At 41.2% G+C, this 144,179-nt stretch overlaps 1 protein-coding gene across 4 annotated transcripts; it reads right to left on the bottom strand.

Annotated features, from left to right (window-relative positions):
• Nucleotides 1-26,274: 26,274 nt before the first annotated feature.
• On the bottom strand, nucleotides 26,275-100,571 carry SPOPL (speckle type BTB/POZ protein like). Of its 4 annotated transcripts, XM_043505068.1 has the most exons (12): nucleotides 73,466-73,629; nucleotides 72,564-72,635; nucleotides 65,766-65,901; nucleotides 65,456-65,577; nucleotides 65,024-65,175; nucleotides 54,586-54,713; nucleotides 43,152-43,329; nucleotides 42,995-43,050; nucleotides 39,377-39,499; nucleotides 32,241-32,383; nucleotides 32,085-32,138; nucleotides 26,275-30,598 (listed from the first exon to the last, which is right to left on the bottom strand). In XM_043505068.1, the coding sequence occupies exons 3-12, from the start codon at nucleotides 65,841-65,843 to the stop codon at nucleotides 30,454-30,456; spliced, it is 1,179 nt and encodes a 392-aa protein (XP_043361003.1). In that variant the 5' UTR covers nucleotides 65,844-65,901; nucleotides 72,564-72,635; nucleotides 73,466-73,629; the 3' UTR covers nucleotides 26,275-30,453. The 4 variants fall into 4 exon arrangements, with proteins under 4 accessions (XP_043361003.1, XP_038277449.1, XP_043361005.1 ...); XM_038421521.2 differs by lacking the exons at nucleotides 72,564-72,635; nucleotides 73,466-73,629 and adding an exon at nucleotides 100,199-100,571; XM_043505070.1 differs by lacking the exon at nucleotides 72,564-72,635 and having other exon boundaries at nucleotides 73,466-73,604.
• Between the last annotated feature and the right edge of the window lie 43,608 nt (nucleotides 100,572-144,179).

Raw genomic sequence — 144,179 nt, 5'->3', positions numbered from 1 at the left:
TTGGCTTATGCTTTCACACATTCTGCTGCCCTGCATATTTGGAGAGCTTTTTCTAAAGTTAAGTCTCCTTCACGGAGCAGTCTCTCTCAACACATTGTCTTTAAAGCCACAAATGATTCCATCTCTGACCACAGACTGTCAGCTCACCAAAGTCACAGGTTTTAATGAGTTTCCTTAATTCTGTGACATATTGCTCTACAGTGTTACCCGGTTTTTTTTTTTTTGAATGCATGTAAAAAATGTCTGTCTCTGTCTCTCTCTCTCTCTCTCAAAGGTTTCATTACTTTTTGGCATGCAATGTTCCTTAAATGTAGTCAGTATTTTACTTAACTTCTTGCTCTCACCTTCTTCAAATTTAAAGTTGTTAATGCTTCCTCCCCACCAACATGCAAAAAGATTGATGATTTCACTTTATCATTTTTCTCCTCTGCCCCTCTGGCTGCTCAATATGATTCAGATCTGTCTCCAAATTTTTTCCAGTTCTCTGCAACTTTGCCTGACAATTGCAGACTGGATGGAGCTTGTAACATCCATTTTGGGCTTTTTTTCCCCTTCTTAAGCTAGTCAAGCTACTACTGTGCTCAAATACATGCAAAAGCCTCTGTGCTTGGAGCCCCACATGCTTTTCCAGTGACTCCCTTTGTTTCTGCTTTCAGATGTAAACACAGGAATTAATTTCAAAATGACGGCAGTTTGCTTCTCATTCAATACTGCTGATACCATGTAAGGATCTTGGGGTTCATTAAACAACAAGCCAGTGAATGAGAAAGGAATACAACTTTAATAAAAACAAAGTGGAGAGAGTTTCTGGTTAACTGCTACACACAGCCATGCAGTGTTCCCAAACCCAGCCTCCATCTCCAAATTCCCACATTCACAGCACAGTCCCTTATGAGGGAGCATCTCCAAATCTTTCATAAACATATCTTTACAGTCTCATGGCAAAGTGGGTTTATTTTTCATTTTCTTTTATTTCTGAATTTGAGCAAAATCATTTCATCCATTTTTGAGTACTGAGAGAGTGTCTTTGCCTCCACACTTTCTCTCTCACTCTTTTTTCAAAGGAGCTTAATTTTGAACAGCTTTACATCTGTTTACATCAAAACAGTTGGGAGTAGAAAGCTGAAATTTGATGTACACCTCATCTAGGAGAAGGCCTACATTCCTAAGAAGCTGGCTTTGATTTGAATAACTTGTGACCATCTGGAAAATTGTCTGTATGGTCGATTTTCAGCCAATGCAACTTGTGCTCCTAAATCTCATAGCACTTTTGGAAGTCTTCACCCCAAAGGTTTTTTGTTTTGTTTTTTAAGGGGTAGTTGAAAAATGTTCAATTAAGGAAGGCCACACTGTGCATGCATACTCTGCTAGTGTTGTGGTCTAGTGAGGAGTATACTGAAGACACAAATTTGTTAGAGAAGGCAAATAGAAAAGGATGAAAAATATTGCAAAATGCTACACTTGTGTATTTAAGATTATAGGACAAGACTGCATATTATATTGTATTTGTCGTCAGATGTTTAGCTCTGTGTGTGTGCGCGTGTGCGCGCTCTCTGCATGCTGTACTGACTTGGACCAGATAGCCCATACAGCAGACTCCGATCGAACTGCCCAAGAAATCCACAGACTCAGTTTTCGGTGAAGGAACTTGGTCAAGTTTATTGCCAACGAAGCACGATACTAATGCCCCGATTCAATGTTTACAGGTACACTAACACATGTATGCGTGTGAGAATGAACCGGCTCAGTGAATGGCAGGACTTTCCATTCTCCCCTCTGCCAAACAAAGACATTGCCTCCGAGATACATCTTTATACACAGACACAAACAAATTACGTATTACCCCGACGTATCAGGGTGCCACCCATTGCCTTGTACAGGCTGTTTTGATCAAAACATCTCTATCCATCATGTTGTCATCCTGGCCTTATCTTTAGGATGGGTCAATGTTTTCATGTTATGTTTGGGGAATGTGCTGGTATCAAGGCCTTCTGGTACCACCTTTCTGGAATGTGTTTGTGTATATATTCTTATGCCTAGCACTACTTAGGAATGTGTGTTTTTGCAATATCAGCCCTGTTCTTGCCAGACTCTGTGAGTAGGGCCTGCCTCTTGCTCACAGTTTAACTTTGCTTTATATTAGCAAGTTTTGACCATTACTTTAGCCCAGGCCTCATACCAGGCCTCTAATACAAGGCCTGATGTTTCAGGCCCTCATCTTACTACAGTATTATTTAATTAGTCTTAACATTTAACGGTGGCATTCCTGACCTGAGTGCTTAACTCCTGCAACCATTCCCCTAATACAGGATTTTTTAAATTTTATTTTAATTAACACAGTATCAATTAAGTGTTAGACACATGCAAGTTTTATTATTTCATTTTAAACTACTTTCTTTTTGACACTCAGGCATTATGTATTCAGTAAACTATAGGACTAGAATCCTCTTCCCCTTGAAATTCTTTTAAAATGTAAATATCAGAGTTTGAGGATGCCAACATCATCTCATACACGACACACAATTTGGTAGAAGATTCTGTTGTAAATCACAAGATGCTCAGATTAGCCAAATAATCCTGTATCCACTCTTATTATTAATATTATTACTCTTATTATCCACTCTTCACTCCTGAAAAATCTAGATTGCTGCTCACTTCAAGGGCTTGCTATTGACTGTCCTATAGTGGTGATAGCTCCAGCCTTAAAGAAAGTTCTTTTCATCTGGTTTTAAGATTAAGAGGGGGGGGGAAAGTGGCCTCTAGAGTGAAGAAATTGGATATTGCAGGAGTCCCGTTTCAACCATAGCTTTTGAGACATACTCAGGCACAATATAGCTATGCAGAAAGTAAAAGCGCTATCAGGCCCAACAAAGAAAATAACAGAACACCACTAGCCATCACCTTCAGCCCCGACTAAAACCTCTCCAACACATCATCAAGGATCTACAACCTATTCTGAAGGATGACCCATCACTCTCACAGATCTTGGGAGACAGGCCAGTCCTTCCTTACAGACAGCCCCCCAACCTTCAGCAGATATTCACCAGCAACCACATACCACACAACAAAAACACTAACCCAGGAATCTATCCTTGCAACAAAGCCCATTGCCAACTGTGTCCACATATCTATTCAGGGGACACCATCATAGGGCCTAATCACATCAGCCACACTATCAGAGGCTCATTCACCTGCACATCTACCAATGTGATATATGCCATCATGTGCCAGCAATGCCCCTCTGCCATGTACATTGGTCAAACTGGACAGTCTCTAGGTAAAGGAATAAATGGACACAAATCAGACATCAAGAATTATAACATTCAAAAACCAGTTGGAGAACACTTCAATCTCTCCGGTCACATGATTACAGACCTGAGAGTGGCTATCCTTCAACCAAAAAACTTCAAAAACAGACTCCAACGAGAGACTGCTGAATTGGAATTAAATTTGCAAACTGGATACAATTAACTTAGGCTTGAATAGAGACTGGGAGTGGATGAGTCATTACAGAAAGTAAAACTATTTCCCCATGTTATTTCTCCCCCCACCCCACCCCCCCACTGTTCCTCAGATGATCTTGTTAACTGCTGGAAATGGCCCACCTTGATTATCACCACAAAAGGTTTTCCTCCTCCCCCCCCCCCCCCCCTTCCTGCTGGTAATAGCTCATCTTAAGTGATCACTCTCCTAACAGTGTGTATGATAAAACCCATTGTTTCATGTTCTCTGTGTGTGTATATAAATCTCCCCACTGTATTTTCCACCGAATGCATCTGATGAAGTGAGCTGGAGCTCATGAAAGCTTATGCTCAAATAAATTTGTTAGTCTCTAAGGTGCCACAAATACTCCTTTTCTTTTTTATCAGATTAAAATGGAGCACTAGGCAGTCTAGATTGATAAAGTCAGCAAAGCTGATTGATGCTGTCAGGAAATCCTCACTCTGCTGGAGGAAGGGAATGGGGAGAAAAGACATTTGGTACCTAATGCTGTAAAGCACCTTTAAAAGCATACAGCCCATTGTTAAAATACAAGTACTGAATCATCTTGCCAAAAGTAGATTAATTGAAGCTTCCAGTTTAGGAAAGAACTCAGAGCTTATTTCACATCCACTTTTATTCCCACTTGCATTAAGTTCCTTATGCTACATTGTCTCATTTGAATTTTTTGAATTGGTTTTATATAGTATCATTTACTGATGTACTATCTTTAATTACATAACACACATACACTCTCCAACTGCATTGTTAATGAAAGTGTTTTTAATTAAATGGTTCTCTGCATAATATTCAGTCATTAATTCCACATGCTCAGAATGTTCAGATTCTATTCTTATGGTCTGGGAAAAGTTTTTTTACTTTAGGTGAGGGATAATTCTAAAGTGATAGTTTTAAAATTGATATTGAAAATCATTATGAGTATTGAAATTACCCTCTCAGCAGCTGGCACCGCAGTTCCTTTCTACCATGCATTATTAATTCTTCAGCTCAAATACTCCTGCTCTTCCATGTGTAATAGGGTGGCTTTTCCCTTACAGGCTAGGAGGCCTGGGGCCAGCCAACCCTGATTACTAAAGAGGCACACCTGAGCAGGAATCACCTGATTCCCCTTAGAACAACAGGAAGAAGTCAGGCTGCTGGCCTTCCAAAGAGAGATTATTCTCAGGGAGAACAAAGCAGAATATAGATATTGCTGGGAGCGAGTAGACTCCAGCAGAAAAACCTGGAAGTTGGGTAGAGAGAGACAGGCAGGGAAGTCCTGCAGGTGACCTAATAAGGAGGTAAACGGATGGGCTTGAGGAAAGACTTGAGAACTTTATTTTGAATGTTTTGTTAATGTAATGATGCATGTCTCATGCTAATACTGTGCTCATGTTCGTTATTTTTTTAAGAAAATGAATGCTTTGAAAATCCATGTGCAATGACATCCCTGATTGTATCATCGGTAGGGAGTGAACCAAGGACCTCTGGATATAATAGCATGAACAGGGCAGGGGAAACTGGTATGTGGAATAGTGTGACAGGATAGGACTCACCCCTGCGGCACCTCCTGCTGGCTGTCCTGGGGATTAGCTCTATTTGACAGTGCGTCCTCTTCTGGTGGTGTCTCACCACTGTAACTTCTGCTCCTGGACCCATGTCGCTCCAAAGACTGACATCCTCTTCAGGACACAGCCCTCCAGCTGTGTCACATTTGGCTCTCCCCCTTTCTGGGGGAACGGCAGTCACTGTCCAGTCACTTCCTCCGTGGTGAGTTGGGGGAGAGGGGGACCCAGGCTTACCCACTACTCCGGGTCCTGGCCCAGGGACCCTGTAGATGGTAGTCACGTACTGCACCCCCTCCAATCCCTCAGTCTACTTCCCTGGGCCACTTCCCCGGGCCACTTCCCCGTAGACCCAGCACCTTCTCCGCCCTTGTCTTAGGGCCTCAGCATGCCAGTAGTCAGCGGGGAGCTCACTCTCACTCCCCTGATCCTGCCCAGCACTGCTTTGTCCAAGATGCTAGTTTTCTTCCTCCTACAAGGCAGCCAGGTCTTCCTCCTCAAGCTCCAGGGAGCCACTGAAGCTGTTCTGCAGCCCTTCTTATATGGGCCAGCCTGGCCCTGATTGGCTGCCTCCTGTGAAGCCTCCCAAGGGCTCTATTGACCCCTTATGGTCCACTGTGGGGCAGATGCCCCATTACAAATAGCAATGGCAGTTTGGTTCTGCTGTGTATTTTTGAAAGTCCCTTTATAATATTACCACAGTATGTCAATTTTTTGGCTGTGAAAAACAGGCTGAGCAAACACTGAGGTAAGAAAACAATAATGTTTAATAAATTCAGCCATCTGAAAAAGATACTGTTCAGAGAGATCAGAGGCCTCAAATGCTTTTAATATGGATTTCATCAGAGAAGTGAAATAACTTGTATTTTTATACAACAAACCTAATTACAATATATGCCCATACTCCAAGCATTTAATGTCTACATAAAACATTGCACCATAATGAAGATAATTGAAAGTATGACTTTCATTACTATTTAATTAGCATTTGGTTCTAACTCATTATTTCGGTACAATTCATTTGACATCTTGCTGTGTGTCCTCCACAGATTTCATTCCAGAGGGCTGTTTTATTGGTGGGATATAAGTAAAGCCAGACATATGCACCTTCCCTGAGGCTTCTGGAGGATACACTATGAAATATGGATAATATGATTGACATTTTAATCTATTCCAGAATATTAAAAGCTTTATATATTGAAGACTAACATAAGCAGGTATATTTGTTTAATACATTTTTGAAATAAAGGAAACATTTTTACTAAAAAAAACATGCTCAGAGAAGAAATTGCACCATCATCCCTGATTTTACACTGATGGAACTGGTGGGTTTATACTTGCGGTTATAACTCAGTGAAGTAAAACAAGCAAAGATTTGGTAGCCATCCCAAATAATTAAATTTAAATATTCCTTTTCAACTAGCAGTTTTAAGATGGCTGCCAATAAACCTGATGACTCCTCCATGCCAGAAAGTAATGGGGAAAGGTATTTTTAAAAGCTATCACGGGACAATAAAACATCACTAATTCAAAATAATGATTGGGAGACTGAGATATAGTGAGCAAGTGAATGGCAATGATAATCCATCTCAAAATGTACTTTCCTCATTTTGTCAGTTGTAGTTTAGATTAAATGACTTATTATAGTATTTTATTACTATTGGTGCTTTCTACATATATAGAAAGCCATTCTTTACTCAGAAGAGTTTGCATTCTGATGGTAAACAAGGCATTACAACAGCAAGAAATAGACCGAGATGTAGTTAATGAGGAGAGTTATGTAGGTTTGATGAAAGAAACTTGGAAAATGCATCCTTCAAGTTCTCACACGCTAAGTAGAGAGGGGCACACTTGGTAGCAGGTGGATGATTTCTCAGGAAAATCCAGAGTGCTGCACGTAATTAGGACCCTACCAAATTCATGTCCATGAGAAATGCATCACAGACTGTGAAATCTGTATGGTATAGGGTAAAAGCACACAAGACCAGATTTCATGGGGGAGGGGGGACCAGCATTTCTCAAATTGGGGGTCCTGACCCAAAAGGGATTTGTGGGGTGATCACAAGGCTATTGGGGGGGGACAGTTGTGGTAGTGCCACCCTTGTGTCTGTGTTAAGCAGCTGGAGAGAGGTGGCTGTTGGCCAGGCACCCAACTTTGAAGGCAGCACAATGCCAGCAGCAGCACAGAAGTAAGGGTGGCAATACCATAGCATGCCATCCTTACTTCTGCACTGCTGCTGGCAGTGGCTCTGCCTTCAGAGCTGGGCTCCTGGCCAGCAGCTGCCGCTCTCTGTTCGCCCAGCTCTGAAGGCCGTGCCACCAGTGGCAATAGCACAGAAGTAAGGGTAGAAGTACCACAACCTTTCCTATAAATAACTTGTGACCCCCACAATTCCTTTTTGGGGTCATGAACCCTACAATTACACCACCATGAAAATTCAGATTTAAATATCTGAAATCTTGAAATTTATGATTTTTAAATTCTTATCATCGTGAAATTGACCAAAATGGATGTGAATTTGGTAGGGCACTACACATAACATTCTGAAGTCAGTAGCTACAAATCTACTTTCTGAGATAATACTGAGGTAGTACCCCAGCAATATAAAGGACACTACCAGTGGAAGTGTTGCCTTTTAGATAGGACCTTAGTTTTATCTCCTGAATGTCTGCCATAATTAGAGATTCCACTGCACTTTTCTCAGCACTATGAATATATTATTCCCAGCAAAGAAAATACCTTCTTGGGTAATTACATTTTATCTAAAATCCATCAGCTCCTCATCATACAGTTTAAAGTAGATATATTATTCTCTGTTCCGTATCCTAAATTGTTGTGTAGCACAGACTTGTGCTGTTAAGCTGCTATAAGCCCATTGGGTCACAGACCATCTTTTCTGTCTGTGTTTATACAATGCCTAGCACAATGGGTCTGGTCCATGGCTGGCACTCCTACATGCTACTGTAATACAAACAAACAATAAATGTTCCACACAACTGGCACCTGCATTTCATTGATGAGGACGTACATGGAAGGCACACCAAGTACTACAGCTTGCAGTGAGTTTTTAAAGTTATCCACCATTAAACCTAAGAGTATCTCAACGGGCCCTTTCCTTCCAGCACACCTTTGTTGATGTTGTCTGGGTTAGTCCACGTAGTGCAGGCTCTCTTTTAAAGTTCATGCAGCAGTGCTGCTTTTTTAAATGGTTAAATAAAACCATTTTATTGTTTAAAAATATACCCTCTCAGGGTAATTTCATGCTCTATTTAAAATATAGAAGTGTTCAGTGAAGTGTTCTATTTACAGTCCCCACAAAAACATCACAAATAAATTTGATTTTAGCGCTATTTGCAAGCATGAAGTCAGGTAGCGATAGCACAGTTGTCAGCACTGCAATGCCCAGTAATGGCACAGGACATCCATAATTCTATTTACATTCCTCTTACTGGTAGTTCTTGTCAAGTTCTGAACCAGAAAGTCCAATACTGGGTAGTGAAATATTGCAGCCTCCTCTGCACTCTTACTAGCACACACTTTTTTTGGAAGGGTATGGGGGTGGCAAGTGTCCATATATTTGTCCATATACTTTGGTAAACATTAGTAGAGTCAATAATTCTTATGCGACTTAGGTATTATGAATGGCACTCCAACAGATACAACCTGGAAGTTTAAGATCTGCTGTATGAGCTGTTTTTTCTTTACTTTGTACATATTCATTTTGCCATAAAAGAAATCCCCTCTGCCTGACTGATTCTTGGAAATTTCCTCACTTCTAAAGATACTTTGAATTGTGTATTATTGCAATATTTAAGGAATGAAAATCTCTTCTGTTTCTTTAATGATGTTAAGTGAAGTCCAATAGCTATATGGATGGGATTTATAGCTTTCAAAAGTGACAGAATGTATGAGGTTTAAATTAAATTCATGTATAGCAGTACCTCTAAAAAAAAAAACTAAATATATTGAGTTAGCTCTCCTTAAAATAGCATGTGTTGTTTTTCATTGATTGAAATAAGCATGTTGCTTAAACGGCTGTGGCCACTGTCATTTTTAACATTACAGACGCCTGTGTATATTTTTTCAAATCCCATTCCAGGGATCCAAAGGGCTGAATTTACATTACAACAAAATATTATTCCTGTCTCAAGTCCAAAGATAAATTGCTATTCCTATCCAGAAACCCACCACTAAATGCATCCTTCTGATCCTCCTAAGAGTACTCCTACTCCCAATCCAAGCCCAGAGAAGATAAACACCTATACGCTCGTTCTCTCATATCACATTTATGTGCATGATTACTACTCAGTTGTCCAATTCAGTGATTTAAATTTGCCAAGGCACAATGGAAGCTGTTTGTACAATGTGCTAAAGAAAATGACAAACTTGTGACTATGTTGTCGGTGTCTACTCTCTACCTTTTGGCTTCTTTTGTCCTCAAAAGAAATATGTATACAGCCACATGCAAATTAACATCAGAATTAAAACAGACCAAGGACAGAGTAGGCCTGTTATTTAATGAGGGGTGAAGACAACAACAGAAAATGTGGAAATGTCAGAGGTGCTTAATGATTTCTTTGCTTCGGTTTTCACCAAGAAGGTTGGTGGCGATTGGACATCTAAAATAGTGAATGCCAGTGAAAATAAGGTAGGATCAGAGTCTAAAATAGGGTAAGAACAAGTCAAAAATTACTTAGGCAAGTTAGATATCTTCAAATCACCAGGGCTTGATGAAATGCATCCTAGAATACTCAAGGAGCTGACTGAAGAGATATCTGAGCCATTAATGATTACTTTCAAAAAGTCATGGAAGACAGGAGACATTCCAGAAGACTGGAAAAGGGCAAATATTGTGCCTATCTATAAAAAGGGAAATAAGGACAACCCGGGGAATTACAGACCAGTCAGCTTAACTTCTGTACCCGGAAGGATAATGGAGCAAATAATTAAGAAATCAATTTGCAAACCCCTAGAAGATAATGAGGCGATAAACAACAGTCAGCATGGACTTGTCAAGAACAAATCACGTCAAACCAACTGGATAGCTTTCTTTGACAGGGTAACAAGCCTGGTGGATTGGGGGGGGGGGCAGGGAAGTGGTAGATGTGGTATATCTTGACTTTAGTAAGGCTTTTGATATTGTCTTGCATGACCTTCTTATAGAACAAACTAGGGAAATACAACCTAGATGGAGCTACTATTAGGTGGGTGCATAACTGGTTGGAAAATCATTCCCAGAGAGTAGTTATCAGTGGTTCACAGTCATGCTGGAAGGGCATAGCGAGTGGGGTCCTGCAGGAATCTGTTCTGGGTCTGGTTCTGTTCAATATCTTCCATCAATGATTTAGATAATGGCATAGAGAGTACACTTATAAAGTTTGCGGACAATACCAAGCTGGGAGGGGTTGCAAGTGCTTTGGAGGATAGGATTAAAATTCAAAATGACCTGGACAAACTGGAGAAATGGTCTGAAGTAAACAGGATGAAATTCAATAAGGACAAATGCAAAGTACTCCACTTAGGAAGGAACAATCAGTTGCACACATACAAAATGGGAAATGACTGCCAAGGAAGGAGTACTGTGGAAAGGGATCTGGGGGTCATAGTGGATCACAAGCTAAATATGAGTCAACAGTGTAACGCTGTTGCAGGGGAAAAAAGCAAACATTCTGGGACGTATTAACAGGAGTGTTGTAAGCAAGACATGAGATGTAATTCTTCCGCTGTACTCTGTGCTGATTAGGCCTCAGCTGGAGTATTGTGTCCAGTTCTGGGCACCACATTTCAGGAAAGATGTGGACAAATTGGAGAAAGTCCAGAGAAGAGCAACAAAAATGATTAAAGTTCTGGAAAACATGACCAATGAGGGAAGATTGAAAAAATTGGGTTTGTTTAGTCTGGAGAAGAGAAGACCGAGAGGGGACATAACAGTTTTCAAGTACATAAAAGGTTGTTACAAGGAGGAGGGAGAAAAATTGTTCTTAATCTCTGAGGATAAGACAAGAAACAATGGGCTTAAAATTGCAGTAAGAGCTGTTTAGGTTGGACATTAGGAAAAACTTCCTAACTGCCAGAGTGGTTAAGCCCTGGAATAAATTGCCTAGGAAGGTTGTGGAACCTCCATCATTGGTGATTTTTAAGAGCAGGTTGGACAAACCCGTCAGGGATAGTCTAGATAATACTTAGTCCAGCCGTGAGTGCAGGGGACTGGACTAGATGACCTTTCGAGGTCCCTTCCAGTTCTAGGATTCTGTCTCTCAATTCTATTACACAGCCATAGGAAAATCCATTTATTCAATTCTTGCTTTGCATACGGCATAATTCAGAGACATTAACTCAATACTGGCACACAAGCCAACAGTAGGCTCAACTAGAACTTTAATGATTTTTGCACAAATCTTTTCCTTCTGGTGCACACCAGGATGGTTTATTTTACAGCTTTTTTAAATTGTAAGCCAGTGTTTTACCATTGGTGAAAGGTGCCACCATGACAGTTCTGGAGACCGAAGTCCATTCTTCTACTCAACAGGCACAGTGTAAAAGCTGCAGAAATACAATTTTCCCCCTTATCTTATCAGTGTCAATTAAGCCCCCCTACCCCTGAAGAGTGAAAAGTGATTCAGTCTCCGTGACCATTCATAGTTTTTGGCTTGCAAAGTGCCAACAAGGATGCTAACCAGTGCCAATTACGATGATGCTTCTGTGGCAGACATACTGTATATGACTAGATCGTCAACATATTTCACATAGACCAATGCCCTGACTTGAAATAGCATTGAATGTTAAGTTAATGAGCTGCCGCAGAGCTGAAGAAAATTATTTTTATTCTTTAATGAGTCAATTGAGAGAGAAAAATCAGTTCATCTCAGGAAAAGTTTGGTTTCCTTTTTGTTAAATTCCATTAAAAAAGAATTATATTTTAAAGATAATTTCAGTGCACTAAGATTTACCTCTTTATACACTGTTATGAAGCAGCACCAGAACGACGAGACTAGTGAGAACTTTGCAAACAAGTAAAGGGGGAAGGTCACCGTTTTGCTGATAGTACCAACTTAAAGATAAGACAGTCTGTATCCTAAAAGGAATCAGAATGCAAAGATAATTATTTTTTCTCTAATTTACACAATACAGGCAACTGGCTTGGACTCACACTTGATCTTATCCCAAGCGGGCTATCTTAAACAGCTGATTGATACACCAATTTTCACAGCACTACCTTTACAATTCTTAAGACGCATTACATGACATTTAAGCTAGCATCAGTTCTTAAATGGAACAGTCATCAGGATGAATCAATATTACCTCTTCATTTCTTTCCTAAACACCCAAAATATAACCTAACAGTCAGTGGACAGTGGTCTAGAACAGCAATATCAAGCTTTATATTTCATGGATCACCTAGCTGAAGCTATGCTTTTAATTCTCACAGTAACTCTGCCATTCAGGACTACAAAGAATATATTTACCCCAACCAGATTTTAAATGGCTTTTAACACCAAAAGTTTCCAAAGTATAGGCTTCAAAACGTGAGATAAGAATGGACTAGCAAAGGGAATTCTAGAAAGAACAAGGCATTCAATATCAGCACTTTGGCTTCTAAAAAATGCAAGTCACTCAAATGGAGAGCTACAATAATGGAAGATGGGCAAATGTTACCAGATTTTCTTTGAGTTCACTCAGGTTGTGATTTTCAAAGTACCATAAGGAATTAGGCACTTAGTTTCAGTTGCCTTTTCATGGAATATGGACTGGTAACTCCTTTAGTCTACTTTGAAAATCCCAACAGCACATTCGACTTATTCACATTCACAACCTCTTTGTGTCTCCCCAAACATCCATATGAACAAATACTCCCCTAGCATAAATGTTTTTAGAAAGCAAATGTTAGCCTTTAAAAAAATTGCACAAAGCATTCATGGAAGTAGTTGTACACTCACCCATTCAGAGCACTGAAACTATAGCATGTGACTTAATTGACCAACGAAATGATCAACAGAACTGTAATGCGAACACTTGCAGAGATACATTAGCTGAAAAATTAACAAAAATTGAAAATGAATGAATACATTGAAATCTGCTGGTAGAAATTCTAGGAGCAGAGAGGCTAAATTTGGATACATGATTTTTTTCACAAGTCTTTGTGATTTTTGCAAATTTCCTGAGCTCTCATAATGGTGGTCACAGACTCTCAACCTCCTGCCCATTCCCATGTCACCTTTTACCTTTTAGCAGTAGAGCCTCTTCCAGTCCACTCACCTCCTCCAGTGCAGCTAAGAGATCAGTCATCTCTACTTCAGTCTGGGGGCCAGATCCGTGGCTATGCAGAGGTGCACGTACCAAGGAATGGGGGTTGGATGCAAAAAGAGATAAATATTTCACCTAGGTGCTTATGTGATCCTCAATACCATAATATCAAAGTGCCTCATGAGCTTTAGTGTATATCACCTCACAAAACCCCATGGAGGTAGGGGATTACTATTATCCCCATTTTACAGACGGGAACTGAGACACACTGACTGTGCAAAGGAAGTCTGTGGTGGAGCAGAAAATTGAACCCAGGTGCCAGGAACCGGAACATGGGGGTCTGAAGATGATGTTGGAAATGGGGTCAGGAACCAGCAGTCAGATTCAAGGGTCAAAGCCAGATTCAGGAATTGAGAAGGGGAGCATGCCCAGAAGCTGGAGTAGGATTGAGCACAAATCAAGCACAGGAGTGATCATGGGAGGAGTGGGTCACATAAACACCACCCTGTATCGGAAACCTACTGACCGCTATTCCTACCTACATTCCTCTAGCTTTCATCCAGATCATACCACTCGATCTATTGTCTACAGCCAAGCGCTACGATATAACCGCATTTGCTCCAACCCCTCAGACAGAGACAAACACCTACAAGATCTCTATCATGCACTCCTACAACTACAATACCCACCTGCTGAAGTGAAGAAACAGATTGACAGAGCCAGAAGAGTACCCAGAAGTCACCTACTACAGGACAGGCCCAACAAAGAAAACAACAGAACGCCACTAGCCATCACCTTCAGCCCCCAACTAAAACCTCTCCAACGCATCATCAAGGATCTACAACCTATCCTGAAGGACGACCCATCACTCTCACAGATCTTGGGAAACAGACCAGTCCTTGCTTACAGACAGCCCCCCAATCTGAAGCAAATACTCACCAGCAACCACACACCACACAACAGAACCACTAACCCAGGAACCTATCCTTGCAACAAAGCCCGTTGCCAACTCTGTCCACATATCTATTCAGGGGATACCATCATAGGGCCTAATCACATCAACCACACGATCAGAGGCTCGTTCACCTGCGCATCTACCAATGTGATATATGCCATCATGTGCCAGCAATGCCCCTCTGCCATGTACATTGGCCAAACTGGACAGTCTCTACGTAAAAGAATGAATGGACACAAATCAGACGTCAAGAATTATAACATTCAAAAACCAGTTGGAGAACACTTCAATCTCTCTGGTCACTCGATCACAGACCTAAGAGTGGCTATACTTCAACAAAAAAGCTTCAAAAACAGACTCCAACGAGAGACTGCTGAATTGGAATTAATTTGCAAACTGGATACAATTAACTTAGGCTTGAATAGAGACTGGGAATGGATGAGTCATTACACAAAGTAAAACTATTTCTCCATGGTATTTCTCCCTCCCACCCCACCCCCCACTGTTCCTCTGATATTCTTGTTAACTGCTGGAATTAGCCTACCTTGCTTGTCACCATGAAAGGTTTTCCTCCTTTCTCCCCCCCCTGCTGCTGGTGATGGCTTATCTTAAGTGATCACTCTTCTTACAGTGTGTATGATAAACCCATTGTTTCATGTTCTGTGTGTGTGTGTGTGTGTGTGTGTGTGTGTGTGTGTGTATATATATATAAATCTCTCCTCTGCTTTTTCCACCAAATGCATCCGATGAAGTGAGCTGTAGCTCACGAAAGCTTATGCTCTAATAAATTTGTTAGTCTCTAAGGTGCCACAAGTACTCCTTTTCTTCATGGGAGGAGTGCGCATTGAGCAGCCAGGGACCTGCTACTGGGCTTAAGAGCACCCCTGCTGGTTTCCTTCAGCTGAACAAGTGTGTTGGCGAATCAGGTGGTTCTGCTGTAGCTCATGTGCGTTCATTAGTCTGTCTGGACACTGAATTAGTTAGTCCCAGGCTTATCTGCAAGCCTTCGTTCCTGATACCAGGTCTCCCAAGTCTTAGGGTAGCGTCCTATCCACTGGACCATTCTTCCTCTCACACGAAGCTCACTTTCACACTACCCAGATGCTGAGCCAGCTACAGGCAGAACCTACTCCTCAGGCATAAGAACAGCCTGTTTCACCAGCCCCGAACAAACCTAGGTGATTGACAGGGAATACTGGAGCTGCAGTTATGCTCCCTATGCAGGCAGCAGGAAAGGTGAAGCAAAGGAGCCTCTGGTGAAGCAAAGGAGCCTCTGGAGAAGCCCCTCTGCACTGCAGTGATCCTCCCAAAACTACTTATGACAGCTTTACAGCCAGACCCGAACGATGGTATGGCACCACCCTCAAGAATCTGGGACAATATCATCTAGTTTAGATCTTCTACACTCTGACTTCCTGGCCCTATTTTTATTAGGATTACTGGTCTTTTTGTACCCTTTTCCTCTGGGGTTGTGCCAGAGATTCTTTATTGCTATATATAGATTCTGTAAGCAATAAGGATTCCCTTTACAACTTCCTGACATTCTGTAGTTTCCCAGCTTATTGTTAATTACTGAAGAAGCGATAAAAATAATAACGATCCATTTGCTGCACTGATATATGGCATCTTGTTAGCCCTGTTTTTGTCCTGTGTTCATGTCACAGCACTGTAAATATTAGCCAAGACCAACTGGTAAGTTTTTGGCTTTACCATCATTTAACTTCCTAGTGAGCTGTTGTTCTTTGAGATATGGTGCTCATGTCCATTCCAATTAGGTGTGTGCGTGCTGCGTGAAAAATAGCCAGAAGGTTTTTCCCCTAGCAGTATCTGTCGGGTCGACTCGGATGCCCCCTGGAGTTGCGCCTCCATGGTGTCATATATAGGGCCCCGCCAACCCACCGCCTCTTCAGTTCCTTCTTGCCGGCATTGTTACAACAGAGGGGTTGGGGGGGTGGGGGATGGGTCTTGGAATGGACATGAGCAAGACATCTCGAAGAACAGTTACAAAAGATAGGGAACCATTTTCTGTTCGAGTGCTTGCTCATGTCAATTCCAATCAGGTTCCCAAGCAGGAACTCTGAGGCGGGGTCAGAGCTCATGGGTTTGCTAATTGGAGCACCACTCTGCCGAAGGTTGCATCATCTCTTGCCTGCTGGGTAATGGTGTACGGTGAGGTACAAGTGTGGATTGGGGACCACATCACAGCCCAGAAAATTTCCTGGGTCAGACCTTGGGCCAGGAATGCCACTGAAGATGCCTGCACCCACATGGAGTGCGCTGTCAGCGCAGGGACAGGTTTTTTTGCCATATCGTACCATGTCCGGACATGCCCTCAGCTCCCTGACATTGATGTGATGTGTGAGCTCTGCTTGGGACCAGAGGCCCTAAGTCTTGAGCTCCCCCAGATGTGCTCCTCATTCCATCACCGACGCATTTCTGACTAGGGAAAGAGAATGTTGAGGTCTGGAGAAGGGAATCCCCGCATGCATGGCTTGAGAGCTGAGCAACCATAGGAGAGACTCGAGAGCTGGCTGGGAACGAGTGACTACTTTGTTTAGACTGTCCCGGTTTGGTCAACACACTGAGGCTAGCCACACCTGAAGGGGATGGAGCCTCAGTCTGGTATTCTGCACTACATAAGTACAGGCAGCCATTTGGCCGAGGAGCTTCAGGCAATTCCTCACTGTGGTGGTAAGGAATCATCTGAGATCTTTTATGATGTCGTAAAAGGTCTGAAACCGTGACTCTGGTAAAAATGTTCTCACCTGTTTTGAGTCCAACACTGCCCCTATGAACTCTATCCTCTGAATGGGCGACAGGGCTGATTTCTACACATTTAGAAGGTGGCCAAGGTCATCAAAAGTTGCTCTTATCAGGCTTACATGCGCCTCCACTTGTGTTTTGGAGCGGCCCTTGATCAGCCAGTCATTGAGGTATGGAAACATCCGCACTGGTGCTTCCGTAAAAAAGCAGCCATGACTTGCCAGCACCTGAGGTGCTGCTGACAGGCTGAAGGGGAGGACTGTGAACTGATAGTGATTGTGGTTTATCACAAACATGAGGAACCTTCTGTGAGACAGGGTTATTGATATGTGAAAATATGTTTCCTTCAAGTCGAGGGTGGCATACCAGTCTCCCAGATCCAGGGAAGGGATAATGGAGGCCAAAGAGACCATGCGGAACTTCAGTTTCTTCATGAATATGTTGAGGTTTTGCAAGTCTAGAATAGGTCTGAGACCACCTTTGGCTTTTGGGATTAGGAAATAATGGGACTAAAAACTCTTGCCCCTTAGCTCCCAAGGAACCTCTTCCACTTTCCCTACTCTTAGGAGCAGCTGCACCTCTTGCATTAGAAGATGCTTGTGAGAGGGGTCCCTGAAGAGGGATGAGGAAGGGGGAGGGAGGGGAAGGGGGGGAGGGAGGAACTAAACTGGAGAGAATATCCCAGTTCTAACATGCGAAGCACCCAGCGATCTGACGTGATTTGGGCCCATGCATGGTAGAATTAGAATAGTTGGCACAAAAAGGATGGCATAAGTTGGATCTGGTATTAAATCTGGTACGTCTCCCTTGGGCACACCTTCAAAAAGGCTTGTTTTTGACCAGAGGACTGTTTCACCTGCCCAGAGACCTGAGCAGATGTAGGAGGCGGCCTCTTCCTGTTGTTTCTATTACACCTCCTAGAATTCTGCAGTTGGTAGAATTGAGGCAGGTACTGGGGTTTAAACATATGCCATCTACACAGGGGAGGCGTGAGGCCCAGGGACTTGAGAATGGTTCTTGAATCTTTAAGGTTGTGAAACTGTAAATCTGTTTTCTTAGAGAAGAGGGTCAAGCCCTCAAACAGGAGCTCCTGGATGGTCTGTTGGACCTCATATGGGAACCCTGCTGCCAGCTGCCAGGAGCGCCTCCTCATGGCCACCTCTGAAGCCATGGTCCGAGTGGCCAAATCAACACCATACAGGGCTTCCTGTAGCGCAACCTGTGCCACAAACTTGCCCTCCTCCACCAAGGTGGAGGATTCTGCCCTCAAGTCTTCTGGCAGAAGCTCCGTGAATTTTGACACAGCAATTATAGCTTCAATTCCTGCAGAGCTAAGGATCACCTGGTGGTTTGAAATCCAAAGCTGGAGCCCCCTGTTAGAATAGACTTTTCTCCTGAAAAGGTTCAGCTTCTTCACATCTTGGGCTTTAGGTGGTGGACCTTGGTGCCCTTGATGTTCTTGTTTGTTCGCCGCTGCCGCCATCACTAAAGAGTTTGGTGGTGGGTGTCAATAAAAGTATTCAAACCATTTAGCAGGGAGAAAATTCTTCCTCTCTGTCCATTTGCTGGCAGGGGTCTGCCACAGAATTTTGTCACCCTTATCTGAATCCTGCTATTCCTCCTGCCCCCCCCCCCCCATCCCCAAGGCAACAACATTCTGGTACTGACGTGGTCTGGAAAAGACTGACAGACTTGCCTAAGTCGAGAGCTGAATCAAAGGGAATGTCACCTCTTAAGACTTTGGTGTGATGCCTCCATCTCATTGAATTGCATTGTCTTTTTTGCAGATTTTCATCTTGTGTTGTTCATTATCTCCTCTTGGCATTTTTCCTGCATAATTGGAATTGAAGTATCTCCCTTCCATTGAAATCCATTTCAGTGAGCCATTGTGCCAAATATTAAATTTTATTTTTCCAAGTTGAATCTCATTTTAATTTCCTGTCCATTACTCAGTCACAGCTTTAATGTTGCCTTCCTGATCTTTTTTGCTACAGGCTTTAACAGATTGTGGTTTTTTGTCCAAGTTTAGTTCAGCTGCAAGTAGACGTGTCCGTATCAGAAAAGGCTCTCTTGATGGCCATATCAGTAGAAATGGCAAGATTGTGTAGACACACAAACCAGACTACTTCATTAGATCTAGTGGGAATTTTTTAACAACTATTTTTTAATAGGAAAATTAAGCTTTGTCAAAAGGAAAATTTTTTTTGTTACCAGTTTCAACAAAACCTTTTGCTAAGAAAGGTTTCCGAGGTCCAAGACAGACTCTGGTCAAAACCATATGGAGAGTGCGCTATCCCACCTGGCTGTTCTAGGGGGCATATAAGACTGAAGCTCTGCCTCATTCAGACCCAGAACTTGAACTTGGATCTTCCACATGCAGGATAAAAGTCCTAATCACGAAAGTGTTAGGCTGGTCTGGGATGGCGGGGGAGGGCGGGCAGTGTCTTTCAACATCTCCTGTTGGACCCATTGCACTTAAATATTCACTGGAGCAGGGTCCCAAACCAAGGTCTCCCATATCCCAGGTGAGTGCCCTAACCACCGGGCTGTTGGGTATTCTGGGATCTGTCTGGCTCTGGTTTTTCACAAAAACTTCATACAGTCTTGGTTTTGTCCTGATGCAGGACAGGAAAATCATTTCCACCCAGCTGTACTACTCACCCCTAAAAGGTGGCCCTTCAGAGTCACAGTTTAGGCACACTGTCAGAGTCAACATAAAGAAGCTTGCACTCATATTGACTTTTCTGTAGCTTATGCGGACAGTTTTCTTCCGAATCTTGAAAAACTATTTTTAAAACACTAAATTTGGCCTTCCTCTTGTGGGTGCACTAAATGGCCAAGTTGGTAGAGAGAGCCCTTTCCCAAACAAAGTAAAGGGCAGCACCTAAGAGATAACATATGCTTTACAGACCAAAAAACCCCCACCAAAAACACAAATGGGTCCATGCCTATGTGCAATCTATTTCCCAGGAAAAAAAATTGGTTAAACTCATTCTAATCAAACTACTAGATTCCTGTTCATTTAAAATATATTGCAGCAGTGCATTTAAAGTGTTTTGATCTCCCAAGAAAATACTTGGCTTGTCCTCACAACAAATCTGCATTTTTTCAGAAATACTGGAGCCTGAATATGCAAATGATAAGAATGTATTAATTATCATTAGTCATTCCTTCACAAAGACTAGAAGTAATTGGAGAAATAATTTGAGAAAATTGAAGTACGTGACAGAACGCATTAAGATTAATCAAGTTTCAATTCTCTTGTTCTGTCAGCTTGTCAAAAGTAGATGTCTTCTACTCCAGCATTATTGGTTTAAACATTTCGTTTCCCACCCCCTAGACGGATGTACCATTTAACTCTCCTTATAATTTGCTTTGAAATTAACTAGATCTGGCATGGTACATTTTCTATTTAATGGGTAATATAACAAACAAGATTAAGTTTCTTAAAGACAATGCTTTACAAACCTTTCTGTTACTTAGGTGTGATCCTCACTATTAGTGAGCTTTGAGGGACAAGGTGAGTGATACCTTTACTGGTGAGAGAGAAGCTCTCGCTCACCAACAGAAGATGGTCCAATAAAAGATATTGCCTCATCCACTTTGCCTCTCCAATATCCTGGGACTGACATTGCTACAAACACTGCATATTAGTTAACTTAACGAGTTTGCTAGATGAAGTATCCTGTATTGTCACAATTGACTTGGAAGGTGCCATCATATAAATATGCCAGATATGCAAGTGGAATGAATTTTCCCATAAGGTCCATAACAAAGCATTTATGTTGCTCTACACCCTGCACCAATTCACCTTGAATAGAGAGGTCTGTGAATATGCAACACCTTTCAAATATCATTTACTCAAGCAGCTAAGGAGAATTTGGACAACATCACTTCAATACTTAAAATTACAGTAAAAAATTAGTTTAGAAGCCTGCTCCTACATATAATTAAAACAGTTCCGATAGCTTCTCAATATAGGACTTCAAAATCAGCACCACCAATTAAAACTGCCACTAAGTCAGGTCAGCAAATATTACACACCACCACCTAAATACAACCCAAGGACATAATCCCTGAAGAAGCTCACTTGGCAATTTAAACTGTTCCAAGTATCATTAATGGTCTTTTAGAGCTGTGGTCTCAGCCTTTTGCCTGAATTGGCAGGGGCTGTAATCTGCAAAGGCAGCATACTTATTTCCTGGCATGGGATCTGTCTGTCTTAATAAACAATAATAAAGGATTGGTGACTGATCTGATGGGAGTCTCATCCATTACTCCTCCTATAGTGGAAGGGTAGAGGTGATGTTATGAAAGCTTTTCTATAGTAGAGGACTTGCAGGAGGGGAGTATAATTTTTAGATCTATTCTATACTATCCCTTGACAGCAATTCACAGACTTGTTTACATTGAACCTAAATTTAATTTTGGACTTTCATTCCAATTCTCCTACTTCACATGCTTGTACCGTCGAAAACTCTTCCCTCCTCTATCACCCCTTCCCCCCCCCCCAACCACACACTTTTCTGGCATTTGTATCTTTTCCCTATCCTCACGATAGCTTAGCCAAGCTCTACACACATTTACGTGCAGATCACCAGCTTCAGCCAAGAAACGCACAACTCAAGAGATGGTTACTCTAAATTACACTAGTTGTCAATGAACCTCCAGGAGCAGTTATGGCAGTCAGGGTCACGTTCCCTTTTTCTCCCAGCTGTGGGCCCTTATGCCAGTTGTAGGCAAAACAGTAAGAGGAGCCACAACCCCAGGCATGCGCCACTGAAAGAGCCCCCCCCCACACTTGGGTGATACTCTCATGGTTGGCTATCCTGGTATAAAGGGCCAGTTTGAGCCAGCATAATCCATAACAGGCCAAAGGCAGGAGAGAATTGAGCCTCAGTACTTTCCATCTTTCCTCACGGGTTATTTCCTTCAGGCTTTTATTTTGTGTGCGAAGACGTACAGACAACATAGCAGCATGAGATTAGCAACAATTAATGTACCTCTTAGTTTCTACAACGCATTGCATGGTGTGTCTGGAAACATCATTCAGGTCTTAATTTGGTAGGGTTAGGGTTGAGGTGGCACAATGATGCTACAGACTAGTTCTTGTTGCCTGCTGTGGGCAGGCACTTAAATTGCATGCTTCAGTAGCAGGTAATTTGTTTTTGAATTTCAAGGTCCGATAAATATAACTGAACTGGGTTGGAAAATTATGTGCACCTAATACATACAAATTAACCATAAACCTTTCAGAGTTACCATTTTAAAAGTCAAAATGATTTACTTGGGAAAAAGGTCAAAATATCCTGGCTCCCAAAAACTTTTAGTTGTCAAGGCATCTTAAACATACCAGGCTTCGCAAATACTTCTAAAATGTGCTTTTAGCTGTTAACAGTAATCAGTTAGCTATCTCTAATAAATTTGTTAGTCTCTAAGGTGCCACAAGTACTCCTTTTCAGTTAGCTACATTGAGTGATATGGTATTGCAAAAAACACTTAGCAATGAAGTTACAGAATATTCATATATGTAAATACACACAAGGAAAGAACTTCAAGTTCCAGGCCACGGGGTGCTGCATTGGGACATATGGGTGCTACTCCCAGCGCTGCCACCGACTTACTATGTGACCTTGGGAAAGTTTTTAAATACATTAGGATGAAAGATTTTACATGGGAACTTGCACAATATCTGCCTATCCCATTACAGCCTAGACAGAACTATCAACAATGTGTTTTTGTGAGCCTAAAAATTATTCAACAATTGAAATTTAAAAATAACTGAACAATGATGTCATGTCAGATAGCAAAATAACAGAATTTTAAACTCATCTTACACTATAGTTACTCTTTGAAGGAGGACTAAAAATGGCATAGGTCCATATTCTCCAGTTACACATTTGCTGAACTTTATGAACTGTGAGTAGTCATATTAACTTCCCTGGGGCTGCTCTCAGTGCATCAAGTTAAGCATGTGCATATATTTTTGCAAGATCAAGACCATAAAAACTGTGTGCGTCTTTCAAGGACTTCCACAAAATGTGGTTCCCTAACTGCTGGGACAGCAAATTAAAAGTCAAGCTGTTCTTTTTTTGGCTTGTTCTTCATCACTAGCAGTAAGTAAATTCTGTTAGAGCAATCTAACAATTTTGTTGATTCACAACCCATAACAGAATCCACCTCCCACACTTGTATGAGTGTTGACTCTGCAGAGTCAGTAAAAAGAAAGAGTAATAACATACTTAAACTGCCACTGACTTGATTGACTGCCACCATTCTGATCAGCTGATGCCATATTACAATTCATAGTTTATTGCAATAAAAATTAGCTACATAAAAATAGTTTGTATCACTGTGTTCCAAAAGTCTAGCCAGAATCCAAAACAAATACCAGTGTCAGGCCCCGACACCTTATTTTGGAATAGAATCTTTCAAAGCAAGTTAAATTCTCTTTACTCCACAGGATTTAGAATGTATTTTGAAGGATACTAACCTAATCTGCAGTGGAATACTTTAGTACTGACTCAAAACCAAAAAGCCTTTCTACTCTTTGTATAAAGTCTTGCCAAACAGAAATTCTGCAGTCTTGTTTTTCCCTCCCAGGAGTTCCAAATTGCAAAGTAACTTATCTGTCATTTATAATATTTAAACAATGAAAAATTCAGTGGCACATTGTGCATTGGGTTGTCAACCCTCCAGGATTGTCCTGGAGTATCTAGGAATTAAAAATTAATCTTTAATTAAAGATTGTCATGTGAGGAAACCTCCAGAATATGTCCAACCAAAACTGGCAACTTTAATTGTGCATAACTGAAAACATGGCTTCACATAAAACTGACAATTTAAAATATTGGATTGAGATAACTTGTTTGCCTGTAGTTGCAATGCCATCTCCTCTTTTCCAGAACACTTACGAATATTGTCAGCAGAATCTGTCTTTTGTGGTAGCAGTAGAAAAGGAAGTCCCTTGCACAATAGATCTGAACTGCTTTATTCCATTTCTGTGCTTGTATTTCTTCCAGCTTTCTCTAGCAGAAGAATGAATCTTCAAAATAGTTGATGCAACAATAAAATAAGCTACTCAGGGTAGACAGTGGAAAATTACAAAAGAGCCTACAGCAAGATAAGCAGTCTAAAAAATCTGGTATAATTTGAGCAGTCTCCTCAATTCCTGCACAATCATAATTTTAAATGCAAAGTCATTTCTGCATGATGCAGAACACAAAAACAGTCAGTTTTATCTTTAATACAATCTGTTGTTAGAAATAAACTCATCCAGTAATATTTGTATTGGAATTTAGTTGTCCAATAACTTGTGACATGCACTGCAAACAACTCCATCATTTGTAATGGAAGTTCAGACTGACAGATAGAAAACCTCAAAATTAAATGTTTTCAATAAAGAGCATAACAGAGTGCACTGTATACTTGGTTTAAAATAAAGGCTACAATAAGTTATATTACAATCTAAAAACAAATCAACATTTTAGATAGTTAAATTAAGCTTCTGAAAACAGTGTAGGTTATCATGGCTATTAAACAACTACAAGAGCAAGTTATAAAATTCAAGGGAGTAGCATCAAAATATACGTTGTATGAACTGGCACTTCCCATATCTAACCAATTCTCTAGACTGTTGCATGTTTGGCATTCTGTGTAGAAAGGGAAAGTGTCTTTTATTTCCATGACTTATCCTACCAGCCCCATCAAGATTTGCCACTCAATTTTTTCTCTTAAATTATAAAGTTGAAACAAACATGTTGAAACAAGTAAACTGCTCCCAAAAGTTGCTGAATTCAATAAATGTTGCTAATGAGACTTGAGCGGAGATAAGATCCTGTTATATCTTTACTGTAGAATATTTATGATCTAAAGCATTCGGTGAGGAAAAGCTCTCTTAGATGCCCATCAGTTTCCCAATATGAAAACAGGAAGTGACTCACTAGACTTTAGAACAGGAAGAAAACAATTTTGTCTCAATACTAAATTTAAATCTAGTAAGCTGCACAAAGGAAGGAATTATTGTGAGATGACAAAGTAAATGCCTCATCTCCACAGAAGGAAAGACGACTTATAAGGTGCTCCTTGATAAAAACACAGTACGTCTCAAGCAGGCAGACTCAGACGACTTAACCAGAAGAAAGAGTTTTCTTTAACATCAACTAAAATGTACTGCCTAGTTAAAGAATGTTTTTGTAATGACCTGCATCGTATAAGCTAAATTTCATGGTAGGTTTGTTTTCTGTGCTAGATCAATAAGGGTTGCTTTGAAGTTAACTGGGTGGGGACATTGTTATTAACTGTTGGCATGGACCTCAGAAAGAAGGAAGTTAATTGAGCTCACTAAGTTGACTCCAGAGTGAGGTAACTGCTTAAGACCCTAGTCATAGGCAAAGGGGGTAAAAATGGCCTTCGGTGCTGACGGGTGTCAGGAAAGCAGATGTATTTTAAGTTGCCTAGGTATTGCTACACAGGATCTTTCTTTTTGTTACACTGAAGATTACCTTTTGGTCCCTGTTAATTGATGTAATAAAGCTCAATAGTGTCCATTTCTGAAAGTCTATCTTTTTAAAAGTTTTATGTTTTCCTCCAAATCCAATGTGATTTATTTTCTTTAAATCAGCAATCCAAAGAGTTGTATGCCTTTTTGCAAATATTAAAAAAGAAAACAGGATACAAAATAATCTACAATACATTAAATAAACAAGCTATCAATACAGGTCAAACCCAAACATTTTCTTGAAACAAATGCTAATGATGTCACCAGCACATCTGCCCCTCATATATCTATGTCCACTCATTAATTTTCTTAGGCTTTCAATGAGTCTTGTACTATTCTTTTAAGGTCTTGGTTCTGTGGTGGAAATGGAAGACAGACAAGGATTTTTATAGAGCCTCCACTACCCCCTCATTTTTAAACCAAAGGATTTTAGCTTGGATACCTCCCCCAATGATCACCACTTTGGAGGTATTGCATGGGGAGAAGCTGGTCTCTCAGGTAGGCAGGTATCAAAATATTTAGAGTTTTATAGGTCAAAATATTTAAACACCAGCCTGAAGACTAACCAAAAGCCAGTGAAGATTGTGGAACAAGGCTGTGATATGCTCTCTACTGGAAAAGCCATCAACAACCTCCTACACCATTTTAAATTTCTTAATTGTCTTAAGTATATATGTCTATTAAAATACTCTTATCTCAAGAGAAGAGGCATAGGTAACTATAATGAGTTCCAAATCCAAAAGAAAATACAACTTGCACAGAACAATTCTGTATAAGTAACAACTTTATTGTAACTTGATGTGCTGAAATGCAAAAAATATTTTCAGCAACAAGATACAAAAAGTATTTCACCATTAACATCAGCTGATAAAAATGCTGGATGGTTTGATGCAAGTGTTCACGTATCTGAATTCTCTTAATCATTTCCACCTCAAAACAGGTCTAGATCATTTCATTTGTTTCATCTCTAAACTAGGACTCATTTATGTTAAGCCTTCTTTTCGAAGTCTCAAAAACCAGGATTAGCTAGGTTACAGAGAGTGATGAAGTCTACCAATGCAAACACTTAAAAAAAAGAATTCCCTTTCCAAACTAAGTCCATTTACTGCAAAGAAAAGCCAAGTTGTGAGACTAATTAAGATAGACTATAAACTACACACGTACCATGAGATCAACGGCATTTGAGAGAAAAGTTAATAGTGAATTTTAGTGTAAATTAAAATTAAGAATATTTAATTTGGGTAAACTGCAGATTTTAATGTTAGTTCTGATAGCTATTAGTTGTATCGCAGTTTGCACTCTGGTATCTTCTATAACAGTAGTCTTATTTCATGAGGGTGGATTATTCTATGAGGGTAGGTGGTAGCCTTATGCTGTCCCTAAACACAGTGGTGAGTTTCACTCTAAATATTTAAATCACTATGAGAATCAAATACTTGAAGTGTAAGACCCAAATCACCCTAGATAACTTAAACCTTCCTTTGTGTTTGCAATTTCCACATTTAAGAAGTCACAAACAAAACAATCAGTCTGTAATCATACAACCAGTATTATATTTTTGCAGGAGACTATTATCTAATACACAAGTCTGTAAACCTTGCTAAAAGTTTTAGTATTTATTATCCAGACAGTAATCTGAATTTAAGAACCAAATAAGAACCAAGCAAAACATGGTGGAGTTCAAATCAGTATTCCATAACTTGTATCTACCTCAACTCTAGTTATTTTTGTACCAAACAGCATTCTCCTGAAGAGCTTGTAAAATACCTTTTTAAAAGATTTAATATCATATTAATCTTGTATTCATTGCAAAGGTATCCTAGAAAAGGCACTATGTGTTCATACTTCAGAATGCAGTAAATGGACTATAAAACAAGGATTTTTTTTAAACTTCATTCAAAACACCTCCCCAGGAAAGGTTCAAATGGAAAAATGATGTAATCAGCTCTACCATCATTTCAACGGTGAACTGAGTGCTTTTTTTTAGAAAGTCAAAAAAAACAAACCAAAAACAAAAAAACCACCACACAAAATCACAGATACACACACACACAGACGCGCGTGTGTGTGCGCGCAGAGTTCTCCCTAGAAAAGTTTGAAAGTGGTAGCCATTGTATATTTAAGAGAGTAGTGTTAGAAAGCCAAAACAAGACACCATCACACTTTGTGCTCCAAATCCTTTACACAGACTAAATACATTTTCAGGATTTCTGTATGCTGGCCTGAAAAAAAAAAAAAAAAAAAAAAAAGTATTTTTATACTAGAGAGAGTTTTACATCTGCTGAACTTAAAACTGGTCATTGTGTTTTTAAAGGACATACTTTTGAGATGTGGGGAATAAAAACAAGGGGCTGAATCTAAAAGGAGAAAATTGTTCTGACCAGCTATTTATTTGGGTGAGAACACTGCATGTGGTTCAACCAAGAATGAGAAGGTGAATAATTAGTACACACTGAAGAATACAGCAATTGTTTTACCTTTTTCTTAAGAGCTGACAAACTTAAAATTATACATAATAAATCAAATATATGCAGATCAATTGTCGTGATTTTCCATGACTGTATATGGTGTGCACTGCCTTACTGGAAAAATGGATATTTCTACAAATGTAGATATACTTACAGCACAGTGTTTGACATTTTTTGGTACAAAGTGTGCTATTAAGCTTTTTAAAAAAATTCTTCAGAACAAAATCCTTAAGCTTCGCATTAGATAGCTGTATGTTGTAATTTAGAACAAGCTGAACTGGACAATCATAATTACAGTATTAAATATTCAAGTCACTTTGTATATTAGAGCTGCAAGTTTCAACAGTGAGCTTGTTCATGATGAGTATGAATATATTAGTTCTAATTTGTTATACACACTGAGGCAAAAATGTCACATTTTGGAGGGAACAAGGATCCTTATAAACCCTATTATGAAGAATGCTTACAAAATCTTAATTTAGATTAAATATTTAAAGAAAAAATTGATAAATTGCTCCATAAATAGAGTCAGGTAAGATGCCCCCTGTACCGTTCAGATACTTGTCTAAGAAGATTTTCTATTTAAGCCACATTAAGATTTAGTTCAAACACAGTGTGTGCAAGCATTTGGAGGTTTGTTTTTTAAAAACTGGACTGGGCACTTATTTCCGGTCGGTCTATGCTAAAGGTTTACTTAGTAACAAAATATAAAAGCATATATACTTTACCCTCCTAAAACTTCATTAGCATTAATTCTGAGAAATCTTAAAGAAATTAGGAAGGAGATATCTTTTCAGAAGGTAAATCTTAAATTTCATTTTTCATGTAAGTCTATAGGCAAACTGAAGTCTTTATCTTAATAATATGTTTATAAATTACAGTGAGATCTCCTCTCATTTCCCACTGTTAAATGCAATCTTGCCAAACAAAAAATATAGCATATTACCACCCTTACAGTAAATTCAATGTTATAACTCAGGAAACATTTAGCACTACTGCAGATTTCCCCTGCAATTGTAAACAAAGCTATCAAACACTGAAAATGTTGGTATTAAAGCTAAAGTTCATATAATAAAGAACTGGCCCATGATAAGTAGTTTACAAATGTTTCATCCTTTTCACATTATGCAGAATTTCAATACCATCCACAATGCTAGTACAACAACTGAAATGCTAGAAAAAGCAAGTCTATGCTTGCAAATACCATCTGACATTTCAGGTACCTATTCTTCCTACTATACGTTACTTCCACTGGTGTGAATGGAAATTATGCACACATGTTGGGTGGAGAACAGACCCTCTTCCAAAGTTTTGTGTCGTCATTCACATGCTTTTCTCAAAAATGTGAAAATATTCAACATAGAACATGAGCGCTTACAATAGTCACGTTCAATTAAGTCTTCAAAGACATGCTTTTCTTGTTCTTAATAAGAAAACTAAATCCCATGTGGCTGTGGGCACCTTAAAATGTATTTAAAAAGTTATGCCACAATTACCAGTACCTCATTAATTCATCAAAAGCAAAATATATATGTACCACACAACATACAAAAGTTACGCATTAAAAGTGCATAATCAGAATCCATTTGGCCCATTTCTTAAATTTACATTTGGTCATTCTATGCATCCTTTACTTTTCTATGTAACCATACATGTGGGATATAAATAATTTTTCTTCAAATACAATACTATTCTTTCTTCACAGAAAAATCTTTACCTCTCACCCTATTCTCCATTAAATGTAAACTAGTGATGGACCATAAAGAAACACAGGCAAAAGGTTTATTATGTGTTTCTTTTTTAACGTTTGTTGGACAGCTTTGACATACACACAATAGGCATTACAAACTATATTGAAAATACATTTTTGGGCCAAACCATTGCATATTTGCCCCCACAATGAAAAATAAATTATGTTCAAAGCAGTATATTGCCATTAATAGCCTGTTGGCATCCTCTGAAAGTAAACTGGTTCTCCCTATGTATTGTACTTGGATTGGGGGCACATTATGTGCCTCCAGTTCAAGTGCTTTTAAAGAGAGTCTAGTTGAAACCTTCCAGTTAGCACAGAACCAAACTATAATCTTCATTTTTTTTTTTTTGAAAATAATGGAAGATCCCTTTCAAAAGTTAATCTTCAGTTATCAACTTTACTGCATTATGGAGCTAGTGCAATCCTGCATAGCCTAGTCAAAAAGACAAGGCACAATAAAAAAAAAAATCAAGATACATTAGACTATATGGACTAGAGAGTCATTGAAGATAATTTAAGGCCTTTCAGTGAATTAGAGAGTAATCAGTCTAATTTAAAGCTGAGGATTAAACCATAAATTATCCAACTGAAAAGCAAACAATAGGCTTTTTCAGCTTCTGTTCTGTGGACAAGGATAACAAAAATTCTTGTTATGGTTTGTGAAAACACCTCTGGACATGGAGGAGTAGAGTCATTTCAGTTTCTCTAAAGTTCATGGAAGATTTCATGACTGCTTTAGTCGTTTGCGTGGAATGCCAAACTGTGGACATTGTGCAGATGCTAATGCTCGAAAGGCCTCTGCCACTAAGTGAGGATGAGAGTGGATCATGGACTTCCAGCCTGCTGTTTCCATTATGTCTGTTGCTTGGCTGAAAACAAAAGGTTTAAGAATAACCACAGTTAAAATTATTTATGTCCATATAATGCTGAATCCTCTAAAAGCTGACGCCGGAAAATACTTAGAATGATTTGACACGTGGAATATTGTATTTGAGTATAGTTATATGTTATTTGTAACCAATACTGTATTTGCTTATACTTTAGTGAAACTACAGATTAACTGGAAGAAATATATTTAGCACTGTTCTATAGTTGAAATTTTCCCCAGAGTGAAATGATCTATGCCATGCCTTCAGCCAAGACTATACACTAATTGTGTGGCAGTCTGTAAGAAGAGTATCAACGTATTTTATATGCCAGTTATAAATCTTCACTACTGAGCTCACTGACACTGTGGCAGTACATGCTGTATCCTGGGGGACATATGGATATGAAAACCTTTTGTTGCAGGTGAGTAAAGAAAAGGTACCCTTAGAAACTGTTCAGAAGTTCCAGCGCCCCTGTGCACACTTTGGGAGAACGCAAGAATTGTCAGGCCAGGCCAACTCTCTCCTCAAGACCCACTTCAGTTACACCACTTACAGGAAAGCAGGCAACCATAGAGAGTTAGGTTGTAGAACAACAGAAGATAGCTGATTTTTATATCTTTGTTTTTAAAAGTTAAAATGATTTGAAACAGTCAAACTATGTACCAGCTAACCTAGCTAACTGTGTGATCTTATCTATCTAGGTTCTTATACTGATGCCCAGCACTGGAAATATGTTTGTCACCTTATTTCTACCTCCCCTTCCTGCTTGTCTCGCTTATTTGTTGCCTCTTCTTTCATATTAGAATGAGAGCTCTGTGGCTGTCTGTGTATTTGCAGAGTGCCTAATACAATAGAGTCCTGATCCTGGCTGGAGCCTTTGTACATTGTCATAATACAAAATAGTAGCCCCACTCCCCACATCTATGTTCCAGCCAGCCGTAGTTGCTCTCTATTCCATCTGCTCTGGAGTAGGGCCTCTTACTTTGCTGCAGTCTTCATGGGCACAAAGAGAAACTTGGCAGGTTTATATATAAAGGGAGGAAAAGATGCATTTGCACAGTTTGCTGCTGCTCTCTCACTGCTCCCCGAAGCAGCAAACTGTACTGAAGTGAATAAGTAAAAGCTAATGTTGGCTGCTGTTGTCGTCATCTTCTGGCAGAGGACAGACTAGCCTCAGCTCTTCTCCTTTGTGGAAGGGAAGATAAAGTGGGCGAAGAACTGTGGGGAAGCATCTCCCAGAAAGCAAGGCTTCTGTTGCAGCAGCTTTACTTCACTTGCAATCAGCAATTATCTCAATCATATGAGAATGAAGGTGGCATTGACATTTACAAAGGATGCCTTCCACTGCTAAACAGACTATAGCAGGTTTGTCTTTACTCCCATGGCAGTCAAAGCAGAGTATGGCTCTCTTGTACTAGTGGGTAATTTGGGATATACTCTTGTGTAGGAAAAAGTAACTTTAAACTTTGTGAATCATTTTACTTACTTGCTATTCCAGTTTTTCCCATCTTTACACCCAAGTTGTCTAAGAACACTGCACCTATGACAGGGGAAGTTATACAAAAACATTTAGAAGGAAAGGATATTTAAGTACAGATATTTAAGACATTATTTCAAAGTGTAATAAAGGAACATTACTTGCCTGTTAATAAAATCTATTGCTTGTGCTTTCAACTGTTCTGCACTGTGCAAATCTGCGAGGATAAGAATGTCAGCAACGTTTTCTACTGAGAGGTTACTACAGAGTGCCTCCTCACACATGACCTTCAGCCGTTCCAGTGCATACTAATGAAAGAAAAAACTATACTAATCATTCTTCACACTTATTCTTTCTGCTGTAATCTGTAAAGTACAACAAATCTAAAACACAATTTGCCCCACTCCTGTGACGTGCTTAGCACCATTCCTGATGATTGGCTAGTGTTCCTCACAGGAGAATTATTAAAAAGTTATAATTAATATAATTAAAATTATTAAATTATTAATTACCTTAAAATTAATTCCCCCTTTTCCCCTGTACTAACGAAGAAAAGATGAAGAGAAGCCATCAATGTTGTTGTTTAAACATTAGGATTACAGGAACTGCAATATCAGATCAGACCACTGGCTCAATAATCCAGTAAAATATTTCACAGTGTCCAGTCTCAGAAATTTCAGATTAAAGTGCAAGAAACCTCAGAGGAAAATTATACAAAATTCCACTGGAGGGGAAGGTTCTTCCTAACCCCTGCCAGTGATTTGCTTATTCCCTAGATAGAACATCCATAATTGCATTATTAGACATAACTCTTTTAAACTTCTCCTAACCTCTTATTGCCACAATATACCATTGAGAGTAAATTCCAAAGGTATACACGAATCCCCCAAAAACCCTGGTCAGTTATAAATTTGTTGTATTTCAGTAAATGTTCAATAATTCTCGTACAAAGAAAAAGGGTGAATAAGGAGTACCTAATTTCCCCACTGAAAGCTTTCTTTTTTTGTATACCTTTATAATATCCCCCACTCTTTCAGGGAGAAACTGATAGGTACTATGCAAATAAAGTATCACAATCTGTCCTTAATTTAAAGGATCCCAAACTTGAGTCACATAATACAGAATTTTTTCCATGCCTCAAATCATTTAGTTTTCCCATCTATGCACCTCTCATATATCTGCTATATTATTGAGATAGGGTGACCAGAACTGAACCCAGCAATCTAGATAAAGGTATGCTATTGATATGTAAAGGAATCATTTTGTGTATTCTCTTTCGTATTGTATACATCTTAATAGTTTACTTTTTGACCACTGCTGCAAATTGAGCAGGTTTTCATTAAGCTGTACATACAACCACCTAGATCTTTTTTCTGTGTGGTTACTTACTTTAGAATCAATCATTTGTAAAAGTAATTCTAAAGTCTCCATGACAAATTTAGAAACAATCGCTGCACAAAATAGTGAAGCTGCCACATGTATTTGTTACTTTTTATTTGCATTTTATTTATATTAATATTTATCTGCACAAAGGAAAACTCTACCACTTTATTTCTTAGCTAATTTTTTCTATTCTCAGACCACATTATTTTTATTTTAGATGTATTGTTGTACTGTTTTCTAGGGTGCTTCTATTTGGATTATATAAATAAAAGCCAGTTATGATAAAGTCATCCCTAGCAGACAAGACAGAAGTTTAATAGAGTTGCTTTTGTAACATTGCAGAACTACTTTTTCAGACTATTATTTTTCATTCATGAGAAAGGCCGAGCAAGCAGCCTTTGGCAGTTTCTAGTTATTACATTCTCTGTATTTAGCAATCATGCCTTGGATAAAAGTCTTAATTCATACAGAAACACTACTTCTCCACTTCTCTCCTCTCTTGAGTGCCTTTAACATCTGTCTCAGACTCAATGAGATCCTGAAGATGAGGCACTGTCAGAGAGAGGTATGAGAGGAGAACTAAACTACTGCATCATCAAAGCCTGGATAGCACTAATCCAATAGTTCAGAAGGAATATAAGAATGAAGTTTTTGACAAATTTAGCCACTAAGGGGCAAGTCAGTGCTGTGTGTATGTTAAAGAAGGTGCTAGGGTTGATCATGGGAGCTATAAACCTTACTTCAGTACCAGAAAAATTTCTTCAAGATATAATTTCAGATTAGTATAACAAACAAACCAGTACAGATTCCATATAAGAAAAAATCTGCTTCTCTAACCTAGTAGGAGTCTCTATGCAAAGTCAACTAAATAGTTGGTGAAGGACCTGGAAACACAGCTACATTATTGGGCATGACAACAGATAAAATGTAGACAAGTCTAAGGTAATGCACCTTGCAAGGAACAAAGCGAACAGTTCACATATGGCTGGCTTTTAAATTACTTATACCCACTTAGAAGAAGATAACTAAGCCCTGGTCTACACTATGGGGTTAGGTCAAATTTAGCCATGTTTAGAGGCATTCGTTTTAAAATCGACCTCACAACCAACCCCATTCAGTCGACCTAAAGGGCTCTTAAAATCAACTTCTGTACTCCTCCCTGGCGAGAGGAGTAGTGCTAAAATCAACCTTGCTGGGTCGAATTTGGGGGTAGTGCAGATGCAATTAGACGGTATTGGCCTCCGGAAGCTATCCCAGAGTGCTCCAATGTGACCGCTCTGGACAGCACTTTGAACTCCAATGCACTAGCCAGGTACACAGTAAAAGCCCCGGGAAATTTTCAATTTCATTTCCTATTTGGTCAGCACAGCGAGCTCAGCAGCACAGGTGACCATGCAGTTCCCCCAGAATCGCAAACGAGCTTCAGCATGGACCGAAAGGGAGACACTGGATCTGATTGCTGTATGGGGAGAAGAATCTGTGCAGGCTGAACTCCGATCAAAAAGGAGAAATGCTAATATACATGCCAAAATTGCACAGGGCATGGTGGAGAGAGGCAACAACAGGAACACGCAGCAGTGCCGCGTGAAAGTTAAGGAGCTCAGGCAAGCCTACCAAAAGACAAAGGAGGCAAAGGGTCGCTCCTGGTCAGTGCCACATACATGCCGCTTCTATGATCAGCTGCATAGCGTTCTAGGAGGGGGACCCTACCACTACCCCACCACTGTCCATGGACACCTGCAAGGGGGGAGTCTCACACAACAGGGAGGAGGATTTTGTGGATGAGAAAGAGGAAGAGGAGAATGTGCAGCAGGCAAGTGGTGAATCCGTTCTTCCCGGCAGCCAGGAGCTTTTCATCACCTTTGAGCCAATACCCTCCCAAGGCAGGATCCCTGACCCTGAAGCTGGAGAAGGTGAGTGCACATTTGTAACTTCAGTATAGGGTTTAAAAGCAATACGTTTGCTGTTTAATGTTTGATTTGCCCTGAAGAATTGGGATGTATTCGGGGCCAGTACAGCTACTGGAAAAGTCTGTTAACGTGTCTGGGGATGGAGCGGGAATCCTCCAGGGACATCTCCATGAAGCTCTCCTGGAGGTACTCTGAAAGCCTTTGCAGAAGGTTTCTTGGGAGTGCGGTCTTATTTTGTCCTCCACGGTAGGACACTTTACCACTCCAAGCCAGTAGCAAGTAGTCTGGAATCATTGCAGCACAAAGCATGGCAGCGAATGCTCCTGGGTTTTGGTCGCATTCAAGCAACAGTCAGTCTTTATCTTTCTGTGTTAGCCTTGGGAGAGTGACATCATTCATGGTCACCTGGTTGAAATAGGGGAATTTTTGTAAGGGAACAATAAAATGACCCCGTTCATGCTGGCTTGCTTGCACTTGACTAAAAGGGATCATCCCAGAGAAAAGCCACGTGGCGGTGGGAGGGGTGAAGGGATCATCCCAGAGAACAGCCATGCGGTGGGGTGGGGAGAGGTGTGTGCTGCACATCCACCCGAAAACTGCAGCCCCTCCTTTTAAATGTGAAACCCAACTGGCATTGCTTGCTATGGGAAAGGATGGTGCTGCAGTTGGAAACCATTCCCACATATTATGAAGATGGAAGAAGCCAACCCCGGGTACCAAAAGGCTTACCATGGCTGCCTGAAAACTGAATTCTGTTGCCCAGACGTGTGTGATGTGTCACCATACAGCAGGCACTCAATATAAAAGGCAAAACGTGACCTAAAGCACATGTGCTGTGAATTGCTTGATTCACTGTGAAAGAGTCTCCCTTTTGTTCTCAGAAATGTATCTTAAATTTTACTCCCTTTTTATGTCCACTCCCTTCAGTGCAAATGTTTCTATACTCCCCCTATCATCTCCGTCCCTGAGGTTATTGCAGGTCAGAAGGTGAAAAAAAAAAACAAAACCACACTTGCGATGACATGTTTTCCGAGCTCCTGCAATCCTCCCGCACTGATAGGGCACAGCTTAATGCATGGAGGCATTCAGTGTCAGAGGCCAGGAAAGCATTAAGTGAGCACGAAGAGCAGAGGCAGGAGGGGATGCTGAGGCTAATGGGGGAGTAAACAGACATGATGAAGTGTCTGTTAGAGCTGAAGGAAAGCCAACAAGAGCACAAACCCCCGCTGCATCCATTGTACAACCGCCTGCCCTTCTCCCCAAGTTCTATATCCTCCTCACCCAGACGTCCAAGAACGTGGGGGGGGGGGGAAGGGAAGCTCTAGACGCCCCACCCCGCCCCTCCACTCCACAGGATGGCTCAAGCAACAGAAGGCTGTCATTCAAATAGTTTTGATTTGTAGTGTGGCTACAATAAGCAAAGGGGCCTTGTCCTTCCCTCCTCCTGCACCCCACCCCACCCAGGCTACCTTGTCAGTTAGCTCACTTTTTTCAAATTAATAAAGAAAGAAGGCATGGTTTCAAAACAGTAGTTACTTTATTTCCTTTGCCAGCTGTGACTGAAGGGGGGGGAGGGTGGTTGGCTTACAAGGAATTAAAATCAACAAAGGGGGTGGATTTGCAGCAAGAAGAAATACACACAACTGTCACACCGTAGTCTGGCCAGTCATGAAACTGGTTTTCAAAGCCTCTCTAACGCGCAGCACGCCTAGCCGTGTTATTCTAATCGCCCAAGCATCTGGCTGCTCAGAATCGGCTGCCAGGCTATTTGCCTCAACCTCCCACCCCGCCATAACGTCTCCCCCTTACTCTTATAGATATTATGGAGCACACAGCAAGTAGCAATAACAATGGGAATGCTGGTTGCGCTGAGGTCTAATCTAGTCAGCAAACAGCACCAGCGAGCTTTTAAACGTCCAAAGGCACATTTTACCACCATTCTGCACTTGCTCAGCCTATAGTTGCACTGCTCCTTACTACTGTCCAGGCTGCCTGTGTACGGCTTCATGAGCCATGGGAGCAAGGGGTAGGCTGGGTCCCCAAGGGTAACTATTGGCATTTCAACATCCCCAACGGTAATTTTCTGGTCTGGGAAGTAAGCCCCTTCTTGCAACTGCTCGAACAGCCCCGAGTTCCTAAAGATGTGAGCGTCATGCACCTTTCCCGGCCATCCCGCGCTGACATCGGTGAAACGTCCCTTGTGATCCACCAGTACTTGCAGCACTATTGAGAAGTACCCCTTGTGGTTTACGTACTGGTTGGCAAGGTGGTCCAGTGCCAAGATAGGGATATGTGTTCCGTCGATCGCCCCACCACAGTTAGGGAACCCCATTGCAGCAAAGCCATCCAGTATGACCTGCACATTTCTAAGAGTCACTACCCTTGATAGCAGAACGTCGGTGATTGCACTGGCTACTTGGGTCACAGCAGTCTCCACAGTAGACTTGCCTGCTGCAAATTGATTCCCAACTGATCAGTAGAAGTCAGGAGTTGCAAGCTTCCACAGAGCTATTGCTACTCGCTTCTCAACAGTCAAGGCAGGTCTCATCTTGGTATTCCTACACTTCAGGGCGGGTGAAAGCAACTCACAAAGTTCAAGGAAAGTGGTTTTACGCATGCGAAAGTTTCGGAGCCACTGTGAATCATCCCAGACCTGCAACACTATGTGGTCCCACCAGTCTATGCTTGTTCGCTGTGCCCAGAATCGGCGTTCCACTATATCAAACAGCCCCACTGCCGCCATGATATCCCGATTGCCACAGCCTGTGCTTCAGCAATATCTGTGTCCATGTCCTCATCACAATCGTCCTCATGCTGGCATCTCTTAGCTCAGTTCTGCACATACTTCAGGATAATGCGCAAGGTGTTTACAATGCTCACAACAGCAGCGGTGAGCTGAGTGGGCTCCATGCTTGCCAAGGTATGGCGTCTGCACAGGTAACCCAGGAAAAAAGGTGCGAAACGATTATCTGCCATTGCTTTCATAGAGGGAGGGAGGGAGGAAGGAAGGAAGGGAGGGAGGGACAACTGACGATATGTACCCAAAACCACCCTCGACAATGCTTTTGCCCCATCAGGCATTGGGAATTTAACCCAGAATTCCAATGGGCAGCAGAGACTGCAGGAACTGTGGGATAGCTACCCACAGTGCACTGCTCCATAAGTCAATGCTAGCCACGGTATTGAGGACACACTCCGCTGACTTAATGCGTTTAATGGGGACATACACAATCGACTGTATAAAATCATTTCTAAAAATCGACTTCTATAAAATCAACCTAATTTCGTAGTGTAGACATACCCTTAGACTTCATAGTGGACAGCTAGATGAAATTTCAGCTCAATGTGCAACAGCAGTGGAAAGAGCAAAAGATATTACATTTGTACAGTATTTTAAAAAGATTTTGTTAAAATATGAAATGGAATGAGATCACCTTGAATACTGTGTTGTTGTTGTTGATGGTGTCCCCCTTTTCAAGAAGGGCAGAACAGAAGGAGGAACATTTCAGAGGAACAGTGAAAGTATTTAAAGGGTAGGCTTAAAGGGTAAATATTTAAAGGCAAGAATTAGGTACAAGAACAGATTTGAACTATTTAGGGTAGTGAGGAGACAGAAAGATGACAAAGTTATAGAAGTAATAATGGTTTAGAGAAGGCAGTAATTAAAGCCCTGTCTCATATCCTCTTATCCTGTCTCATAATACAAAGAACAAGGCGACACTTTTGTCATTACTGATCTTCTAAAGGATATTTAATGCTCCTCCAATTTCTTCGGAAAAATCTTGGTAGTACGTACTCCCAGCAGCCATGGAAAGTTTTTCTAATCTTCCCACCATTCAAAAAAATCTCTCCCCCTCCAAGCCACTCCATTTCTTATATCTGTTGGTGCATCTGTTTATTTTTCTTCCACATCAATTGTGGTAGTATTTAAACAACTCAAAATATATGTTATTAGAACAGGGATTTCTAAAACAACAATTCTGAGGACTTTAAGAGCTAATTACTTACTTTGTCTGCAGCTGCCAACAAGTTGTCAGCCATTTTGTCAAGGTTTGGTGCTTTCCCTGTGTAAATGAATCTCATCATTTCTTTAAAAACCTCAGGGTCTACATCATTTATTTCTACACGATTCTGTTGAATAAAAACAAAAAAGGAAAACCATAACATCTATACATTTTGGAGTAAAAATTAAAGATCACCTGGTTGTTTATTACAAGTTTTTATTTCATATCCATCATATAGAACCTTACAAGGGTAAGCTGGCACTTCTAGATTCAACTATAGACCTAGAGTCAAGCTGCTCTTTTGCCAGCAGCTTTACAAGTTAGTCAGATGGACATCATAGCTCCTTTTAAACATGGCTGGATTTGTATGGAATCTGCAGTATATACAGAGAATCCTAAATATGGTTTATGGAATTTTTAAAAATACATCCTGGCCTGGATTTAAATCCATCCACATTCCTTTGAACAGAAGAGACTAAGTACTGGAGAGAGCAAAAAGTTAGCCAGCAGCAAACAGGAGAGTTAGCTTTAATTTGCTCACTTTAATAGGGCCAATTTGTTCTGAAAGTGATTCTTAAAGGAGGCCTGGCAAAGACTGTATTTGTATCTCTCCTGAATCCTAGTTTAATTTCCATTAAGAAATGCCTGGCTCTGGTCTTTGAAAGTTAGAACCTGAATTTCATCAGCATCCCTGAACAGCTGTTGCAGTAGGATAGCGTGTTGAGACACAGGCTGTAAAAAGACAAGGACCAGGATCTTGAAATGGACACAAAATTGGAAGGCCATTATGCATTTTGAAGTAGCTGTAGTTTTTAATATAGGGTACTCCTCACTTGTGGGATTCACTTACAAGAGGAAACATCATTGTACCCTGCAGGACTCCAATTGAGAACCTTCAGTGAAATTGAGAACCGTCCACTAAAAATCCTTTGGGATCTACCCAAGAGCAAAGTGTGAATCCACATTAATGAAATTCCACCTACTGCTGCTGCTGCACCATGCAAGCTCTTAGCAGCACACTGTTAAGAACAGAGTTAATATATACACATATGTTTGAGCTCTGCATAGCCCTATCATCACAGACTCATGTTCACCAAAGCTCAATGGGACAAAATTCTTTTGCAAGCAACCCTAATATTGCCATAGAATTTAACATGTATCTTCATGAAATGCACTTGATGTTCCATTTCTCACTCCCCAAACACATCCAATGATTGTTTAGTTGAAAATCCTCATGAATATTAAAGTTAGTCAGTGATATTCAACTATGGATTTTTATTTTTATTTATTTATTTATTGATTGATTGATTGCTAGGTTCTGCAGGTGATCCAGATCTATGGGTTTTCACAGTTGCATTGTTATCCAGGTGGCGTGCTTCAAAATCTTACTTCCTATGTATGCTAAGGAAGCTTGCAACCAACTACACCAGCTCAGTTTCTGAGCTCCACAGACTTGAGCTGCTGTGATTTTCACCAGACAGTCCAGCTGCCCCAGTCTACATTTATGGTTCCCTATGCTCCTTGGCTGCAAGCTGGAGTCTATCTTGCTGCTGCCTAGCTATGTGGAACAGGATAGTTAGTATGCCCTGTAATAGAGCTGCAGAAAGTCCCAACAGAGAGACAGAAAAAAGCCTTTCAGGTGCCTGAGTGCAGCAAAATGGTGAATTCCATGTCATCTTGGAAAAATACCAAATTTTGGGCCATAAAATCATTTGAGTCCATCGATCACCAATTGTGATGATGGGTACCCTGCAAACCCAGGAAAAAAATACTGCATCATTTAATGCTTTGTTCATATTTTCAGTGTTATCTTCGCACCCATAAAGGCTAGAAAGAGAACCAAGATTCTAGTGCATAATACTGCTCCAAGGGCTGAAATCCATGACAAGTTCTATAGCTGCAGAACTATGGAATACACAGATTCAGGCCTAGAACAATTCAGATGAATGTCATCTCCAGATCTAATAGGGACTCCAAGGAATCCAAGACGAGGAGTAATGGTCTCAAGTTGCAGTGGGGGAGGTTTAGGTTGGATATTAAGAAAAATATTTTCACTAGGAGGGTGGTGAAACACTGGAATGGGGTCATCTAGGGAAGTGTTGGAATCTCCTTCCTTAGAAGTTTTTAAGGTCAGGCTTGACAAAGCCCTGGCTGGGATGATTTAGTTGGGGATTGGTCCTGCTTTGAGACTAGATGACCTCCTGAGGTCCCTTCCAACCGTGATATTCTATGATTCTATGTTACAGCTAAGATAAACTGGAACAGTTTAGCCATTATCTATTGGATAACCTTGCCCAAGGAGGAGATATTAGAGATTTTGGGATAACTAGCATGTGATAGTTTCTTGAGACTGTATGTCCTTCCTAGAGTTTCAAAATGTGTTAGGTTGCCCTATCTCTCTTAAGGAGGTGATGACATTCACGAGGTGGCCCCAACCACTGAGATCTAGCTTTCACTAACCAAGAGGAGAAAGAGTCAAGTTTGCATGAAGTGGCACTGATTTACTTCAATAATTTTAGAACCAGGGCTTGCAAAGCTAGCCCAAACCCAATCAGAGCAAACAGTACAGTTATTCTACACTAGTTCTCCAAGTCTATAGTACTGGAGAAATTGCTAGAATTTGAAGTATTCTTTTCCATTATATAGGTAGATGGCTCCTCACTGTAGGAGATATAAAGAGCATGAAGCAATCTGCATTTATTAAAACTACTATCCCTGTAGACCAGTTGTATGCGTGAAGTGTTTGTGGAATCTGTGGTTGAAGAGAAGGATCTCAGTCTCCCTCAAGGCTTCACTGCTAAGTCAGTTTGAGTTACAACTCTAACCCTAATTTTAGACATGTACACATAAATCCCTTAACTCAAGTGGGGTGGTGCTTTTAACTCTAGTTGACTGGCTCCTAAGTGTTATAGGCTACAGCTGATGCGAGTGCAACCTGCCAGCTGCTAATACAACTACTCTAGTGTGGACATGGCATAGCTCCACTTGAACGCCACTGCAGTAAGTTCTGCAGTATCTTACCACAATTCTCCTTGTGTGCTCAGAAACGACAGACAAATGTTCACAATTCACTGAAGCCTCCTTGGCTCATCCTACTGCAGCACAAAGAACCAGGGGATACGCCCCAAAAGTCTTAGTGCCACACAAAGATGAGTGCATCATCAGCATGGACAGAGCAGCTCAAGTGCAATTTCACAATGTGGCCACTCTCATTTGAGCTACGCTAGTTTGAGAGAAGATATGTTGAGTTACTGACATAGGATGACAGGTTCAGCGTAGCAGCCGTGTTAGTCTGTATTCGCAAAAAGAAAAGGAGTACTTGTGGCACCTTAGAGACTAACATTTATTAGAGCATAAGCTTTCGTGAGCTGTAGCTCACGAAAGCTTATGCTCAAATAAATTTGTTAGTCTCTAAGGTGCCACAAGTACTCCTTTTCTTTTTGACATAGGATGGTGTCAAGTCAATGATATCTTGAGATATTTACCTGGTTGATATAACTTTTCCATATTAAGTACTCACTTTTATCTTTCTCAATCCAAGTACAATTGAGTTTTCTGTAAATTTTTCCTTTTCTTTGGAATCAGAACGAGAGTAGCACCTTAAATTTTCAGTCCCACTTACCTTTTTGCTTTCCTCCATTTCATGTTCAAACATTGCATTAAAAACTGGTGAACGAGCTGTAGCAAAAGAATTAAGCATTAAATACAATTAACTAGCCGGATTTTTGTTTTATTAAATAAAAATGTTAAAATGTTACAATACAAAAGTAAAAGAGTACCTGCAAGGACAGACTTATGAGCTTTGAATTCTTGTCCTCCTACACAAAAACTGCAATCTGTAAATCTTGTGGTTTCCCAGAGATTCCCTAAATCTTCTGCTAGTCGACATTCAGGTACCTTCAAAGTGTTTGTATTAGACTGTCCTGATATATTTACTGAGTCTTGGACCACGCTTACCTAACAGAAAATCACAGTAAGATAGAAACTCCTTCATAACTGATGCCAATGATCATTAAATTTTAGCACCTACACTAGAACTTGAGTAATTCTTAGACAAAGCAAGAATACGATTGGTGCTTCTGTCTCTCCCCCACAACCCTAAACCAGTCAAAATGAAATAGTGGAAAAGACAACATTTCAAAAAGAGTCTAGGTTTTATGGAACAATACTAGAGTCAAAGAAACAAACTTTTTAAGAAGAGTAAGAGAAATAAGCTTTTTCTTTTCAATGATACAAACATTGTTCATTTAGTGTAGTTATCTGACCAAGACAAAAATCAAGAGCATGATGCCACAAACAGCATGATAAAGAAGTCCAGAGATTAAATGAAAGGCAGACACTATTCTTGGGAGAGAAATGAAATCTCCAATTAAAAATTATTGCTATTTCGGAGACAAATCAACAAAATATAAGATCTTCCACACACCTGAGAAACAGAACACATATTAGTAAGTGTTGTTGGTTTAAAGACTCTCCCTTTACTGAACCCAAACTGATTATGTGAGCACAGAAGAAGCTGAGTTTCATAAAAGTGATCCTGGGTAGTTCTTATCAGTAAATTACCCCAATTAGTCAAAACGAACTTGTACAACTTTATTTAAAACGGTAGACTGATAAAGCAAATGAACTAGGTACCAGTAAAATACAGCTCCTTCAATACTCAGTTTGCCTTTGCCCCACAGGAGCACAAATTAAATGTGGATACTTTCCTCTTAAAGAGTTTTAAAGTAGTTCTTCTAGAAAAAATGAATCTGTAATGTAGCATAGAGGCACCATATAAACTCAAATGTTTGTGCATAAGATGTTAAATTTGGTTTTAAATTAAATTAAACCAAGAAGATTGTGAAAGATGTGCATCTAAAGCGGTTCTCGACTTTTTTTCCCCTCCTTGTATTTTTCTGGCTTTTTTTGTCTTTGGGAAGGAATGGAAAGATGATAGTGGAGGAGTTCTTCTGATGTGTTTTTGAGGGTATGTCTACAGTGCAATTAAACACCTGCGGCCGGACCAAGCCAGCTGACTCAGGCTTGCAGGGATCAAGCTATAGGGGCTGTTTAATTCCAGAGTAGACACTTGGGGTCAGGCTGCTACCCAGACTCTAGGACCCTTTGAGGTGGAAGAGTCTGAGAACGCAGGCTGCTGCCCAAGCCCCAACCTCTATACCACAACGAAACAACCCCTTAGCCCATGCCTGAGCCAGCTGGCATGGGCTAGCGGCAAGTTTTTAATTTAAGTGTAGACATACCTTGAGAGTCTGCTCAGAGACTGAACACCATCTTCTTGCTCTGTGGTGATGGGGAAACAAATGAGGAACAGCTGAGCAGGGGGCCTGATCTGGGACAAATGCCTGGAAATTAAGCTCCCTAAAGGAGAGTAGAAAGTGAGCCAAAGCAGTTTTGAGAAACAATGGACTGGTGCCGGTCCCCAAAATCTCCTTGACACAGTTTAGAAAGGCAGCATGCTGGTCCCTGGTATCAAAGAGATTGAGAAACACTTAGCTAAAGGATCTTGATCTGTGATTCTCCAAACTAAGCTATAGAAATTTAGAAGTGGAATAGATAAGGTGAGAGCACCAACTGACTTCTCTGGCTCTGGAGATCGAAACAGAGCACATGGTTCAAAGCAGAAGGATGTGGCCAAGCCCCATGGACATCTCTGAGTTGAACAACCTAAACTTCATCTGAGCAGTCTAAATGTCAGATAAGGAAAGGAAGGATGGTCCAGTGGTTAAAACACTAATGTAGAACTTGGGTTCAATTCCCTGCTTCACCAAAGACTTCATGTGTGACTTTGGGCAATTCCTGAGGCCTGGGTTTGTACTACAAAATGCTGCCAGTTTAGTTGTCAAGCTACCGGGGGGGGGGGGGGGTGTGCACACTTCACACATCCTAAGTGATAGGGTTATTCTGGCCACCTCGCTGTAGATGCAACGATACGAGCTGAGGTGTGTTTCTGCTGGCATAGCTAATGTCATTCAGGAAGGTGATGTAGCTATGCTAGCAGAACTGTATCTACACAAGGAGGTTCTGTCAATACAGGGACAGCAGCCACGGCTCTGTAGTGTATTCAAGACCTGAGCATGTCCTTCTGCTTCAGTTCCCCCTCTGTAAAATGGGGTACAATAGTACTTTCCTATCTCACAGGGATGTTGAGATGTTAAAAACTTTAAAGACTGTGATACTCTGATATTATGATAAGAAAGGCCATACAAGTACCTAAGTGATCTAGATCACAATCCAGAAAAGGTCTATGACATTAGCTTAAGTTAACAGGATATTATATAATTTTTTCATCTGCACAATTTTAATGTTAGGCTACACATTTTATTACAGTAAGGGATAATGAATTAGCTACTTAAATATTACATACTAACTCCAAAAGCTAAGTTTCACAATCTCTGCTACAGCCATAATGATTAGTGTCAGTTTTTGGATGCCTGTTACATAGGCATTTTTTTCTGTGGCTGTTTTAAAACAACCCTGAACTATGTTCTCACTTCCTCCCATCGCTTATAAATCCTCATCATCACAGGTTTATAACTCAACCGTTAAAAACTTCTCAGGGCAGAAATTTTCAACTACCACATATTTTCCTAGTAAAAACACAGCATATTGGGCTTTAGTAGTACTGAAAAGACCACCAATGGCAACATGCAACAAAGTGGAGGGCCACAGCTAATCTGCATGCTAATAGGTACATAAATGGTGCAATTTGGTAACAGTACACAATCCCAAGCAATCTCGCTCTACATTCCTTTCTCCAACAATCACACCATCCCCACTACGCCCCTCATTTCTTATGTTAGGTTTATCTTTGTCTCTCCCACTCTTCCATCCTCCTGTCCCCTTTTCCTTAGTCCCTTTTTTATGAGCCTAGAAGAATGAAGAAAGTTTAAGGCCAGAAGATATCATGATCATCTAGTCTGACCTCCTGCACATTAAGACCACAGAACTCACCTACCCACTCCTGTCAGACCCATAACCTCTGGCTGAATTACTGAAGTCCTCAAATCATGATTTAAAGACTTCATGTTACAGAGAACCTGAGAGTTTTGAACACCTGGGGAATGGAGGCTGTTCATAACTCTGAAATATTCATAACTCCACGAAAGCTTATGCTCAAATAAATTTGTTAGTCTCTAAGATGCCACAAGTACTCCTGTTCTTTTTTCTGAACAGAATGTTATGGTTGTTCTTTCAAAAGTTTCCAACTCAACACTGCCTTAGTACAGCTTTGAAACTATTATGCAGAAGAAAAATGCTGCTTTTAACCATCTTAATTTAAATGAAAAGCATAGAAACAGTTTTATCTTGTCAAATCTTTTTTTTTATTAAACCTTCCCTTTATTTTTTTAGCGGTTTACTTTTAAACACAGTACTATACTGCATTTGCATGCATGCACATGTGTTGCGGGGGCCGGAGGGGCAGCTTTGTTGCTGCCTGATTGCGTACTTCCAGTTTCAAATGAGTTGTGTGCTTGACCAGTCAGTTTGGTAACTCTGGTGTTTGTAATGCTGAGGTTCTACTGTACTTTAAACCTGCAAGTGACCCCTTCCCTATGCTGCAGAGCAGTGTTTCTCAAACTTTTTGTGCTGGCGACCCCCTTTGGGCTCAAAAAAATTGTACCACCCCCATCCCATACTAACACTTGAAAAAATTTCAACCCCCTACCTTAAATATCATTAAGTAAATTATTAATAATACTGAGGACTGGCATGAGAGGGTGGCAAGCACGTCAACTGCCCAGGGCCCCATGCCAAAGCGGGCCCTGCAAAGCTAAAATTACATACCTCAGCCCTGGGCTACAGGGCTTGGGCTTGAGCCCCGGGTGGCGAGGCTTGGGCTTTTTCTTGAGCCTCACTGTCTGGGGCTGAAGCACGTAACTTAGTTTCAAGTGCCCTCTGTGACGTAGGGCTCTGCTTGCCACCCCCGAATGCCAGTCTTGCACTTGTGACCCCCTAAACCCATCCCATGACCCCCTCAGGTTGAGAAACACTGCTGTAGAGGAATGCAAAAATAACCCTAGGATCTCTGCCAATCTTGTAACATGGGAGACCGGAATTGCACACAAGTATTCCAGATGAGGTGTTACCAGTGCCTTGTATAATGGTACTAACACTTCCCTATCTCTATTGGAAATACCTCGCCTGATACATCCTAAGATTGCATTAGGCTGTTTCATGGTTGCATCACATTGGTGGCTCAAAGTTATCCTGTGATCAACTAATACACGCAGATATTTCTCCTCTCTGCTGCTTCCAACTGATAAATCCCCAGGTTATAGTAAAAATTCTTGTTGTTAGTTCTTAAGTGCATGACCTCGCACTTTGCACTATTCAATTTCATCCAATTTCTATCACTCCACTTTTCAAGGTCATCCAGATCTTCCTGTAGGATATTCCGGTCCTCCTCCATTTTGGCAATACCTTCCAACTTTATTATTAGCAACCATAAATTTATATGAATTAAACTGTAAGAGGTTTTTTTTTTTTAAACGCCACTGAAGGAAAAGTTTCCTATTTAAATTTTACAAAACCGGCATAGGCAAAAACCAAAATATTGAAAATATCTTAAATAGAATATTTTCTATTTCTGATAGAATATCCTGCAATAACGAAAAACTAAGGCAATAATCCTGTAAACACTTCAAAAGGTATATAAAATTACTCACGGGAATAATCCCATTGACTTCAGTAGGCCTACTCCTGCTTAAGGTTAAGAATACACAAATATTTGCAATTTTTTTTTATTGAACTCAATGATAAAATTGGTGTCATTTCAAAACAAAGTTTTAACAATGAAAAGTTATTTAAACTTTCAATATGTAAACAAAGTCACTATGACTTTTTTATATGTACAGGCCAGGACTTTTTAAGATTCTATCTCTCCTAAACGCATATTTAGGCGCCTCAGAATAGGATTTTCAAAAGCACCTACATGACTCACTGGCACAAGTCCCATTGTGGTCAAACTACAATCCTGATGGAGGTGGCCCAATGAAGCAATTCAGCTTCCTTGACTTGCAGAAAATCAATGTATCAGAGGATGGTGCTGGTTGCACATATAGCACAGGCTATTTGTTGTGTTTGAGTTTTTGTTGTTCTCATAGTTAATGAGGTCCTGGACTTGCCTCTTTCACAAGAGAGTCACAATTAAAATTCTAGGTTTCAGAGTAGCAGTCGTGTTAGTCTGTATTCGCAAAAAGGAGTACTTGTGGCACCTTAGAGACTAACAAATTTATTAGAGCATAAGCTTTCGTGAGCTACAGCTCACTTCATCGGATGCATTTGGTGGAAAAAAACAGAGGAGAGATTTATATACACACACACAGAGAACATGAAACAATGGGTTTATCATACACACTGTAAGGAGAGTGATCACTTAAGATAAGCCATCACCAACAGCAGGGGGGAGAAGGAGGAAAACCTTCCATGGTGACAAGCAGGTAGACTAATTCCAGCAGTTAACAAGAATATCAGAGGAACGGGGGGGGGGGGGGGTGGGAGAGAAATACCATGGGGAAATAGTTTTACTTTGTGTAATGACTCATCCATTCCCAGTCTCTATTCAAGCCTAAGTTAATTGTATCCAGTTTGCAAATTAATTCCAATTCAGCAGTCTCTCGTTGGAGTCTGTTTTTGAAGCTTTTTTGTTGAAGTATAGCCACTCTTAGGTCTGTGATCGAGTGACCAGAGAGATTGAAGTGTTCTCCAACTGGTTTTTGAATGTTATAATTCTTGACATCTGATTTGTGTCCATTCATTCTTTTATGTAGAGACTGTCCAGTTTGGCCAATGTAAATGGCAGAGGGGCATTGCTGGCACATGATGGCATATATCACATTGGTAGATGCGCAGGTGAACGAGCCTCTGATCGTGTGGCTGATGTGATTAGGCCCTATGATGGTATCCCCTGAATAGATATGTGGACAGAGTTGGCAACGGGCTTTGTTGCAAGGATAGGTTCCTGGGTTAGTGGTTCTGTTGTGTGGGGTGTGGTTGCTGGTGAGTATTTGCTTCAGATTGGGGGGCTGTCTGTAAGCAAGGACTGGTCTGTTTCCCAAGATCTGTGAGAGTGATGGCTCGTCCTTCAGGATAGGTTGTAGATCCTTGATGATGCGTTGGAGAGGTTTTACTTGGGGGCTGAAGGTGATGGCTAGTGGCGTTCAGTTGTTTTCTTTATTGGGCCTGTCCTGTAGAGGGTGACTTCTGGGTACTCTTCTGGCTCTGTCAATCTGTTTCTTCACATCAGCAGGTGGGTATTGTAGTTGTAGGAATGCACGATAGAGATCTTGTAGGTGTTTGTCTCTGTCTGAGGGGTTGGAGCAAATGCGGTTATATCGTAGCGCTTGGCTGTAGACAATAGATCGAGTGGTATGATCTGGATGAAAGCTAGAGGCATGTAGGTAGGAATAGCGGTCAGTAGGTTTCCGATATAGGGTGGTGTTTATGTGACCATCGCTTATTAGCACCGTAGTGTCCAGGAAGTGGATCTCTTGTGTGGACTGGTCCAGGCTGAGGTTGATGGTGGGATGGAAATTGTTGAAATCATGGTGGAATTCCTCAAGAGCTTCTTTTCCATGGGTCCAGATGATGAAGATGTCATCAATGTAGCGCAAGTAGAGTAGGGGCATTAGGGGACGAGAGCTGAGGAAGCGTTGTTCTAAGTCAGCCATAAAAATGTTGGCATACTGTGGGGCCATGCGGGTACCCATCGCAGTGCCGCTGATTTGAAGGTATACATTGTCACCAAATATGAAATAGTTATGGGTCAGGACAAAGTCACAAAGTTCTGCCACCAGGTTAGCCGTGACAGTATCGGGGATACTGTTCCTGACGGCTTGTAGTCCATCACCAGCAACCACACACCACACAACAGAACCACTAACCCAGGAACCTATCCTTGCAACAAAGCCCGTTGCCAACTCTGTCCACATATCTATTCAGGGGATACCATCATAGGGCCTAATCACATCAGCCACACGATCAGAGGCTCGTTCACCTGTGCATCTACCAATGTGATATATGCCATCATGTGCCAGCAATGCCCCTCTGCCATGTACATTGGCCAAACTGGACAGTCTCTACGTAAAAGAATGAATGGACACAAATCAGACGTCAAGAATTATAACATTCAAAAACCAGTTGGAGAACACTTCAATCTCTCTGGTCACTCGATCACAGACCTAAGAGTGGCTATACTTCAACAAAAAAGCTTCAAAAACAGACTCCAACGAGAGACTGCTGAATTGGAATTAATTTGCAAACTGGATACAATTAACTTAGGCTTGAATAGAGACTGGGAATGGATGAGTCATTACACAAAGTAAAACTATTTCCCCATGGTATTTCTCCCCCCCACCCCACCCCCCACTGTTCCTCTGATATTCTTGTTAACTGCTGGAATTAGCCTACCTGCTTGTCACCATGGAAGGTTTTCCTCCTTCCCCCCCTTCTGTTGGTGATGGCTTATCTTAAGTGATCACTCTCCTTACAGTGTGTATGATAAACCCATTGTTTCATGTTCTCTGTGTGTGTGTATATATAAATCTCTCCTCTGTTTTTTCCACCAAATGCATCTGATGAAGTGAGCTGTAGCTCACGAAAGCTTATGCTCTAATAAATTTGTTAGTCTCTAAGGTGCCACAAGTACTCCTTTTCTAATTAAAATTCTAAACTTCTCAGGAGAAAAGAAAACTATACAAAATTAAAAATTATACTACTAATAAAGTAGTAAATACAATACATCTACATTAGTACTTTAAAATTATAAAATGGAGAAAAAGTAAAGCACTACAACATGTAAATAAAAAGGTTAATCTTAAAAAATAAAATGAAATTGAAAATTGATTAAAAATCATGCTTTTTTATCCATCCTGCTACTTGTCCATGGTGACTCATCTTCTTAAGCAGCTGAGCATAACCCTGCTTGGCTGTTTGGCACTCCAGTCCTTGCTGTCACTGAAAGCATAACCATATCACCATATCCTGCTGGCCACAGCAACACTAGCAGCATATACAAAAGACAGTCTCATGTGCAGCACTCTACATTAAATCTGAGGCAGACTGAATAATCCCCCTTCAGCCTGTATGGAAGGAAAAAGTGTGCCAAGTTCTTCCTCCTTGACTTGGAGTTCTGGAACCCCATTAAGTAACTCCCCCTGAAAACCAGGGCTAGGTGTATCTACTAATTTTTTTCCAAACCGTACATACATTAGATTCACTTATTAGTAATCTCTTTGTTTCCAGCAAAAAAGTTGCCATTATTCAGCAGTTGTTCATAAGCAGCAGGCAGGTTTGTGGGGTTCTAGCTAGGGAAGGAAGTGTTGGGAATGTGCCTTCTCTGACTGCAGATTTGTAAAGGGAAATCATGGTTTACCAAAGCCATGTTGACACTTCCCCAACATATTGGGTTTAGCTAGGTGCCTGATAATTCTGTTCTTTACTATAGTTCCAACCAATTTGCCAGATATTGAAGTTATGCTTACCGGCCTGTAATTGCCAGGATCACCTCTAGAGCCTTTTTATATTTTTTAAAACAAAAAGATCAGCATTACATTAGCTATCATCTAATAATTTGGTACAGAGACTGATTTAAGTGATAGGTTACATACCACAGTTAGCAGTTCTGCAATTTCATACTTGAGCTCCTTTAGAACTCTTGGGGGAATACCTTGTGACTTAGTAACTGTTTAATTTATCAGTTTGTTCCAAAACCCATTCTATTGAGATCTCCATCTGGGACAGTTCCTCAGATTTGTCACCTCTCCCTGTGCGGTGGGAGGGGAGGTTGTGGGAGGCAGCAACAGGGGATCATGAGGGCCCACTGAGCCATACAATATACTTGTCCCTGTGAGCTAGGCAACAGTGGGGAGAGAAACCATGTAGCTCGGCAGGCCCCAAAACACCCTTGCCTCCCTGAGGAAAGCCCTAGTACCTGCACCGCAGCCTCCCTTCCCCAATGCTGCTCTGCCCACAGCTTCCCCACCGAGCCACAGCACCAAGACTTCAGCAGGGGATGCAGGCTACCCAGCCCCTTACTTCCTGTACGGTCACCAGGTGGAGGCAGGTTTGTAGGGCTGCAGCCAGGGAAGGAAGCACTGGGACGTGCCAAGCACTGGCACTTCTTTCCTTGACTGCAGCCCTGCTAATCTATCTATGGCCAGGAGCTTCCTTCCCCAGAAAAAGTTCTCAATATGTAGCATGCCATTGCCAATATCCAAATTCCACTAACATCAAAGTGAAAGGGATGAGTTTGGTTCCTGGCAAAACATTGCTATTTACCAGAAGTTGTCAATATCAGGATTGTTATAAAGCAGCTTCTACAGTATATCATTGCAATTTAAAAAAGTAGTAATTACTGATTTTTGGCTAGGACCTGTCTCCAGGCCTGTGTGTAAGTGATGTAAAAACAGGGATTCAGAATTAAAGCTGAAAAAAATATTGTCATTTGTAGGTGGGTTCCTTTGTCATAGTGCCTCAAAACTGTGTAAAGTCTTTCATATAGCAGCCTAAAAGCTACAACAGAATAGAGGAATAAGTGCAGTTTAAGCAGGATTTCAACCTTAATTATATAGCCTTTGCTTGGGTGTTAAGTCAGAAGTTATTTTAACAAATTTATTGTAAACTACTAAATATGATGCTTCTTTCTGCCTTTAGAGGCAGAATATTTCTAAAATTTAATATTAGCCAATGATATTTTCAAAATACAGAGAATTTTAATAGGGAAGAAATATTTGTTTTGAGCTTAAATATGTTTGAATTAATTATTAGGAATACCAATTTCTTAATAGAACAGATAAGTCTCCTATGTTCAAAATTATATATGTATTTTATCTTTAAAATGATGTAGTGCAAGTCATTTTCAAATATAAATGCTATCAGGTAAAGCTAGTTTGATGTAAATTATTTGATGCTGGGCAGGTTTTAAAAAGGAGTTCATGAGGATCCTCACATAACCATCAAGTATTTTCTACATTTGCTTTTATCAACCAAAAAATTGTATTCAGAATAAATTCATCATGCAACTAATTTAACTTGTCTGTCTAAGTGAAAATAAGATGCACTATATTTGCACCATCTAATCTCAGGGGCCACATTTCAATTATTCTTCCTACACAGCATAAAATGACATATAATTAAGTTGTAATCTTGCCATGATAATTTTACACATTTCCTGTAAATACGCAGATCAAAGCAAACTTATTAGCAGTTAAAGCATCTATCATCCCCCTAAGCCACTAATCAGCCCATGGCAGCAGTGATAACCTGCCAATGTCTATTTAATACCTGATGCATTAAGATCACAACTGTTCTCTGGGTTCCAGAGTCAAGCTGTCATACTGGATTTTAGTATGACCATTTAGGTTACTGGTATGATTTACATTTTATTTCCTCATATTTCTCCATAAGGCTAAAATTAATTCCATGATATACATTAAGTATACAGGTATTTATTCTGTTCTGCTTTAAGTAACCTGCATGTTTGTTCACACTGTATTGTTATAAAAGGTTGTAAGTTATGCAACTAGCCTTCAGGCTAAAATCCAAAATATAAAGTCAGAGCAGTACACCTACAGTAGTTCGATTTTAAGAATTTAAATACATCAGTCTTTAAATTCCCTCTCATGAGCAGAAGTTGCTGTAGGAATCTTGCCCTGGCTGAGAAATTAAGACAGCTATTTATTAAAGAACTGATGTCCATTTTACTCAAGAAACTTGCTCACTTGCTAAAATGCATTAGTTATGAATGTAGTATTCTTTCCTATTGACATCTAGCTTATTTTGTAATAACAATCTAGGATCCAAATGTATTCCTGAGCTAGTGGAGAACAGTTTGATTGTTCTTCTAAATAGATCTTTACTGAAAAGAGCAATCTCACTATACTTGAGTTTCCATCTATGGGATATAGCAACCAGCTTTTGTAAAAGAAGCTCTATAGCTCATTCCCTAGTCACTCGGAGAAGCCCAATAGGTTCACTGTCATAAGATCACACCCGTTTTGGTATTTAGTGTACACACACACACACACACACACACACACACACACACACACACACACACACACAGAGAAGGAAATACTCAACACACCATATTCACATTATGGTTTTAAACTTGCTGATTTACTATATCTGCAAAAAAGTACATAATTTTATTAAATAGAATCTTTTTGCTTAGATTTTTAAAAGCTATCTTAATTAGTTTAAAACCCATACCTCACAAAATAACGTAAGCTTGTCATCTGGTAACAAACCATTAGCTTCATCAAGTAAAAAATCTCTTCGGATAAATTTTTTAAAACCCCAATCCTTGCCTTGCACAAATCGATATGCTCTTTGGCTTTCTGGTGAAAGACAAAAGAAACAGAACCGGTATGCTCAAGCAAAACATTTTGTTAAACAGAAAGATATGGGGTAACTGAGCTTAAAAAAAACAATACTGAGAAAGCTTAACAGTTAAATTGATTTAAGTAAAGTCAGTTTAACATACTTCATATATTGTGTCATTTCTTAGAAAATCCTAAACAATATTTACTTTGTTTTTAAAAGACTTGTCCAGAATAATTTTCTCTATATTGTTCCCTAGAATTGTCTAGAAAAATCTTATTTGTCCTAAAACAAGGACTATTCATTTAGATATTTCCTCTCTAGCTACTAGCTAATTTGTGTAGTCACCCAAGCTGGTTGGAAAAAATTTAACCAGACAACTCTGATTATTCAAAAGCAAAATTGTTTGTGAGAAAGGGTTGGTTCTAATTATTTTTTTGAAAAAAGTTTTGAAATTGTCAATTTGTTTTGACCACCCCCCCCCCAAGTCCTGTTTTTCAGGTCAAAATGACCTTTCATTTAGATATTTTAAAATTATTTTATGATAAAATATAAAACAATAAAAGCAGTTGTTTTGATTTTGATGTCTCAACTGATGTCATTTGAATTTTTTAGATTTTGGTTAATGAGTTTTCAAGATTTCAACTCAGTCCCTTTTGGGTCAGGAAATTTTTTCAAAATCTATGAATAAAAAACTAGGTCGGAGGAAGAGATCTACTAGTTCTAAAATCCTGAAGGGCACTGTGACCAGAACAATCAGATCACAATTGTCCCTTCTGGCCTTTCAGTCTAGGAGTTCAATACTCACTCTCTTTAGTAAATCAATTAGTTTTAAATGCAAAATGTATTTTAATAAACCTTTTTCTTGTATATCCAGCACATTTTAAAATAGCTTTATTTAACTAAAAGATTTTAAAATGCTGTTTTTGTGCATTTCAATGAATTTTCATACAAAGAGAGCTTGCACCATTCACCATAATAAAAAAATGTAAATATCAAAAATCTAAATGAGTATGTCAAGCTATAAAATTGCCTAAATAAGTTTGTATAAATATCATATATCCTCCTGGTTAGCAAAAAGTACCAAGTTTAGTGTAATGACTATATTTAGTTTAAGTCAACCATGTTTTAATGGATATCAACCAATGAAACTCACCCTCTCTTTAGGGAAATACAAAGTAGTACAGATGAAAAATAAGATTAAAGTCATTTAAATCAAGGTTTCCTGCTTGCTGATTAAATCATTTAAATCAATGGATGTTATATTGCTTTGATTAGAGTCAATTCACTCAACTTTAAGGCATCTAGGGGCATGGTTTTGTTTCTTGTTGACCAAATCTCAAAACACATAACATTGTAAAACTTCAAACAAAAAATAACTTCCAGAAAAGGGAAACAAAACAAAGGGTGTTCAAATTCACTATCTCTAGAATTAGCTTAGCAATAACCTCCAACTTGATGAGTTAAAATTAGAAAGCTATCTATATAAAATCAGCAACCAAAATTAAACAAACAGTTTGTTAGGGGTTTACAATACCAGAGAAGTGAAGCAACATGAAAATAGTTACTACACTAGAATTTAAACAATTAAAGGATCAGTCTTTATCCATTCCACATACAACTCCCTTCACGTCAAGGAGAACTGTGGACAGAGCATCTTTAGTCAACATCCTAGAGCTTGGATATCCATCCTTTTGTGTTGTATTTAAGTCTAAATAAAAATAAAGCAGCTCCAGATTCAGGAGTCAATAGGAACCTAAATAAAATAATTGGACAGGCAATGAAAACAAGATTCAAGAGTACAGGTATTCAACCATAGGGCCCAAAAGTGACTCAAAACTTAAGAGTTGCCACTACAAAAACTGCAAGGTGTGAAGTTTGCTTATTTGTGATTTCTGATTTTCAAACTAGAGTAAACAACCCAAAACACTGGTTTCAGCATTTCTTGCTCATCAGAGTTTAAAATAAAAATAGTGAAAAAGTAATAGCTCTCTCACAACATAGGATCCCTCTTCACATCTTATATGAAAGGACATATCTATTAGACATCATGCACCACACCTTTAATTAATTGCATGAATGGATAGGGAGATTGTATTAAACTAAACTAAATAAAGGATGTTATCCGGTCAACACATACAGGAGTAAACTAAAAGGCTTAAAGGGATGGAATATGTTGTTTCCATCTATAGTAGACAGGAGAGGAAGAACTAGCTTTGGTAGACATAGAATTTGCATATTATGACAGGTTTCAGAGTAGCAGCCGTGTTAGTCTGTATTCGCAAAAAGAAAAGGAGTACTTGTGGCACCTTAGAGACTAACAAATTTATTAGAGCATAAGCTTTCGTGAGCTACAGTGAAGTGAGCTGTAGCTCACGAAAGCTTATGCTCTAATAAATTTGTTAGTCTCTAAGGTGCCACAAGTACTCCTTTTCATTTTATAATGTTAGCCCAAGACACATCTGTACAGGATTCTATGTTGTATTATTTGGGACCTGTGTTCTGTTTTTGGAAATTATTTAAGTAATGCACATAGGTGTAGTTATGTAAAGGGAGAAATTACAGGCAGTATAGCCTGAGGAGTCTGGGTCATCCTGAGATAGAAAGCAATAAAGACCCAAAAATTCAAGGAAGCCCAGTGGTTCTACGGTGTGCTCTGAATTTCCCATCCAGAGATCTGCCAACTTGTGCAGGCATCATTTTGAGTGTCTGAACATTTAAACAGTTAACTAACTGCATTGCTGCACAGTCTCATCATATTTGGTGTTTTTCTTAAGCACTCCAGCTCCTTGAATCATGTAGTTACAGGAGTATCTGAAATGTCATGTAAAAAAACCCAAACAAACAAAGTTTCTAGACCTCATCCTGTGAGAGAAAAGTTTGAAAACATGAAACCAAAGTTTCAAAAGCAAGAAGGCATACATCAAGGTTCCTTCCCCACTCTGAACTCTAGGGTACAGATATGAAGACCTGCATGAAAAACCCCCTAAGCTTATTTTTACCAGCTTAGGTTAAAACTTCCCCAAAGGTACAAACTATTTTACCTTTTGCCCCTGGACTTTATTGCTGCCACCACCAAGCATCTAACAAATATATAACAGGGAAAGAGCCCACTTGGAAACGTCTTTCTCCCCAAAATCCTCTCAAACCCTATACCCCCTTTCCTGAGGAAGGCTGGATAAAAATCCTCACCAATTTGCATAGGTGAACACAAACCCAAACCCTTGGATCTTAAGAACAATGAAAAAGCAATCAGGTTCTTAAAAGAAAAGAAAAAAGTAAAAGAATCACCTCTGTAAAATCAGAATGGTAAATCCTTACAGGGTAATCAGATTCAAAACAGAGAATCCCTCTAGGCAAAACCTTAAGTTACAAAAAAACCAAAACCAGGAACATATATTCCATTCAGCACAACTTATTTTATGACCCATTAAAACAAAACAGAATCTAACGCATATCTAATTAGATTGCTTATTAGCCCTTTACAGGAGTTCTGACCTGCATCCCTGCTGTGGTCCGGGCAAAAGCAGCACACAGACCTTTGTTTCTCCCCCCCAACATTGAAAGTATCTTGTCTCCTCATTGGCCATTTTGGTCAGGTGCCAGTGAGGTTATCCTAGCTTCTTAACTTTTTACAGGTGAAAGGGTTTTTCCTCTGACCAGGACGGATTTAAAGGCGTTTACCCTTCCCTTTATATTTATGACACGCCCCCCAAATCACAGATGGGGTGAAATGCTGGCTGTGATTTCTTCCTGGAGCTTTAGGAGAAAACAGAGTTAATAAGACACATGCACCTCTAAATATACTACCAAGTATATAAAGACTAACAATATTTTTCACATCTCAAGGACGATTTTAACCAGTTGATTCGGAGAAACTTTCACGGGAGAGTGCATCAGCCACTTTGTTAGAAGATCCTGAGATGTGTTGGATGTCGAAATCAAAATCTTGGAGAACTAAACTCCACCGAATAAGTTTTTTGTTTTTTTCCGTGGTGGTATGAAGCCACTGTAGCGCAGCATGGTCGGTTTGCAGGTGGAAACGCTGTCCCCAAACAAATGGGTGTAGCTTTTCCAGAGCGTAGACAATGGTGTAAGATTCTTTTTCAGTGACTGATCAGTTGCTTTCCCTGTCACACAGCTTCTTGTTGAGAAACACTACAGGGTGGAATTCTTGACCCGGTCCTTCCTGCATTAAAACTGCTCCCACACCACGTTCGGACGCATCGGTGGTTACTAGGAACGGTTTGTCAAAGTCTGGGGCCCTTAGCACAGGTTCAGACATGAGTGTCGCTTTAAGCTGATTAAAGGCCTTCTGACACTCTTCGTTCCACTGAACGGCATTTGGCTGTTTCTTTTTGATTAGGTCTATCAGAGGGGCGGCGATTTGGCTGTATTGCAGTACAAATCACCTGTAATATCCAGGCGAGCCTAAGAAGGATTGAACCTGTTTGACTTTGGGACAGGCCACTTTTGTATAGCATCCACTTTGGCTTGTAGGGGGTTCATAGTTCCTTGACCCACCTGGTGTCCAAGGTAAGTCACTCTGTTTAGGCCTATTTGACACTTCTTAGCCTCAACAGTTAGTCCTGCCTCCCTTATGCGCTCAAAGACTTTTTGTAGATGTTCCAGGTGTTCTTCCCAGGAATCCGAAAATATGGCCACATCGTCAAGGTAGGCAACTGCATATTCTCCTAATCCCCCTAGGAGACTTCTACAAGTCTTTGGAAAGTGGTGGGCGCATTCCGCAGCCCGAAAGGGAGTACATTAAATTCATACGACTGACGTGTGGTGAAGACCAACCTTTCCTTGGCGGATTCATCTAGCGGTACCTGCCAGTACCCCTTGGTTAAGTCCAAGGTAGAGATGAACTGGGCCCGTCCCAGTTTCTCTAATAGTTCATCTGTGCTTGGCACTGGATAGTTGTCTGGGCGAGTTACAGCATTTAGCTTACAGTAGTCCACGCAAAAACATATCTCCCCGTCTGGTTTGGGATCTAGAACCACTGGAGATGCCCATGCACTGCCAGAGGGGCGGATTACACCCATCTGTAGCATATCCTGGCTCTCCCGTTCTATAGCAGTTTTAGCTTGAGGAGACACCGGGTAAGGTTGGGCTCTAATTAGGAGAGCATTACCTGTGTCAATGACCATTCAAAGAACGTCGGCGTGTAGCTAGTGCACAGCCCCTTGATCTGCTGTCGCTGCATACGCCCAAGGGTCATGGAGAGGTTCACCTCTTCCACGCCACCAGCACTTTTCCCTTCTTAGTAGATACCTTCAGGCCACTCAGCGTCATCTCCTCCCTGGGCTGTATAATGACAAACCTTTAATTCTCTGGAATAAAAGGGCTTTAGAGAATTAATATGGTACGCCTTAGGCTTTTGGTTGGAGATGGGGAATGCTATGAGATAATTAGCAGCTCCCAGGCGCTCCTGGACTGTGAATGGCCCTTCCCACAACGCTTCCATTTTATGGGCCTCGAGCGCCTTTAAGACCATGACCTGGTCCCATACTTTGGAGGAATGCTATCTGGCATGTTTATCATATCAGGCTTTTTGCTCTTTTTGAGCATCCTGTAGGTTCTTTTTAGCAAAGGCTAAAGAAGCTCAGAGGGTGTTTTGTAGGTTGGTTACAAAATCCAGAATGTTAGCTCCTGGAGAAGGTGTAAACCCCTCCCATTGCTACTTCACCAACTGTAATGGCCCCTTAACCTTGCAGCCATATACAAGTTCAAATGGTGAAAACCCTAAACTGGGATGTGGTATAGCTCTGTAGGCAAAGAGCAACTCCTGCAACACTAGGTCCCAATCATTGGAGTGCTCATTTACGAATTTATGTATCATGGTCCCCAAAGTCCCATTAAATTTCTCCACCAGGCCATTTGTTTGATGATGGTAAGGGGTGGCAACCAAGTGATTCACCCCATGAGCTTCCCAAAGGCTTTCCATTGTTCCTGCCAGGAAATTAGTTCCTACATCTGTGAGGATGTCGGAGGGCCAACTTACCCTGGCAAAAATGTCTGCTAGTCCTGGCACACACTTTTAGCCCTAGTGTTGCTTAGAGCTACTGCTTCCGGCCATTGGGTGGCAAAATGCATGAAAGTCAGTATGTACTGCTTTTCTCTAGGTGTCTTGTTCGGAAAAGGACCCAGAATATCCACAGCTACTCACTGAAATGGAACTTCAATGATGGGGAGTGGCTGGAGAGGGGCTCTGACCTGGTCTTGGGGTTTTCCCACTCTTTGGCATACCTCACAAGACTGGACATAAGTAGAAACATCCTTGCCCATTCCCTCCCAGTGGAATGACCTCTCCAAAACAGTCTTTAGTCTTGTTCACCCTGGAATGGCCACTAGGATGATTGTGGACTAAGCTCAAGAGCTTGACCCGGTACTACCAATTGTCTCTGAGGATGCCAGTCTTCCTGGTGTCCACCAGAGTTTCCTTGTATAAAAGTCCTCTTTCTACAACCAACCTGGATCAATTAGAAGAGCTGAGAGGCAATGGGTTGCTCCGTGCCGCCGTCCGAGCTCTCTGGAGGCTTTCATCTGCTTTCTGTTCGGTCTGGAACTGTTCCCTTGATGCTGGAGACATCAGTTCCTCATTGGATTGTGGACCTAGGCTTGGTCCCTCTGGAAGAGATGTAGGGGATGGGACTGTTTCCATTGACTGTGAACTGCTCTCTGCTGGTGCACTATGTTGGGTTTCAGGCTCCGGCTGAGCCTCTTGTGGAGGGTTATTGGCTGCTGCTGGTTCAGGTTCGGTGGGGCCCTCTGGTGTTGCGGTTGCAAGTACTGGATTCAGTGCTGGCAATGCGTCTGTGCTGGTTCTTACGCTGGTTCCGTTCTGGGACTGGCTCTGTCTGGGTCTCTGGAACTGGATCCACTACTACTGTTGCAGACATTGGCATGGGTCCGGGTCCATCACCTCTGACCAGGTCCGGTAGAAGTTTCTGGAACAGAGCTAGGCATGACGGCTTGCTTAGCCTAGCTGTGGGTGACCATTCCCACCCTCTTGGCTAGCTTCGCATGATTGGCCAAGTGCTCCCCCAACAGCATGGGGATGGGATAATCATCATAGACTGCAAATGTCCACGTTCCTGACCAACCCTTGTACTGGACAGGGAACCTGGCTGTAGGCAAATTGAAAGAGTTGGACTTGAAGGGTTGAACTGTCACTTGGATCTCTGGGTTGATTAAATTGGGGTCCATTAAGTAAGCATGGATAGCCGACACTTGCATTCCGGTGTCCCTCCACGCGGTGACCTTCTTCCTGCCCACACTCACAGTTTCTCTCCGCTCCAAGGGTATGTGGGCCTGGGGACCTCTAGTGTTATTCCGGTGTAAAGAACTGTAATCTGTTGGGGTTCTTGGAGCAGTTGGCCTTTACATGCCCTGGCTTGTTACATTTAAAACATTGTCCAGCTGACAGGTCACTGGGGCAAGGTGAGTTGCTGGAGAATGGTGTGGCAGGACAATAAGGTGTCTGAAGTATTCCTTGATGTGTAGTTGGGGCCTTGGGCTGCCCCCGGTAGTAGGGTGTGGTCTGAGGGTATCCCTTCTGGTATCCGCTCCAACTGCGACCAGGGTTGTTCCTCTCTCCTCCCTCCACCCGTTTTGTTCCGGCTCTCTGGGACTGCTCGTATCAATCAGCATAAGAAGTAAGACTTTCTGCTGAGTCCATTTCCTTATCCCATAAACACTTTTATTTCCTCCTTGGACATATTCAGGAATTGGTCCTGAGCTATCAAATCACACATTCCGTCAAAGCTAGTGACGCCCCTTCCTTGGACCCATTTATCTAACAGAGCCTTCATCTGGTTTAGATAAGCCACATTACTTAGTCCAGGCCCTCTCTTAAGGGTTCGAAATTTTACTCTGTACGTTTCAGATGTAATTTGAAATTGCTTTAAAACCAAATCCTTGAACTTATTATAGTCAGAAGCCTCATCAATAGGCATCTTATTGAATATGTCCAGAGCTCTTCCAGTTAATTTTGCAACCAGTGTGGTCATCTTGCGAGCTTCAGGAATTTTATGGAGAGTGCACAGTCTCTCAAAGGTGAGAAAATATTCAGCAATATCACTGGATTCATTATACTGTGGACACAGTCGCTCCCATTTGTGGATTGTTGGGGAAGGATGGTTAGGATTATCCAGTAAATTCTGCTCAGCCCTTCCTTCTCCAACTCCAGTTCCCACTTCCTCTATTTTTCCTTCTCCTCCATTTCTTTTTCCTTTGCCTCCATAGCTCTCCTCTGAGCAGCCTCTTGGTGTTTTTCTGCCTCTTGTGCTGCCTCCATAGCTCTCCTGTGAGCAGCCTCTTGGTTTTTTTCTGCCTCTCTCGCTGACTCCAGTTCTCTCCTGTGGGCAGCCTCTTTGGCTGTTTCTGCCTTGGGCTCTCTCATGTTTGCCTCTCTGTTTTTACTAACTTTACACCCGAGAGTTAGAAATAAAACAAACAAAAAAAAAAACTTGGCTTGTCAAAATATATATATATGTTGTGCTATAACCGGATACCTATGTTCTCTGATAGTGATGGTCAGCCTACAGAAAAATCCTTAAAAAACAAAAAAACAAAAAACAAAAAAACCCCTAACACCTTTGTTTCCAGGCAAATAGACAGAAAATCCCTCTATGTAGCTCTTTGGTAAAAACAAAAACAAAACAAAACAAAAACAAAAATGAAACACCACAAAAAAAAAAAAAAACAAACTAGCCTCCTCTTCAGGTCTGTGAAGACTTGTGAATTTCCCTGCAGGAGGTTAACTACCCTGCCTTGGGTAGAGAAAACTCCAGCTCACAAAAGACAATTCCCTTTTGTCTCTGCTCTGGCCCCCAAGCAGAGACAAAAAAAAAAAATCTCTAACTACTTTCAGCTGAAAACCTGCCTTCCAGCAGCCCAAAGGGAAAAAAAAAACACATGTCCCTCTTTAAAATCTGTGCTTCTGGTTCAAAAAAATCTCAAATTGATCTCAAAATGATTTCAGGTTAATCCCACTGCTCTGCCACCATGTCAAGGTTCCTTCCCCACTCTGAACTCTAGGGTACAGATGTGGGGACCTGCATGAAAACCCCCTAAGCTTATTTTTACCAGCTTAGGTTAAAACTTCCCCAAGGTAAAAACTATTTTACCTTTTGCTCCTGGACTTTATTGCTGCCACCACCAAGCATCTAACAGGGAAAGACCCTGCTTGGAAACGTCTTTCTCCCCAAAATCCTCCCAACCCTACATCCCCTTTCCTGGGGAAGGCTTGATAAAAATCCTCACCAATTTGCATCAGTGAACACAGACCCAAACCCTTGGATCTTAAGAACAATGAAAAAGCAATCAGGTTCTTAAAAGAAGAATTTTAATTGAAGTAAAAGAATCACCTCTGTAAAATCAGGATGATAAATACCTTACAGGGTAATCAGATTCAAAACAGAGAATCCTTCTAGGCAAAACCTTAAGTTACAAAAAGACACAAAAACAGGAATATACATTCCATTCAGCACATCTTATTTTAGCAGCCATTTAAACAAAACAGAATCTAATGCATATCTAACTAGATTGCTTATTACCTTTTACAGGAGTTCTGATCTGCATTCCTGCTCTGGTCCCGGCAAAAGCACTACAGACAGAGAGAGAGAGAGAGAACCCTTTGTTCCCCCCCCCCCGTCCAGCTTTGAAAGTATCTTGTCTCCTCATTGGTCATTTTGGTCAGGTGCCAGCGAGGTTGTTGTAGCTTCTTAACCCTTTACAGGTGAAAGGGTTTTTCCTCTGGCCAGGAGGGATTTAAAGGCGTTTACCCTTCCCTTTATATTTATGACAGCATATATTCAAAGAACCCAACATATATATGGATTGACTATACTGCAAACTGGGAAGAAGTTGACCAAAGTTTAGAGTTTTTACACATGTGTAAAGATGTCAATAAAAAGTATTTCAGCTTAACATAATTAATATGGAAATCAATCAGCAAGTGTCAGTGTATGATCAACAATAAGTAAATAAATCCACTATAAAAAGAAGCAAAATTAGGGTAACATAAAACAGAACCTACTACAAGGGTCAGATAACAGAACAAAGATTGAATCTGAAATGACTGTGGTTAGCAATTATAATTTATGAGATTAGCTCAATGTTCATAAATGTGCAAAATATGAAATAAGATTTTTTTTTAAATTGAATGAAGATCATATGAGGATCTTAAACATTAGATACTTTAAAGCTTGCCTCAGAGTTACATCTTCTATTTTAAAAGTAAAAGTAAATTCATTTCAGAGTTTAATTTCATGGGGATTTCCTTAAAAGTCTGCATTAAACCATTTGTAATTCCACTTACCCATTGCTTTTGTTTCTTCTCTTTTAGCATTCAGAAGGGAAAATTTGAATTTTGCTCTGACTTCACTTTTTGGACAACTGACTAAAAGCAAATATAATGACAGATAGTCTTTGCTTTCATCATCTAAACCCTTTGGGTTTACTCTCAGGCACCTGAAACAAAATGTAAAGGACTAAATTTTAAATTGGACAGAATAAATTTAGAAACATTTTGATAATACATCATGATGATGTACACCAACAAGTAAATGTTTCCCTTGTATTCCCCTCCCCCTTTATGATTGCTGTAACCATGACTTATCTGAAAAACACTAGATACTTAGTATTAGCCTTTCAGAATCTTCTCTTGATTCAGTGTGTAATACGTTATTTAACTTTTCAACCCCTTAAGTTAAAAAGACCACAAATAATTGATAAAAAGAAGAGATCTTACCACTTCATTTTGTCATTTGGCCCTGATGAAAATGTAGAACTCTTTAAAACTTCACCCATTTCTTCTCGGCAAAAACTGAAGTTATTAATGGTCCACATGTAGGAAAATTTTACTACTTTCACCTGAACAAAAGATGTAGAAAATTACTTCAAATTGAGACTTCAGTTTTTAACTCACCTGTCATACAAGTAACTGCTACCAATGAGAATAGTTAAATTGTCAGCACTGTTCAAATTGCTATAAGAAAAACATTTGCCTAGACTGATCTAGTGAAAAGAAAAACCCAATCACTGAAGTTTGTATAAGTTACCTGTGTGTAACACCAGCTTTCAGCCACAGGTCCACTGGACATCTCTCCAGGTGGTGGAGGGGTGGGGACTCTCGACATTGCCACCTTTATTGCAGATTTCAGTATCACGGCAGCAGTCCACACTTCAGCAATTTTCCTACAAAAAATAAGATGACTATATTTAATAAAATAGAGTGACCAAAGAATAGTTTAATAGGGAGTGGGGGAGGAAATAAGTCTATTACTACATTTTGGTACCCCAGCTATTGTTTTAACTGTGTAGTTTTGAAATTCCTTTACGTAAATTACTAAAAATATCAAAAGCAACATTATCAGAGAAGGCAATAGTTTGTGTTTATATCTACACTAGCTAGGTCCCATACACTCATTGAGAAGCACATTTTACCCAAAGATCTGCAGGCTGGATCCCAATGTGATATTTAGTTTTAGAACAGGCAGAGACAACCTATATATCGTACATCAAAAATAATTGTGCTATTTGAACATTACCATTGCCAATTACCACCTCAACCCCTCTAGTCATATTATAAGCCTTCCCTTGTGGACTGGGTCCTTTTTATTTGTAAAGTGCCTTACATGTTGTATGCAATAAATTAATAATGATAAAGTGAATTGAAAATGCCTGTGGGGCCACAAATTGTAGCTGAAAGAGGCGCTGGTCATCTGGGGACACAAGAGAGTCAAATGGTACAGGGATCCTTAGAAGAAAAGATAAGAAAAAGTATGCTATTTTAAAGAGTAGTATTTTCTTCATACTTCTATTAAGTAGAATTAAGGACAAGGCACGAACTCAATTTTTTTTTTAAACTAAGTAGCCATATTACTGGCAATAAGCCATGAGTACATTTGTATGCAACTGCCACAATTATTATGTAGTTGGGAGCTCATTCAAGTGCCTCCAAGACATAGCCTAAAATATTCTTGCTGTGGTTTACTCTTACATCTCAGTATCATGTTTTCTCCAACATACTAGAAGTTGAGACAAACTGGAATATTGTAAAGCATGTTCCTACAATAAAATATTTTAGAAAAATTCTCAGCACATGAAGCCTCTTTTAACCAAGTCCCTAACTATCACTGAAACTAGCACGTGACCACCATATTACAGGTGATAACCATGGACAGCTTTGTTTCTATAAATACCAAAATTATTGAACTAAATACAACAAAAATTTAATATATAAGACAGACTTCACATTTTCTGATAAAAGGGCCTTAAATAAGTCTACCATATTTTCCCCAGTATTTTATGAGTCATACTAAATATGGATTTTTTGCCTAACTTCAAGTATATTTTATTAATTTTTTCCTGAAGTCCATTTTTAAAAATTGTTTCAGTATGCTTTATATATAAAGCAACATGGCTCACTCTTAATGACAGAAAAAGCAAACATATTTGTATTAAAATGGTAATGACTGACTACAATCCAGATTAAGTTCTGAAATCTTATTTTACTCATGTTTGAGTCTAACAAGTAACTACACACACCTATATTGATAATTGCTGCACTGAATAAGGAAAAAACACAGTCTTGCAGATGGCACTGAAACAGGAAAAAAAATGCATGAAACTTTCTAAAATGAAAAAAACACCATCAATAAATATTACACTTTCCTTTGCCTGCTCTATGGCCATTGTTTGCCTGCATTCCTACTTAATTTTAGTTTTGCCAATCCTTTCAACCAAATTAAAAAAACAAAAAACAAAAAACAAAAAACAAAAAAAAACCCCCCACAAATTTGATTAGTTGCGCCACTTGCTTAAAAATACCAAAATAGCTTTTTTCCTTCTTCTCCCCCCCCACCCAGGTCTGTCCCCTTCTCTTTCTTCTTCCTACAGCTGTCTTCCTACAACTAAGACTGTATGTTCTCCCCCAAGTCTCAAAGATACTCTCCTCACTGGTTTCTTAAAGAAGGTACTAGCCTGGAATTCAGAATGAAGTCTGCAGAAACTGAACCCTTCTCTACTACATGGGAGCCACAAAAGCCAGAGGGCTCTGCATTTCCCCAGCAAGACCCAGCCTGAGATATCATAGAGAACCCCAGTAGGTTTGATACAGAGATGGACTGGGGGAAGGAGCTGGGCAAAAAGGCCTCTTACCACACTCTATGGTGGTGGCAGTTATCCATGCTGCATTGGCAGCCTGAGGGGAGACAGCGACTGAGCAGTAAAGAGCATGGCTGCTGTTCCAGGCTCTATGGACTTATTATAAGCATGGTCCTCCCATATGCACACTGGCAGCACTCCTTCCATGGTGATGAGGAGAAGGAGTTGCTTGCCCTGGAGCCAGTTTTTCCCCAATCCTGCCCAAGAGCAAAGAACTGGGTGACACGACTGAGACTGGGCTGTGAGGAGGATCTATGTCCTGTCCATAGAGCAGAACTGGACTGTGAGGAGGAACTATGTCCTGTCCATAGATCAGGCTGAGCTCCAGGAAAGAGAGAGATTTTCTTTTTGTCTCCGGCCTTTTCCAGCGTAGCTCATTCCCTGAAGGGGCACCAGTTGCTAGAAATGCCTGAAAAGGGGAAGCAGTGCTGAGGAAACAGTCTTCCTTAAACACAAATGCTATCTTTGGGCACAACTAGGAATTAGATGGACAAATGTTGTCCCAAATTGTTAGAAATTTGAACAAAGTTTGGAATTTCCCCTCAGAAAAATTTCACAACAACAAGATCTGGCTAGATCACTACAGGAGGCCAGTAAGACTGGAGGGAATTCAGGGAACAGGACATTCCTCTTCCGCCATCGGCAGATAGATTTGTCTCTGTCCTCAAGCTGAAATCAGGCTGATGTACCCATTGTAACAGATCTGTGGACCTTTGAATGATGAATATATTACCTTCCTCTCAGCCTCAGCGATTTTCCTTAGCTGTGCTCTCTGCCAAACTCTGGTCAAATAGTTACTCTGCTTCTAGTAGCCAGAAATTTTTCCTTCCCCACACACAGGACAAGCGGTAGAATCTTCATCCACTTCACGTTCTCCTAAGACCCCTGGCCTTGGTTTAATTTTCTCCGCCAGCAGTGCCATCAACAGAAGCCCCCCATACTACCTCCTACTCCATCATCCTTTGCAGCAGAGACAATGCAGCTTTCCTATGTAATCCTCTATAGGAAACTGGAGCCCCAGTATAATGGGGTGGAATATCTTCCACAAACACTCCTAGAATTTAAGATTCCAGGAAACATGTTACTACCATGCCACCAAGAGAGGAAAGTCAGAAAGTGCATTACATCCATATTCTTTGATCCAAAGTAACTAGCTTCCTCCCTGCATCAGTCTTGGCTCAACAGTTTTAACCTCAAAAGCAGCAAAAAGTAAATACTGCTGTGCTTTCCTGCAGCAGCATAATCTTCACCTTCCTATCACAAAGCCAGACTTTCAGTTAGCTTTTTCCAAATTAATGAAGTGTTTTGTTTTTTTTTTAAAAGTTGCATGCAGCATACAATCTCAATTTTACTGCAGTACATATTTACTTGGGTTTTCCTTGGCTGCTGATTGTAGCTCAGCTATCAGAGGATCATCTATGTCTGTCACTCATTTTAGATACTTTTCAACTCTCAAAACAAGTCTAGTTAGCATTTATAGGAGTCTAAAACCTAAAGCATCAGATGTAAGGATCTTAAAAAGAGCCACAGCACACGTGAAATCTTTATGGGAAAGAGTTTGATTATACATAGTTCTAAATGTGATTATATGCTAGACCTTCTAAAGCGGTATTGCAATAGTATAACATTTTAAAATAGATGTATGGATACCTATTTAAATAATGGGCCTCCAATAATTTATCCTTTAACTACACCTCTACCCTGATATAACACGATCCAATATAACGTGGGTTCGCATACAACTCGGTAAAGCTCTGACACGCTGCTCTGAGCAGCACGTTAAGGGTGCTGGGCCGGGGCCAAGGGGTTGGATAAGGGGCAGAGGGTCTCGGGGCAGTCAGGGGCTTCCCCCCCCCCCGAGTCTGGGACGCAGAAGCTCTGGGGGAGCACTTTTGGGGGCCCCGCAGTCCCAGAGTGGCCTGGGGAATTAGCGTGGGGCTGGGAGCAGCCCGCGTTATATTGGGGTAGGTGTATTCAGATCGTACGCCACTCCTAAGCACAGGATAAAGCTTACTGAATACCTATGATTTGAAGTTTACTTATGTTTTCTCCTCAAAAGTTAAGCAGTGAACAATGATTTAGGAAGCCTGTTGAGGACCACACCTCTTATCCTGTAAGATCTGTTCCAACACTCAGTGCAAAATAATGTACAGTCAATGAAAACTTACTCTATTCTAAAGAGATTTTGAAGCATTTTGTATCAGACCATTCCATCTTAAAGAAAAATGCTTCAGTTAAAGAAAATACACATACTCGTAGCACCATTTTGCAATGTAGATTGCTAATGCTCAGGTTCACTATCTTTGATAGCCTTTTCTCTACCTAAGTTTCTTTAGTGGGCTGCAAACTTCCCTGCTCTCCAATTCCACCATCATACAATTAAAACTATACTACTGGCAATTCTTACATGTCTTCTGTAGTAAATGAATGAACAGACTCTGGAACAAATATCTGTGTATAAGTTACAAAAAGCTTCTGGTCTGAAACCACTCAGGTGTGTCTCCACCTATCAATTCAACTAATATTTTAATTGCTTTTAGCTACTAATAATGTCCTTAAGTATAGTATTTCCATACTTTAGCTGTAGGAATAGTACAGTGAGAATAAATCTCCTTTTTTTAAATCTTAAAAAACCAATAGAGAATAGAGATTAGATAAATATTTAGCCAAAGGAAACAATGCCATTTCCCCAGACACTTTGAATGACTGTGGATTTAAATCAAAGCTATTTAAATTACCAATTTTAATTATGATTTAAAGTAGCAAGCAGGAAAGCATGATTTTAATAGAGTTTTTGCATTTGTATTTTTTAGTTATTTTGCTAAAGAAAGGTATATTCTCATTGATTGGCAAGCATTAAAATATCTGATTTGCACATTTAACACTAAATTTGGTGCTTCTTGCTAACCAGGAGTATACACTCTATCAATACACATTTCTTTAAGCAATTATATAGCTTAACTATTTACTAGATGGTAATTAATTTTTACTTGTGATTAGTGTCAAGCTGTGTTTGGATGAAAATTCAAATACAATTAAAAATGCACAATTCTTTTTATTAAATAAAACTATCTTAAATGTGCTAGATACGGAAGAAGAAAAGTTTATCAAAAACATGTTTTGCATTTAAAATTGAATTTATTAAACAAAGGAAATTTATAATTAATTAATTGAACTGATTGTTTCCAGTCATTATTCCCTTAAGATTTTGGAACAAGTACACCTTATCCTCTTGCATCTAGTTTTTATTCAGATTAAAAGATGAAAACAAACTTTCCTGCTTTTTCAGCTACTAATTAGTTTCTTAATTTTGAATGAAATGAAGTAATAGAATAAATGGAAATGAAGAAAATCTTCTCTTCTGTACCTACAGAAGAAGCTAATGCAATCAAAAGCTGGTTTAGCAGTCCAAACAACTCCATTTTCAGGTGCTTAAGCTCCAGACATCCACCAGTTCAGTGGTTTGACTTTCTTTGAAACTTGGCAGTAAACATGTACTGCTTAATTTTTATTTAATTTAAATGACTAATAGATAATACATTAAGGCCTTAGCATAGGTCAGCTTTTTCAAATTTAATTTTAAGCAGTTTTTTAAAATGAACCTGGTTTTAGTTTAAATCAAAAATATTCAATTTAAGTAACAAAAAAATTTTATTTAAAAAATAATTGATTTTTATCCATGCTGATTTGAATACATAGACAACAGTCAACTAATAACCAGAGTGATTCTTCTTTACATTAGCCTGGAAGCCTACCAAAATAAAATAGGAGCAGTAACTTGGCAAGAGAAATTACCTAAAATAATACTGTAATATGCAATACTGTCTTTAGTCAACTTAGCCCCCAAGATAAGAGTCTTAGATCTTAGTAACAATACTACTCATTGCAGTAAGAAAATATTAAGGAAAAGACTAATAAAACGAAAGTATTGGCAACAGATATTAAATGTGCATTTTACATGTTTGAGTTGTCATAATATTTTCTGCATTTAGATGCACTGAACATGCTTCAACTATCATCCTAAAGAAGCTGACAAGCAAGTTAACCTTTTGTAGTTTAGATCTACCCAAATTTTGTCTGACAGAAATTTTAAAAATGCAGACTATTTCTCAAAGGTCAGCTAGTGTATATGATGAATCAATTCCAATAATTCCTGCTTTCATTTCTATTACATATCTAAATTTAGAAAGCAGATATGAAGTGGACTCCAATGTACATGTTTTCATGGATGAACATTTGATTTGTTAATCTGAAGTCAATACAATCCCCTCCCAAACAATAAAGTGAGTTTGCAAACTAATTCAAATTAACATGGTCTAGCTTCAGTGATACCATTCCAATCCCCATTATCAAAGCAGTTCTGCTGGATTTTAATTTATTAGTTTCCTGTGATTGAAATCAATACAATAAAGTTTTGACATTTACTATTTGGGAGAAGGAAGTATTAAGTTTTCAAATACTTGATCGTTTAAAATCTCATTGGCTCCCAATCCTGGGCTAAAGCACAGTGCAAAAACCCAACTCATGATGAAGGATATATCACAGTATCAAACCAGCGCATAGCAAACCCAGAATGAGGGGCATGCAAAACTGTCTTAAATGTCCTCTTTCCCTTAATCACAGCGGCATGCATGCAGGAGCAGTGTACCAGCTGTCATTAGATATAGGTCTCTTACTCTAGGGCAATATACCTATGGCTGGTTAAAATGGGTTTAGTGTCACTTTATCAGGGCAATCTTCTTCCTCCCCAAATCCTACAGATACTTAAAAAAAATTTCCTCAGTCATGAGAAGTGTTATTTACTAAGTTTGTCAAAATGTTAGTCTCGTAAACTGATCATTTTGTTCTTTAAAATAATTAATAAACTGTTATTGGAAAGAAAGTCTGAATTTGAGGACAAGACAAGTCAAGTCAAAAAGCTAATTAAAAGGATCTGTTATCCTTATCCGGACTTCTGTCTGTCTGTAAATAACTACATTACATGATAAAAATAATATAATCATTACATCTAATTACAAAGATTAAGTACGCTTTTGTTCCCAAGGTCAAACTGCATTCCCTGTACACCAAACTATGTGAGACTAAATTTCCTGCTGGAGGATGCACAGCATTTACTCAATATGTATTTGCAAAGTAAAGGCTATGCAATTTGCCAATCTGTTCATTTGTTATTAGAAGAGGATGCTGAAAGTAACAGATAATTCTGAAAAGCGCATACAAAATAGCATTTACCTAATATTTACTAATTCTTATCACTCTGGCACTGGTATCTAAGCACCTAATATATGCTAATTCAATTACTGTACTTTAACTACTAAACATTTTTTGTTAGATGTGTTACTTTTCCATGCAGTTAGAAATATTCTGTGGCCAAGTATATCTTTAAATTCGATGTATATACCTTAGAAATATTAAAAATATAAAGTCTTGCTTTCTTTATTTTTTTGGAGGACTTGTGGGATAACTTGTAAGAAGGAGCAAGAGTGTCAACTTCTTAAAAGGAGATTCTCTCAAACACTTTAAAACAGTTGTTGACAAGGACAATTTTCCAGTCTCTGTTTCTACATCACTCAAGTCCCACTCTCTCTCTTACCTACTTTTGCCTCCTTTTCATGATTGTAGTTTCTTTTTTGGCAGATTTAGAGCTACAGACTCCATACCACACTGAACACCCAGATATCCAATGACCCAGATCCTGATCAGAGCACGCACTGAAGCAGCAAGAAATTGACAAGATGGTTCACTTTCACTTCTGCTCTAAAATCAAAGCAGCAGAGCATGAGTTTTGTTAAATTTCTATGCACTTTAACAGTGAAATTGCTTTAGTCAAGACCCAGGTTATCCAGCAAAACCATACAACAGCCTGATCTTCAATTTGTTGGTCTTGCATGCAATATGACTTCATCTAAGTCACCTATCCTAACTGTCTCCTGTCCGAGAAATAAGATTTTTTCAAGTCTGACTATACCAAGGATAGTACAAGTAGGGGAAAGCAAGCAAGTTCACATAGAATTTTTGTACCTTTGGAAAACTGCCATTTCTGAACAATAAGCATATGAATAATTAGTTAATTCAAAGGGTCACCAGAAACTGAGTGGGGCATATTAATCTAAAGACTCTTCTCACTGGAATCAGAAATACACATAGGAGTTTTAAAACCACCTCCCTTTCAAACCAACAGTTCACAGTCATTTTAGTGACACTGGATATGTATTATACCCATTAATACAAGAAGCTTTAAGCATGTGAGTTTACTGTAATAATTATTATATTCCATTTCTAATCCAGTATATTTCTAGCCTTAATATGAAGTTAGATTAAAAACAGCAGAACTGTTAATAGAGATGCAGTTCATTACAACTGGTTGATCATAAGTTTCCCATTTTATAAAATGTCATCTTCTCCATGTCTCTTTGCTACTAGTAAAACAAATGAACTTACATTTTGGGGGGTTTAAACTCACAACAACTCAGTTTTATGCTCCATAACATGCATTGGAGAATGAGGTCATCTATCCACTGAAGTCAATGACAATGAAAGGTGGGGAGGAGCCAGATAAAAATTCTCAGCTCTAAATAAATTATACTATAGCTATACTGAGGGATTGCTAGAGGACAGGGAAAAATTACCACTTTCCTCCAAACATGCATGCATTTCAACTAGACTGGAAACCCAATATCCTAGGTATCTTAATCTATCTTATCAGTTCTTATTTTCCAATTATCATTTGTGCTGTCCCCTGAATTTTCTCTAATTTTTGTTATTTTTGAGGTGATCAAAACTAGATGCTGTACTTAGTGAATTTCCCTCAGTTGCTGCAAAAAGTATGGTAGTATCCTTTCTTGGTTCACATATATTCCTATTAGCAAAACTCAGAATTATCCTTGCATCAATTATTTCATAACATGATGGATAAAAATTCAATTAAAAATCAATCAGTTTTATTTAAATTCAATACAGAAAAATACACCAATTTAAAATTAAATGTGAAATTGACAGCCGATGTTAAGGTCTAAGCTTATTATAATCATTTAAACAAAATACAAAAAATATTAAGCAGTACATGTTTGCTGCCAATTTTTAAAGAAAGTCACTGAACAGGTGGAAGTCAGTGGCTATGCAATGGGAACCAGAGTTTGCTGAAGTGCTAAACCAGCTTCTGACTGCAGTAGTGTCTTCTGCAAGTGCACAGAGAATAATCTTCAGTTCAGTTTACTCAACTAGTTCAGTTCAATGGCTAGTTCATTCACAATTAAGAAACCAATTGGAGTTGAAAAAAGGAGAAGTTTGTTTTTCTCTTCCAAACTATAAATAAAACTAGGTATGAACATGTGAGAGGATGAGGTCTACCACTTCTAAAATCCTCAAGGAATGATGATCAGAAACAACTAGTTCAATTTGCTAATTAAGTACTTCCTTTGTTTAATAAGTTACTTAGTTTTAAATGCGAACATGTTCTGATAAACTTTTCTTCTTATGTATCCAGCACACTGAAGAATACTATTTAATAAAACTAAAATGCTGGTTTTGTGCATTTTTAATTATATTTTAATCTCCATCCAAACAGAGCCGGACACAATCACAATTAAGAAATTAATCTAGTAAATAAAAATCATCATTCACCATTTTCTAAAGTAATAAAAAAGAAAATAATTTGAATAAGTGTAATTAAAGCTATATAATTCCTTAAATAAATGTGTATAGATATAATGTACCTTGCTGGTTAACCAAAGTAGCTTCAAATTTAGTGTAAAAGGCTATGTGTAGTTGAAAAATTAATATATTTTAAGGGTTACCAACCAAATCAGAATCAAACTTGCTTAAACAAAACAACTAAAAAGTATAAATGCAAAACAGTTAAAAATCAGTTATTTAAATCAAGGTTTCCTGCTTGTGGATTTAAATCATAATTAAAAATCAGTGATTTAAATTGTTTTGATTTAAATGAATCCACCCTGTATAATATTATAGGAAACTGCCGAAAATACTGATTAGATTATCTAGCCCATTTTCCCCAGGAAACATTAGTCCATTTCCCTGGGGATAAAAAGCAAGATAGTTTCTTACAGTATATTTCTTTTGCATTACCCAGTCTAGTTTTATGTGACCCAAGTGATGGGTTTTCCCACCTCTATTCCTCTTGGGCGACTATCCCATTCTAATAGTTTGCTGCCATTAGGATTTTTCCTGGTATACAACCAAAATGTTCCTTCCCCTGCTTAGTTTCCCCACATTACTCTCCTCCTCACTCAAATTGTTGGCATGTGAAACTACATTAAATGAACAAAATCTCTTTTCAATCAATGACATTTTGTGCATAAAAAACAAAACAAGTCCGAACGAGCTGAAAGTCTGGTTTTTTACAACTGTTATGTTGATGCAGAAACTATTTCTTTAGCAAACTTACAAAGAGAGAGTGTTTATTTAATTTGTAGGTTTGGGGAGAGCACTGGATTGTTCTCTCTAGAGATAGCAGTCCTATTTTGCCACAGAAAAGATACAACAGGCAGTGTTAGCATAATCTTCATCACGCTGTCCTACCAATGTTTCACAACCCTAACCACATGAAATAGTACCATCTAACCTCAAAAAAAAAAAAACCCAATGAGGAGTCCTTGTGGCACTTTTAGAGAAGACTCCATGCATCTGATGAAGTGAGTTTGTCATAAATATGAAGGGAAGGGTAACCACCTTTCTGTATACAGTGCTATAAAATCCCTCCTGGCCAGAGGCAACATCCTGTTACCTGTAAAGGGTTAAGAAGCTCAGCTAACCTGGCTGGCACCTGACCAAAAGGAGCAATAAGGGGACAACATACTTTCAAATCTTGGGGGGAAGGGGAAGAGGAAAAAGGCTTTTGTTTGTGCTCTTTGTTTACGTGGTTGTTCTTTCTTGGGACTGAGAGAGGCCAGACAGAAATCCATCTTCTCCAACCCATCCTAATCCAAGTCTCTAATACTGCTTATTGGTAAACCAGGCAAGGCGGATTAGTTTATCTTTTGTTTTATGTGAATTTTCCCTGTGTTAAGAGGGAGGTTTATTCTGTATTCTGTTTTCTGTAACTTTAAGGTTTTGCCCAGAGGGGGATCCTCCGTGTTTTGAATCTGAATAACCTGTAAAGTATTTTCCATCCTGATTTTACAGAGATGATTTTTACCTTTCTTTCTTTTTCTTTTTTTTTTTAAATAAAATCCTTCTTTTAAGAACCTGACTGATTCTTGCATTGTTCCAAGATCCAGGGGTTTGGGTCTTTGATGATTTTGTAACCAATTGGTTAGGATATTATTCTCAAGCCTCCCCAGGAAAGGGGGTGTGTAGGGCTTGGGGTGGGGGAAGACATCTCCAGGTGGTCTCTTTCCCTGTTCTTTGTTTAAAACACTTGGTGGTGGTAGCATACTGTTCAAGGACAAGGCAAAATTTGTACCTTGGGGAAGTTTTTAACCTAAGCTGGTAAGAATAAGTTTAGGGGGTCTATCATGAGGGTCCCCACATCTGTACCCTAGAGTTCAGAGTGGGGAAGGAACCCTGATAGGGTTATAGCCCATGAAAGCTTATGCCCAAATAAATTTGTTAGTCTCTAAGGTGCCACAAGGACTCTGCGTTGTTTTTGCTGATACAGACTAACATGGCTACCCCTCTCAAACATCTAACCTCAGTGGCCAATAGTTTGTGCCAGCCTAGGAAAATTCTACTTACTTGGTTAATGTATTTTTCCTCCCCTCATTATCAACATGGCAAACAGTGGGCAAATAAATTTGTGCACAGAGGCTAGTACATTTTCACGACAATTTTGCCAGGCTGATTTAACCTATGATCATTCTATAATTAGCTTCTCTGCTGAGACAGCCAACAAGAGTACCTCTCAGTACCAAATGTGACTTTCCCTTATATACTAGGAAACTGAGAGAAACCCCTCAGAGGTAACATCCTGGTTTCAGAGATCAGGTTTATACAAACACAAAGTAGCAGATCATGATGGAACAGCACTCACTGCCAGCACCACCCATCAAGTTTGGGATGTCAAGTGGAGAGCTAGACCCTGGATTGCTCACCCTGTCGCCTATTTGTATCCAGGATCCAGCAAAGGTTCTGACATCTTATATCAGAAGAGATTAATAGGCTGTAGTTACTATCATGCACTGTCTCCCATTGCCAAAAGCATGACTGCCTTCTCCTGTTCATAATGTTCTTGAAAATATAAAAACAATGTAATATCGGTCTGTTAAGAAGGTGATCCTGTCCTAATAGTACCCATCACCACCAGATAAAGAAACATGGTTAAAGAAAACTTTGTTTGCTTGCCAGATAGAATGCCATCAATCACTTATCAACAAGTTGTGGTAGTGAAATCCCTACTTCCTTACTGTTTTGTCTTTATGGTCTCCATTACTCTATTGTTTATCTGTATGGTTTCTGTTACATAATTAATTTTACTAGCTGCAAATTAATGAATGTGGTGGGGTATGATTAGTTAAAGAATTGTTTTACAATATGTTAGGATTGGTTAGAGAATCGTTTAATAATATTTTAGTCAAATGATTAGTTAAGGTATAGCTAAGCAGGACTCAAGTTTCACTATATAAACTGGGGGAGGAGGAGGAGAAGACAATGACTAACTCACCTCTAAGACACAGCCTAAGATCAGAGCTGCTAAGAATCCTCTGCACAACTGTGAATCCAACAACCAGAATCCAGACGAGACTGACCTTGCCTGGCTAACAGTAAAGTCTTCCTGAATGATCAGGATTGGTGAGCATAGCATTGTATTCTTAGCTTGTGTATTTTGCTTGGTAATTGTTAATAAATAGAGGATAAGGATATTATTGTGTAAGGCTCTTTCACTGATAAAAGGTCCTACAAAGGACACCCTGAGCTCCTAGGAATTGAGTAAGGATGGGTACTTAAATTTACAGGGTTACGCCTTGAGCCCATGGAAGGGTAAAAGTGGATACCCATAGAGTATACGGGTAACAGAGAATTTTGTGCAGGTAACACCTTGAGAAAGTATCCCGCAAACTGAGCATCTCCAGAGGCCCGGTGTACAATGCCTAAGGCCTAGTCTACACCTAAAAATTAGATCAACCTAGTTCCATTGCTCAGGGCTGTGAAAAATTTCATGCCCTGTGTGCCGTAGTTAGGTAGACCTAACCCCCACTGTAGATGCAGCTTGGTTGATGGAAGAATTTTCCATCAGCCTAACTACTGACTCTCAGCTACATCAACAGAAAAACCCCTCCCTCAATGGCACTGTAGCTGGGCTACTGTAGAGTAGACAAACCTTTAGTCACTAGCATGGATGGATTTGGTGAAATTAAGGCAACTTTTTTTCCCCCCCAGCCCAGAGGAGTGAGGAGATAAAAGTTCTTACAGTAAAGTCTCAACATTGGCCCCAAACACAACACTCTAAAATCCAAGCGATGGACATTTCTAGCTCACTAGACAGCAAGTAGGTGCAGGATTGTTCTCTTATCGAGGCATAAGATTTCTTACAGCTGCCTATCTTTTCATTCATGTAGAGTTGCGAAGAACTCCCTCTGAGGACCTAGTTCTTGTACTAAACCCTTTGATTAAGCATCCTGTTGATCCTTCGGTCAGAAGTGCCTTTAGGACTTTTCTATCTTTAAAGGCTGTCTTGGGTGCAATCCCTCCAGAAAGGAGTTTTTCAGAGTTAAGGTCTTATCAGGGAACAGAATTACTATACTTCTCCTGAGGACAAAGTTGTGCAAAGAACATACTGTTTCTATTATGATCAGTTTCACAGATGTGCTGCATTCCTGCATTTTTACAGCTATTTTTGATTCAGCAGTACCAATGTGATGCTTTTGTAGAAAGATCTTTTGGTATCCTTGTTTTCTTCACGTGTTAGTGATGATCTGTGGCTCTGCTGCTCATGTGCATGGTTTGACAGTAAGCATGCGTGAGAGTGCGCGTGTTATGCTGGGAGTTTGAGAATTTCTGTGGCAAAGGAGAGGGGTGGGCTGCAGTAAGGAGCTACATGTAATTGGGTTTATTATGTGTGCTGGCTATATTGTGTGGGTGGTTTTGAAGAATGGTAGCAGTTGGGCCAAGCAATCCACCATCTGTCCAGTCTCCCTCATACAATCAATGCAACTGTTGTAGGCAAATTAGCTGTACAGTAAGGATGGTGATTGATTAGTTACTGCTAATATCTCAATGAAACAGACTCTTGGTAAGGCATGCCTTACTATTGCAGAGGTGTAATTCATGAAGACAAAATGGCTAAGAACTTAATATTGGACAGTAAATGACCACAAATCCCAGTGAAAATTGAACCTGGTGATATTCTGAACAAAAAGAGCTCTCAACCATGTTTGTAGCTGTTTCCACCACTTCACACTGACTCAGACATTCTAGGCTTCAGAGTGACACACAGGCAGACCTGGAACAATAATACACAGATTAGAATAGTTCTCTTATTCCAGATTTAGAAAGAGGGTTGGACCTTATTCTAACAGGACTGATCTCATTTTTTAAGATATTATAAAATATACATAGTTCAAATGTATAGCTGTTGTTCAAAGGGAAGAGACAATGAAACAGCATAAAGCATAATTTACAAGTATATATTACAAAAGCAAAATTAAACCCATTCCCAAAACCACCCATGCTAGAGGTGGTATTTTGCAAATGACCACACTGACGTGTTTCTGCGCAGAACCAAACAGATATTAGCTAGTCTATCACACTGCAAACTGAAAACGCTGTGGTTTACCAATATTGTGAAGCTTTGCCCCTTTCTTCTCTGGTGCAGTATGAGGAGAGAGTCAGAGAGGTAGGGTTCCACCGCCTCACTATATTAGATCATAAAGTTCATACAGTTATCTTGTTAGTGATTACTCCTGCAGAAATTTGTACAAAATGTGATAAAATCATATTTATGTAGCCCCCAAATCTGAAATGTTTGCAAATTTATATGCAAACATGAGGGACTACATTATGCCGTCTGAAAGATCACCGAGTTAAAGCGCAGCAGATGTTTAACAGCACAACACAACAAATTAGTATGTCTTATCTCTGACCCAATTACAAGACAAACTGCTAAATGCCAACCTAGTCTCTAACACAAACTTGTTCTGTGGTATTGGGAACCTTACCTCTGTCTCATTTTCCCTATTTGGAAGAGGGATCATAACTCACAGGTTTTGATGTTGAAGCTTAAGTGCTTTGAAGATGAAATGTGATTTAAACACTGTTTGGCCAAGAAACTGACCTTAGTTGAGCTAAAACTGCCGTAGGTAAGCAGTGTTACTTGTTTTGACATTATCCTTGGTGCTGCTTTGTATAGGGCAGTGAATACTATTCTACCATGCTCTGCTGCTTTGTATAAAAACATGACTTCTGGAACCAGGATATAACCTGAGGGATGCGTCTCAGCTTTCTAGCTGTAAGTGTCTGTCAGGGTTCCTTCCCCACTCTGAACTCTAGGGTACAGATGTGGGGACCTGCATGAAAGACCCCCTAAGCTTATTTCTACTAGCTTAGCTAAAACTTCCCCAAGGCACAAAGTCTTTGCCCTTGAATTAGGTAAACGCTGCCACCACCAAGTGATTTAACAAACCATCAGGGAAAGGACCACTTGGAGTTCCTATTTCCCCAAAATATCCCCCAAGCCCTTACAACCCCTTTCCTGGGGAGTCTTGAGAATAAACAAGATGAGCACAAACCAGTCTTGGATTTTTAAGACCCAAAAAACCCAATCAGATTCTTAAAAAACGTTTTAGTTCTCCAGAACTTTATTAGAACAACAAACAACAACAACAACAAAAAGATAAGAAAACAACTCTAAGATCAGAATGGAAGATAATCTTACAAGCAGTCAGATTCAAAACAGAGAATTCCTCTAGGCAAAACCTTAAGTTACAAAAAGACACAAAAACAGGAATACACATTTCCCCCAGCACAGCAAATTTCACAAGCCAAAACAAAAGAAAACCTAATGCATTTACTAGCTAGATTACTCACTAACTTTACAGGATTTGGAGGGCTTGCATCCTTGATCTGTTCCTGGCAAAGGTATCACACAGACAGACAAAAGCCTCCCCCCCCCGCCACAGATTTGAAAGCATCTTGTCCCCACATTGATCATTTTGGGTCAGGTGCCAGCCAGGTTACATGAGCTTCTTAACCCTTTACAGGTGAAAGGATTTTGCCTCTGGCCAGGAGGGATTTTATAGCATTGTATACAGAAAGGTGGTTACCCTTCCCTTTATATTTATGACCGTGTCAATCACCACATTTCGCTGAGAGGTACTATTGTTGGCTGTCTTGGCAGAGAAGTTAATTATGGATTGGACACAGATTCAAAAATAGGTTAAATCAACTTTGCAAAATTGTCATGAAAATACACCAGCCCAGGTGCACAAATTTATTTGCCCACTGTTTGCCATGTCAGGTGGGGTGGAGTGGTGAATTATCCAAGTAAGCAGAATTTTCCATTTTTCCAATGTAGTATTGATCCGACACTTTGAGATTCACTGCTACTTGATCCCTATATGGGGAGCTCCACATCATAGAGTCATCCTGTAGTCATGCTTGCCCGATATAAAGGGCTTTCCGGAAACATCTCCTTTCTTCCTTATGCCAAGTGATTTATTTGGTCAGCTCGATGAATATCCTTCCTATAATTATCTGGATTGGTATGTGTGCCAAGACCTCTAATAGGGTCTGTATTTCCTTTTGCGCTCCAAGGTATCCTTTGATATATTTTTATTTGCTTAATTTAAAAGTGGTTTCTATGACAGTGCTATCTACAGACTTACAAGATAGCCTACCTGACAGGATATTTAGAGGTACCTAGTATCTGATTGCCTATGGATTGGCTTTCCATGGCCTTAGCCAGGTGGAGTTGCTGTTGTCACACAGAAGTATTACACGCTACTCATACTGTAAATCTCAGGCTTGTTGGGGTTGGAGCATCTCCCACAACAGCCACTGTTATGAAATTCTTGCTTTAAAAAAAAATGTCTGCTATTCCAGAGGATCTTTTGATTTTGAATGGCACTAAGGAGTCAGACCATGCGTACATGGCTCTAGCACCAGACATGCAGGCTGCATGTCTACTAAAGGCTGCTGATGTAACTTCGCTTTCTTTTTCTTTATCATCATTATTTTAAATGAGACTTTTGGGAGTATCAATCAGGAAAAGTTTACTTGTGGGTGGACTAACTCCTTTTCCAAGGGCTCCTCTGGAGGAACACAGAGTCTGCAAAGTAGTCCTGAGAATGGTTTCAAAACAACCTGTCTAAAAAATATAGTTTCTAAGGTTCCTCCTCCATGAGCTCTGGCTCCAAGTCCAAAAGAGATGTCCTTGCTCCCAGGAAGATGAATATGAAAAACATTCTTTGTGCTCCCTGGGCCCTTTCTTGTCCCTTCTTAGAGCCTGTACACTGGAAGGATTTATATTATGTTACTTTTGTTTTATTTGGGGGGGGGGGGGGGGGAATTAAGCCTTAGAAATCTCTCTCTGTGGAGGAGTGTCCCCTGCAGTCAGAATCCTTCCCTGGATTCTGGATCCCTGGTAGTGTCCTTCCCTGATGCCTTAGATTTTCTTTCCCAATTTCTCAGATTTTTGCAGGGCGGTGCAGAGAGAAATTACACTCAGTGTTGGAATCCTGAGAGGTTCTCTTTTCTTTATAGGGTTTTCACCCCTTCTTTGTAGTATAGAGGGAGAACGGCCTCTATGCCCTGAGAAAAGGGAATTGAAAGGGGGGAACCACAGCTGCCACTGTGCTTTGTAACACTTGAAAGAATCACTCTTGAGATACCCCATAAGTGGCCTTGAATTTTACATGTGTTCCCTAACCTCCTGCTCAAGGGAAGGGCAGGAATATTATCTCTCAGTAAGCAAGGTAAAGTTACATAAGAGCGACATGAGAAATGGGGCCCCTTACTCCCTACTTGTTCTTCCATGTGCGGGCTGCTCTCCCTCTCATCCCTCCAAGGCTGGCTGTTTGGAGGAGAGTGAGAAAGCAGTGGTGGTATGGTCAATGGATGGTTTGAGGCTCTGGTCAGCACAGCAGATGTAGCATAGGTGATCCACACCAAGTTGGATCCAGTTAGGCCAAACATTTTTGTGCTCTGTACTGCCAGCTTCTTTACATCTCTGGTCGCCTGAGAGATGTCCTTACCAAAGAAGCCCTCACAGATGAAAAATAAAAAGGATCCCTTTTTGGTTGTTTTGCCCTATTTTCTTATTGCTCTGAGCAGGAGGTCTTGTAAAGCCTCCCTGCAAATGTTGGAGGCAGAATGATCTGGCTGGGTCTTCACAGGAGTGACTATTGCCTTGATTGATAGTTTTGGTTCTTCCTCCAAGGTTTTGCATGCTGGGGTAAGATCCATCATAATGAATCTGCAAGCTTTCCCAGCAAAGAAGAATGTCAATAGCATGGACAAAGAAACACAGCGTGGACGACTCCTAGAATGTCTCATAGAACACCTCCCCGCCCACTGTGCATCATGTACTATTCCTGTGGCAACTACAGCAAATTGCTTTAATAAAAAAATATAAGGAAGTGTTTAATGTAATTTAGTAGTTGGAAACCAAGAGGAAAGCCAACATCATGTGACCAGCCTGCTCTCTGCAGACCACAGTTTAAAAATGTTGTATTACAGTATATTATTCTAAACATTTATAGATAAATCCAAACTACAGGTATCAGGTATCTGATAAAAATATATTTGATGATGCAGCTATTTGAAATAACTGTTCCCTCACAAAATTCAGTTAACTGCAGTGAATGACTCATTACTTTGGGGGGTTGTTTCTTGCTGCAATTTTTGCTATGTTATTTGCTTCAATTTCTTATTAATCTTTAGACAGGTTATTTGAATATTAACCTGATCCTGAATAAATATGGATTGTATGATGCATGTTAACATTGTATTGTAACTTTGTTTTAATAAAAAGATTTTTAAAAAACCAATGCCCAAAATTGAATGTAGTACCCAAACTGAGGACAAGCCACTACTGAGCAAGAATACAAGTTACCTTGCTTAAGTCACATGATAATCCTATTAACGTAGCCCAACATAACATTTGGCTCTTTGTAAACTTTGTATACTGCTAACTCATCAACTTTACTCACCCTCTTCTGTAGTGTTACTAATGTAGTTTTCCTCCCACCTCTTATATTCATGCAGTTCTTGCAGAGAGAACTCATCTCAGTTAGTTACAGCCCCCAGGAGCAAGGGGTGTCTTTAGTAAGAATGTAGTGTAATTGTCCATGAAATTAGTAGCCATTTAGAGTGTCCAATGCTTTGACTGATTCTTCAAATGCCTTTATTGACTTTTTTTTTTCTTCATTTCAGCGATTTCTCCAATGTATTATTCAAAGAGTTTTTAAATTCTAACCTCCACAGCATTTGCAGTCTCTCCCAGCTATGAATCATCCACAAGTTTGATTACAATAAATACTGCCCCTTTCCACTATTACTACTTTCTTTTAAAAAAAATCAGAGAGAAAAAAAGTTTTATTAAATGTATGCATTCAGACAAATAGGAGAACCACCTCTGAGATATATATCCATCTTCCTGCAGAATAAGTTCTATAAACTGAATTCTGTCCATTCTACTTCAGTTATAACTATTATATGCCAAATACGTCACAGCCCTAGTTGGGCTTCTCTTGCTGGCAGCCCACCAGACTGAAAGGAATCCCAGCCCTTAAAAAGGGCGTTTAAGCCTTCAAAGTCTGCACAGAGCCCAGGCTCAGGCACTGTCTTAGTTCTTGAGTCCTAAATGCACTGTCAGAGTGAGACCCTTCATCTAATACTCCCTCATGAGAACTGTTACCACACTGCCCACACGCCTAGCCCATGGAACCATTACGGGCTCCTCAGACTGCCCTCGTAATTTAAATAGTCCCTTTCTTAGAATTCCATCAAATGTGAGCGTTCTCGTTTATCTCTTCAAAGGGCACATGGTAGGTACAGAACACACACAGAGTTTGCACAGGACTCAAATATAGCATTGCCCTTTAATAATGAGAATCACAGAGAACACAAGAAAAAACCCCCAAGTCTTATGTACATTTTCCCTCTCTAGCTCATCCTTCCCTTAGAAGTGCTTGGGGGACCATATGCTCACACAGATAAAAGCGCGTCTCCCCCTCACCCTCGACTCCTGCAGCATGTGTCCTCATCTTAAGAGGAAACAAACAGAGCAGCCTCTTTATAACCTTCTAGTCAGTCTCCTCTGTCAGGTGACTCCCTGTTCAGCCATAACAGGTGACCCCAGGTGATTTAATTGCTAGGTGACCTCTCCCCAGAAAACAGTTCCTCTGTGAAGGGAAGGGGTCAGCCTTTTTTCTAGAGTGCTTCCTGTTTGAATAGGACCCCATCAAGGTTTACCAATCCTCTTCTGATACACCTTTGCCAGTACCCCTGTTGGAATTTCAGTCCAACATGGAGGTAAAAGGACAACAGTAAAGACAATGGGCTGCATGCACCTTCAAAGTGGAGTTTGCAACTTGGTAAAGATACATGCAGAGTTCATAATCTAACAGAGTTCTTAAATTGTACAGGCAGATTCAACCAAATCATTGTCGTAGTAAATTTGCAATTTTATTTTGTAGAGATACACACTTTTCTAGAGTGAAAACAATAAATAATAGCTTCAGGTTACAACTAATTGTCAAACAAGCCAACTCTAGATTTTTTTGCAAGAATTTGTTAAAAAAAAAAACCACCACAAAACAAAACACTGTGACCATATAAAAATCTTTAAAGACATACAAAAATGGAATGTAAACTTAAATATAACTTCTGAACAGGGTGGATAAAAAACAGGTTTTTGGTTTTTTTTTTAAAGAAAGAAAAATCAGATTTTAAAAAAATTTAAATCAGTTTAAGTTTAAATTAAATACAGTCTGATTTTTTTTTACTTATTGAAAATTAAAATTGAAACAGACTAATCCAAAAAAATGAAGTAATACATATTTGATGTCAAGTTTTAAAGGAAGTCAAACCACTGAGCTGCTGGCAGGCGGTGGCTAAGTACCTGGAACCAGAGTTTGTTAAAGTGCTAAATTTGTTTTAGATACCATTAGCCTTTTCTCAGGCACAGAGAATATTTTCTTCCATTTCAGTTTACTCAACTATTTCAGTTCAATGACTAGTCCATTCAAAGTTAAGAAACTAAATGATTAAACTGCAACCACACTGGAACACAGCCTTTAAACTTTTTGGGACAGAAACAGTCTTTTTATTATATGTTTGCACAGTGCCCAGCACAACAGGGTCCTCGGCTTTATCTCAATACAAAAGGAACAACTGGTGTACTGTCAACATCAAAGGAACAATCTGTCTGCCCTGACAGCTGTCCATGTACAGAGTGACAATTTCTCTGCCTTGCCTGGCTCTTCAGTCCCCCTCATTATCCCAGAAATGTTCCCTAGCCATGATTCCCCTCTTCCCTTGCCCCAACACTGTAAATCTTCAGCTAATGGTGGTTTACCAGATGAAACCCTAACTCTGGAAAGAAGACATATGTGAGAGGGCATGACAAAGAGGTAAACAGTGCAGTCTCAGCCAGAGATCCTCTGCAGAAAAGGAGAGAGGGAAGGGGATATGGTGTCAGTAGTTCAGAGAGCGGATTCTCAGCCTGTAAACTATGGGTACATCTACACTGGAAAAAACAAATGTGGCAATGAGTCTTAGAGCCTGGGTCAACTGATGCAGGCTTGTGCTACAGAGCTAAAAATAGCAGTGTAGACATTCCTGCTCAGGCTGGAGCCTGGGCTGTGAAACCCAGAGAGGAGGATGGGACTCAGAGCTCGGGCTCAAGCACCAGCAGGAACACCTATACTTCTATTTTTAGCCCCATAGCATTAGCCTGAATCAGTTGACCCAGACTTGGAGACTCGCTGTTGCAGGGAATTTTTTTTTGTTGGTTTTTTTGCTGCATAGAGGTTTGCCAACTGAGGTAGCAATCTGATCTGTCAGAATTGACAGAACCCCAGTTGCGTCAGCATGTTGCATAGTCAATTGAGCTGAGAGTTTACCTCTGTAAAAACACTGGGTTAAATTGTATACCAGATGACAACCCACACCTCACATTGGTGGATGCAAGGATGGACACAAGGGCAAATGTTACACCAGTTGATGGTGGAAACACTCAGTTATTGATACTTCGGTATATATGATGCTATTAACTGAAGCACAATTAATTGAGTGCTCTAGTGTAGACAAAGAGCAGAAACACTCAAAACTCTTGGCTTGGTTTTAACAAAACATATTTAGCTCATTGTCAATGTCTGTTAAAAAGGATGCTTTTTAAAAAGTTTAACATGTTCTAACCCTTCACGAGCTCACAATTTACATTCCCTAGAACTATCCACTCCCCACTTCAATCCCATAAGAAATCCAACACCAAAAAATAGGGAAGAACACACTGATTACCCTCAATGTATCTAAGGCAACTCAGTTTGGCAATCCTTCTGTCCGGGTAACCGGAATTCAATTTGTGTATACTTGAAATCAACACAGCCTTGCTTCACGCTCTGGAAAAACAGCACAGGAAGGGAAGTAGTAGTGATAAATTAAAATAAAGGTCAAATTATCAAATTGTGCATCTAGTTAACATGCTTTGCACCACTTTACTTTGGTCACTTCTGCAACAAAGTATTTTTACAGAAATACAGAAAGGCTGTTCATTTAGACAGGAAAGCGTAAGTCACTTTTTGAGAGAAACAAGCCAGTACTAGTGATGTAGATAAGTAACTCGATTCACTAATCTCGTAGATTCAATCTTTCTAGATCCTGTAGTAGCAATGAGTTTCTGAATCAGCAAAGAGAAATGCATTACACTACCTACTAAGTTTCCTAAGAGACACATGCCTACACAAATCCAAAGAACACTGGCAGTCAGTTAAGAGATTACATAAAATAATTTACATACATTATATCTTGTACATTTTTAAAAGACCTCTTTCTTGACAAATTAAAATTTTCACCAACTGAACATAGGGTCTTTTGCTCTGTCAAATGTTCTCAAAAATAAAAGTTAAAAATTTTTTAAAAGTTTGCTCCCAAACTGAGCATAAACCTGCAAAACTGCAGGTAAAAAAAATTGCCAAAGTTACAAATAATTGAAAATGACCCCTAAAAATATCATCTTCCATTTTTGTATGCAGTGTTATTGTAGCTGTGTCAGTCCCAGGATATTTGAGACACAAGGTGGCTGAGGTAATATCTTTTATTGGACCAACTTCTGTTTGTGACAGAGACAAGCCTTCAAGCTTACAGAGAGAGCCTGAAGAGCTTGTCTCTCTCACCAACAAAAGTGAGTCCAAAAAAAGATGTTAGGTAACCCACCTTGTCCCTAAAACTGAGACATTTCTGCATTATATAGGCACAACTTCATACTCTGCTTATATGCACATGCAAGCACAATACTAAAAAATCTACTAAGCTACAGTGAGTAGTCATCTTCTCAGGATAAACAAAAATTTCTATCAAATTGAGGCTTTCATTTAAAAAAAAATTTCCAGCCTTTATGGTGCAAACATTACGTTCCAAACCTGGATCAATGAAAATTAAAGCAGTGATGTCTGCCCCAGTGTGTACACAAATAGCTGCGGCAGTGTGGTGTCACTGCCTCTGCTGAAGGGGACAGCCACTGCACAGGAAGGTGCCTTAAACGGATTGTCATGAAAACAAAGTATTCTGGGAAACTCAGACAACCTAGCAATGGGATATGCGGGATAGGACAGGGGGAAAGGAGATGTTATTGCAGCAGTGCTTAAAGAGGACTCAAAGAAGGCAGAAGACACTTTGAAAGGCCTCTTATAAAGATATGGGGAAAAGAAAAAATAGGAAACAAGTGTAACAATGGTCATACAGTGAAGCTGCCAAAGAAAAGGACCTCAGTCAGTGTAAAAACTGGAGAGGCATTCAACTGTTGTCCATTCCAATTAATATATTTACATCATTCTAGACAGAATAAAGAAAGCTGTAGATTCAAGGCTATGACAACAAGCAGGGCTGAACAGGAGAAACCATGCATAGCTCAAATAGTAATCCTACATATCCCAGAACCGTTGATCAAATATCAGTCACACTCTATGAATTTCATAGATTTCCAAAAAGCCTTTGACACAGTGGCTAGACATACCTTATGGAAGTAACTATGCCACTATGGAATGCCTCCAAAAATGACACTGATCATTCAGAGCTTCTATGAAAAATATGACACGTCAAGTAATACATAACAGCAAATTGATGAAGCCATTAGAGGTAACAACCAGAGTCAGACAAGGATGTCTTATGTCACCTAATTCAAGACCTTCATCTATTAGTAATGGATGGGGTACTGAGAAAGACCACAGAACAACTGAGATGGATACAATGGACTTTCACAGAGAAGCCAGAAGATCTCGTCTTTGCAGATGAGATCAATGTGATGTCCCATACCCACAGAGATAGGCAAGCTAAAACAAGTGATCTCCAGGCTTATGCACAACTAATAGGGCTGAATCAACACCAAGAAAACAAAAACGATGAGAATCAACACAATAAAAATCACCAATGGCACTTACTGGAATTGACATAGATGAGGTCTGTTATATTAATTCTGATAGACTATGGGCCCAAAGAGTCAAAAGTGCGAGCATGACCCTGAAACTTTAAACAGTTTAAACCAGTTTTAAACAGGGTTCAGGGGTTGGTAATAGAGATATCAATCTACTTAGAACCATGGAAACCACACTATTATTTTTTTAACCTGTTATTAAAGATACAGATAAAGGAAAACAGTTAAAGCATTTGAAACAAAAAATATTAAATAAAGTTTTCATTTTCTCTTTAGCTGAAGCGAGTTTTTAAAGAGACACCCCTCTGGTCCGTCAGTCTCTTAGATCAGTAGTCCCCAACCTTTCTTGTGGAAATAGCATATTGCTATTCCCAGAAGACTGTGGAGGGCCCCAGACACCCCCCTGCCAAGAAGCGGCAATGGCAATAAGCGTTAAATTTGTTAGTCTCTAAGGTGCCACAATGTACTCCCTTTTCTTTTTGTGAATACAGACTAACATGACTGCTATTCTGAAAAGTGGCAATAAGCGTCACTGCTGAAATGCCGACGAGAAACGGCAACACTTCTTGGCGGCATTTTGGCACCGGAGTGTCCTGTGAGTGCACAAAAATGCCATGGCACCCGCGGGTACCGCGTTGGGGACCCCTGTCTTAGATGGTATTGAAGATGGTAATAACTGTCCTTTTCTTTTCCCCAAAAAGAAGTTAGCTGAGATGGGCTGAAGTGGACGTTTTTGCTGCTGCGGCTCAAGTCTGATTCCGTTTCCTAGAAGGCAAAACAAAAACAAAACACACAACAGGGGAAAAAAAAGAACAGCAGAGATAGAAAAATGCAGTTTCTGTCTCTACTGTTTCACATTTGGTGACAATGTATACCTTCAAATCAGCGGCACTGCGATGGGTACCCACATGGCCCCACAATATGCCAACATTTTTATGGCTGACTTAGAACAACGCTTCCTCAGCTCTCGTCCCCTAATGCCCCTACTCTACTTGCGCTACATTGATGACATCTTCATCATCTGGACCCATGGAAAAGAAGCCCTTGAGGAATTCCACCATGATTTCAACAATTTCCATCCCACCATCAACCTCAGCCTGGACCAGTCCACACAAGAGAGCCACTTCCTGGACACTACGGTGCTAATAAGCGATGGTCACATAAACACCACCCTATATCGGAAACCTACTGACCGCTATTCCTACCTACATGCCTCTAGCTTTCATCCAGATCATACCACTCGATCCATTGTCTACAGCCAAGCTCTACGATATAACCGCATTTGCTCCAACCCCTCAGACAGAGACAAACACCTACAAGATCTCTATCGTGCATTCCTACAACTACAATACCCACCTGCTGAAGTGAAGAAACAGATTGACAGAGCCAGAAGAGTACCCAGAAGTCACCTATTACAGGACAGGCCCAATAAAGCAAATAACAGAACGCCACTACCCATCACCTTCAGCCCCCAACTAAAACCTCTCCAACGCATCATCAAGGATCTACAACCTATCCTGAAGGACGACCCATCACTCTCACAGATCTTGGGAGACAGGCCAGTCCTTGCTTACAGACAGCCCCCCAATCTGAAGCAAATACTCCCCAGCAACCACACACCACACAACAGAACCACTAACCCAGGAACCTATCCTTGCAACAAAGCTTGTTGCCAACTCTGTCCACATATCTATTCAGGGGATACCATCATAGGGCCTAATCACATCAGCCACACTATCAGAGGCTCGTTCACCTGCGCATCTACCAATGTGATATATGCCATCATGTGCCAGCAATGCCCCTCTGCCATGTACATTGGCCAAACTGGACAGTCTCTACGTAAAAGAATGAATGGACACAAATCAGACGTCAAGAATTATAACATTCAAAAACCAGTCGGAGAACACTTCAATCTCTCTGGTCACTTGATTACAGACCTAATAGTGGCTATCCTTCAACAAAAAAGCTTCAAAAACAGACTCCAACGAGAGACTGCTGAATTGGAATTAATTTGCAAACTGGATACAATTAACTTAGGCTTGAATAGAGACTGGGAATGGATGAGTCATTACACAAAGTAAAACTATTTCCCCATGGTATTTCTCCCCCCAACCCCACCCCCCACTGTTCCTCTGATATTCTTGTTAACTGCTGGAAATAGCCTACCTTGCTTGTCACCATGAAAGGTTTTCCTCCTCCCCCCCCCCCCCCTGCTGCTGGTGATGGCTTATCTTAAGTGATCACTCTCCTTACAGTAAAAAGAAAAGCAGTACTTGTGGCACCTTAGAGACTAACAAATTTATTATAGCATAAGCTTTCGTGAAAGCTTATGCTCTAATAAATTTGTTAGTCTCTAAGGTGCCACAAGTACTGCTTTTCTTTTTGCGAATACAGACTAACACGGCTGCTACTCTGAAACCTCTCCTTACAGTGTGTATGATAAACCCATTGTTTCATGTTCTCTGTGTGTGTATATAAATCTCTCCTCTGTTTTTTCCACCAAATGCATCTGATGAAGTGAGCTGTAGCTCACGAAAGCTTATGCTCTAATAAATTTGTTAGTCTCTAAGGTGCCACAAGTACTCCTTTTCTTTTTGCGAATACAGACTAACACGGCTGCTATTCTGAAACCTGTCTCTACTGTTGACGCTCACTTGCAACTTTGCTGATTGAAAAAACACAAGCAGAGCACATAGTCTTATCAGCCACTCCCAAAGAAGGCAAACTTGCACCAGCATCTGGCTGTTTAGGGCATTGCTTTTAGCTGTCTCTTTGGTCACAGGCTTACTGCAGTGTTGTAAAATATAGTCTTGGCCAATTGAGCCAGAATTTTATCAAACAGAAGGCAAAAGAAGAAGAATAGGAAAAAAGAAATAAGGTGGTAAAGAAAAAGAACACACAGTGGGCAGGGAGGTTTGTGACAAAGTCTCACATCCTGGGATTTAGCCAGAGCCAGTGGAGATATCATTGAGGTCCCTCTCTCTGGCCCAGATTGGTCAGGACATCTTTCAGAACTAGAACAAAGAAGGCCCGAGCCCAGGAGGATGTGGGTGTCAGTCACGATGGCGAAGATTGCTCCTTCCCCTTCTCTTGTTTTTCAGTCAGCCAGAATTCACATCTGTCCCCAAAAATTCCCCTCTTAAGGATCTCAAAAGTGAGCGATGGGTAGAACATCCTTAATTATTTCAGCTACCAATTAGGCCTAATTTCCAACATACCAATTTTGGTTCATGGATTTCCAGTCCCCACTTTTCTTGTTTACCAACCATTATTCTTAACAGTCCTTGAATTATATCAGTAAACCTTTTCACTTGTACTAATTCAGTCCGTCTCCCCCCTTTTTCATCTTTTCCTTTCAACATTTATCATAGGTTATTAGAACACAAGAACAGCCATACTGGGTCAGACCGAAGATCAATCTAGCCCAGTATCCTGTCTTCCGACAGTGGCCAATGCCAGGTACCCCAGAGGGAATGAACAGAACAGGTAATCATCAAGCGATTCATCCCTTGTTGCACATTCCCAGCTTCTGGCAAACAGAGTCTAGGGACACCATCCCTGTCCACTTTATGAACTTTCACTTTTCACAGCTGAGCTCACAGTTATGGTAAATTTGTAGGTTCAATTAGCTCAACAGGTCTGACATCACGTCTTGGCAGCACTGTAAACAAAACAACATGTGGAACAGAAAGATATTAGAGCTACAATAGGAAAAGCCAAACATGCCTTTGTAACCCTAAAGCCAATCTGGAGAAACAGAAATCTTGTCCTCCAAGCTGAAGTTGAATATTTAATACCATTGTAAAAATCTGTTTTACTACAGGACACTGAAACTTGGAGGCTCATCAAGATGCTATGATCTAAACTAAGCAGATGCCTTACACAATCCATAATATCAGACAGTTGAAGACAGAAAATTATGGAACAGAAATTGAGATAGCTAGGGCACACATGGAGGAAGGAACCAAACAATATAATACGACAGGCACTGAATAAGAATTCCCATGGCAAGAGGCAACAAGACAGATCAAGTACAACTTGGAAATGCACAACAGAAGCAGAACTGAACATCATTAAAATTTCACGGGGAGAAGCTAGGACTGCATCAAGAGATCATGAAAAGCAGTAGTGAAGGCCATAAGTTCCGAGTGGAATAAGAGGCATAAGTCAAGCACTTACTTAGAAGCCCCCATCATGCACTAGGATTCCACTGTGCTAGATGCTGTACAAACATATAACAAAGACAGTTCATGCCTCAAAGACCGTACAGTCCAAGATGCATAACATCTTTAAAATGGGATGTTAGACACCTGCTAGTCTGACAGCCCTCCAGCCTGATGCTCAGTTTTGGGTAGAATGGGGTCTGGTGTAGGGGAGACTCTTTAGCCCCACCAAGCCCCCCTAGTGCCACACTAGCTGAAGACTCTTAATTTGAATGCAATCTGAATAAATTAATTTGGGGGGAGGGGGTAAATCAATTGATACTGTGTGTGGAAGGGCAACATAATTGATTGGCGTGTGGGGGTCTGGGCAGGAATAGAAGGATGCAGAGTTCAGCCAGCGGAAAGCCAGGGTCTAGAGCCCTGCAGCAACACTGGAATCCTGCAGATCCAATCCCATAATCACAGGAGCAGGTAAAATGTACTTTGCTATGGATGGTATTGGGTGGGCAAAAAACAAGAACTCAAAGTGCAGGAATTTGCAGAAAAACACTAAACCTCTCATCAGTTTGTCATAAATAGAATTTCAACAATGTACCGCAAGTTTTTTTTTTTTAAATAAAGGTTTCAATACTTAAATTTAACGAAGGGATAGAAAGAGATGCGATATCTATTATAACAGGAGTTAGTATTTTTACATGGTTTAAGCAAGATTTGTTTTATTCTTTTACTAGTAAAAAATGTGTCTGAATTCCTTTTATATATTAACTTATATATTAAAATTATATTTTTTTTGTAGCATGTGAGATTTGTGGGCTCTAAGGTTTTTGCAGGTGGGAATGGGATAAACTTTCAAGAAACAATGTGGGAGTGGATATTGCGGGACAGAAGCAGGATTTAAAAAACAGGCTGCGTCTACAATGGCACTTTCATTGTTAAAACTTTTATCGCTTGGTGGTGTGAAAAAACACACCCTTGAATGACAAAAGTTTTAACGATGGAAAGCGCTGGTGTGGACAGTTTCATCAGCGGGAGCTGTGCTCCCAGTGACAAAGCTACCGCCCCTCGTTGGAGGCGATTTTATTTTGTCACTGGGAGAGCTCCCGTCAATAAAGAGCAGCTTCACTGTGCACCTTACAACGGTGCAGCTACAGTGGCACAGCTGCACCGTTGTGAAGTGTTCAGTGTAGTCATAGTCCCACACAGGCCTCTACCAGGGTCTTCTACCCATGTGGTGAGGGAGGGACTCAAGCAGCAGCAGAAGGCATGGCTCCAGGTTCCATATGTTTTAATTGGCGATTAGACTTAATCCTTGCTTTCCTGGGTGTTGGGTAAAATTCCCAAGTAGTTTATATACATATGAATAAATGCATTTGTCTCTTTTTCATTTATATTTAGTTGCATATATAAAATTTTAAATAAGTTAAGAAGATACCCAGAAAGCAAAAAAGGATGGCTTTAAAAAAAAAAAAAAAAAAAAAAAGACATTGATTTTAAAAACACACTACAAAATCGGGGTATTTTACAAAAGCAACGCTTAGTCTGACATTGCTTGCAATCAGTTACCTTAGTTTAACATCTAATGGCCTCAGTTAGAATGCCTTATTCCGGCAGAAAATCTTAACTTTATTGAAGTTTTGCCTAAGAATTTCCTTTTCCAAAAACACATGAATGCTTCTCAATAGCATGATCCAGTCAGAGAATGCTACTAGAGGAAAAGCCATCCCAAATCTACTTCTCACCAGTACAGTGGAAAAAAACAGAATGGGAAAATGATGAGGAATCTTGGTACTTGCAACTTGTGTTATTATATTGAGCCTATCACCATAGCATCTGAGCACCTAGAACTCACTATGGTAAGAAACAGTTTCAGAATACAAAGTTCTGCAAAGATGCAAGATGTAAAAAGAAAAGTGAAGTACAATACAAAAAGGCAGAGGTTTTAAAAAAGCTTGTAGCTCAAACAAGAGACAAAAAAAACCAAAACAAGCAAGAGTCAGTAGAAAGAGAAATCATCAACTTAAACACTACTCAAAACTGAATCAGAACGCCAATTATTTCAATAAACAAAACATATTTGAAAAAATAGTTTTTAAAACGTTTTCTTTGTGCAGTTGATAGTAACTGGTTTAACTATTTTCCCTGCATAAGGCAGTCAGTTTCTTTTATTTGCAGCTCAGAAAGTTCAGATACTCATAAAACCACAAAAACTGGCAAAGAGATTTATTAACTGAAGTTACTTTTATTGAATTTTCTGAAAATAACTAGCCTTCAAGCTGATATCCCTCTAAGAATTGTAATCAGTATGTATTGACTGTTAAAGGCAGACAAGCTTTTCCTATTTTTAATTATCAGGAGATTTTTGCCATTGTTTCTTTTTTATTTTTGCTGGCATATAAATTTATGGATAGCTACCGACAGGTTTAATTGACCATGGTCTTCTAGGGCCTCATGGATAATCACGCATATGGCCCTACTTGAATTGCAGGATGATTGTCAAAAAATTGCAGCCGAACTGTAGACAAGCGATGGAAAATTGTGGAAAAGTAATAATGAACCTTATTATTTGCGGCAATAAAGTCCACATTATTACTCTTCTGCAATTTTCCGCTGTCGGCCGCCCAGGGCCGAGAGTGGGGGCTCAGCTGTTGGCAGCCCAGGGCTGAGAGTGGGGTGCCCCGGAGCTCCCACTGTCATAACTGCAGTGGAAGCCTAATATTGCAGAATCTACAATTTCTGCAATATCACAAGTTAAATAAGCCCTTGATTATGTAACTAAGAATTCAACAAGTTACATACTTTGAAAACAAATAAACAATTATTAGTTGTTGAAATTAAAATCTGGTAGAAGTCTGTTTAATGGCTGTTCAGTGTGGCACGAAGACTCGAGAGGAATATTTCTGGATATTTTAAAAATATGTCAACTTGAGATCTACTCAGTTTCAAAGGACTGAATTAGAAGTAAAAAAGAAAAAGGAGTACTTGTGGCACCTTAGAGACTAACAAATTTATTTGAGCATAAGCTTTCGTAAGCTACAGCTCACTTCAGATACTATACTTGCCTCTGCAGTGTTTTGTGGTTTTACAAATATTATTTTAAAATGTTTCTCTTTCCCCTATGGCTGTCTGAAAGATCCACACAAAGGGAAAAATGACTATGCAGCAGAAACAGTAAAACAGGCATACAAACACGCTGTTAAATGCAAACAAAAAAAAAATCAAGAATTAGAGAAAAAATGCATTTCCCTACTCTCAGGTATAGGACTCCTAAGAGTTAGCTGTAAGGATATTAAGTAAATTTCAGACACGTGTGTGATTTCCTGTGCCCCCTTAACATGCTCACCCCGTTTTATTCCTTCAGAACAGTTAAGTAAAAGAGATTGATTTGTTCCTATTTTCATAATTCTGGAAAGCTATCTCAGAAAAGCCTATAGAAATAAATAGTTTTGTCTGAAAACTTTAACTAAAAAAGCCCCATGTTATCCCATGATACCTCAACTTTAATTCCAGCACCAGAAGAATTTCTTTGTACCGTTCAAACCACATGAAACACTGAGAGCATAATTTATTCTGCAGAACTGTTACAAAGAATAGGAAAGAACCCAGCTTGAATATCAGATCCCACATTGACTCTGCATGGCTTACAGCTAGAAACTCCATCTTTTGATTCATGTAAACACATTTAATTTGAAAGCCACTGACCCTCAAACATCGGACAAATGATTTTTTTTTTAATTAACCCTTGGATACGTATGGATGAACACCACCATGTAAGAGCTAGGCATTAATCGGAATAAAAATATAAATACTCTTACAGAGCAAAACTGCACTTTAAAAATAAACTAAGCTATCATGTTCACAATATCTTCAAAGTTAACAGAGTTTATTACAATACAAAACAATACACTTCATTCTTAAGGTATACTTTTGAAAGAGTTAGTAATATTTTTGTTCATGTTAATTTAGTTTATTCACGGTCTTTCCCTTATTAAAATACGATCTGCCCTTTAACTGTCACCTGTCTTAAAATGCCTTGCCTACAATACAGTACCACCACATCGAGACACTGAAGTTGAACAGTAAAATTTGAGATATAAACTGGATTTCACTTGATCACATAACCATGTGAAAGACCGCTTTAGACAACTTATTTCCTGTTCATGCTCCAAACTGTAGCAATTTTAACCAGGTAAGAGACAACTGTGTTATGATCAAGTCCCAAGCACAGTTATATTCATTAACAGCCCAAACTGTAGTGGATGAATCCAGGGTGATATTGAATATACTATTCATTGCCATCATTTAGAATTAAGTTCTGCAAGTTACACAATCCAAAACAAGGCAACAATTTTGTTGTTGTTCTGAGGAGGAAGATGTGGAATTTTCTTAGAAGGCTACAGCCCACATTACAATTTTGTGTCAGAAAATAAGTAGGAAAAGTCCAGGCAATAAGCACAGGATAAACAAACAACAATTAAATAAGATTTGGATAGTCACTTTCTTGTCTCCCTCAGCCTATTTAATTAGTTCATACTAGAGTGTTCCCTCTCTAGATGTTATACAGATGTATACACAGAGGAAATAAATCACAAACTGATCTTTCTACCTCATAGGTTGATGATCAGGTTGAGACAAGTTGCTTTTGGGGTAAGGAAGGATGCAGACCAGTGCTTTCCACTGTCACCATTCATTAAAATATTTCCCAAAATTAATTCATCTGTTAGAATAGAACTCATTCACAGAATAGCTGCTGCAGCACTTGGGGGCACAAGTATCAAGACCTCAGCAAAAGGAACCAAGGAACCTTCCTGCCCTGTTTCCAAGCTACTACCCCAATGGGAATAGAAGCTCCACATTTGAAACGAGGAGTCCACATCATCATTGGCTATTCAAACCCCTAGATAAGAGGGGGAAAGGGTGGGGTACGTGATAGATTACAAGCAGAAAGAAATGTAAGAGGTGTCTGAGGGAAAGCCAGAAGACCCTCTCCCCACTCCTTTCCATGGGGGATGTGTAAGGGATTGAAAAATTAGGGGAACGGAGGGTCATTGACCCTTCTCTATGAGTCTGCCCTGCATCACTCCCCAGATAAGCTGAACTCCACACGCTTTCCTTGCACAATTCCTGCATCCTGGGGAGCAGCTGCCAGGGGAAAGGGAGTGGAGTCCCAGCCAGCGTGCAGGACTGGGGGCAAGGCCTCACTCCCCTGCCTGGGAGTCAGTGTTGGGGTGAGGGAGAAGGGAGGGAAGGAGGGCACAGTGTGCCAGGCCTCGCTACGAGAGAAGGGCCGAGATCGCGGCCCCTCCGCTGGGGCCTGAGGGCGGGACGGGGACAGTCAGAGCTCGCTGCCGCAGGAGCGCTGTCGCGGGGAGGAAGGCTGCGGTCTCCGGGAGGGGGCGGTGCGTAGACCTGCCCCCGGGAATCCCGGGCACGCCCCGGCGGAGGGGCGCGGAGAGCCACTGGCCCGGGGAGCGGGGCCTCCCTACTGTCTGCGGGGCCCGTGTCCCCCGGCGGCCCTAGGGCGGGGAGGGGGCGACAGAGCCCGGGCTGCTAGCAAAGGCCAAGGGCGGAGACCCCCCGGGTGCAGACGGAGGAGCCCTGGGGCTCGGGAACTTACCGGAGCGCGGCGCGGGCTAAGCGGCTCGGCGGCGGGTCTCATGCTGGCGGGCGGTCACTGGTGCCCGGTGGGAGGGGGGAGCGGCGTGGCAGGGCGGTCGCGGAGCCACATTTCCGCCCCCTCACAACCTTCCTTGCTACGAGCGCCGGGGACGAAGCCCAGACCCCCCGCCCCAACCCACCCCTGCCCGACACCTCCCGGCTCCCGTACAGCCCCAGCCGCCTCACTTCCGGGCAGGGAGGGGGTCACGCTGCGTGCAGGGATGACCTCACATCCGGGTTCTCGCGGGGCTGGGCGCTGCCACGTGCTGCGCAGCCGAGGGGGGGTCTGCTCCCCGCGCGCGCGCGCGCGCGCGCGCCCCTCCAACGGCGGCCTCCGCCCCGGGCCCGCTGGTGTGACGGGCGGGGGCTTTGTCACGAGCCTGGGGGGTCGCGTTGCCTCTCGGGTCGGGGCGGCCTCCGCCCGCTCTCCTTGGCCACGCTGCCTGGCAAAGCACGTCAGAGCCGGGCATGCCCTGCCAGCCAGACTGCCGCAGAGGGGCCGGCCCCGCGCGCCTGGCGATTCTCCAGCCCCTGAGCTTTGTCCCACCCGAGCACACCCCGCACGTTAGGGCCTTCACCCTCGGTGGCTGAGGCCACGTCCAGACAGCCGGCGCCCGGCTCCCCTAACGGCCCCAGGGTTGGCAGCGCTGCGGCAAGGAGCGTCCTGGCTCGGGGGCACGTACCGCTCAGGCCCGCCAGCTTCAGCTCGCCGAGGGGCCCTTCAGCAGCCATGCACGGGGCACGGCTTGTAATTGCCACTCAGCTTCAGGCCATGCAGGCGGGGACCTGTAACTTGAAGGCTCCTTAGCAAGACCCGCAGGCATCCAGCCCTCTCAAAAGTGCCACCTTCGAGAGGGTCATTTTTACACACTAGGGCTCAGCAAATACCAGAAGTAAGGTTTTCCCCTGTGACCTTAGCTCTGCCCCCTGGGGCAGGCAGCCTAGAGTAATGAGATTATTCTGGTTTTTTCCTGCATGCGTAACTGGAGGATTTGAATGCAAGATTTTTCGCTCCACAGCACACGCCTTTGGGTGTTAGCCTTAGGCCGATACCTGACCCAGCTCCTGGAGGGGAATACTGTCATATTAGAGACGTGTTCCCAGCCCTGCTTGTAGTAAACCAGGCATAGCCCAGGGCTTTAATTTGATCAATTTTTCACCCAATAAAGGCTGCATGCCTAGTCTACAATAGACCTTTAGAACACATTAACTAACATCACACCTTTAAATCCTAGTCAAGTTAAGGTCTATGATGAGTAATAAGAGTTGTGAGCTACACCAAAATATTAACAGCAGACAATAGAAGAGGTAAGACTACAATCCAGAATCTCCTGGCTTTTAACACAGTGCTCCTTCCCCCAAACTAGAACTGGAAGTTCTCTCTCTCCCCACCCCCCTATGCATGATATTTTACCTGATATATGGGAAAATGTAACAAGATGGCCAAGAATGCCATGCAAGATTGAGGGTCTCTTACTGGTTTTAATGGGATCTTTAGCCACCATCCCATTTGCCTTCTCCAACTCCAGTTCATATTTCCCAGTCTCTCCCTCTCTCTCTCATATCTCAGTGCTACATCAAAGTGCATGACATTTCATCCATCCATTATGTCACTGGCACATCATCCCATTACATCATTGACATGGCATGTGTGGAAGTCCTGTGTGTATGAAAAATATAGTTATTACATTGAAATGAAATATTGTTAGGATGGGTCAGGATGATGCTGACCCACGTTAATATTATTTGCGTTACAGTAGCACTTAGAGGTCCTAGTCAAGATCACTGCCCCTTTATGACATTGTGGAGAACACAAAATAGGAGACAATCCCTTCCTCAAAGAGTTTATGGTCTAATTACATGAAACAGATAAATAGTGGGAGGGGAAACACAGAAAAAGGTGAAGTAATTTGCCCAGGGTCATTCAGCAGGTCAGGGCAGAGTCATGAACAGAAGCCAAGTCTCCTGCCTGCTAGTCTAGTGCCCTAGACCAGAGGTTCCCAGACTTATTTTGCTGCACCCCAACTTTAAAGATTCATGTCCCATGACCACTCCCTTCTTTCTCCTCTCCCAAGTCCAGCCCTGTCCCCAAACCCCTTGCTTTGACTCCCGCCACACCCTTGCTCTCACTCTCCCAGGCTGCATCCCCCTCCTGCAGCCACAGCTAGACCCTTTCTCCCCCTTCCCAGGCCTCAGTCCCTACCAGGCTGCACCTGCTGACTTCACTGTTCAGCCACTTCCTCTGCATTGCTGCTGCCCAGGCCCTGCTCCTATGCCCAGTATCTGGGGCAGGGTGTGTGGGGCAAGGCTCATGCTCCAACCCCTCCACATCAGGCCAGAAACTGGTAGTGTGATCTCCAACCTCTCCTCGTCGTGCACCAGCTGCTACTGCTGCTCCTGCGCTTAGAGAGGAGCTGCTGCCTCCTTGTCCTCAGAAAATAGCAAGGATACAGGACTGTTCTGCTTCATCAGGTCCTCACATACCCCTGCTAACCACCTTGTGTCCTCCCTCCTCAGAGGGGCTCCCCCCACAATTTGTACACCTATTCCAAGGGTCTAGACCATACTGCAGGCCATCACAGTGCTTAAAATATTGTCTCATGGCATCAAGATGCAGTCATGCTCCATTGGGATATTTTCACATATGTAGTCAAATCTGTAGTCTAGGCTTCTGCCTTAGCTAGAAGATGTTTTACATCAACTGTTCTGTTTCAATTAGGTTTAAATTTGACTGTCAAACACATTTGTATTTTTTCACCAAAGCTCTCAAGTGGAGAAGGAACAGATTTCTTGCTACCACTATATGATTTGCAGGATTAGGGTGTAGGTGGCTGTCATTCTTTACCCCATAGCTATCTGCATTTCAGAGGTGAAACTATATGTATAAATTATATACAGTAAGGTTCTTTGGGAGCCTGTTTGGTGAAAGGCAGTATCTAAAAAGGTAATATTACCAATATAAAGAGTTGTTGCTATAACAACATTTTTCACATTCTGTTGCTAGATTTTATAAACTGTAATCTAAAAAAGTCTCAGCCAAGTTTGAAAGTAGTCATTTCATCTCCTGTTTCTCAAGCAAATTATTTTTTAGCATTTTCAATAAGTACCTGAGCAGTGGCAGTTACTAAACATCATAATGAACCTGTATCCCTTTCCCTGTGTTCTCCAAAAGAAGTACTTCATAGAAGCACTGTGATGTGTCATAAATGTCTTATTTTGTTGCACCCTATATACTTTCGAGAGAAAATGAATATAGTTAGCACAGATAGATCTATGCATGAGTTTGTCATTGTTGTGATTGAATGCAGAGCCTGACCTGTGCAAAAGAGGCCCAGAAAAATCCCAACCAAGTTTCCGTGTCTTCTGAGCACTTTCAAAAGTCTAAGAAATTCCACTTGAACTACTTTCAGTTTTATATAATGATGCAGCTTTGCAGTGTGAGCAGAATTTTAGAGGCTAGGGTAACCTAATGATTTTTTCCAGATCTGTGAAATTTAGTATATTTCTTTATAAAGAAACTCGTGAATAAGGGAAATACTTATTCTAAATGCAGTCTTGAGAAAACAGAGTTGACAATTTGTATGCTATTAATATAAATTACATATAAAGAAATGTTAATAAGGTTGCAAAGTCAAACACTCAAATTAGGCAATTTAACCTTTATTCACCTTACTTACGTGTCTGTAGTATGATTGTATTCGCATACTGTTTTCACAGGACCTGTGCCTTGCTGTACAGGATACACAGTGACAGTGCTGAAGGCATGAGATAGCTAGCTGTTCAATATTTGTTTTTAACCTCGTCATTCTGTGAGTGGTCCTTTACCTTATTTACGGCACACCATCTACACAGAATTATTCATTTCCTCAGGAGCTTTTCTGGGGCACTTGTCGCCATAATATCCGAATGCTTCACAAATACTTTATCCCCATATATCAGAGTAGAATTGTGAAGAAAAACTTCTTAACAGATAGATAACTCGGGCACACAGATGAAAGCCTAAACTTGTGAAAGTTTCCACTAAGTTAAGGCGCCCAATGTGAGACACCTATGCCATTTTTAGGATACATAGCATTTTATATATTCAAGTCACTGTACAGACATTAAAAAATTAATCCTCCCAACACCTCTGAGTAGTAGGTGGTTAAATTTTAGTACTACAGTTTATAGATGGGAAAATGGAGAGAGAAGGGTGAAGTGATTTGCATAAGGTCATCTAATGAGTTAGTGACAAACAGATTTAGAACTCAGGACTACCTGACTCCCAATTTCACATCCATTTTTCCAGACCACACTGCCTTACTCAAAGAAGAGCCACAGCTGCCTTCAGTTGCAGCTACCTGGGGCATGAACATAAACATCCTGTCAAGGCATTTCCCAACTTTCCATGCTTCACTGTACAACCTGAATATTTTTCTTTTAAACAGTTTGTGTGTAATTTTCTAGGGTTTCTTCCTAAAAGGAAAGTGAAAAAAGTTCTGCTGTAATGCATGAGTTACTAGTTTGCACATAAATTGCATTCAAATGCTGGAACTTCACCACTATAGAGAAATGTACCAATAGAGCTAATGACAGGTTTCAGAGTAGCAGCCGTGTTAGTCTGTATTCGCAAAAAGAAAAGGAGTACTTGTTGCACCTTAGAGACTAACAAATTTATTTGAGCATTAATAAATTAATAAATTTACTAGAGGTAATATAGCAACAACATTAGCTAGCAGCAGGAACAGGCAGTTATCCTCTATGGCCCAGCCACTTTGTTTCAATGTGACTGACACATTGAAACAAAGGGTTAAAGGGCAACTCCCCTTCCTTCCATTTTTGTGTTTGTTACTCACTGGTTATGTATTAAATTATATAGCAAGTTCTTTGAAGCAGGGGTTGTTTCTTCTTACTGTATATGTATGGACAGTGCTTAGCATAATGGAGCCATAATCCCCATTGGGGACTTTGGCAGCTACAACAAATAACATGCATTCTTCAGCAATTCCACACCTTCGCTCCCCCTCCCCCCAAAAAATTACAGGCTGTCTTTTGCTCCCCTCAAAATTTCTCTAATGGAGACGTACTCTGCTGCCTCCCATCCCAGAATTGCACATGGTCTTTCTTGTCACCACCCCTTGAAGTCTCGCATACCTTCCTTTCCCCTACATCCTATCAAGCAGATAGTCAGACACATCCAAGTACCCCCAGAATCCACTCACAGCTCAGTCATCCACACCCCAATCCATACAGCTGTACTCTGTCATCCTCCTGCCCATGCTCTCTCTACTCTCCCGCCCCTTTAGCACTCCTAGTGCTATTAGCCGTTGGGAGGCACGGGCAGAGAATCTGTTGGAGGACACTCCTGCAATATTTTGCATCCTCTTCCACCTACAGGCTCTAAGCTAGGGTGGGAAAGCAGAAAATGGTTTGGTTGAAGGAACATTAGAGATAAGCAGTAGAGCAACATCTTTTGAGGGACAGAAAAGACACTAATTCCCCAGAAAGAGGAGATGGAGGTTGGGGAATATTGCCAAAAAACGAGACTTGTGGGGAGGTTGTCTTGTGACTCCCATCCCACCCCTCCTGTGTTTTGGGGCTATGGTGTTCCATGTGGTTATTTAGGAAAGTGCTAGGGAGGATGCTTAACATGATAGGCTACACGAGGAGACTCCCTGGAGATGGAGCATGCTCTGTGCAGTTCAAATGTTTAGTTTGTAGCAGCATAGTGCAGACTACAACGGCAATATTTGGCATCTTAAAGTTATGACTCAGCCAAGTCAGAACAAATTAATAGAAACAGGCAAAGGAACTCCTTGGTCGCAGTGTTATCACTCTGCCAAATTTCAAATTGTTGCTTCAAACCATGAAGGTATTTCCAAAACAAACAAACCACAAAAACAAAAAGAGTGGGGAAATTTTTCATAATGAAAAGTGGCAGGCATCTAAATACAGGGGGTCAAGATAAAGTTAAAAGTAAGACTGCAAATCAGAACTATCAGAAGAAGAAGAACCTCCTCTTGATTCTTTAGAAAAAGAATCTCCTAGTGGAAATCACCTGGGACAGAATAAATTCCTGATTTTGGTGGGGAAGTCTAGAAAATTCTCCAGTGGACAGGAGACAAGATCTATTGTTGGTCTTGTAGACTCACTTCAACTTTCTCCTGTAGTTAAAGAGTGAGAAAGCTACATTTCAGTTTTAAGTTTGTTGTGATATCTATATCCTTCCAGTCCTAAAGAAAATGGAAATCAAGAGCTGATATTTTTAAATGTGAAAAAACAAACAAAAACCAAACACCACCCCTATATAAGCAGGGGAAAAATTTTGTTTCAGAGAACACTTAAGCAGACTTCATACACCAGAAAAGAACAGTAAAGAGTGCAAGCTTTATTTAGTTTACAGTTAAAAGACTTGACACTGGAGCCCAAGTAAACAGAACACATGCTCATCATATACTCTGCTAATTCAAACTTCATATTCATCACAATACAAGTGACAAGAGAGACTTGCTATAGCTATGAACAGTTTAAAGCCTGAGTCACATTCAGCCAAGAAAGCAAATGCAAAACTACCACAACAAAGCCTAAGTCATTTGTTGTGGGCACACAAGTTTCACCATTTACATGTCTAGAATTATGTTTAGACCTTCATCTTATGAACTGCTTAGTGACATCACAAATAGCATTGATGACATCTCAGTATTAGGTCATTAAACAAAGATCATATTGCCAGCTTTCATGTTGTACTCCAAAGTCGTGTTTAGGGGAGACCAAAAATCCCCACATACATCTCACCTTAAAGGAAAGGATATGTATTTCAGCAGTAGGTTATTTTGAACATTGTGACTTCTCTCACATTACCCCTTGAAATGGTTTTTAGCCCTAAGCAATATCCATAAGTGTGGTTGTAGCAAAGTTGCTGTTCCAGCACACCTCCAGTGGCTGGATGTAACCTTGCATCATTTGTGCCTCAGTTTCCCGGCTGTTCTTCAGCCTATTCTAGCCATAGGCATGGTCTGACCCTCTGGTCAAGTCACCTTCAAGAGTCTGACCACTTCTAGGGCTACAGAGTCCTTTAATAAATCTTCATCCCTTGTTTGGGTCAGCTGGCCAGCCCTCTCCCTCGCAAGAGGATCTTCATCTCTAATGCAGTGTTCTCACATCTCTCTCATCCTCAGCTCTCACTCTGCTGACCACCCACTCTCCCTTTCAGGCAAGCCTCAGGTACACCCCAATATCATCACCTCTATCCTGTGGCTCCTTTGCCTCACTCCATCCAGTGTCCTGGGCTGGCCCATTTCTCCACCTTGCTAGGTAATCAGGAAGGCCATCACCCTTCAGCGGCCCTGATCTTTCTTCAAGCTTCAGGGTCATCTGGGGAGTAGACCTCTGCTTTTCTGCCCTGCCAGCCAGCCCCTTCACAGGCAACAGATACTCACTACATCCTCTCCTCTACATCTCCTTCTCTACTGACCTTCTCTCTCCTCTGTTAAATCCAGACTCCACCTGACCACCCCATCCCCAGGTGCAATCAGTGAGGTGACTAGCACTTTCAAGCTCCCTTAACCCTTTCAATACTTGTGTGGGGTGGAAACATCCCTACACAGCCCTTCTTTCAGGAGGAATCCTTTCTACACTCTCATCAATAAGCCCCTCATTCACCTTATCTTGAACTTCTACATCATGTCTTGGCTAACTTTGGGCCCAGTCCTGAGAGACACAGTGTCCTTATGCTCCATTGATCACACAGGACTGGGCTCAAATTCTTTGGATTAGAAAAAAATACTCTGTAAAGTACAATATAAGTGTAAAACACTATACCCATGATTTTTAATAAACCATATAAATACTTAAAGCAAAGTATTTCCCTTTAACAGATGTCTAAATTGTGCCTGCTAAATATACCAGCAGATAACTGTATGTGCATTAGTTAGTGCAAATGTGCATTTACGCATGCAATTATTCCTTTTGCATGAGGTACTTACACATGCAGTTACCTGTTTGTGTCCAATTCTGCACATTTTGCATAAAAAATAGGCCACAATTTTTTGAAGTTTTATCCTTCAGTGCTTTTGCTGAATTCAGCACCTTCACCTCAATCTGATCTGTACTTCCTGTGTGAAATTTTTGCAGTAGATGTGGCTTGGGTAGCAAGTATTCTAAGCTCAGGGGAAAAGAGCATTTAAATAGCATTCTAGTCAGTTTACAGATTCATAATGTAAGTTTATTAATGAACAGAAACAAATCTGTATAACCTGGGTACAATAAAAAGTGCTACAGGAATATCTATGATGTTTAGTTCAATGCTTGCTGAGCTCTATAGGGCAGATATGGTATTGCTACAGAAGTTTGTTCTTATGAACAAATTTTGGAAGTTTAGAGAATATGTGAATCCTTACTCATTTTCTATTCTAATAATGGTATACAATATTTCATACCGTATACAAAAAATCTGTAATAGTATCTTGCATCACTATCGAAAAGGAAACCAATAAAGTGGCTGAATCCAAGTATACAGCTATTAAATGATTGTATGGTGTTGACTAATGCAGTTATGTTTGGTATATAAAGTTGTGAGGAAGTGTTCTGTATTAATACAATGCCAAGTTCTGTTAAGAATTCCTGAGTGTTTTGATTTAGGTATCTGACAGAAGAATATGTTGTGATGGACTAAAATTACTATAAAAAGACATAGGATACATTTTCAAAAACACTGAAGTGATTTAGGATCCTAAGTTATCCAAGTACTTTTGAAAGTTTTATCTATAAGTAGTTTATTTTGAGCCGAAGTTTTAAAAATGAAATTCACCCCATGCGGAAGGCCAGCACAAGTCCTATGCACTAATTTAGTCCCACATAAGCCCATAAAACAAATTCACATCCATGGAGAGGGTCTAATCCCCAAGAAATGCCTTCAGGATTTGAAAAAAGAAAAGGAGTACTTGTGGCACCTTAGAGACTAACAAATTTATTTGAGCATAAGCTTTCATGAGCTACAGCTCACTTCATGAAATATCTATTTTTAAGTAAATACACTAATGTGTTGTTGAAATTAATTTTTAAATAGGGCTAACATTTCAAGGAGTTAATAAAATTGAAATTTCATGTGGAAAATCTTAGAATGCTGCTATGAAGTCATAAACAATGGAAATATCTCCCTAGTGTTTGATGCCTATCATAGACTGTTACTGCCACTAGTCCAGATTTAATATCTTTCTTACAGCTCAATGTTGTTGTAAGTTCTATATTTCTCATTAATAAGAGGTATCCCACTGCTTATGTTTTCTTGTAATTTTTGTCCTGTTGGTGACAAGCATTTTAAATCTCATGACATATTGTGATTCATAACTCTGGTAGTTTCCTTTAACTCTGGGATTTGATAGATCAGAATGTGAACATTCAGATTCTTAGAGCAACAGCATTAACTCAAGTAGCTCAGAGGAATAATGTAATATAAGTAGAATTCATCATTCAATACTGTATATGCCATCTAGATAGAAAGTTTAAAACGTGGTCAGGAGAAATGAATTAAAACAGACACTGGCCTCTTGAGTCAGACTCTGTTCACAGATATCAAGTGTAATGGTCTGACAGCTCCTGTTTGCCCCATGAATCATTCTATAATACTGTATTATACTGTATAAATAATATTGTAATTGGATGAATGGTGTATTTGATATTTTAGATATTTTATGTTCAACTGCTACACCAAGTTTACATAACAAATGCTAATTGGTGAGGAAAATTAAACAGTAAACTCTCATTCATGCTATGTTCAGATAAGGTAAAAAAAACCCACACTTTTATCAAAGGTGAAATTAATGAATATTTTTCTGAAGTAATCTATTGACACTTTTGATTTTTTTGGACAAAAGAAAACCATGACTCTATAGTTGCACTGGATGTTATTGTATCTTCTCATATGCAAATTTCTCCCTGTATTTATTTTAGTGCTAGAATTACTAAGATTTCCATATTTAAGTCCATAAAAAGTCCCAGGTTCTTAAAATTCAAAGATAAATCATTTTTCTTGTTTTGACTGATTTCCATCTTGATAGTCTTTCAACATTTTTCACTAAATACTAGGAGTTTAGGGTCTGAACTTCTCTCTTGCCAGTTTTGCACCTGAGTTACTCCACTGATTTCAAGAGAGTTAGACCATGTAAACGAGAGAAAATCAGGCCTGCCGATTCTACAGTGATCACATCTTACAACACCGAGGTTATTTATAAAACAATAATGGTTACACATTATTTTGTTTAAATAAATTACTTATAAATAATAGTTCAGTAGCATAACCTGGTTATGGGTGCCAGATTGATATCTTTGTCCATGAAAATGGTATTGAATTCTGATGAGTTAATTCGTGGTCTACGCTCAGCTGTTTTTAACTTCAGATCAACTAGAGAAATAATGCCAAGATATGATTTGAGCTATGCATTGAAGAAATATATTGTATCCCTTTTGAACGAGAGTATTGCAAAATGAATTTTTATATAATTTAAGCAAAGATTAATAGTTTGAACCAATGTACACTAGCCCTATCCAGTTACCATCAAAGGATGAGTTTCTATGATTCTGCTCAGTAAGATTAACCTATGTATGTTAAAAATATTTCCATTCAAAATGATTGTGTAGGCCACCCTAGCCTCTTCCCCCTACATTATCAAAGTGCTATACTGTGATTTCGTCGCTCTTCTGCGAGTAATGTTAATAGGAGTCATACAGCTAAATGCTTTGAGAACGTACAAGACAGCTTAGTGCTGGGGCTGAGCCTTCTCAACACCGTGACAGTCTTACAAAGAAGAATAAGTACTAGCCTTCGTCATGTTTACAGTTTAAAAGAATCATCCTAATATCATTAAGGGCTGAATTAAATCTAAATAACTCACATATATTCAGATTTAAAGTATGAAAATCTTTTGTAACTCACTACATTAAGCCTGGATATTCCAGCATATGTGGTGCTGTGTGCAAGATCACACACTATTTGTGGGGGCCTCTAGAGTATGATTGTACCTATTATATTTGGTAAGGCGAACTCTCAAATGAATAGAAGTACTTGTGGCACCTTAGAGACTAACAAATTTATTTGAGCATAAGCTTTTGTAAGCTACAGCTGACTTCATCAGATGCATTAGGTGGAAAATACAGTGGGGAGATTTATATACACAGAGAACATGAAACAATGGGTGTTACCATATACACTGTAACGAGAATGATCAAGTAAGGTGAGCTATTACCAGCAGGAGAGCGGGGGGGGGGGGCAGATGACCTTTTGTAACGATAATCAAGGTGGGCCATTCCCAGCAGTTGACAAGAACGTGTGAGGAACAGTGGGGCGGGGAATAAACATGGGGAAATAGTTTTACTTTGTGTAATGGCCCATCCACTCCCAGTCTTTATTCAAGCCTAAGTTAATTGTATCCAGTTTGCAAATGAATTCCAGTTCAGCAGTCTCTCGTTGGAGTCTGTTTTACTCTGAAACCCATCTCTAACAAATGATTCACGTTTCTGTTGTTTGATTACTTATAGGGTTCAGATCTCACAGGTAACTAGCCTCAGAGGATAATGTAAATTAAAGAGGAGTGTAGCTCTACCTGTAGCACAATGAGTAGACCTGGAGAAAGAGGGTCGGAACAGAAGTTTCAGAAGAGACCTAGTTTGGTGTGACATCAGAGGCACAGGACTGTAGGTGGGGGACGCAGCTACTCTCGTTCTCTCTAACTGTAGAGCCTCAGCACACAATACCTGCCATTCAACCTACTGAATAGAGATCTCTTCCTGGCAACTCAGCCTGCTGTATTACTTAGTACTAAGGAAACATCCCTTGCTTCCTTATCCCAGCTTGAGGGAGCCCTGCTCTCACAGTATTCCCCTCCTCCTTGGCTGGTGAGGTGAAGACCCAATAAGCGAGGGAACCTGAAGTGGGAGCAGCTAGAGGATCATGATGCCTTGCTGAGGAGTTTCTGGGGCTCCAAGCCTTTCCAGCTAGTAAGTAGAGCAGCAGCTGCTGGAAGAAGTGAGGTCCCAATCAGGAGTCCTGCATCCCTTTCTTTCTTTCAAGGACAATCTGTACCTGTGATAGTTCTGCCTTCCCTCCGGAATGGAAAAGGAAGAGAAATCCCTTGATGCTTCCCCTTCTTCTCTAGGGCAAGAGTGGAAGACAGACCACACAAATACATGCACACACCCCTGGGGTCCCATTTGCAATGTGGAGACAGATAAAGGATACAGAACAGTGTGACGGAGTGAGAATTTTATGTAATATTTTGTATGAATACTGTGGTGCCTCAGTTTCCCCTCAGTTGTTTACTAGGTGCAAGGAAGAGGGCTTTTTATTCTTTGCAGAGGCCCCGAGAGGCAGGTGTGACTGACTCCTAGCTATCTTGCATTTGAGACCCAGGTCCATGAAGACAATGGAAAAGCCAAACATGGGGACATTTGCTACCTGGCAACTAATGACCAGGTTGGCCCTTCCCCTCTGCAGGAAGCCAACGGTGTTTGGCCAGCTGGAAAACAAAGGACTGAGGAGGGACTAGATGAGACTGTCCCAGGAACTGCAGCAAAGAGGACAGAGAGGGAGACAAAGCCAAAGCAAAGGGTGGACACCACTTGGCTATGGCTCTGGGTAACCAGAATAGCCCAGGCTGTAACTTTTTTTTCTCTGTGCTAACTAAGGACTTTCTACTCTGTGTTCCAGACATTGAATCAATCCTACTTTTTTACAGCACTGGCTGAGAGTCACTGCAAATGCTGAAGGTGGGGGTGTCTCTCAGGTGTCCAAATCAGGTGGACTTGCTGAAGGGAGCTCACGGTGTGATGCAGAGGTGCTGAAGGCTCCGAAGTTTGGTCCAAGGCAGTGAAGCCAAGTGGCTTACCCTAGTGAAAGAGTGAGACCCGAAGGGATTGTTGCAGAGCTGTTCCAGCTCACTCTACCTGCAGATCCATGACACAAAATTTGTATAAAATCTCTTGAAATTTCTTAATCTTCTAACATGCAGGAAATCCCACCAGATAATTCAAAACTTTCTGAGAAAGGACCCCTCGGATTTTTTAAAGAGACATACATGTTCTCTAACCTAGTCACTTGTACGTGGTAGTATTTATGGAAACAGGAGTCGGAAATGTGCCCCTATGTAACTAGACACAGGACACACACATTATATATATATATATATATATATATATATATATATATATATATATATATATATACACACACACACACACACTTTTGCTTGCTTGACAGTGAGCCTGCTTGGGAACACAAACTCTTTTTGAATACAAATTCTTCTTTTCTCTCTCTAAGGGTATGTCTACACAAAAGTAAAAAATACCCTGGCTGGCCGGGCTCAGCTGATTTGGGCTCCCAGGGATCTGGCGCTAGGACGGAAGAATTGCTGTGTAGGTGTTCGGGCTCAGGCTTCAGCTCAAGCTCTGGGACCCTGAAGGGCCGCAGGTTCTAGAGCTCAGGCGTGGGCTGCACAGCAATTTTTAGCCCCACAGCCCAAGTCTCACAATCCCAAGTCAGCTGACCCAGGCCAGCTATGGCCATGCCAAGGGCCTTTTATCCCATGCAGATGTCCCCTCGGTGCTCAGAAACCATGGCAATGGGCCCAGATTAAAAACCTAGATAAGATCGTCCCCATTCTCTTCCATTTGTTCTGCCTCTGTTTACTACAAGATGCAATGCCACATCACTGAGACCTGTGAAACCAAAATTGGCACACTCCCCCTCCTCCTTTAACCACTAATTAGCCCATTTCCTATTGGCGGGAATGTGATTTACCAATTCACTTTTATAGGTGCAGCACTTACAACTGAACATAAACTCTTCATATCGCTGTTCAACAAAGCTGCATATTTACATTGCTTAAAACCTACAATATGTTTGGGGCTTTTAATTAAAAAAAAAGAACCTTACGTTTAGGTGAGTTGTTTATGCCTCGAAAAGGTGTACAGGGCAAATACTCTGCTATTTTTTTCTGCTTCCACGGTGACTAAAAATGGCCGTACATATTTTTGTGAACATTTGTTTTAAAAAAAATTCTCTTTGGCAGAGACCTTCAGTTTAGAGTGAGTTTTTATGGTCAGTTATAAAAATCTGAAACGAGGCATTTATATTAAAAAGACTTTCAGGCCCTTCACTCTGTCAGTGATAGCAGGTGCCATCACATTTTGCTGTCTCCAGGGGGAATCCTTCTCTTGGTTGCTTCTATGATTACATTGCCTGACCCAGGAATTTCATTTCAGCTATGTGATCAGTTCGATATGTACCCCACACTCCACAAGTGCCAACTTACGATGAGAGTTTTTTTTAAATGAATTTTATAAAATAACTTTAAAAAATTAAAACTTCGGTTAATTTGCAGGGACAATTGTGGGCCCTATATGGTTGATAGTAGTTTCTTACTGCTTGTGATAATCTTGTTATGCAATGAATAATTGACTCAGATAAAGTTGTTAGGTAAATGTGTTTGATAAAGAATTATTTCTCTTTCTCTCAAAGAGACCCTGAGAAGTAGTTTTGGCTTAACATTAGTTTTTATAATATATTACTATAAGTAATAAATAGTATTAGAATTTAATTTCAAGAAAAACAGCATTTTAATTTAAATCTTTCCCTGCAGTATTTGCAACCCAAACGATGAGAACGGGGCTAGCCAGGATGTCAAGCTGACTAGTGTATTTTTGTTGTATAAGCCTAATGAAGTATAAAAAGTAAATAACAGCCAGCAAAAATAGCAAAGAGGAAATTATGGCCCTGATCCTGCAATTGATGCCACACTGGTGAATGCTTGCTCTCACAGGGAGCCCCAGCTAAGGGCTCCATGCAAATCCAAAGGTCCATCCACACAGATCCAACTGCAGATCAGAGGCCCCAGGCCTGCACAGACTAATTTATTTAGTATTATTCTCATAGTGCAAAGCACCATAAAGTGGCATCACAACTAACAACAAACACAACACATGGGAGTCATTAGCCAGTATTCACATGGGCTTGAGAAGTACACCATATCACATTCAGTCCAGTCAGCCACTTTGTTGAACCTTACCCAATCCCTGCAAAACTTGTTTCAGCAATCTTTCCCTGCTCATCTCACCCACATGTCCTGCAAACTCAAGGTTTGTACTTCTGATTGCCTCGATGATATGAAGTATCACTCCATGGTTCTGTTGTAAATTGAAGTGACTATCTTTTCAGTAGTCGTGTGACATATAGCTAACACCCCACAATCACCTGTAGTATTTCATTGCAACAGCAGAAAGCCTCTTACTCTCCTGTTTCTTTAGCATCCATGTCTTGCATGCGTATAGGAACATGCTGAAGACAAGAGACTGCAGCAATTTCATTTTACAGGTCATAGTAATATCCTTGCTTCTCTAAATGTGGCTGAGCATCACCAGAGCAAACAGTTGCAAGTCCAATTCTCTGTCAGATCTCTAAGCAAAGATTTAGGCTTTAATAATACAAGTATTTAAGCATATGCTTAACTTTATGGCAATGACAACGAAACAACTAACATGCATAAAACATGGTAAGTCTTTGCCCCATCAAGAGCTAACATATTATGTTCTTTCAGTTTCAATACTCTATGCTGGTGTTATTAACACAGATAAGGAAGTTAGTTAAAATAAAATCTACATTGATCCTGATAGTATTCTTTTAGAGCAAGTGGAGTTTGGATAAATTTCCTTTAATCACTCCTGTTTTTCTCCCCCCCTAAAATTAAGATGCTTATGCTATTGTGTAAAGAACAGAATTGTCATTTGATCCTGAAAGCAGTCTTGAAAATAAAGTGTGTTATCTCAAAGTCATTGACAGCCATGAATGAAACCTTTGAAAGATGCATTCAAACTGTACAGTGAAAGAGTAGGCTTGTAATCCAAAACATCTGTTTGGTATAACAAGGTCTAAGATATTAAAAGACAATAACAGCAGGTTGAAAATAAAGAGATGGAAAGGAAGCAATAGTCACAGATACATAGTGTAGCTTGAGGCAATCCAAGGTTCTTTGAGTCATGTCTCGCTAATGATAATTTTAAGGACACTACTGAATATGATCAGTGTGTTTTGAGAGGCAAGGCATAGATCATAAGTGATACCTGGCAGAAAAGAAACTGAGATGAATTGGCACAAGAGAAAGCTTTAGTTCAGTTAATCAAAGTGTCTGTTTAAAATATTTTGATTTGTGGCTTTGGTATCTGGCTGTTGTACACATCTGCTTTTATTTTTCAGCCAATAGTCTATGAAAGAATAAATAATTTGGTAGTGTCTGGAGCGATAGTAAAAATCACTGATTTTAACACTTTGATCAGCCTCTCTGTTGGCTAATTGGGCTTTATCAACCATTAAGGACATTAATTTCTCTGGTTTCAGAGTAGCAGCCGTGTTAGTCTGTATTTGCAAAAGAGTACTTGTGGCACCTTAGAGACTAACAAATTTATTCAGATGAATGCATCCGATGAAGTGAGCTGTAGCTCACGAAAGCTTATGCTCAAATAAATTTGTTAGTCTCTAAGTTGCCACAAGTACTCCCTTTAATTTCTCTGACTTTTCTTCAGTATGGTTTCTCTGCAACTGCTCTGAAGGAGCTGGGGGCAGGTGGTCAGAATGTATCAACAGAAAAATCACATCAACCAGCCTATAGTTTAAAGGGACTGTTAGGTCCTAATATGCCTGTCTGCCATTCTGGCAACATAATCTATGGTTGTAAATTTTGATGGATATGGTGAGTCCCATAAAAAATGTGTACCCATCCCCTAGTTCTCATTTCTGGCCTAAAGGAAGATGCATTTTTGATGAGTATGCATATACTTTAAGACGAGAAAGGGCCATGTGATCATTTAGTCGGACTTGCATAAACACAGGCCATAGAATTTCACAGAGTAATAATACTTAACTCTTATATAGCACTTTTCATTACTAGATTTCAAAGTGTTTCACAATCTTTAGTGAGTTTATCTCCACTACACCCTGAGGTAGGGAACTATTATCCCCATTTTACAGATGGGGAGCTGAGGCATAGAGAGACTAAGTGACTTGCTTAGGATCACACAGGAAGTCTGTGGCAGAGCAGACGAGAAGTAAACCTAAGTCTTCCAAGTGCTAGACTAGTGGCCTAGCCACTAAACCGGTAATATCTGCATCAACATGACTAACTTCTGGTTGAGCTAGTGCACATCTTTTAGAAGGTGGTCCACTCTTGGCATAGAGACTTCAAGTGATGAGAAAGCCTCTTGTGAATGACCAACCTCCAGAATTTCCTGCAAAGATGTGCCTTCCTGAAGACATATCTTCATCTTTGTGATAATCTCAGCACTGGTGCTCAGAGAACAGAGTAAATCCCTGGCTGTGTTTGGGAAGGTGAAACATTCACTGAAACTGAAGACCAAAGGCAGAGAGGCTTCATTGTGGCTACACTTTCCCATTGCACAAGTACACACACATTAGGCATCTTCACAGGGTTGTGCACATGATCAGTTGAAAAAGACAGGTTCTTTATACAGATTTCAAGATTTTTCCTTGACTAGAAAAAATAAGCCCCCACCTCTGAGTTGGTGAACAGAAGGGTCAACACAATCCAATTTCACTTTTTATACCCCATTATATCCAGCTGCTTCTTTTCTGCCATTAGATTCTATAGCCTTGCCCAACTGAGGTCCTAATCTCTCCATTTGACAGCCCAGAAAACATCTTTGATTCCCTTCCTTCAGTCCAGTGAAGGAGTTTCATCCTTGACTTCCAAACCCTGAAAGAGGTTGTGGAAGTTCCAACACACTCTCTATTAAACAGCAACAATAGAGTGCCTTTAAGAGGATAAATTGTCCCTTCTGAACCAGTCCAGGCTGACCAAACTTCTAACAAGCAGGCTCTCTCTAAAGCCAACTTAAATTAACCAATCCCATCATTAACCATGTGGTCTCTGACCTAGGCAAGAGGAAGAATTCCCAAATTCCCTAGTTAGCTATTCCAGTCATGTTTCTAGAGCATCATTTCTCCCTTTAGACATCCTCCTGTCATCTGAGGAGCAAGCCTTCATAGGAACTATAATTGTGTCCCAAGAGTAAGGGAGGTGTTAATGTGTTGCCAGAAGGACATCAGCTGGAAACAGAGGTATATAGGCCTTATCTCAAAAGCATATGTACCACACCTCAGGCCCTTTCACCTCAAATTAAAGGTTTGGCCATTTTCTCTTCAAATGCACAGGATCACACAATAGCAAATTGAAAGCAATTAGTGTGTGATGTTCTCTCAGCAGGGGCAGATATTTCTACCTGTGAAAAGACTATGGTTCAAGGGCATTGTGTTTTTGTTGATTTATTTAAAAGACAATTCTATAAAAATATCTACTTGAAATAACAAGTATTATTAATCATGGTATTTTGCATTTAAATAACGCCTTTCATCAGAGGATCTCAGAGTGTTTTACAATCATTGAGACATATGCTATTCTCTGTGTGGGAAAGTTTAGCAAAATACGCTGGAATGCAGTCATCCCACAGTAGCAAATGCTGGAGAAAAGAGGGCCCACAATGAGAGCTAAGGTTTGTGCAGCTATTTTTGTACAGATGAGGGACTTTCTAGAAGATTTGACCTCATGCCATTAGAATATACACAGGTCCTGAAAGGTTGACTGGTGCAGCATGGGACAGATCTGGAAGGATCAATTTGAGCCAATGTAGCTCATACAGCAGCATTTGTAGTTACAGTGATACTGCAGCTATGTAATGTGACATGCTGGTTAACACCACGCTTAGTACTAGGCCTTAACTTCCTTGCTAAAAAAAAAAAAAGTGTAATTTTTTTTTTTTTTATATACTTTGGCAAAACTAATGCACGTGAAAAGAAAAGGAGTACTTGTGGCACCTTAGAGACTAACAAATTTGAGCATAAGCTTTCGTGAGCTACAGCTCACTTCATCGGATGCATTTGGTGGAAAATGCTTCCGATGAAGTGAGCTGTAGTTCACGAAAGCTTATGCTCAAATAAATTTGTTAGTCTCTAAGGTGCCACAAGTACTCCTTTTCTTTTTGCGAATACAGACTAACACAGCTGCTACTCTGAAACCGGTCATAATGCATGTGAGCTACCTCAAGTGACAAAACAATGAAGAAATGACAGTCTTACCATGAGGTAAATTTGGTGAGATCAGTTCTGTATCCCTGCAACAAGGTAAACACCAGACCCACCAAGACCAGCACTGACCTCACCAAGTTTGCCTCATGGTAAGATTAAAATGCCTCAATTCACTGTGTTTCTTGATCTTGGGGTAGCTCATATGTATTAATTATCCCAAGGTAAAAAAAATGCATCTTTTTAGGGGTATGGCTACACTCGAAACTTCAAAGTGCTCCTGCGGCAGCACTTTGAAGAGTGAGAATGGTCGCGCGTCAGCGCTCTGAGAGAGCTCTCCCAGCGCTTCTGCTACTCCACCTCCATGAAGGTTTTTAAAACACCCCTGAGAGAGAAAGTTGCAGCGCTGTAAAGTGCCAGTGTAGCCATAGCCTAGCAGTGAAGACAAGGGCTTACTCAGAACAAGTGCAATCATAAGAGTTTGCAAAAAGAAAAGGAGTACTTCTGGCACCTTAGAGACTAACAAATTTATTTGAGCATAAGCTTTCGTGAGCTACAGCTCACTTCATCGGATGCATTCGGTGAAAAATACAGTGGGGAGATTTATATACACACAACAATGGGTTTTATCATACACTAAGAAGAGTGATCACTTAAGATGAGCCAATGAGCCATCACCAGCTGGGGGGGGGGGGGGGGAAGGAGGAAAACCTTTCATGGCAACAAGCAAGGTGGGCCATTTCCAGCAGTTAACAAGAACCAAGAACGTCTGAGGAACAGTGGGGGGGGGGGGGGAGAAATAACATGGGGAAATAGTTTTACTTTGTGTAATGACTCAACCACTCCCAGTCTCTATTTAAGCCTAAGTTAATTGTATCCAGTTTGCAAATTAATTCCAATTCAGCAGTCTCTCCTTGGAGTCTGTTTTTGAAGCTTTTTTGTTGAAGTATAGCCACTCTTAGGTCTGTGATCGAGTGACCACAGAGATTGAAGTGTTCTCCAACTGGTTTTTGAATGTTATAATTCTTGACATCTGATTTGTGTCCATTCATTCTTTTACGTATTCTTTTAATTGGGGGCTGAAGGTGATGGCTAGTGGTGTTCTGTTATTTTCTTTGTTGGGCCTGTCCTGTAGTAGGTGACTTCTGGGTACTCTTCTGGCTCTGTCAATCTGTTTCTTCACTTCAGCAGGTGGGTATTGTAGTTGTAGGAATGCATGATAGAGATCTTGTAGGTGTTTGTCTCTGTCTGAGGGGTTGGAGCAAATGCGGTTATATCGTAGAAGCAAATACTCACCAGCAACCACACAACACACAACGGAACCACTAACCCAGGAACCTATCCTTGCAACAAAGCCCATTGCCAACTCTGTCCACATATCTATTCAGGGGACACCATCATAGGGCCTATTCACATCAGCCACACGATCAGAGGGTCGTTCACTTGCACATCTACCATCATGTGCCAGCAATGCCCCTCTGCCATATACATTGGTCAAACTGGACAGTCTCTATGTAAAAGAATAAATGGACACAAATCAGACATCAAGAATTATAACATTCAAAAACCAGTTGGAGAACACTTCAGTCTCTCCAGTCACTCGATTACAGACCTGAGAGTGGCTATCCCTCAACAAGAAAGCTTCAAGAACAGACTCCAATGAGAGACTGCTGAATTGAAATTAATTTGCAAACTGGATACAATTAATTTAGGCTTGAAAAAAGACTGGGAGTGGATGGGTCATTACACAAAGTAAATCTATTTCCCCATGTTATTTCTCCCCCACCCCCCACTGTTCCTCAGACGTTCTTGTTATCTGCTGGAAATGGCCCACCTTGCTTGTCACCATGAAAGGTTTTCCTCCTTCCCCCCCTCCTTCCTGCTGGTAATAGCTCATCTTAAGTGATCACTCTCCTTACAGTGTGTATGATAAAACCCATTGTTTCATGTTCTCTGTGTGTGTATATAAATCTCCCCACTGTATTTTCCACCGAATGCATCCGATGAAGTGAGCTGTAGCTCACGAGAGCTTATGCTCAAATAAATTTGTTTTTCTCTAAGGTGCCACAAGTACTCCTTTTCTTTTTGCGAATACAGACTAACACGGCTGCTACTCTGAAACTAATCATACGAGTTGGGCATGTTGTGTGCCACTGCAAACTTTTGTGTCTGGATGCATGATGTATTAGAGGCAAGCTAGGAGAGGGAATAGTGCTGGCAGTGCCATAATGTTGCAATGTAGTGAAGGCTTAAGATGGCAGTGAAGGTTAGCAGCAACTGTGCAGCATTTGCTCTTCTTTACCTTACACACTGTGGAAAAAGGAAAGGAGGACTTGTGGCACCTTAGAGTAACAAATTTATTTGAGCATAAGCTTTCGTGAGCTACAGCTCACTTCATCGGATGCGTGCAGTGGAAAATACAGTGGGGAGATTTTATATACATAGAGAACATGAAACAATGGATGTTACCATACACACTGTAACAAGAGTGATCAGGTAAGGTGAGCTATTACCAGCAGGAGACCGGGGGGGGGGGGGGAGTGGGGGACGACCTTTTGTAGTGATAATCAAGGTGGGCCATTTCCAGCAATTGACAAGAACATGTGAGGAACAGTGGTGGTGGTGGGGAAAAAAAAACATGGGGAAATAGTTTTACTTTGTATAATGACCCATCCACTCCCAGTCTTTATTCAAGCCTAAATTAATTGTATCCAGTTTGCAAATTAATTCCAATTCAGCAGTCTCTCGTTGGAGTCTGTTTTTGAAGCTTTTTTGTTGAAGAATTGTCACTTTTAGATCTGTAATCGAGTGACCAAAGAGACTGAAGTGTTTTCCGAGTGGTTTTTGAATGTTATAATTCTTGACGTCTGATTTCTGTGGAAAGTCTTTCATGGGAGTGGGGCTTTCCAGTGCTGAGTGGGCAGGGCAGAGAGTTGTAGAGAGCCAGAGAGCAGCTGCTGGACATGGCATGCTCTTTTTGGGTGTCAGATAATTTCCACACAGAATTTAATCCATGATTTAATATTGGTTCAGCCAGCAGTAACTACCTCATGCTGTTACACTCCAAAGAGGAATTCTGCAGCAGTAACTGGAAGAAACCACATAAGAAAAAAAGTCCAGACAGTTGCGTGGAAGCACTTGGCCTCTATTCCGACTCCTGAAAGTATCCTGAGATCCACAGATCACAGGACACCTGAAAATTTAGGGGGCAGAACCCCTTGCGACAGGGCTAGGGGACAAATCCTATCTCCCAGATGGGAGAAATGGAGGAAACTCACAGTTTCCAAGATCCTCCATAGGAGAACTTACACAGGGATAGCTTGTGACCCATTGTTCAGTGATTACTGAAAGAAAATTCTCTTTAAATCGCTGCAAACGGCTTCCACATGTCACAGTTTTACAAATCAGTATGATTCTGCTCACACCAATTGTCACAAATGACACAATTATAAAAGTAGTCCCAATGCCATTAAAACTGACAGGATATAAATTTTTCTCTGTTCTATAACTTGAATATAAACTGAAAGCTAAGAAGACAGCACACATTTCTGCACTTAAAAAATATCCACCAGAATCTTCTTTCAGGGACAGCTTGAAAAGACAAATTGTACTGGAGTCTCTCAATATGTCATAGTAGAGAACAGCTTCTAAGATGTTGAGAGAAGCTTTTGAATGAATCATATATCATTTTATCTTAGAATTTATAAATCCTGCTAGTTCAGGGTCCGTCCCCCCCACTATCGGAAAACATCACCCAACCATGACCCAGTACATATTACCAAACTAACCATCCAAACAAACAAAGATGGAGTACCTCAGTTGTGCATTTATGTATTTTCCCATCTCAAGCATCTCCTACTTCTCTCTCCACAACTGAAACATCCAGGGCTTAAATTCTCAGAGATTATTTTCCGGAACCAACCCCTCCCCAATTTGGGACTTGGGGCTTCAGCCATGTGGGAGGTGCCAGTGCTTAAGGCTTCTGTCCCACATGGGGCCCGGGGCTCAGGACTTTCAGCCCTGCAGGAGGGGCCAGAGCTACAGTGGGTTTGAAAATATTTACCGGAGCTCTGCTCCAGATGGCTCCAGCTGAATTTAAGCCCTGGAAACATCCCTATGGAATGGAGTATAGAAATATCCATGCTCCAGACTGAATTGCAGGTGACCCAACCATAATTTCTCTTCAGACTCTAGGGGGCATATGTTGCGCTGTAGAGCTGCAGGTGCAGCATACGTTAAACTGGCTGCTGCAGAGGGAGGGGTAACATGACCCCACTATCACAGAAGAACATGATAGAAGATAAGAACACACGAGGAGTCTGAACAGAGAGGCAGGGCTATTTTGCTGACTTATGCAAGCCCAATGGATCTCATTTGCTCCAACATGGATGGCAGGTATAAGAGGCCAGGGGAGGTTAAGCCTCCTCAAACAGGATGCAGCGCATCTCCCTTTGGAAGCATGCCGCCGGCCTGCTGCCTTTGGAGTGCTGCCGCTGAAAAGGCGCCCAGGCCGTGCCCCTGCCCACACTCCGCCCCAAGGCCCCCTCCTGCATCTCACTCTTTCCCATGGCCCTGCCCATGCTGCTCTTTTTCCCGCCCCGGGTCTGCCTCTTCCCACTGAGGTCCTGCCCTCGCTCCACCTCTTCTCCTGAGGCCCCTCACCCCCCATTCATGGGCCAGTGCCAGTTAAACTGGGTGGCTGAGCAATACCAGCTGCAATGGCCAGGACAAGAGCCCCCTGCCACCTCCACGTGGCCCAGAGCCCTTCAGAGCATTCTGCTAAGCAGCAGGCAGCAATTAGGGGTGGCTGAGGGCAGTGAATCCTCCCCCCAACCCCCAGTTTTTGTACTTGCTCAAAGTTCTGTGAGGGATGGGGGGTCTTCTCAGGGGAGTGGGCAAAGAGGTGCAAGTGTCAGGCAGGGGACATGAAGAGGCATGAGCAGCGGGTGGGGAGGCCTCAGGAGAGGGGTGAAGAGATGCAAGTGGAGGGTGAAGAGGTGTGAGTGGCAGGCGGGGGGCCTGGGAGGGAGGGGCAAAGTAGGGTAACCAACTCCCTGCTCATTCCCCCTACCCCGCCCCTTCCCCAAGGCCCTGCCCCCACTCACTACATTCCCCCTCCCTTGGTGGCTCGCTGTCCCACACCCTCACTGACTTTCACTGGGCTGGGGCAAGGGGTTAAGGTGCAGGAGGGGGTGAGAGCTCTAGCTGGAGGTGTGGGCTCTAGGGTGGGGCCAGAAATGAGGGGTTCAGGGTGCAGGAGGGGCTCCAGGCTAGGGCAGGAAGTTGGGATGTGGGAGGGGGTGAGGGCTCCAGCTAGGGGTGTGGGCTCTGGGATGGGGCTGGGGATGAGGGGTTTGGGGTGCAGGAGGGGGTTGGAGGTTGAGGCATGGGGTTGAGGTGCGGGGGGGGTGAGGGCTCTGGGCTGAGGGTGCAGCCTCTGGGGTGGAGCCAGGGATGGAGGAGGGGTTCAGGTTGCAGAAGGGGGATCTGGGTTTTGGGGGGGGGGGGCCTCAGGGCTGGGGAAGGGGATTGGGGCTCGGGGTTGGGCTTACCTCAGGTGGTTCCCAGTCAGCGGTGCTACAGGGCTAAGGCAGGCTCCCTGCCTGTCCTGGCACCACGTTGCGCCATGGAAGTGGCCAGCAGGTCCAGGTCCTAGGGTGAAGTTCCCAGTTCCCATTCAATGGGAGTGCGGAGCAGGTGCTCGGGGAAGTACACAGAGCCCTGTGGTTCCCCTGCCTAGGAGCCGGACCTACTGGCTGCTTCCAGGGCACAGCATGGTTTCAGGACAAGTAGAGAGTAGCCTCAGGTGAGCCCAATCAACTAATTAAGTTGCAAGCAGGGAAGATTTAGGCTGGAGGCAGCTGTTTAAGAACAGTCTCATCTGTGCTGGAACAGGCAGGACCTGTATAAAGCCGAGTAGCTGGCTACAGGCAGGGGGGGGGGGACTGTTGGGATGTAAGCTGTAATCACTCCCTGAGTGGAGAAAGTTGGCAAACCCCGAGAGGAGGAAAGTCAGGAAAACCACAGCAAGAGGTAGGACTGCACAGGGACTGTGGCTGCTTGTTATAGGGTCTCTGAGCTGGAGCCATAGGCACCAACTCCATGGGTGCTCTGGAGCTGGAAAACCACAGGAAAAAATGGAGGGTCCTGAACACCAGCAGCCCCCCATCAGCACTTTCCCCCAGTGCCTCAGGTGGCCCTGCTGATCAGTGCCTCCCCCCTCCCTCCCAGTGCTTCTCACCTGCCACAATCAGCTGTTTTGTAGTATGTAGGAGGCTGGGGAGGAGAAGAGTGAGGAGTGGCGTGCTTTGGGGAGGGATGGAATTGGGTGGGAAGAGGAGGTGGAGTGGGGGCAGGAAGAGGCAGAGTGAGGTGGGTTCTTGGGGGAAGGGGTGGATTGTGAGTGAGGCCTGGGACAGAGCCAGGGTTCTAGCACACCCCACCCCCCAACACTTTTGAAAGTCAGGGCCTGTGGCTGGAACCCAGTGTAGAGGGAAGACCTTGGTGATTAGGCCCTATGATGGTGTCCCCTGAATAGATATGTGGACAGAGTTGGCAATGGGCTTTATTGCAAAGATTGGTTCCTGGGTTAGTGTTTTTGTTGTGTGGTTGCTGGTAAGTATTTGCTTCAGGTTGGGGGGCTGTCTGTAAGCGAGGACTGGCCTGTCTCCCCAGATCTGTGAAAATGATGGGTCGTCATTCAGGATGATGTGTTGGAGAGGTTTTAGTTGGGGGCTGAAGGTGATGGCTTGTAGCATTCTGTTATTTTCTTTATTGGGCCTGTCCTGTAGAGGGTGACTTCTGGGTACTCTTCTGGCTCTGTCAATCTGTTTCTTCACTTCAGCAGGTGGGTATTGTAGTTGTAAGAATGCTTGATAGAGATCTTGTAGGTGTTTGTCTCTGTCTGAGAGGTTGGAGCAAATGCAGTTGTATCGTAGAGCTTGGTTGTAGACAATGGATCGTTTAATGTGGTCTCGATGAAAGCTGGAGGCATGTAGGGGACACAATCATATGCCTAATCACATCAGCCACACTATCAGAGGCTTGTTCACCTGCACATCTACCAATGTGATGTATGCCATCATGTGCCAGCAATGCCTCTCTGCCATGTACATTGGCCAAACCAGACAGTCTCTACTTAAAAGAATAAATGGCCACAAATCAGATGTCAAGAATTATAATATTCAAAAACCAGTCAGAGAACACTTCAATCTCTCTGGTCACTCGATTACAGACCTAAAAGTTGCAATTCTTCAACCAAAAAACCTTCCAAAACAGACTTCCTACAACTACAATACCCACCTGCTGAAGTGAAGAAACAGATTGACAGAGCCAGAAGAGTACCCAGAAGTCACCTACTACAGGACAGGCCCAACAAAGAAAACAACAGAACGCCACTAGCCATCACCTTCAGCCCCCAACTAAAACCTCTCCAACGCATCATCAAGGATCTACAACCTATCCTGAAGGACGAGCCATCGCTCTCTCAGATCTTGGGAGATAGACCAGTCCTTGCTTACAGACAGCCCCCCAATCTGAAGCAAATACTCACCAGCAACCACACACCACACAACAGAACCACTAATCCAGGAACCTATCCTTGCAACAAAGCCCGTTGCCAACTGTGTCCACATATCTATTCAGGGGATACCATCATAGGGCCTAATCACATCAGCCACACTATCAGAGGCTCGTTCACCTGCGCATCTACCAATGTGATATATGCCATCATGTGCCAGCAATGCCCCTCTGCCATGTACATTGGCCAAACTGGACAGTCTCTACGTAAAAGAATGAATGGACACAAATCAGACGTCAAGAATTATAACATTCAAAAACCAGTTGGAGAACACTTCAATCTCTCTGGTCACTCGATCACAGACCTAAGAGTGGCTATACTTCAACAAAAAAGCTTCAAAAACAGACTCCAACGAGAGACTGCTGAATTGGAATTAATTTGCAAACTGGATACAATTAACTTAGGCTTGAATAGAGACTGGGAATGGATGAGTCATTACACAAAGTAAAACTATTTCCCCATGGTATTTCTCCCTCCCACCCCATCCCCCACTGTTCCTCTGATATTCTTGTTAACTGCTGGAATTAGCCTACCTGCTTGTCACCATGGAAGGTTTTCCTCCTTTTCCCCCCCCTGCTGTGGGTGATGGCTTATCTTAAGTGATCACTCTCCTTACAGTGTGTATGATGTTCTCTGTGTGTGTGTGTATATAAATCTCTCCTCTGTTTTTTCCACCAAATGCATCCGATGAAGTGAGCTGTAGCTCACGAAAGCTTATGCTCTAATAAATTTGTTAGTCTCTAAGGTGCCACAAGTACTCCTTTTCTTTTTGCGAATACAGACTAACACGGCTGCTACTCTGAAAGACTCCAATGAGAAACTGCTGAATTAGAATTAATTTGCAAACTGGATACAATTAAGTTAGGCTTGAATAAAGACTGAGCGTGGATGTGTCATTACACAAAGTAAAGCTATTTCCCTCCTCCCCCCCCCCCCCCCACACACGTTCTTGTCAACTGCTGGAAATGGCCCACCTTGATTATCTCTACAAAAGGGTTGGTTTTTTTTTCTCCTCTTCTCCTGGTAATAGCTCACCTTACCTGATCGCTCTTGTTACTGTGTGTACGGTAACACCCATTGTTTCATGTTCTCTGTGTGTATATAAAATCTCCCCACTGTATTTTCCACTGTATGCATCCAATGAAGTGAGCTGTAGCTCACGAAAGCTTATGCTCAAATAAATTTGCTAGTCTCCAAGGTGCCACAGGTACTCCTTTTCTTTTTGCAGATACAGACTAACACAGCTGCTATTCTGAAACATAACATTTGAGGGAAAGAAGGGATGATCCATAGGATGTCCAAATCATTCATGTGCTGCTAAAGACACTGGAGTCAGCGTATGGTGATACAAGACACTGTGTGAGTGTTCTTCAATTTTAGATAAGGACCATAGGTCACATCACTACCTCCTGCAGTAGGATATAGTGAGGTGAAAATTGCACAAGGGTCTCCTCACCATTTTTTCTGGACTATTCTCTCTAGTGTTAGGGCTGTCAGAAAAATAAAATAGAATTATTTTGGTTTTTAGAGTAGTTTTATTCCATCATTGATGCTCTTGTATCCTCTATACAAAGCTGCTGAATGCACTACAGTAAACAGAATTTTTTATTACATCACTGCAGGAGTACTTCTTGTCATCGTACCTGCAGAGCAGGACATTCAGTCAGGGAATTATTTCTGCCAACAGTGCTTATCTTAAAAAGAAAAAACCCAAAACCACCAGAAGTTCTGTTTTGTTTTGTTTTTTTCCTGAGTGTTCACATGCTCATGGGAAGTGTTTTCAGACTGTTTTTGAAGAATGAATCTTGGTTTTTGTGAATATGGAGAGACAAAAATCTTCTCTCGCTTAAACACAGCTACATCTGCAAACATTAGTTTCAGAACATCCAGAAGATTTAGTTCCTCTACTCCACAAACCATTGTTTCCGTCATGTATGTCCTTTCCGTAACTTCTCTAAATGTGAGCAAGTTTTCCATTCAGAAGTCAGTTGCAGCAAAAATATAGGAGGCTTTGTGCTGGATTTAAAAAAAAAAAAAATGCAACTTCATGACAGCTAAAAGTTGAACCATAAAAAAGGAAACAATTTCTATTTTTGTATTTCTGAATGTTTAGTTTTATGTTTTTTATTTATTTGGGCCTATGTCAGTAGCAATTTCTATCATCCAATTTCTGTTCAGTGGTCTATTGGAAATATGTTGGAGATTCTGATCCGCTTCTATTGGACAGGTGCCCACAGCACAAAAAACTTCACTTTGAGATCCTGATTATTAGTCTCAGCAGAGAGGCCAAGAAGTGAAATGGAATGAAAACTGATCTGGCCTTACAGCCATAGTGGCATTGAACAAAGTGGAGCACTAGCGATTTACACAAGCTGAGGATCTGGTCCCGAAAGAGCTCTGTGTCCTTAAGAGAACTGTGGGGAGATGCTTGTTCTGGCACTGGGGATATGTTCTGAATTCTAGCTTCTTTATATGCTCTAAATCCACTGATTTTTTTCTTAAAACGTTATTTATTCACTTGGATGACAACATTGAAAAATACCAGCAACTTAAAGGTTAATGAAACCACTGATACCACCTTAATTAGAATAGTGTAAATGGATCTCTATAATTACTGGTAATGCTTATCTTTGTTTCTCATACAACAGTCCAACCAATGAGGTAGGGCCTCCAGCATGAGAGGAAAAGTGGGCATCTGTATCTGTTTGAATGAGTGACGTCTGACAGAGTTATCACACTAATGCAGAAATGTTTAATTTCAGAGCACATTCAAAATCAATCTTCAGGCAACCCACTCGGGAAAATTAGAAGCCAGAATGCCAATAACAAGCACACCTGGAAAAATATATTTTGTGAAGATGGGATGGTGAGAGACAAACTTTCGAGCTAACAGAAGGTGGTCCAATAAAAGATACTACCTCACCCACCTTGTTTCTCTAAGATCCTGGGACCAACACAGCTACAACACTGCATAAAAAAGAATGAAATTCTAAACTGCATTCTGACCAATTAAATTACAGGGAGGACACTCATCTGAGATGTTTGTGATCTAAATTTTTAAGAGTTAGCCATTTGCCTACCACAACAGCTGTAAAAGGCCCCAAGCCAAAACCTTTTCTTACCAAATTGACTGAGCTCTCTATGTGAAATCTTTGAGCTGTAGAAGGCCCATAATGCAGTGGAACAGCAGTGTAATGTTCTCTCATCAAAACACTAGGAAGATATAGGTGTTACAAGAACTCTTTTCTCTTTCCATCTGTTCATTGGTGTGCTCATGACATGAAAGAAGGTAAGGACACCAGGGTGTGAGTTTTAACCAGGCTGCAACTTTACTAGTCAAATTGTATCCAAGTTTCCCATAAGGGGACAGCCCCCTGCAGTCACTCGCACTCTATTGATCCTTGGGGCACCAATCCTTTGCCAATTCTTGGGGTGCCAATCATAATAGGAAATTCTCTGGGTTACTCTACCCACCAACTAGCAGCCCTCTCCCTTTTTGGGGCATTGAGGCAAAAGGGGACTTCAAAACCAATGTAAACCACATCAGTAGGGTGTTCCTGCCCCCACCCCAGGTAGTGTCCTAGCCCATGGTGTGCATTAGCCCCCAAGAAATTAGACACATTGCTGCCATAAGGAGATGTCCTTGGAATGTTCACTATCCTATCTTTTTTTGGATAGGAAGCCGACATTGGTTCATTCCTGCACTGGGCACCTGCCACAAGGAGATGCCAGCATAAGCTTGGCTGCATAGGCTATCTAGGAGTTTGGCCAATCCAATACCCAGATCATCCAGGAACAAATCGGGACCCATACCGGTGAGGTACTATTCACCCTCTCAATAAAGCTTGGCTGCACTCTGGACTATGCAGTCATGCCAGATCATGACTCCAGCCATGCTGATACCTTCTGGTTCAGTGGTGGGCAATGTGCGGCCCATCAGGGTAATCTGCTGGCAGGCCGTGAGACAGTACTGGCCACTGCTTCCCGCAGCTCCCATTGGCCGGGAATGGAAACAATGAACCGTGGCCACTGAGAGCTGCAGATGGCCGTGCGTGTGGATGGTCAATGTAAACAAACTGTCTTGCAGCCTGCCAGCAGATTACTCTGATGGGCCACTTGTGGTCCACGGGCCGCAGGTTGCCCACCATGTTCTGGTTGGACTTTTCCCCCCGGCCCTATCCACCTTTTATGGGTGGACTGCAGTCCACCAAATCCTGCAGACCAGCGTCTCCGACCAAACTATCCCCACACCATGAAACATATCTGCTAGCAGTTCAATATTCCTCTAAGCCCTCTGAATCATCTTGAATGCAGAGCATGTTCCCAGAGCATGTTCTCGCCACAATGACAATCATATCCCGCCCAAGACCAGGCTGCAAACCCCTAACTGAATTACATGCTCTCTTCTATGCCCCATGTAAAATGTTATGCCCACAAATCCATATTCTCAGCCTAAAGTGTGCACCATTACGTCCTATGATAGACATGGGGAAGGAAGCAGACATGGTTAAAAGGTGGTACTTACAGCCCATCACCTGTGTTAGCCTCCCATCAGGCAACCGCATGTCAGATGTACAGGTCCTGGATTGCCAATGTTCTATAGCCTGGAGCTTTCATGCATACAGACCCGATGGGGTAGTGACTCTTGCAGCTCCTATTTGGGAGTGGGAGCCATACTCTCTGGGTGGCAACCTCCAAAATGATAGTCCCTTCCTAAACTCCCCCACAAATTGGAATTTCCTTAGGAGGGAACAGTTGCCATGCTGGAACAGGGGACCCCCACTGGGTGGCCATTGAGCCAATATGCCCACAGTGCCAGAACAGGTCACAGGTCCCCTTCACCACAGTGGAGTGGAGCAATAGCCTTGCTAACCCCCAATTTGAACAGTTCTTGACCTGTGGACTGTGAGTCAGATGGTGTCTGCTTCCCACTTCGTGTTCTTTAGTTTTGAAAGTCCATCCAGAAGAGTGTCCCCTGGCTGAAGGGACCAGTTCACTGACTTGTAAGGCACTGGAGACAGCCAACAGAAAAGCTGCCTTGAAGAGTCCAGCCTACCCCCACCCCCAAACAGCAGATCTGAGGAAGAACCTTAACTAATTTCCTAAGGACATGCAAGGTATTGGCATCCTAGCATCTCTGTGTCCTGGCAGCCTGATCAGAATCCTCCAGAATCCTGCAGACCATGAATCCTTGACAGGGATCTGAAAGACCCACAGACCTGCAGTAAAGGCACCCTGACTAACTGGTTAGCTATTGTCGGTGGTGCAAGCCCCTGCATAGTAGTAAGATCACGAACCAACAAATTTGGGGTATAGGCTAGGCCATGGATAGACCCACAACCTCCTGGAATATCTGAAACTCCTCGAACACCATCATGTAAGCCAAAAAGGTGTGTGGTTTAAGTGGTCTCTTGGCCATGGATACTGCTTCTAGCAACCAAGATTCCATAGGGCTGCTGATATCTTTTTCAGGCACCTCTTCGGCCTCCAGTGGTCAGAATCTGTCAACCTGTAAACAAGAAACACCACAGGCGATGCCATCGTTCAGCTCAGGCACATGCTTGGCAGTGAAATTTAATATTAGAGAGACAAGGTAGGTGAGGTAATATTTTACTGGACCAGTGGAGAATGAAAGGCCTCACCAACTTCATTACCCTGGCAGCTTTAGGAAACTGAGTCAACCATATGGACAACCTCTAGATTGTGGCACCAAAACCTGATCATCTTGTCCCTGAACTTCCCACCCCAGAAGATGACTACCACCAGAATGAGGATGTTCCTCAAAATTGCAGCTTCCATCTACTCCCAGGGCCACTACCAGGCACTCCAGTGCCTCTGAAATACAAAAGCTCTCACAGTTGTTGCATCTGAGTGGACCTGCAGGTCAACCTCTAACATATAAACATCCCTCCGATGAACATCCCTTTACAGTGAGTGAGGAAATGGTGCCAGGTCACCAGGTCTTCTTTCATCTCCAGAATGACCCTTATCAAACTATGTGGGACCTTTGCCCCAATTGTCACAGCAGCAAACCACATGCAGAAGGCATACCTGGGGGCTATGACTTTGTGTGGAAAATTCAAATGGCCCAATAGAGATTGGAGACCTCTCAGACAAACCGCTTTGGTCCTGCTGCTACAGCCAACCATATGGTTTTGTGCTGTGAGCTTGTCCCTAGAAAGGCAGGACTGCCATGGACTGTATCGAGCTCAATGCCTAAGTATGTCATGTGGCAAGGCTTTCAGTTTTTTTTTTCATTAGCTAAGAGCACACCCAATTCTCTCAACAGCTCTTGAAAAACTCAAAACAGCCCTCATACTTGTCTGATTTGGCCCTCCCCACAAATAAAAAATTATCCAGATAGTGAATTACCTGTGGGTACTCTGGGTGCCTCCTGACCACCCAGTCCATAATTGTACTGAATTTTTCAAAGGCTGCCCATAAAATAGCACAGCCCTTGGGCATTCGTCTATGTAAAACTGACGAGTTGGGGGAGAGGAAGCCCAAGAGGTCAAAGTCTGCTGGATAGACCAGGAGACAGAAGGCCAACTTTGTCTGTCTTTGAAAGCAAAGTAGCAGGACCACATGAGTTAATCATGTGCACCAGTGTGTTGAATAAAAGAAAAGGAGTATTTGTGGCACCTTAGAGACTAACAAGTTTATTTGAGCATAAGCTTTCGTGAGCTACAGCTCACTTCATTGGATGCATCCGATGAAGTGAGCTGTAGCTCACGAAAGCTTATGCTCAAATAAACTTGTTAGTCTCTAAGGTGCCACAAATACTCTTCTTTTTTGCGAATACAGACTAACACGGCTGCTACTCTGAAGTGTGTTGAATGACACGTAGCACATGGTGCACTGCTTGGAGTTAATATCATTGTTTACCGATCTACATTTAGGGTATGAGAGATGGTGAATGAGGTGACACTCACCAGCTACTTTCTTAAGAAAAAGGGGAAATATGGAGATTAGATAATGGCATTTGTCAGAAAGGACCTGCATACCTGCCCAAACTAGCCTCCTTTTTGGATTTTGTCCCTGGCTGGGCTCCTTATGCCTTTAACAGATCAGAGATTATTGGCCATGATGTAAACCCTCTCCCCTTCATAGGGAATCCTATAATCCTGAACAAAACCATCCTACAAGTATATCCCTTTCTCTTTCTTGGAACTGTACCTTAAAAGGGGGGCTAAAACATCCAAGTTAATGGGACATACTGCCTTTTTCAGCCATGTTGCCCCAAGCCCCACTCCCCCTGGGGAAGATGCACTTAACATGCCGGAAACCTGAAGATGTGGGCTTACCTCCACAATGCCCACGTTCATGCTGAAACCTACCATAGGCACAGATTTTTTTTTTCCCCTGTCTCGTATTCCCAGCACAAAGGCCTGGGCTGGTCAGGTTTCAATGCCTTAAGATGTGACTTGTCCCCCTTCTCATGCCCTGACTTTATCATATATGTCCACTATTGGTGCAGGGTCCCATTAAAGGGTGCCCTTGAGCCATGCACTCCTGTCATAGTTCCTGATCAATTTTATCCCAATGCAAGGAGGCATTCAGCGCGGCACTCATTCTAACATGCTCATCATGCAGGAGCCCTGAAGTGCCTGAAAATGAATTATGACCTACATATAATAAGCAAATATTTCAGCACAGGCCCATACGCTGCCATAATTGCACCATCACCCACATGTAGGTGATGCTGGCTGCATTTTCTCTCTATGTTGGGGTGCCTCGTCCTCTCTTTCCTTTATAGGTTCCCTGAACAGCAGGGAAAATATGTCCATATTCTCCATCCACCATATCTTCACACTTTGATCTGAGAGGATGCGCCACCAATGGATCAGAAGTGGCTGCATATGAGACCATATTCAGACCAACACTAGTAGACCACCCTCTAGATTGCTGCAATAAAGGCTGTGGGACAGGGAGTGAGGATCCTGAGGTTTTAGGGCTAGGAACAAGGAAACCAGAGGCTGTGGGGCAAATGATTGTGATGCTGGAAGCTGTAAGGCTGTCAAATGAGGAGCCGTCAGATGGAGGGCTGGCAGCTAGAGTGCCTGGGCATACCTGCAGGCAGCTGGCTTATTCTCTGACCCTCTGTTCATATGCACCCCCAGAGGCCTGATCCTGAAGCCATCCAGAACCCCGTCCATTCCTCACATCAGAACTGCTCATCTGAGACAATGCAGCCACACTAGGGGAATGTGCTGAACCCCAAACACCTGGACCACTGGATCTTTCCTCTGCACTCCCACTGGACCCTGACAGTTTGTGAACTCAACCTGCTGCAGGGGCCAGGGTGTCTTCTGTTGCACTTGTTTTCCAGTGCCCAAACTGATTTGAAGTGGACTGCATCATCTTCACAAGTTGCCCCATCTCTGGCTGCTTAGAACATGGCTCCCTTCCTGGCTTCTTGCTCTTTTCTCTCTCCTTCCTGACCTTTCCAGTTGTTCCCTGGTCTGGGATAGGCAACAAATGGCCCCCTGCATCAAGCAGCTGCAATGGGTCAGTTAGCCCATCCTGCTGCCCACCTGGTCTTGTAGCATCACAGGGTATCGCTGCCTTTCATGCTTACTTAGCCCAGCACACATTGTGCTGCCCATGGTCCCAGCCCTGCAGCCTGCCAGCCACGTGCCCAGCACAGTCGAGCAGGTTTGGGTTGTTGCCAGACAGCTGCCTATGATCCATGCCGAACAGAGCTGCTCCACATGCTCTGGTCTTCCTGACTGCTAGACAAACTGGCAAACAGAAAGCGGCCCTGAATGCAGGGTTCCTGTTATGGTTCCAAAAACTGTGAGATCTCCGGCTTGCCATCAAAGTCTTATGGGAGCTGGAAATCTTAAAGGGACTTGGCCCATGCTGTCCTTTAATGTCCTCTCCCAACATGGGAGCCATCCAACTTACCCCTCACTAGGTTGCATGCTCTTTTGACTCCAAACAGAAGTTTGCTTTACCAAAAGGATGTGTCTGCCTCCTGCCCCCCCCAGCATGGAGCAGTTCAGAAGGCGTTAGTGTAAACCAAGCAATAAGATTAAGACTAGTGCATTGTATTGTGTATGGTGGTTGTTCAGGGAACTGAGATATGAAAGGGCCTAGTGGAGGAACTCTAAAGTCTTCTGTGTGCAATGGAGCCAGGCTCTACCGTAGTCAACTCTGCAGGACCTCACAGGGGGAATTTGTAAGTGGGTTGGGAGACTGGTGACAGCCAGATGCACAGGCTAAAATCCCTTTGTGGAGTGAGTGCCTTAAGCTATATAGCTGTAGTTGATATTGTGGTCACTAATACTTGTGGTGTTGTGATTGAAAATAGTTACTTTTTGAACCAAATTCCTTGCATCTTATGACCCCATCTGCATTACAGAAATGTGCATATATACAGAGCCCTTATGTAAATACACTGCATTGGCATAAAGTGGGATTTACACACCAGTTTCCCTTTAGCCAGCAACATACAGAAGCATGTTTTTACACCAGTATATTTTTCTTAATATAGACAGGACTTAAATTTACCCCAGTGCAAATTTCCTTAATGTAAACCGAGCATGAAATGAGAATAGTCTCCTCTACTGTGCTGTAAAGGTAGCTGTTTCAAGAAGCAATGTCTCAAGATGTTGAGAAATTGCTTCCCTAAACCTTGTCCCAACATAGGACCGTTATTGCTGCTTTATTAGATTTAGTTCCCTTCTTGATCTCCTTCAACATTACACACTCAATATATATATTTTTCCTGATCTGGAGGCAAAGTACCTTTGTTTATATGTATTTGATAGGTTGACATTCAAAATATGTGCTTAGCTACAAATATTAAAGTATTTTAAAATGTGTTTGGACCTTAGGTGAATAAAAACAAAAATTTTTGAAACTTCTATGAAACATTTTTATTTAAAAAAAAATCAAATACTAAAACCTCATTTAATTAAAATTTATTCCTGCACTTTCTAGTATGAAAAAGCAATAAACAGATGTCAAGAGGAAGTGTTACACTGAAGCTCAGGTGTCTGATCAATCTCAAAACCTCTTACTACAAATGAAAAATAAGGGGAAAGCAGCCTAGGAGCTTGCAGAAACCAACAGTGACAGATTAGCCACTGGGCCAGTGGGGCCCATGCCCAGGAGCACTGGCTATGTGGGGGGGGGGGGGACCTGGAAAAATGGGTGCCACCCTGACCTGCTCTACCCCTCCCTACTCTTTCCACCTGACTTGCAGGCCCCTCCGCACTCCCACTGGTGCTTCTGCTGGGGAAAAGTGGTCATGGCACAGGGGCTTCCCCTGCCTTCCTGGCACTCCTGCCAGGGAGCAGGCTCAGGGCATGGGGGCTTGCCCTGCACTGCCCAGCGTTCCTGCCAGGGAGCAGGGGACACCCCTGTGCCCCGATCCCGTGCCCCGACCCCACTCCCCGACAGGAGTGCCAGGCAGGCAGGGGAAGCCCCCATTCCCTGACCACTTTTCCCTGCCAGCGGGAGGGCGGAGGGGCCTGCAGGTCAGGTGGAAAGGGTAGGGAGGGGCCCCACTTGCTCTGGCCCAGGGCCCCACAAACCCCTAATCTGCCTCTGGAAAATGAGTACCACAGTTCATGGCCTTCACACAGATAGCACTGTACATGAGTTTTTCTGACTTCAGTGGGAGTTGCATTCACACACCTCAGGGCAAAATTTGGCCCTCAATGTTTTGTATGGACATAGATTCAATAATGTTGACAAATAACTTACTTTAAACATATACTTAACATTTGATTTACATACATATCATACCTGTGTGTGTGTAGACACACGCACGCATGTACACATACACTATAGTTTATAAATCTTTAAAAAGGTTTTAAAGAAGCAAATCATTTTTAGCATAAACAATTAGTTAATCATATAGTTCTGTATACAAGGACATTATGTCCTGAAAATAATCCCACATTCTATTTATATGTGAGGCTAACTCAATCACTCCTGTGCTTTATACATTCTGTGACATTCAGATCTTGTGTGGATTTCCTTTACTGCAATATGAGTTTTATAACTACTTGTTCTTAGCAAACATTGTTTCTCTATCCTACAGATGTGTGTAGGTCTCATAATACACATATCCTTAGGGCCTCTCTACAGTTAAAATGCTACAGTGTTGCTGCTATAATGCTTCAACATAGACACTACCTACGCCAACAGGATGGGTTCTCCCATTGGTGTAGGTAATCCACTTCCCAAGAGATGCCATCTAGCATTATCTACATGGGGACTTAGTTTGGCTTAACAACACTGCTCAGCGGTGGTGATTTTAAACATCTCTGACTGAAGTTAAACCAACCTAATTGTCTAGTGTAGACCAGACCTCAGACCATTATTCCAAGTCATGTGCAGTTGATTTGTATTGCCTTTCTTTTATTTCCATTCAACACTTGCCATTTCTCATTCTTCTTGTAAAATACAGCATGAGCAGCAGCCATCTGGACAGCCATGGTCATACTGCAGTTATACTTCTAAGATTCAGGAGAGACATAGTCCTATAAACCGGTTTATGTTGAGATAATTTTCATCGGTGGCACAATGTGCAGTTACAGGGCCTGGTTCTGCAAGCATGCATGAGTACCTTTACTCACATGTGCAGTCCCATTGGCTTCATTGTGACTACTCACAGGCATGTCTGCAGCTTTGGGCCTGTAAATGCTATGGCTCATCCATCTGAAAGGCTACTTGTTTTAATTTTGAAAGATGCTGCTGCTGTTTTTCCAGTGCCAGCTACACTGTTTAATCACGTAATATTATAGCGTTAAAGAGCCAATCCTCCTCCGCCAACCCATGGCATCTTCTTCCTTTTGGAGGAGGGGTAGAAGGGGCGAAGATGGAAAGGGACAAGATTTTGGTAAATTATGGCACATTATTTACATTTTCTGAGACTGCAACATTTGCCTTGTTCTTTTGTACAATTACACATTCAAATCCCAATCCTGCAAATACACCCTCATGTGACATGAGCTATTTTGACTGATGTGAGAAGTCATTATTGTTCATTATTTCCATTAAGGTAGGATGTGCTAGGCACTGTCAACCCATGTATAGTTAGACTCAGTCCTTTAACCCAAAGATGTTAGTCTATTGGCCCAACCTTGCAAGCATTTGGTGCTTAATTCTAAAAGGTGCAAGTTAGGACAAGTGGGAGTTTAGGGCCCTAAGTAACTCCTAAGGAGTACTTGGCACTTCACAGGAGCAAGTCCTTAAACTCTTGAATGGGATTAGTCCCATGAGTAAAGTTAACTACATGCTTGAGCGTTTGCATATTTGGTCTCTAAGAATCATAGGATTGGAAGGGACCTCGAGAGGTCATCTAGTCTAGTCCCCTGCACTCATGGCAGGACTAAGTATTATAGGCAGGCAACGTATGAATGGCGAGGGGAAGAGAAATAAGCCATACAAAGACTTTAAAAAAATTCATATTTTTTAATATGAAGTACTTGCCAGTTGCCCCTCTGTTATTAGCTGGCTCATAGCTTGCAAGTGTCATGGTTAATGTGGACCTTGAGGAGCAATTTGAAGAGTGGTGGTTGTTAGGGATCAGTTCAGGGAGGGCATTTCAGGGAGGGGTGGAGTGGAAGAAGTGGCAAATGGAAATGGTTGAGGTTGATATCATTGGAGACGTGCCAGATAATGGGATAAGAGACAAGAGCAGATAATAGTTAGAACTCCCATTACAAAGGGAGGAAGCGTGTTAGGCCAGGAAGAAGAAGATAAATGGGTCTAAGACATTTTTAGGAAATTTTTAAATCTTTTCCTTGCCACTTTTTAGCAAATGAAAATGAATTATGTTTGGCTGTGAATGGGTAGTTATGATTTTAAAATAGCTAGGTTCTTTCCTGACATTCACCTAGTTCAGTTCTTACTCTGAAATGCAAGCAGAATCTCATTATGTAATATGTACCCATGTGAAGACAATTCTTCCAGAGACTATATTATTATGGCAGCAAAAATTGCTCTCTTGTATTATTTCAATGATCATGATAATTTATATGGATTCTTAGAACGCTCAACTAAGCTGGTCAATAGTGTTTTGAATGATACAGAATTTACAAAATTATAACATGGCTGTGCCAAATCAAACACAATATTAATGGATGTATGTGCAGCATATACAGTAGTACTATGCTCCTGAGTCATTTAAAATGTTTAGTTTTTATAGGACCAGATCTTAAGCATATGTTTAAATAGCGATAGGTGGTTAGGATAAAAGAAGAACTAATCTGACCTTCATCAGAAACGGACCTAATCTGAATCAACCCAGTTCAAAACAAAACAAATGACAAACGTTTTAGAATCTAATTTAATTTTATTTCCCATTCTTGTGTGCATCTGCCCTTCCTGATTCTGACCTGGAGCCAGGTAATTCTTTCTCCCAGTTTTTGTAGACCAAGTAAAACCAGGAAGTATATGAAATCTCAAAGGAAAATAGGCTTTGGCTAGATTTATACCCCTGTTTTTTAGATGCAAGAAGTTCTGGCAGTTTGGCTATTGTCTGGATTAGAATATGAGAGTGTTTATCTTGACCAAGATATGTCTTCAGAATCCAGTAAATCTTTCATGCCTTCAGTTAACTATAATGACTTTAAATGGATATGAATAACAACAAAAACTGGATCAAGTTAACATAGGGGCCGGGGGGGTCATTATTTATAAGCTATCTCCATCCAATTCATTCTAGGAATTGTGCAGGAAGCACTGCTGCAGCAGCAGGGGGACCACACAGAGCATCCCAATGCAGAGACATAAAGAACCTGTGTGTTACCTACTTGCCTTTAATAGAGAAAGGGACTGGAACAGGCACCTCTAGAACTAGTCCTGAGGAGCCCTACCCTCTTTTGGATGCCCCCAGGGGACAAACTATGAACTGCTACTGTTTTATCTTGAAGAATAACTGCTTAAGCCACTGTGCCCTGGGTTATTTACAATCTTTTTCTTTCTTGCCAGTCCTGCTAAAATATCCCTTCACTCTAATTATGTGCTTATTGGGACCTACCACAACTCAGGCCTATCTAGCTGCTAAAATGCCTTCAGCGCTTACCTCTGAGTCATGGTACATCTATTTTCTACAGAGTATCTTAAGAGGTTTCTAGCACTACAGCACTGAGCAGTCAGAAATGACAAATGGATAAATAGGAGATAACCTTTATCCATTTACAGAAGCTTCATTGTTATTAATTTAACTATAGTCCAAGCAGCACTTGCTTCACTGTATCAGAAAGTTGTTTGGCTCCTCATTTAAACCAAACTGATGTCTTGGTGGAAGCTAGTCAACCCAATGGATCATCTAGGAAAGCCAAGGTTCTCTCCTTAATGCATGCGTTGGCTATTTGACTGACTGGCTCTATTATTCAGAGGAGCAAGTAAACGAGTTAAGAGCCCCTGGCTCCTTCTATGGGTGAACTTGGCAGAATAAGAAGGAGCAGCAACCACAGCCAAAGTTTGAAAACTGGCAACTTGAATTTTAGAGCCTTTGTGTGGAACATTAAAAATGCATGCCTGTCTTGAGCTGTTCCAGGGAGATGAGGAAAGGGCTTTGAAGTATTTAAAACAAACCAAAGGCCTTATCTACATTACCACTTTACAGCACTGCAACTTTCTTGCTCAGGTGTGAAAAATCACCCCCCCCACCACCGACTGCTGCAAGGTTCAGCGCTGTAAAGTGGCAATGTAGCTGGTAGCTACTCCCCTCCTGGGGGTGGATTTTTACAGCGCTGGAAGAGAGCTCTCCCAGCACTGGTGCTGCAACTACACAGTGGCAGTGCTTTAATGTTGCTAGTGAAGACATACCCAAAGTTTGGAGAGAAAAATTGAAATTGGGATCAGTGTGACACCTGTGTCACAGTTTGGAGGTATTTCAGAGTAGCAGCCATGTTAGTCTGTATCCGCAAAAAGAAAAGGAGGACTTGTGGCACCTTGGAGACTAACAAATTTATTTGAGCATAAGCTTTCGTGAGCTACGGCTCACTTCATCGAATGCATGTAGTGGAAAATACAGTGGGGAGATTTTATATACACAGAGAACATGAAACAATGGGTGTTACCATACAGACTGTAACTAGAGTGACTACGTAAGGTGAGCTATTACCAGCAGGAGACCTGGGGGCGGGGCCCGGAACCTATTGTGGTGATCAAGGTGGCCCATTTCCAGCAGTTGACAAGAATGTGTGAGAACAGTAAGGGGGTGGGGGAATTAAGCTGGGGAAATAGTTTTACTTTGTGTAATGACACATCCACTCCCAGTCTTTATTCAAGCCTAAGTTAATGTATCCAGTTTGCAAATTAATTCCAATTCAGCAGTCTCTCGTTGGAGTCTGTTTTTGAAGTTTTTTTGTTGAAGAATTGGTCACTCGATTACAGACTTAAAAGTGGCAAAGAGATTGAAGTGTTCTCTGACTGGTTTTTGAATGTTATAATTCTTGACGTCTGATTTGTGTCCATTTATTCTTTTACATAGAGACTGTCCAGTTTGGCCAATGTACATGGCAGAGGGGCATTGATGGCACATGATGGCATTTTTCACATTGGTAGACTTGCAGGTGAACGAGCTTCTGATAGTGTGGTGTCCCCTAAATAGATATGTGGACAGAGTTGGCAACGGGCTTTGTTGCAAGGATAGATTCCTGGGTTAGTGTTTTTGTTGTGTGGTTGCTGGTAAGTATTTGCTTCAGGTTGGGGGGCTGTCTGTAAGGAGACTGGCCTGTCTCCCAAGATCTGCGAGAGTGATGGATTGTCCTTCAGGATAGCTTGTAGATCCTTAATGATGCATTGGAGAGGTTTTGGTTGGGGGCTGAAGGTGATGGCTAGTGGTGTTCTGTTATTTTCTTTGTTGGGCCTGTCCTGTAGTAGGTAACTTCTGGGTACTCTTCTGGCTCTGTCAATCTGTTTCTTCACTTCAGCAGGTGGGTATTGTAGTTGTAAGAATGCTTGATAGAGATCTTGTAGGTGTTTGTCTCTGTCTGAGAGGTTGGAGCAAATGCAGTTGTATCGTAGAGCTTGGTTGTAGATAATGGATCGTGTGGTGTGGTGTGGTCTGGATGAAAGCTGGAGGCATGTAGGTAAGTATAGCAGTCAGTAGGTTTCCGGTATAGAGTGGTGGTTATGTGACCATCACTTAATCAGCACCGTAGAGTCCAGGATGTGGATCTCTTGTGTGGACTGGTCCAGGCTGAGGTTGATGGTGGGATGGAAATTGTTGAAATCCTGGTGGAATTCCTCAAGGGCTTCTTTTCCATGGGTCCAGATGATGATGTCATCACTGTAGTGCAAGTAGAGTAGGGGCATTAGGGGACGAGCTGAGGAAGCATTGTTCTAAGCCAGCCATAAAAATGTTGGCATACTGTGGGGCCATGTGGGTACCCATAGCGGTGCCACTGATTTGAAGGTGTACATTGTCCCCAAATGTGAAATAGTATGGGTGAGGACAAAGTCACAAAGTTCAGCCACCAGGTTTGCCATGTCATTATCGGGGATAGTGTTCCTGACAGCTTGTAGTCCATCTTTGTGTGGAATGTTGGTGTAGGAGGCTTCTACATCCATAGTGGCTAGGATGGTATTTTCAGGAAGATCACAGATGGATTGTAGTTTCCTCAGGAAGTCAGTGGTGTCTCGAAGATAGCTGGGAGCGTAGGGCCTGAGGAGGGAGTCTACATAGACAGACAATCCTGCTGTCAGGGTGCCAATGCCTGAGATGATGGGGCATCCAGGATTTCCAGGTTTATGGATCTTGGGTAGCAGATGGAATACCCCACGTCGGGGTCTAGGGGTGTGTGTCTGCGGATTTGTTCTTGTGCTTTTTCAGGGAGTTTCTTGAGTAGATGGTGTAGCTTTTGGTAACTCTCAGTGGAATCAGAGGGTAACCCCCAGTGGGATTGGATGTGGTGGAGAGACCCACCCCACTTGTATTATGCCTACAAGAACTTACTCTAGAGTCCATCCTCTAGCACATAGCTGGGAGTTGTGGTCATTCAGAGCTCTGCAGAATCAGGCCCATGATCATTTGGTTAGATCAAAATCCTTTTGTAGCCATAGAGCCCATTTAGCACCTTTTATTTCAGGCTGTTTGCAAGCAATACATTTGATGTTTTATACTTATTATGAAAGGTCTCATTTAAATTATTTGTGGTGTGGAAAAACAAACAAGCCATACACATAACTGGGTTGACTGAAGTGAAGATCTTGGAAATGAATTTGATGTGTATTTAGTGCAAATATCGAAAAGTTGACAAGGAGAAATTAAACATTTCACAGACACAAACTCTCAACTTGTATGGATATATTAATGGCATTTGAAACAAT

The sequence above is a fragment of the Dermochelys coriacea genome, chromosome 11 (assembly GCF_009764565.3).
Source record: "Dermochelys coriacea isolate rDerCor1 chromosome 11, rDerCor1.pri.v4, whole genome shotgun sequence".
Taxonomy (NCBI): domain Eukaryota; kingdom Metazoa; phylum Chordata; order Testudines; family Dermochelyidae; genus Dermochelys; species Dermochelys coriacea.
The sequence above is the reverse complement of the archived record's forward strand: the minus strand, read 5'-3'. Positions and strand labels throughout refer to the sequence as shown.

Excerpts from the sequence above, each read along its gene's own strand:
- SPOPL (XM_038421521.2), bottom strand. The coding sequence starts at position 65,843 with ATGTCGAGAGTCCCCACCCCTCCACCACCTGGAGAGATGTCCAGTGGA. Across the intron at positions 54,714-65,023 it reads AGAAGAAACAAAAGCAATGG|AAAGCCAAAGAGCATATCGA; the intron begins GTAAGTGGAATT and ends GTCTTTCACCAG. Across the intron at positions 30,599-32,084 it reads GGGAAAAACTGGAATAGCAA|CCAAGCAACAGACATAATGG; the intron begins GTAAGTAAAATG and ends TTTTGTTTTCAG.